The sequence below is a fragment of the Sphaerodactylus townsendi genome, linkage group LG10 (genome assembly GCF_021028975.2).
Source record: "Sphaerodactylus townsendi isolate TG3544 linkage group LG10, MPM_Stown_v2.3, whole genome shotgun sequence".
In the NCBI taxonomy this organism is placed as follows: Eukaryota; Metazoa; Chordata; class Lepidosauria; order Squamata; family Sphaerodactylidae; genus Sphaerodactylus; species Sphaerodactylus townsendi.
Window position 1 is genome coordinate 85,531,712 of NC_059434.1, and position 142,786 is coordinate 85,674,497.

The window sequence follows — 142,786 nt, forward strand, 5'->3', positions numbered from 1 at the left end:
AGCCCCCTTCTGCACAGGCAGAATAATGCACTTTCAATTCACTTTCACAATTGTTTGCAAGTGGGTTTTGCTATTCCGCTCAGGCCAGTTTCCCATGGTCAATTAATTGCGTGATACGCGAAATATCAAGGATTCAGGAAGAACTCCCCGCTGCCTGATCGACGAGCAAGGATTAATCCCGGTTCTGGTGCTCATTCTCCCCCTTATCCTGCGTCTTTGCCGAACCTGCTTGAAAATACTATTTTTTCAGAAAACACGTCTTCGATCCAGTTTGGAGAGAGGATCGGGGGTCTAATCCTGGTTCAAATTTCCCACCGTGGAGCATGACGCAAATGCTTTACAACTAATCAGTGCGAGCAGTGCTGCTCTTGCGAGAGCACGAGAACACGAGAACCAGCCAGGAACTTAGTCGGGGGAGATGTGCTGATGTCATAACGCGAGCATGTTTTTGTGGGAGAAAAAAAAAGGTCCCACCCCAACACAGCACGACAGCCAATCAGGAGAGACCCGCCAAGCCGATGGCGTGGTAGTGGGGATTGTTACATTTCTTGAATCCGAGGTAGGCCTAGATGTCTTCACTGGAAACATGCTGTGGTGGGGAGGTTGACGCCTCGATGAAAAGGGGCAGTTTATTTTCAAACTTGGTCTGATCTAGATTGAATTTCCCGGTGGGGATTCGGCCTCAGTAAAATCCAGCAGCAAAGTGCATTGAATGTGGATTGAAAGGGCATTATTCTGCATGTGCGGAAGGGGCCATAGTCTTTCTTGGCTCTCCTTGGCTCTGGACCTTTCCCCACTTACCTTAAGCCCCGTGCTACTCTCCTCAAGTAGCGCGGGGTCCCGGGGCACTCCCCACTGCAGGGGCGGCGGCAACGCAGAGCGCAGGGTCGTGGGGAAGCCAGGGTACGCGCCAGAAATGACGCACGCAGTGAGTAGCGCGCAGCGACGGCGGTAGAGGGGAAAGTGGGGAAAGGCCCTCTGTCAAGATTCTGTAGTCAAGCTCTCTACAGTCAAGGCTGCCCAGGGCTGGATAAACTGCATTGAAGTTGTGAGTTGTGGGGTGGGACCATTGCAGCTCCCATATTTAGAGTACTGAGCAGGGGCCTGGGATGAAGAGGAGGGAGAGGAAGAACAGCCTGGCCCGCGTTGGCGCTCTGCTCTGCTTCCCTTTTACCTTTGCAGACTTCAAAACTGCACGACACGCAGAACGAAACGGCATTCTGTGATTTGCCAATAAGCGCGTTGTCAAAATGAAAGCTAAACATGGTCTATCATCCCGCGCGAAGACACGGCAGCCTCAGCATCGGCCTATTTATCTTCCTTCAGCTGCCACTCAATAGTAATAATAATAAAAACACCGGGTTATTATTTATAGATTGCCCTGTGCCAGCAGCCTTTGGACACCCAATCATACATTAGGAAAATCAAAGTAATTTACTTTTTAGAAGGCCAAAAATAAAAATAAAAAAGGAGCAGAAAGTGGGAGGCAGAGACAATGGAAAGCTTTGCATATATATTTTTCTCTAGTTAATTCATGACTGTAAATCTCCCAAGCCCTTACTTTGGAGCAGGCCCATTGATGTGTATGGGGCTACTCTGAAGAAAGTGATTACAGGACCGCAATTTAAAAGGGAGCCTGATTCACAAGCTATTTAATATGAACGAGTTGGACGCCAGCTTGTTTGAAAGCCCAATTTAATGCTTATATAACATTAAAGGAGTGTCGATTCTCCTCTCCCCCCATTTCTCCCCCCTCCCTTTGATGTTTCCTTTATGCCAAATTTTTGTTTTGCAGGTTCCTTTGAGGACTGATATCCAATAATGGTGCTTTATAAATACTAAATATTTATATTAATCGCCTACCTGGCTAGGGACTGCGGTATTGGAAGAACCGTTTCTCCCATGTGTTCCTGCCCAGGAATTATGATCCCAGAGAGACGCCTTCCTGACCGCCCCATCAAATAACCTGATTTGGTGGGCATGCAAGAAAGGACCTTTTTAGTGTCAGCCCCACAATTACAGAACAACCTTCCCAAGGAAGTGCACTCCCCCCGCCCTTTCGATCTTCAGGAGACAGTTAAAGACAGTATTGTTTAGGCAGGGGCATATCTACAAAAAGCACTGAAATCGCAACTCTTCCCCCAAATCTGACAGCTTGTCCCCATCTTGGAAGAACAGTCCAAGGAGCAGCAGTGGCGTAGGAGGTTAAGAGCTCGTGTATCTAATCTGGAGGAACCGGGTTTGATTCCCAGCTCTGCCGCCTGAGCTGTGGAGGCTTATCTGGGGAATTCAGATTAGCCTGGGCACTCCCACACACGCCCGGGGCTGGGTGACCCTTTGGGCTAGTCACAGCTTCTCAGAGGCTCTCAGCCTCCCACCCCACTTCTACAGGGTGTTGGCTGTGAGGGGGGAAGGGCAAGGAGATCAGGGGCCCTTGAGTCTCCCTTTGCGGGAGAGAAAAGGGATATAAATCCAAACTCTTTCTTTCTCTTCTTTCATCGGAAATCACCCTGCGTCATTTGCGCCCCCTCCCCCTCCTCAAATCCTACCATCCCCCGGTTCCATCCTCAAATCTTCTGGCAACCCCAAGTCAGAAATCGGGGTCCTTGAATCAAAAGAGCATCCATGAAATCCAGTACAACCCTTTGTACAAACCCACAGACGGAACGCTTTTAACAGCATAACCGAGAACGTCTCGCATAATTTCTCATTCCAGGCAGAATGCCTTTCCCCCAAAAGAAGAGCCGGCCTTCAGAGGATGCAAGATTAGAGGATTGCCACAATGAAAGCAGCGTTTCCCCCAATTCCGCGGCCTCCTTGGAGAGTTTCGGCGAGCTCTTTAAAATGGCGCCTATTTTTTCCCCCCATTAACCATTTGAAAATAAAGGTTAGCTGTTCCTCTCCCCGGGCTGCCTGCCGTTACATCAAGGCTGAATGCTGGAGCGGCAGACACAAAGCATAAGTCAAGCAGTTGCTCCTGACAGAGCGGCCGCCGGCCCCTGCGGAATACGATGAATAACACTTTTTAATGAGAAATGCAACGCTCTCCCGGGCTTTTTAGAAGTCTTTCCCGGCCTTCCCACCTCTGGCTGGACGCTCACAATGAAATACACGCACCCGCACACACGCGCCGAGCTAATGCGAGGTCTCGGCAAAGTATAATCCCTAATTTGAGAATTTAAACGGGCTAGAAGCTTTGTGGCAGCTCGCTGCAGTAGAATAAATCCACCCTTAATGACCCTTCCTTTGTGGTCTTCTCAAATAGTCCTGGCTTGATCTCGGAGGGGGGCGTGAGCGATGGGAGGGGGTGAGCTGGCCTGCTTTTCAGCCTTGGTCCTACAAATGTGTCAGTCCCACCAGTAGCTCCTCGCAGGGTCAAGTCTGAACAGCTGGAAGAGGGCCAGTAGGTCTGAGGAGAGACAGGTGGTCTGGTATCTGTAGAAAAGCCAAGGCCCTAGTCCAGGGGTGGCCAACCTATGGCGCTCCAGATGTTCATGGACTACAATTCCCATCAGCCCTTGCCAGTGTAACCTCTAACTGTGGGTTCTATGGGGCAGATCTTGGAATGAGTTTGCAATAACAAAATTTTAAAAAAAATGGTTTACTTTCTTAACATATAACATCAACATTTAACGTCACATTTCAAGGTCCTGTTCAGGTTGCATTTTCAAGTCCTTATATTTACAGTCTACTGATACTGCCAAGTCCAATTCTTCTTTGCAAGTGGGTTGGCTCCTGAAGACTCCAAGGGCTTGGTGAACAGGATTCAACATGATGAAGGTTTCCAGGAGAACTCTCACCCATTACAACCACAAAAAGAAACCCTTAACAAGGTGTTAAGGGTTTATACAACCAAGGTCCGAGTCTGGTAGCCTTGTCTCCTCCAAACTAGCTCTGCAGCCTTGAGTCTCCACCCCTTACTGGGTCAACCCATTCTGAGCATGGGGGTTACACCAGCATGACCAATTGGAGGTTTTTAAAGAGCAGCTAGATGGCCAGCTGTCAGGAGTGCTTTGATTGTGTGTTCCTGCATGGCAGGGAGTTGGGCTGGATGGCCCTTGGGGTCTCTTCCAACCAGTGATGAGATTCCAAGTGAGGGACAAGGGGTACACTTTGTCCTCAAGCGCCACTCTTCTGGTCAGCCTGCTGGGGTGCAAAATTGCCCTCGAGGTGGATCATGGTAGTCCTGAAGTCCTGTTATTTTCATGTGCTTCAACTCGGCCCCGAGGCAATAATAGCCAAAACATTTGACGAGAAATGGTGGACTTCCTAAGGTTTCCAAGCCCCCTCAACCCCACCGAGGTGGGCAGGGCAGGGGCAGAGCCTGGGGGGCGTCGTGGAGACAATTTGTCTCCGGGCGCCATTTACCCCTGGTACGCCTCTGCTTCCAACTTTATGATTCTATGGTCATCATTCAAGTCCTGCCTCTTCCTTAGCTACAGCAACCCTGCTGGGAAATACTGGCACGGCATCCTCGTCGGACCCATGTTCTCCACGGCACTTTTTAAAAAGCCATTCTCCTGCTGCAGGAGTCTTAAGACAATGCCAATTAGAAAATGGAGGTAACTCAGACCTTTCCGAAATGAAAAAACAGCGGGGGGGGGATTAATGAGCATGCCGGCAATCCAGTAATTAATTGATAAACGGCACTGCGCAGCCTTCGAAAGAAAAGGGGACCGATGTGACTTATCTCGCCCAAGGCAGCAGAGAATTTCTCTCGTCTTTCACCTTGTAGATAAGGACATAAAAAGCAGGATCCTTCAACTTTGAAGCTTAAGAGGGATCTGTGAGCTGAAGACAAAAAAAACGAGGGCGAGGCAAAATGGGGGGGGGACAAGAACCCCACGCGCTCACGTGAAGGCGGTGAATAATACATTAGCCTGCTGAGGATTTCATGCCGACAATGTTGTTGTTGATTAAGTTGTAAGCTTCAAAGTACTTCGGCAGGATTATAAAGTTATAACGGATGCAGAAAGAGAGAGAGATTGTCGCTGCAGGCATGAAAGAGAGATGATGGGCACTGCAGCAGGTGAGCAGATAAATCCATCCCGAAGAGGGACACGGGAATCAAGAGGGGGGTTCCATGACTTCACAGTTGGACTTGAGATTTCTGCTTATATGTCAGTCTGGCCGTTTGAACCGTCTAATAGAAACGGAGGTCGAGGTGTACTGTTGTGTAGTGAACAGTGGGTTGGCCTTGGACAAACCACATTCGGCTGGGCAAATTCAGGGAGGTGCCTGGGCCGGATGTTCAGCACGGATGTGACATCACGTCCTGTGGGGTCATATGTCAACAGGCAGCCATTCCAACACTTCCCCTTCCTACAGGTCTCTTTCTCCCACCAAAATTACATCCCTCGATTTAGACACTATAGGAGTATAGCGTCTACTGAGAAATGTAATTGTACCTCTCTATTCTGCATTGGTCAGACCTCACCTGGAATATTGTGTACAGTTCTGGGCACCGCAATTCAAGAAGGATATTGACAAGCTGGAACGGGTCCAGAGGAGGGCAATCAAAATGGTAAAAGGTCTGGAATCCATGTCCTACGAGGAGAGATGTAGGGAGCTGGGGATGGTTAGTTTGGTGAAGAGAAGGTTAAGAGGTGACATGATAGCCCTGTTTAGATATTTGAAGGGATGTCATGTTGGTGAGGGAGCAAGCTTGTTTTCTGCTGCTCCAGAGACTAGGACCAGGAGTGATGGGTTCAAGGTGCAGGAAAAGAGATTCCACCTAAATTTCAGGAAAAACTTCCTGACAGTCAGGGCTGTTCAACAGTGGAATTCACTGCCTCGGAGGGTGGTGGAGTCTCCTTCTTTGGAGGTTTTTAAAGAGTGGCTGGATGGCCATCTGTCAAGAGTGCTTTGATGGTGTGTTCCTGCATGGCAGGGGGTTGGACTGGATGGCCCCTGGGGGTCTCTTCCAACTCTAGTTTCTATGCAGTGCACCAACTCTTTTATTATTATTATCTGTGCTTGGCTAGCTGAGTCTGGTTAGTCCTTGGATGGTAGACCTCCAAGGAAGTCCACGGCCACTATGCAGAGGAAGGCAATAGTGAAACCTTTGTTTGTCTCTTGCTTTGAAAATCCTACAGGGTTACCCTAAGTGAGCTGTAGACTTGACAGCAGCTCCGCCAAATGGATGCTATAAAGTTACATTCCCGCTCGATCTAAAAGGGCTTTTAAAATCCACTCCAGGTCTTTTCTCTGAAGCAAAAAAATCCGCTCAAAAGTCCCTTACTCTGGCTGCCCATCAAAAGCAATCCAAATCTGCTCTTACTTTCTATGAAATTTCACTGATCAAAAATATGCAAAATGCATACCCTGTTTGATGCTGTCTTTCCGAGGTTAACAACAGCCCAGAGCGGTTGGATTCATTCATATTATGTTGTTCACCGCCCTGAGCCCTTTGGGGGTAGGGCGGTATAAAAAACTCAAAATAAATAAATAAATAAATAAACACACACACACACACACACACACACACATCCATCTGATCTTTCTTTCATCAAATCAGTCAGACAAATTGGCCCTTTTTGCACAAACCCCCTAAAACGTTTCTAAAACGTTTTCAATGCTCTCCAGAGGTGGGATCCAGCAGGTTCTCACAGGTTCCCGAGAGTAGGTTACTCATTATTTGTGTGTGCCAAGAGGGGGTTACCAACTGGTGATTTTGCCACGTGATTTTTGCCTTAGTTACACCCCTCCTCTCAGCAGTAGTGCGCAGAACTGGAAGCAGTGTAGCAGGAGGTGCACCGGCGTGCGTGGCAGCCTGCGCCTGCGTGCATTCGTTTCCCGCCCAAGGACCGGCGCAGCGGCTGCATCCTTGCCACAGCCCCGCCCAGGAATGCCCCGCCCCTGGAATGCCTGGCCACGCCCCCGTCGTGCCCTGCCCAGCCCCATTGGTGCTATGCCACAGTTTGAATCCCACCACCATGGGAACCTGTTACTAAAATTTTTGGATCCCACCACTGATTCCTCTCCCTGCCCTTACAACAATGTATGTCTGCATTCACCCCCTCAAAACAATACTTGGCCACCATTTCATCTTAAAAAGAGGTAACTGCCTCTTTTCACTCCACACACCCTGGGCCCACTTTCTGTAGATACACTTTTGAGCCAAATGGCAGCTGGGCTTGGGGTAGCAGTGTGGCACCTCCTTGGGTGTGAACAAGGAAACATGGGGGACTCCCCCTTTGAAACTGGAAGACCACAAAGGGCCATAAATAAACTACAAGTGTTTAGATCTCACCCACAACCTTGCTATTTAACCTAGCTTTAAAAAGGGCTTGGACAGATTTATGGAGGAGAAGTCGATCTATGGCTCCCAATCTTGATCCTCCTTGATCTCAGCTTGCTAATGCCTTCGCAGACCAGGTGCTCGGGAGCAGCGGCAGCAGCAGGCCCTTGCTTTCACATCCTGCACGTGAGCTCCCAAAGGCACCTGGTGGGCCACTGCGAGTAGCAGAGAGCTGGACTAGATGGACTCTGGTCTGATCCAGCTGGCTTGTTCTTATGTTCTTATGCTCTTATTCAAGTCCCTCACTTTTATTATCTTCTTCTCTTGCAGGAGACAATCCAGGCAGAGTTAAAACAATCCCTTTGGAATTCGCTTTCACTCCCCACATCTGGATTGCCAGGATTTAGGCTCAAGGGAGGAGGCCAGCTGGACTGCCACTGCTAATGTTCGCTCCAGGCAAAAGCTTTAGATTAATTGAGCCGAACCTCGTGACGATTTCTGTTGTCACAACGAGGCAACGGAAATCTCCATCTTCGTCGAAGCCTCTCAATTGCCATGTACTTATTAAAACAATGATTAAAAGTTGCAATAAAGAATAACGATCAGAACGATGAGAGGATACATCACCGGGCAGATGAGGCCGAGAAGAGGAGAAAACAGACAGGCTCGGGATTTGGCTGCTCCCGACCGGAAAAACACGCACAAATAGTCAACAGCCAACTTGTTCCCTTGGGCGGCTGCTTTGAGTAGAACCTGGGGATATGGGTAAAGGTTTCTTTCTTTCTTTATTATGTATCCATCTATGTATGTATGTATGTATGTATGTATGTATGTATGTATGTATGTATGTATGTATGTATGTATGTATGGGCCAGGAAGAACATCTGGGCCAGGAAGAACAGAGTGACTCTGGTGTTCATTTTGGAGGGCTTTTCTCAAAGCCACATCTTTTAAAACAGTGTATTTTTAACAGGGGTTTGCAGGGGTTATCTCTTTTTCTCCTTAAGGCTACTAGGAGCTGAGACTGCTGGAGGTGGGGCTTAACAGGGGTTAACAGAGGTTACTCTTTGTCCTGGGCTGCTAAAGGTGGGGCTCCTGAGGTGAGTCATTCAGTCTTTAGTTCAGTCTCTGGAACCAGCAATTTCTTTCTTTTTTCTTTTTTAAAATAAATAAATTAATTAATTAATAAGGACATTTCTTGAGGGATAGTAGGTACAGATAGCTCCAAGGGGCACTGACTAAAAGTTTAATATCTAAATATCTAAACAAAAGCAGATATGAAGGCAGGAAGCCAGCAGGGGGATGGGGGCTTGCCAGTGTTTTGCACTGAGTGTCACATGTATGACTATCTGCCACTAGGCCAGAAGTCGTGGGTGTGCCCTCGCTGCAATGAGCTCCTGGCACTCAAGGAACATGTCCGTTCTCTTGAAGCCAAGGTGGCAGACCTGGAGAAGCTGAGAGAGGCAGAGAGGGCAACAAACAAGGCTTTCAGGGACCTAGCAGCCGGGTCCCACTCCCAAGGTGACATCTCTTCAGATGTCATGGAGAATGAGAGTCTGGGTGACAGAGGGTGCCAGTCTGAGGTGGGGGAGAGTGCTCCATTAGATAGGATCCCTTCCTTAACTGGTGATCAGCTATCCTCCTCAAGCGATCTGAGGGATGACCCCTCGGGGAGGTGGGGGGCTCCTTGTAGTGGGTGATTCGATCATCAGGAATATAGAGAGTTGGGTCGGTATTGTGACAGGCGGATGACCGTGATGGTGACTTGCCTGCCTGGTGCGAAAGGTTGGGCGGATGTCACACTCACGTCCTAGATAGGCTGTTAGACAGTGCTGGGGTGGAGCTTCAGCAGTTGTGGTCCACATTGGTACCAATGACATTGGGAAATGTAGCCGGGAGGTTCTGGAAGCTGCTAAATTTAGGCTGCTAGGAAAAAGGGTTAAAATCCAGGACCCCCCCAAAGGTGGCATTCTCTGAAATGCTACCTGTTCCACGACAGGGCGAAAGCTAGGCAAGCCGGAGATACAGGGTCTCAATGCGTGGATGAGAAGGTGGTGCAAGGCAGAGGGTTTCAGAGATTTTGTCAGGAACTGGGGAACCTTTTGGGATAAGAGCAGGCCTGCGTACAAAAGGGACAGGCTTCATCTTAAACTAAAGAGGAACCAGGTTGCTGGCGCTTTCAACATTAAAAAAAAAGGTGGCAGAACAGCTTTTTAAACTGATTCCTGGGGGGAAAGCCGACAGGAGCTGAGGTGACTTCGGTTCGGAATACAGAGTCCATGGGGATGCAGGACGCAGAGAAGGAGGTTTTTTTTAAATCAACCACACATACAAGTGAGGAACATAAAGCAATGTGATAAGAAGTGATAGTGTCTACAAAAAGGCTAGGAGGGCAAAACACATAAAATCCCAGGTTAGGGGACAGAGACAGAGTATACAAGTGTCTCTATGCTAATAGTAGAAGGCTGTTCTAGACCCTAAAAAATGGGGAGCTGGAGTACAGAGTTTTGAGAGGAGGACATTGGATTATAGTGGGCATCACAGGAGACATGGTGGAATGAGGGAGAACCAGTGGGATGCTGCTTATCCCCAGGTTACAGGCTCTAAGCAGGAAGGATAGGACAGGGCGTATTGGGGGGTGGGGTGGCCCTCTACCATCCAAAGAGAGCATAGTGTCACATAAAATAGACAATGCAGGGGAGCTGATTCTTCTACAGAAGCACTGTGGATATCAATACCAGGGGTGAAGCATAGTTTAACATTAGGAATATATTATCGTCCCCCCTGACCAAAGCGCACAAGAGGATTCTGAGACGCAAAAAAGAAATTAGAGAGGCCAACAAAAGCAAAAAAAATGTCGTGGTAATGGGCTTACTTTAACTATCCCCATATAAACTGGAAAAATGCATGTTCAGGTCATAGTAAGGAGAGAACATTCCTGGATATGCTAAATGACTGTGGCTTAGAGCAGATGGTTGTAGAACCAACCAGGGAGATGTGGATCCAGAATCTAATTCTATGGGGACCCAGGACCCTGGTGCGGGAAGTCAGTGTTGTTGAGCCAATAGGGAACAGCGACCACAATGCTGTCAGATTCAGTATCTCTGCATGCGAACAAGTGACAACTACTAATGTAGTTACATTCGCCTTCAGAAAAGGAAATTTCTCAAAGATGAGGGAGATAGTGCACAGGAAGCTGAAAGGGAAAATCAAGAGAGTCAAAACTGTCCAAGATTCTTGGAGGTTATTTAAAATCACAGTCATAAAAGCTCAACTGGAATAAAAGTGTTCCACAGGTTAGGAAAGGGCAGCACCCGGTCCAAAAAGAAAGCCCACCCATGGTTCCGCTCAACAAGGGACGTTGAGGAAAGTTATTAGGGAGAAAAAAAAAAAGAGATGTCTTTTAGAAAATGGAAGTCCAACTTTAACTGATGAAAGAATACCAGAGAGAACACAAATGGTGGCAAAGAAGCAAGTTAACTTCGTAAGGGGAGGCAAAAAAGGATTATGAGGAGCATGGCTGTGAACATCAAAACCAGCAACAAACAGTTCTTTCAAGTACATCAAAAGCAGGAAGCCAGCAAGGGAAGCGGTGAGCCCGTTAGATGACAAAGATTAAAGGGTGTGCTAAAAGATGACAGGAGATTGCAGAGAAGCTGAATGAATTCTTTGCATCTGTCTTCGCAAGAGGGAGGTGAGAACATTCCTGCACCTGAACCAAGCTTCTTAGGAGATCAAGGAACTAGAGATAGTGGTAGACAAGGAAGAAGTTCTGGCAGCCATTGATAAACTAAATGCTGCAAATCCCTGGCCCAGTGCATTCACCCAGAGTTCTTAAAAGGCTCAAGCATGAAGTGCTGATGTTCTCACATTATTACGCAACTTATCCTTGAAATCAGGCTCCATCCCTGAAGACTGGAAGATGGCCAATGTCACACCAATCTTTAAGAAAGGATCTAGGGGGGACCCGGGAAATTACAGGCCAGTCAGTTTGACATCTGTTCCTGGTAAATTAGTAGAATCTGTCATTAAAGATAAAATTATAAAACATGTACAAAAAAAGCAAGACCTGCTGAGAAAAGAGTCAGCATGGCTTTTGCAGAGGCAAATCCTGTCTTACAAACTTACTAGAGTTCTTTGAGGATGTAAATAGGCATGTGGATAAGGGGGAACCAGTGGACATTGTCTACTTGGATTTCCAAAAGGCTTTTGACAAAGTTCCTCACCAGAGACTATTGAGAAAACTCAGCAATGAAGGAATAACAGGGGAAGTCCTCCTATGGATTAAAAACTGGTTGAGAAACACGAAGCAAAGAGTGGGTGTAAATGGGAAATCTATCTATCTATCTATCTATCTATCTATCTATCTATCTATCTATCTATCTATCTATCTATCTATCTATCTATCTATCTATCTATCTATCTATCTATCTATCTATCTATCTATCTATCTATCTATCTGTCATCTGTCATGGAGAGATGTGTAAATGGAGAGATGTGGGGAGTGGTGTCCCCCAAGGATCCGTATTGGGACCAGTGCTCTTTAACCTATTCATAAATGACCTGGAAGTAGGGGTGGGTAGCGTGGTGGCCAAGTTTGCAGATGATACCAAATTATGTAGGGTGGTGAGAACCACAAAGGATTGCGAAGATCTCCAAGCGGACCTTGATAAATTAGGTGAGTGGGCTCAGAAATGGCAAATGCAGTTCAATGTAGCAAAATGCAAAGTGATGCGAGGGCAAAAATCCAAACTTCACATACCGCGCTACAGGGGTCAGTGCTATCGAAGGAGTCACAGACCAGGAAAGGGATTTGAAGCGTCTTAATTGATAGTTCCATGGGAATGTCAACTCAACAATAGCAGCTGTGAAAAAGGCAAAACTCTATGCTGGGGATAATCAGGAAAGGAATTGATAATAAAACTGCAAAGATTGTCATGCCCATATATAAAGCCGTGGATGCGACCACACTTGGAGTACTGTGTTCAGTTCTGGTCACCACATCTCAAAGGATATTGAAGAGATAGAAAAAGTCCAGAGAAAGGGCAATGAGGATGATTGAGGGACTGGAGCACCTTCCTTATGAGGAAAGGCTGCAGCGTGGGGGACTCTTTAGTTTGGAGAGGAGGCGTTTGAGGGGGGATGTGATTGAAGTCTATAAAATTATGCATGGGGTGGAAATGTTGACAGAGGCAAATTTTTCTCTCTTTCTCACAATACTAGAACCAGGGGGCATTCATTGAAAATGGGTTTGGGGGGGGGAGAATTAGGACTAATAAAGGAAACACTTCTTCACGCAACGTGTGATTGGTGTTTGGAATAATGCTGCCACAGGAGGTGGTGATGGCCACTAACCTGGATGATAGCTTTAAAAGGGGCTTGGACAGATTTATGGAGGAGAAGTCAATTTATGGCTACCAATCTTGATCCTCTTTGATCTGAGATTGCAAATGCCTTAACAGTCCAGGTGCTCGGGAGCAACAGCTGCAGAAGGCCATTGCTTTCACATCCTACATGTGAACTCCCAAAGGCACCTGGTGGGCCACTGCGAGTAGCAGAGAGCTGGACTAGATGGACTCTGGTCTGATCCAGCTGGCTTGTTCTTATGTTCTTATGTTCTTATGTATGTATGTATGTATGTATGTATCCATCTATCCATCTATCCATCTATCTGTCATCTGTCATCTGTCATCTGTCATCTGTCATCTGTCATCTGTCATCTGTCATCTGTCATCTGTCTATCTATCTATCTATCTATCTATCTATCTATCTATCTATCTATCTATCTATCTATCTATCTATCTATCTATCTATCTATCTATCTATCTATCTATCTATCTATCTATCTATCTATCTATCTATCTATCTATCTATCTATCTATCTATCTATCTATCTATCTATCTATCTATCTATCTATCTATCTATCTATCTATCTATCTATCTATCTATCTATCTGTCATCTGTCATCTGTCATCTATCTATCTATCTATCTATCTATCTATCTATCTATCTATCTATCTATCTATCTATCTATCTATCTATCTATCTATCTATCTATCTATCTATCTGTCATCTGTCATCTGTCATCTATCTATCTATCTATCTATCTATCTATCTATCTATCTATCTATCTATCTATCTATCTATCTATCTATCTATCTATCTATCTGTCATCTGTCATCTGTCATCTGTCATCTGTCATCTGTCTATCTGTCTATCTGTCTATCTGTCTATCTATCTATCTATCTATCTATCTATCTATCTATCTATCTATCTATCTATCTATCTATCTATCTATCTATCTATCATTTATCTATTTTATCTATCATTTATCTATTTATCTATCTATCTATTTATTTATTTATCTATTTATTTATTTATTTATTTAATAGACCACCCTATCCCCGAAGGGCTTAGGGCAGTGTACAGTAAAACCAATAACGGACAATATGACATAGTGTACAAAAGACAAAGGTGCATTATAATCCATTAAAACAGTAGCAACATCATACATGCAAAAAGACTCTGCCTTATTGTCTTGGGGGACTTTAACGTCCATGTGGATGCCGCCTCATGTTCAGCGGCAGTGGACCTGGTGTCCTCCATGGCGACGCTGGGACTCTCCCTTCTAAACACCGGCGCCACCCATGAATCTGGTCACACTTTGGATCTGGTTTTTGGGGCGGGAGTGAATATGGTCGTATCCTCTGTTAACAGAGTGCCATGGTCCGACCATTTTGCCCTGAAGGTTCAGGTGGACTCGCCGCACCAACCCTGTCTAGGCGACGGACCTATTTATGTTCGCCCGCGAAGACTTATGGAACCGGCTAGGTTCCTGAATGCTTTGCGGGATCCTGAGCCTCCTGGCACCCTCGATGAGCAGGTGACAGACTGGAATTCCAGACTGTCCGATGCCATCGAGGAAATTGCTCCCAGGCGCCCTCTGCGCCCCCGTTCACGACGGGCTCCTTGGTATACCGAGGAGCTGCGCCAAATGAAACGGGAACTCAGATGGCTAGAGCGAGTGTGGAGGAAGTCTCGCGACGAAGTGGCGCGAACAACTTATAGGACATTTATGAAAGCCTATGAGTTGGCGATACGGAGGGCGAAGAATGCCCATTTCTCGTCCTCCCTCGCATCTGCTAGCTCTCGCCTGGCACAATTATTTTGGATTGTTCGATCCCTCACCTCCTTGGTGGAGGGGTCTATAAATTCTCAATTGACTATCGGCTGTGAGGCATTTCAGAGCTTTTTTGTAGATAAAGTCGCGTCACTCCGCCGGGACCTTCCGTTCACAATTGATACAGTAAAGGAACTTCGAGGCTCTCTCGTATCTTTGGGCCCAAGTCTGGGCCGGTTTTCCCTACTCGGCGAGTCCGATGTTGACAGGGTGCTAGCTGCTGTTAGCCCTACTCCCTGTCGTCTGGATGCGTGCCCCTCCTGGCTGATAAAAGCTTGCCGGGAGGAACTCACGACCCCACCTGGTGAATATAGTCAGCTGCTCCCGCCCGGAGCAAGGAGGTGTTTCCAGGTGGGTTGAAGGAACAGTGGTCATGCCCACTCTTAAAAAGACCAACTTTAGATCCTGGCGATCTGGCCAATTACCGCCCGTTTCGAATCTGGATTTCCTGGGGAAGGTAATTGTGAGAGTAGTGCTGGAGCAGCTTCAGGGCTTCCTGGAGGGCGCATCGGTGCTTTCGATCCCTTCCAGTCCGGCTTCCGTGCTGGGCATGGGACAGAGACCGTCCTCATTGCCATCACAGATATGCTCCGCTGTGCAGCTAGACCAAAGGCGGATCGGCGCTGCTTGTGTTACTTGATCTCACAGCAGCGTTTGATATGGTCGATCACGACCTTTTGATCCCACCGCCTGGCAGCCTCTGGAGTCGCGGGGCATTGTCCTCCAATGGATTGCCTCGTTTCTCCAGGGTAGAAGTCAGCTTTCAGGTATGGTGCTTGAGGTTGAGGCCTCTGAGAGAGCCCCACTTGGTTGTGGGGTTCCTCGGGGAGCCTTGCTTTCCCAGCTTTTATTTAACATCTACATGCAACCCCTTGCTCAGCTGGTCGCGGAGCTTTGAACAGTCTGTCACCAATATGCGGATGATGACGCAGCTCATTCTGTTGATGGAGAGGGAGGTGACCTCTGCCCCTGCACCTCTACAGCATTGTCACCAGGTAGGTGGCTGGTTGGTTGAGGCAGAGTAGGTTAAAACTTAATCCAACAAAGGCAGGAGGTCCTCTGGCTGGGCCGGGGGGAGAGACCGAGGGAATTCCAGCCGCCTATATTGGAGGGGGTCGCTCTGGCCCCGGCATCCCTGGCTCGTAGCCTGGGGGTCGCCCTGGACTCTGCCTTGTCAATGGAAGGCCAGGTGGCCCATATTACCCAGGTTGCGTTTTTTCATCTTCGCCGAACGCGGCGGTTGGCTCCCTATCTCTCCCAGACCGACCCACTGGCCACTGTGATCCATCACGACAGTCACCTCGCGGTTAGATTACTGTAACTCGCTTTACGGCGAGGCGCTTCCCGCTGCGATTGATCCGGAAGTTGTGGCGGGTCCAGAATGCAGCGGTAAGGCGTCTGACAGGTGGTGATTATTCAGACCATATCACCCCTGTGCTATGCCGTCTGCACTGGCTCCCAGTGGAGTTCCGGATCGTCTTCAAGGTGCTGGTAATAACCTTTAAGGCCTTACGCGGCATGGGGCCCTCATATCTATGGGACCGCATCACCCCTTATGTCCCACATAGGCCACTGCGCTCGGCAGTGACAGAATTGCTGGTGACCCCTAGCCCCGCGACGATGCGGCTGGCCTCGACCCGGGCCAGGGCCTTTACAGCTCTGGCCCCAGCCTGGTGGAATACCTTACCTCCATCAGTCCGGGCCCTGCGGGATCTTGGCGAGTTCCGCAGGGCCTGTAAGACAGAATTATTCCACCGGGCCTTTGGAGAGGCTGGCCGCGGTTCTACTGCCCCCCACTGAAACTCTGCCGAATTTCCATCTTTGTCATCCTGGTTGGGCCTGCTGTGATTCCATCTGGGCCCACCTGTTTCCCTCCCTTTCTGCCTTTTTTTCTTTTATCTTTTCCTTGCTTTTAGCCTTAGGAACGGGCGCCTGTTTGAACTGTTTTATACTGTTTGAATGGCTTGGACTTTTTAAATTATATGTAACTGCTGCCAGAGTTTTAATGTTTATGTTATGTCGTTGAGCTGCTGTTGATAACAGCCATGTTGTTGAGCCGCCTCGAGCCCCCTGGGGAAGAGGCGGCCTATAAATCTAAAATATAAATAAATAAATAAATAAATAAATAAATAAATAAATAAATAAATAAATAAATAAATAAAAACCCATATTTAAAAGAGGCATCTGAATCTCAAAACACTCTACTCCATACCGCCTTGGGAGGGGACCGGCAGATTGCCGCAGATGGTATGTGCAGATGGTACATGGGGCATCAGGAGGGGGCGGACAATCCATGGCTAGCCTACACAAAGGGGATTCTTTTTCAAAGAATCATAGAGTTGGAAGGGGCCATACAGGCCATGTAGCCCCGTGGTGGCGAACCTTTGGCACTCCAGATGTTATGGACTACAATTCCCATCAGCCCCTGCCAGCATGGCCAATTGGCCATGTTGACAGGGGCTGATGGCATTTGTAGTCCATAACATCTGGAGTGCCAAAGGTTCGCCACCACTGATCTAGCCTAACCTCCTACTCAATGCAGGATCAGACTAAAGCATCCCCTGGATAAAGGGTAGAGGAAAGGAGATCCCAGGTAGACAGCGACCCATTGGGCCCTGGGCCTGCCACTCCCATAGGCACATCCCCCAGGACAGAGGGAGTGGGTGTGGCCTGGTTTGTCCTGACCCCAGACGTGTATCGGAGGAGAATGCACCCAGGACAACACCTGCTCAGGGTGACCCCCTCTGCACCCCACTTACCTCAGCCGGAGGAGGAGGTTGGCGGTGATCCCAGGCAGCCAGGCGGGGCGGGGCCTGGCTGGTCTGGGCTAAGGGGTGCCCAGCAGGCCTGCGGCAGACTCCTGGCCTGGGCGGGGGCGCCTCTCCACAGGAGGGGTGTGGGGGCGATTTTGCGCCCCCCACGTGATTTAATGGGCGGTGCCCAAGGACAGTTGACCTCCCATGTACCTCTGGCAGATGTGCCACTGCCTGACCCACAGGCAGACATTTAAAAGGTTCGCTCTCAGAGAGCCAGGGAGAAAGGGCCAGACCTCACCTGAGGTGTCTGAGGATGGGCAACTGGAGGAGAGATAGGAAGAGAGAAGAGGGCGTGAAAACCCACCCACCCCTTTAAGGCATTTCTTGAGAAATGGGATACACCGGAGGACGCAACAGCTCTAGACTCTGACCCGACTCTAGCAGAGTTAGACAATGTGTTTCGATCCCTCTTCCCCCACTCTTATACTTCTGTAGGTCTCTCGGGTTCTACTTCCTGTGGCAGCCATTTTGTGGTGGTACCTGTCTCCCCCTCTCTCAAATGTCCACAGGATCAAAAAGGCTGGGGACCCTTGCCATAGGCGATAGAATTTGGGAATGTGCTGTTTCAATTCCCAATATTTCCAGTTAGTAGGATCTGAAGTAGCTGTTCTTGGGACCTCCCTTTCTCTACTTGAAACCCTTGAGAATTGTTGCCAGCCAGAACAAACAATTCTCAGCTAGATGGACCTGAGTTGGTATATTACATATTCCCGAAATGTTTATAGAGTACTTGAAACACCATGTTATTACATTAACAAAAGTGCTAGCGGCAGTGAAAGACTCGAACAGAAATAAATATTGCACCCCTCTTAGCAAACCTCAATATTACAAAGTGCAAAAAAAATTTAATAGTGTGAAAAAATAAATGTTACAACCAGTTATCCCATTCATACATACACCACATTCATACCAACAAACTCTCAAACAACTTATATCCAGAGGTGGGATCGAGCTGGTTATCACCAGTTCCCGAGAGTGGGTTACTAATTATTTGTGTGTGACGAGAGGGGGTTACTAATTGGGTCTGCTTTTCCGTTAGAAATTCCATCAGGTCCAAAAATCATAAAGTCCTGTTGTTTCCTATGTGGCTGGCTAGCGAAGGTAGAAAGCGGGATAATTCTCCCTGTTGGGCTGTTTTAAAAACTGTTTTAGTAATATGGTAAAGTTCCTTGTTCAAGGAAAGTATCCTTCTTTTGATTTCTAGAAACAAAATTAAGTATTTGAAAGGATTAAGTATTTGACAGGCAGTCAATTAGAGGAGAAGTAGTTGTTTCTGTTGGCAGTAGACGATAGGACTTGCTATAATGAGTTTAAATTATGGACAGAAAGATACCAGCTGGAAATTAGGAACCTTTTTTTTACAGTAAGAGTTTTTTACAGTAACAGAGAAATTATTAATGCCCCACCCCCGGAATGCCCGGCCACGCCCCCGTCGTGCCCCGCCCAGCCCCATTGGCGCTACGCCACTGTTTGAATCCCACCACCATGGGAACCTGTTACTAAAATTTTTGGATCCCACCACTGCTTATATCCCTCTTACAAAATATCTCCTTAGTTTCTCTAATTAGCTGATAGAAGAATATACCACTTAAACTTGTTACAATGAAGAGGAAATAAGCGAATATAACAATTATTCAACACAAAAAGGTTTTGTGTTGCTTGCGTTGTGGGGTGGACTATGGCATTATACCCCCACTGAAGTCTCTCCTGTCTCAGAGCCCCAAACACCCCAGATTCTACCACAAACTCCTCAAGAATTTCCCAACCTGGAGATAGCTGCTTTGGGACTTGTTCTACCACTTGTCTGCCCACTTGTCTAGAACCAGGGGGCATCCATTGAAAATGCTGGGGGGAAGAATTAGGACTAATAAAAGGAAACACTTCTTCACGCAACGTGTGATTGGTGTTTGGAATATGCTGCCACAGGAGGGGGTGATGGCCACTAACCTGGATAGCTTTAAAAGGGGCTTGGGCAGATTGATGGAGGAGAAGTCGATTTATGGCTACCAATCTTGATCCTCTTTGATCTGAGATTGCAAATGCCTTAACAGACCAGGTGATTGGGAGCAACAGCCGCAGAAGGCCATTGCTTTCACCTCCTGCATGTGAGCTCCCAAAGGCACCTGGTGGGCCACTGCGAGTAGCAGAGTGCTGGACTAGATGGACTCTGGTCTGATCCAGCAGGCTTGTTCTTATGTTCTTATGTTCTTCTTATGTTCTTATCATTCAAAGAATAACTTTATGGTCAGTTACAACTAATATATATGTTTTAGTCACTGCATAAATTACAAAGCTGAACACTCTCTTGCCTTTTTTCTTTTTTACACATTTATAAATGTATGATTTATGTAGCTTTATTGGCCGATATACAAGTCTCTTGAAGTTAGGGGTGGAAAAGAGAGGTTTAGGATCGAATGTCAAAAAGCATGCCCAGAATCTCTGTGAAATTCAGAAGGCAGGGCAAGGAGGGGAAGGTTTTGTTGATGCGTTGCTGTCATTTCCATGTTTCAGCAGGAAATGACATCAAAGTATCAGCAAGTAGGGTTGTCAAACTCCAGGTAGTGGCTGGTGATCACCTGCTAATGAAACTGATCTTCGGTTCCCCTGAAGAAAATAGGCACTTTGGAAGGTGGACTCTATGGCATGAGACCCCTCTAGAGTCCGTCCCTTCCTCAAACCCCACCTTTCTCAGGTTCCACCCCCAAAATCTCCAGGTATTTCCCAACCTGGAGCTGGGAACATTATCAACAACATTCCCCTCTCCCATTTCCCCAGGAGTCACAAGATGGCCTTGGGAAATCACCCACTATAGCCGGTAAATTGGCTGCCCTAGTTAAGGAGGAGGAGGAGGAGGAGGAGGAGGAGGAGAAGAAGAAGAAGAAGGAGGAGGAGGAGGAGGAGGAGGAGGAGGAGGAGTTTGGATGTATGCACACACACCTTTTCTCTCCTGTAAAGAGACTCAAGGTGGCTTACAAGCTCCTTTCCCTTCCTCTCCCCACAACAGACACCTTGTGAAGTAGGTGGGGCTGAGAGAGTTCTGAGAGAACTGTGACTAGCCCAAGGTCACCCAGAAGGAATGTAGGAGTGTGGAAACACATCTGGTTCACCAGAGAAGCCTCTGCCACTCAGGTGGAGGAGTGGGGAATCAAACCCGGTTCTCCAGATTAGAATCCACCTGCTCTTAACCACTCACATCTCTTCCTATCCTTGATTTTTCCCCTGTCTGGTTGCTATTTCCTCTAAGACACCTCTGGAAGACAACCACATTTGAAATGAGATATCAACTATGCCCCTTAAAATAATATCAAAACGCAGTTCCCTGAAAAGGGGGGGAAAGAGTTGACTTCAGTGCTATCTAGGGGGTCTGACCAAGGAAGCGTCTGTCAATAGTAGTTACGCGCTCTCCCCTCCAGGTCGCAGAATCCCATTTTAAAAACGTTTTGCTGCATTGAAGAGTCTCCCTGGCCTCAGCTTCACCTCCTGCCCCAATTTTTAAGCACAGACGAATGCTTCAGTGAGCTGCCTTTGTTCTCCGTTCCCTCCCTTTTCTAACATCTCCTTCATCTTCAGCGGAGCATATAATTCCCTCCGCGCTTTCGCTCTCTCCCTGCCTCCGTTATCTTTTTCTCTGTCTTTCTGGGCTTCCATTTTTCTTCTCTTTCCCTTCTGCTCATCCTGAGTCCTTCCCGCAGAAGCAACTTGCAGCATTTTCGGGCTCCAAATGAAACGTTTCCTCTGTGGAGTTCCACTGTGTTTTTCCCCCCCTTGGGTTCCGAAAACGTTTCCAAAGCAGCTTTTCCTCCATTTCTTTTGAAACTCCTTTTGCAACAGTTCTTTTGACTGAAACGTTTCCAGGCCGTCTTATTAATAATTAATAATATTAATCTCTCCTGCTGCCATTTTCCATGCCCTCGGTGTCATTTTTTTCCACGTCCCTGGCTTCACACGAGAGTCGGTGTGGTATCGTGGTTAAGAGTGGTGGGCTCTGGTTTGGAGAACCAGATTTGTTTTCCATGCTCCTCCACAGGTAGCCTGTTGGGTGACCTTGGGCCCGTCCCAGTTCTCTCAGAACTCTCTCTGCTCCACCTGCCTCACAAAGTGTCTGTTGTGGGGAGAGGAAGGGAAGGAGTTTGTAAGCCCCTTTGAGTCTCCTACAGGAGAGAAAAGGGGGATATAAATCCAAACTCCTCCTCCTCCTCCTCTTCTTCTTCTTCTTCTTCTTCTTCTTCTTCTTCCTCTTCTTCCTCTTCTTCTTCTTCTTCTTCTGTTTGAAGAAGACCTGTTTGATGGGGGTGTGGGCTGTGTGTTCAATGCTTGCTCTGGGCACCATCTTATGTAGATACGTCCCGATGACATCTCTTCCCCACTGGCAAATGTCACTGGAATGCTTGGCTACACCTTCCCTGCCACCTGCAAGCCACCACGCAGGCCAGCAGATCAGTGGTGGGGGATGGGGCCCAGGGTTGCTCGGCAACCCTGAATCTCCCTACTCATCCCCTGCTGTGTGCAAGCAAGTGCCACAGGTAAGCATCTCTGCACATTAACATGTGACCAGATGGCTCTGGTGCTCCCCTCCCCCCCCCGCTTGCTCTATGATTCTGTGTGGCAGAGTCAGTTCGTGTTAAATTTGACGGCGGGGGGGGGGGGGCGCAAAGAAAGAAGAGCAGAAGTTGAAGGGGAGTCTAAGATCAAAGTCTCAGGGAGAATTGCTCCCAACCCACCACGCTCCTCCGCCTGCCCCTCTAGGCCTGCTCCATGTCACGTTCTGACGGCAGGGGAGACAGATCTCCAGCCCATTAAAGAAAACATCTCCCATCATTAAGGAAATTAATGCTCTTTTGTCAAGTCTCTGAATGGCTATTAGTCTGTCAGGGAAAAAAAAATCCGAGCCAAGAGGCTCATTCGTGCTGATCAAGACTCCAAAACTCATCATCCTATCAAGGACACGGATCTCTCCCCCACCCTCTCAAAACCAGCAGGTGTGGGGGGCTGCTCCAGAATTAGCTCTAGAATTAGACCTGGGCCCTTGCCAGCGTGGTGAGGTGGTTAAGAGCAGGTGCACTCTAATCTGGAGAACCAGGTTTGATTCCCTGCACTGCCATTTGAGCTGTGGAGGCTTCTCTGGTGAACTAGATTAGCTTGTGCACTCCAACACATGCCAGTTGGGTGACTTTGGGCTACTCACAGTTCTTTGGAGCTCCCTCAGCCTCTCCCACCTCACAGGGTGTTTGTTGTGGAGGGGGGAAGGGAAAGGAGATTGTCAGCCCCTTTGAGTCTCCTACAGGAGAGAAAGGGGGGATATAAATCCAAAATCCTCCTCCTCCTCCTCCTCTTCTTCTTCTTCTTCTTCTTCTTCTTCTTCTTCTTCTTCTTCTTCTTCTTCTTCTTCTTCTTCTTCTTCTTCTTCTTCTTCTTCTTCTTCTTCTTCTTCTTCTTCTTCTTCTCCTTCGACATAGACCTGAGCTGATTACCCATGGTTGAAAGTGATGGGTAGACCAGGTAAGCCCCTTTGAGTCTCCTTACAGGAGAAAACAGTGGAGTATAAATCCAAACTCTTCTGCTGCTGCTCAGTTTCTCCCTCAACCTGTGTTTGGGCTGTACCACTTCTGACACCTCATCACAAAAATGCTCCTCCATACAAATATATTTCGTGTAAAAAGAAAAGCGAAAGGTCGAGAAAAAAGTCATCTCCTTGACTTGCTAGGTTTCTATGTGCAGGGCATGCAAATGTGAGCACCCCCCACCCAAGTCTGAAGTGGTACAGTCCAGGCACATGTTCACCACCTGCATGGGCACGAAGTCATGACCAATAGCTTGAAAATAGAATCTTTCATGGGGCTCCACAAAGGAGCTGAACCTGCGGGGCTATTCTTCTTAGGGTTTTGCTTAATGGATATAAAATGAACGATAATTTGCCAAATGGGCTCATTTTCTGCTGGGCCTGAACACCGGAATAGCAGCTTTTATTTTAATGTTTTTTCTAAGGGGGGGGGGGGAGAGAACGGAAAAACTAACAGCCCAAGATGAAAGGTGAGTTATTGTTCATTGTTCAGGTGAGGTTGGAGCGATTTTCCCTTCGCCCCAAATATCTGGGCCCCCTGGAAACTTTGCATGCAAACGGGCTTTTATGCCCTGCGTGATTTCTCAGGCCAGAATGGAGCTATTACGCTCAGACAGGTAAAGCTGATCCCAGCCTCCGAGGAGCGGTTTTAGGTTTGCCGTTTTATTGGCGCTCCCTCTTTCCTGCTTGTACACTGGCTATTTTTTTTTTCATTTTAATAATGTCTGTGGAAGAAGAGGAAAAAACTCCCCTGAGATTTGGCGGTGTTTGATGTTCACTTGGGAAGAGTTTATTCCCTCTATCTTTTTCCTCTCTCTCCCTAGGAAAAAAACGAAAGCGGGAAGAAATCGTGTTAAACGAGATGCAGAAAAGAAAAGTTCCCTACGCCCTTTAATCAAAAGAGATCATGATTAAAGACCTCCGTGGGAAAGCTTTATCCCTCTCGCTCCCGACACGGATCTCCTCTGGTCTCGCTCTGCAAACTTGAACAATGGCCACAGAAGAGATTTACTGTGCCGCACCAGGAAATCACAATGGTGAAGAACAAGAAGAGGAGGAAGAGGAATTTGGATTTATACCCCACCTTTCTCTCCTGAAAGGAGACTCAAGGTGGCTTACAAGCTCCTTTCCCTTCCTCTCCCCACGACAGACCCCTTGTGAGGCAGGTGGGGCTGAGAGAGTTCTGAGAGAACTGTGACTAGCCCAAGGTCACCCAGCAGGAATGTAGGAGTGCAGAAACACATCTGGTTTGCCAGATAAACCTCCACCACTCAGGTGAAGGAGTGGGGAATCAGACCCAGTTCTCCAGATTAGAATCCACCTGCTCTTAACCAGTGCACCATGCTAGTGACAGAACTGTGCCCTCGTAGGGAAAAGGGCTCATGGGTTTGGACAGGCAGCCATAGCCATGGCTCAAGATTGCAAACAATCAGTTGGAGAGAGATTGGGTGTTGTGGGTTTTCCAGGCTGTGGGGCTGCAGTGGTCCTAACGTTTTGCCCACATCTGTGGCTGGCATCTTCTGTAGCGTGCCAGAGTAAGATGGGTTGCTGTGGCGTAGGAGGTTAAGAGCTCGTGTATCTAATCTGGAGGAACTGGGTTTGATTCCCAGCTCTGCCGCCTGAGCTGTGGAGGCTTATCTGGGGAATTCAGATTAGCCTGTGCACTCCCACACACGCCAGCTGGGTGACCTTGGGCTAGTCACAGCTTCTCGGAGCTCTCTCAGCCCCACCTACCTCACAGGGTGTTTGTTGTGAGGGGGGAAGGGCAAGGAGATTTTAAGCCACTTTGAGTCTCCTGCAGGAGAGAAAGGGGGGATATAAATCCAAACTCCTCGTCCTCCTCGTCCTCCTCCTCCTCCTCCGTGGCACACTGTGGAGTAATTGTGAAGCAAAAGGTACCAGGCCGCGCCCACGCAGCCCAGAAAACCCGCTCCACGGAGCTGATTCTGGCCGTGAAGCCTTCAACAAGACATTGCTTCATTACTGTTCAAAAGTTGCTCTTTGTTACCTGGGAAGGCCTGCTTCAAGTCAAGCAGTATTCCATGCTTTCCATTTTGAGAACTGAAAACTTTAATGGATTGGTCCTTACGTACAGGAACACGGCACCTGTTTAGGTGCCTCCGATCAAAGATCCATCTCGTGCAGCCTTTCGTCCCCAGCTCTGAACAGTCGCATAGTACCAAGGGGGTGAGGGATGCCATATCCAAGAGGAAACGAGCTTGTTTTCTGCTGCTCCAGAGACTAGGACCAGGAGTCATGGGTTCAAGGTGCAAGAAAAGAGATTCCACCTAAACTTTAGGAAGAGCTTCCTGACGGTCAGGGCTGTTTGACAGTGGAATGCACTACCTCGGAGTGTGGTGGAGTCTCCTTCTTTGGGTTTTTTTAAAGAAAGGCCGGGTAGCCGTTTGACAGCAGTGATAAAGGGAGGGGAAACTGTACCTGGGGCATGAACTCCCTGGGTGCGCCCTCCCTGCCCCACCCCCTCCCCTCCCCCTCCCTGCCCCACCCCCCATGTGACTGCAATGGCAGTGCCCGGGGCAAGCTGCCCCAGATGTCCCCATTGTAGCTACGCCTCTGTTTGACAGGAGTGCTTTGATTGTGTGTCCCTGCATTTCAGGGGGTTGGACTTGATGGCCCTTTGTGGTCTCTTCCAGCTCTATGATTCCATGAATAGGTGGCTTGTAAAGCCTTTTCCAGTTCTACGAACTCTGAGCTTGTTTGCTTCTTAGCGACGGAAGGGTGTTGGCCCTGTCTGCCCGCCTAACTTTACTCATCAGCCACAGTTTGTTCCAGAGATTTCAACACTGGCCCTTTCCCCACTCACCGTTTGCTCCACTGCTAGTCTCGCCGAGTAGCGCGGGGTCCAACTGCACTCCTCACTACAGGGGCAGCGACAACGCAGCCGCCCCGACTCTGCTGCTCTTGCGCCCCCTCAGCGCGGGTCATTCTGGCGCTGCTCAAAACGGCGCCTTTTGATGACCCCGCACAGAGCGCGGGGCAGTGGGGAAGCCCGGGGAACACGACCCTCGTGCTAAAAAGGTCCTGGACCAGACGAAATGGACGTCATTTTAAAAGTGGGGAAACGGCCACTGTCTCAAGGAAGCTGAATCATATTTTCAGTCTCCCTTGCTCTTCTTCTGAATTGCCGTATCTGCCCACTCGGTCCTTTGCAGAAGCAAACCACGTCAGTGCGCAGAGGATCCGGCGCTCCTGCGCATGCCAAGTGCCAAAGCGAATGTCCGGTTTCCATCAAGAATATCAATTGTGAAGATTATATGCTCTGCCAACACGGCATCAAGATAATGGGGGCAGCTGATAGTTCCTGGGTGTTGCCTCCCGCTTAACATTCTGCTGCATTTCCCTCTTGTCATTTCTGTCGTGTTAATGGCTCCTCTGTGATTGGTTGGATGGTGTGACCCCTTTAAAAAGCCCTGGCATTTAATGGAAGGCTTTGTTTTAATAGAATCTAAATGACATCTCTCTGGTTAAGACAAGAAAGAAATTAGACAGGAAAAAAAGAGGAACCTGAGCCCGCCTTAGACATGTTTTTCTGGGTCCTCTAGAGAGAGAAGGTGACCTACGTTTGCTTCTGACTACGAGGTGCTATTACAGTTGATGTTACTCAAGACAGAGACAGGCATCAAAAGTTATTTGTATTCTTTCCCCTAAATTCTTTCACCACCTTGGCCTAAAAACTCAATGCAGTTTTGTGTCAAGCAGGAGCCAAGGATTCTGGCTTGCGGTATCACGGTAAACCATGTTCTATGGCCGTGGTGGCGAACCTTTGGCACTCCAGATGTTATGGACTACAATTTCCATCAGCCCCTGCCAGCATGGCCAATTGGCCTTGCTGGCAGGGGGTGATGGGAATTGTAGTCCATAACATCTGGAGTGCCAAAGGTTCACCACCACTGTTCTATGGCTACCAATTTTGATCCCTCTTGATCTGAGATTGCAAATTTCTTAGCAGACCAGGTGCTCAGGAGCAGCAGCAGCAGAAGGCCATTGCTTTCACCTCCTGCATGTGAGCTCCCAAAGGTATCTGGTGGGCCACTGCGAGTAGCAGAGTGCTGGACTAGATGGACTCTGGTCTGATCCTGCAGGCTCTTTCTTATATTCTTCCAGGTTCTCAGAGGAAGTTCTCATTGGCCACCATCTTGACTTGGCTGATTGTTTGGACAGTTATTTGACCCTGGTCACTGGTCTTGGTCCCAACTAGCCCATTATCATCAGATCTCAGAGGCTAAGTAAGGTTGGTCTTGGTTAGTACTAGAATGGGAGACCACCCAGGTGGCCCAGGGTCACTATGCAGAGGCAGACAATGGCAAACCACCTCTGAACATCTCTTGCCTTGAAAGCCCTTTGGGGTTGCCATAGGTCTGCGGTGACTTGATGGCACTTCATTATTGACTTGACCGAGATGGTCCAGGTTAGCCCAATCTTGTAGAATCTCAGAAGCAAAGCAGAATTAGTCCTGGCAAGTAGTTGGACAGGAGACCACCAAGGAAGTTCAGGGTGGCTAAACAGGCAATGGCAAACCACCTCAGAACATCTCTTGCCTTGAAATCCCTTCTTTGTATCCATATGTTGGTTGTGGTTTGATGGTACTTTCCACCATCACAATTATCATTATTGTGTGGGTTCCAAAGGGTTGTGTTGCTGGTGCTTTATTGATTCAGGCACCTCCCACAGTTTCCAAGAAATGACATTTCTGGCTGTTGTGGGTATTCTGGGCTGTGTGGCCCTGGTCTGGTAGTTGTGGGTTTTCCACACATCCCAAAAAACCCCTCAGCAGCCAGATGATTCTGGCCATGAATGCCTTCAACAATACACAGAAACAAATTGCTCTTTGCTAGTGTCTCTTACTTGACTCAACCACCCATGACCTTGGGAGACAAGCAATTTGACCTACAGCACAGGTGCAAAAATGCCCCCAAAGTAAGAGATGAAACTCTAGTAAGAGATGAAACTTAGTATGTTTTAATGTTTTAATGTTTTAATGTTGGAGTTTTATGGGCTGCTGTTGTTTTATTTGTATGGTTTGCCCCTAATTTATTTGTATTAATTTTGTTGTTCACCGCCCAGATTTGATTGGGGTGAAGAAGAAGAAGAAGAAGAAGAAGAAGAAGAAGAAGAAGAAGAAGAAGAAGAAGAAGAAGAAGAAGAAGAAGAAGAAGAAGAAGAAGAAGAGGAAGAGGAAGGGGAAGGGGAAGGGGAAGGGGAAGGGGAAGGGGAAGGGGAAGGGGGGAAGGGGAAGGGGAAGGGGGGGGGGGGGGAGAGTCGAAGTCCCAGAGGAAGTCAGAAGTCGAAGTCGATGGGAGGTGGAAGTCGGAGTGGGAATAGTCGAGGTGGATGGTGTAGTCGGAGATGTAGTAGTAGTTCGACAGTCGTGGTCGATGTCGAAGTCATTGATGCGTAATAGTAGTTTGGATTTATATCCCACATTTCTGAACCATCAGGAGTCTCAAAGCAGCTTACAAACTCCTTCCCTTCCTCTCCCCACAACAGACACTTTGTGAGGCAGGTGGAGCAGAGAGAGTTCTGAGAGAACTGGGACGGGCCCAAGGTCACCCAACAGGCTACATGTGGAGGAGCATGGAAAACAAGAAGAGGAGGAGGAGGAGGAGGAGGATTTATATCCCACTTTCTCTCCTGTAGGAGACTCAAAGGGGCTGACAATCTCCTTTCCCTTCCCCCCTCCCACAATAAACACCCTGTGAAGTGGGTGGGGCTGAGAGTAGCCCAAGGTCACCCAGCTGGCGTGTGTTGGAGCGCACAAGCTAATCTAGTTCCCCAGATAAGCCTCCACAGCTCAAGTGGCAGAGCGGGGAATCAAACCCGGTTCTCCAGATTAGAGTGCACTTGCCCTTAACCACTACACCATGCTGGCTCTCATTGGTAGACCTGGTCTATGTGGCAGCCAGATTTACCCATTGCTTCTGAATGGCAGGTAGACCAGCCCTCCAAGCAGTGGCAGCTTCCTGCTTTGCAAAGCGGCGACCTGGCTGCCCCTCGGCAAGTAGCACCCGGGGCTCGTGTCCTGGCTTGCCCCACCCTAAATACACCAGTGGAGGTAATTTCCGACCCCAACTTGAAGTTGGCCACCCAAGTTCAGAGGTTACAGTTCCTCAAACTAAGATGCAGGCAACAGAGGCGGCCTAAGGATGCTTCATACACAGACAGATCCATTCCCAGAGGGGGGTAAATGCTTGTTCTCAAAATCCCCCCCCCCCATCTCCAAGCTGGAGTGAGCCAAGGGAATCCTCTCTCTGGGCTTCCAACTCTAATCAATCAAAATGTTCCATTTTCATTGCCTTCTCTCTCTTTTTACCCTCTTTTCCATCTTCTGGCACTTCGCACAGCTTCCACTTGGGAGGCGTTTGTTCCTGTGGAATTTTCTTTTTTTGAGTTGAGGAGATAAGAGTGAAGCTGGAGGCGATACATCGAGCAACGCCAGAACTCCTGTGCCATATGTTCACAAGCACGTCACATATTGATATGTACTTGTATAGATTATGCAGTCCTGTTTTCTATATACACCTTGGAAGGCATGAATTAAAATCAAGCTGTGTTTGCAGAGATCTCCCCTCCAATGATTTCTGCCAGGAGGTCACGCAAAACTGAACTTCTACCCATCAGCACCTGCGACAGAGACTCACAAAGCAACTGTGCAGGAATATACCCTGTTTCCCCGAATATAAGACATCCCCGGAAAATAAGACGTAGTAGAGGTTTTGCTGAAGTGCAAAATATAAGGCATCCCCCAAAAGTAAGACGTAGCAAAGTTTTTGTTTGGAAGCATGCCTGACGAACAGAATACAGAAATATAAGACATTCCCTGAAAATAAGACATAGTGCATCTTTGGGAGCAAAAATTAATATAAGACACTGTCTTATATTCGGGGAAACATGGTATATATATAAAGGGTATAAAGCAATGAATGATCCTTTATTCCCTGAAATAAATTTTCCTTCATTATCATTTCCAAGCTGTGCAGGTCCCTTTACCAGGTGGATTTTATTCTTCATGGGAATCGTAATAATAGTTTGTGGATTTCAAGCCTAGGTTTGGGCCTGGGCAAGACATATGAAAATCAGGGAGGCAGTGTGGCATAGTGGTTAAATATGAGCTTGGGATCTGGGAAATTCAGGTTTGAATCATGACTGGGAAGGGGTGGATCTTAGCAGGTTGTAATGCCACAGTTCACCTTCCGAAGAAGTCATTTCCCCCCCAGGGATCTGATCTCTGTAGTCTGGAGATCAGTCGTAACTCTGGCAGAACTCTAAGCCCGACCTGGACGGTCGCCACCCCTACTTTTTCAGCAGCCATATTGCCCCCCCCCAAACCCCCACCGCTTTCCCTCTTCCTCCTTTCCTCGCCGGGGTCCCTTCTGTCCGGCTTCTTCGATAAACAAGGCTCCTGCTCGAAACCAGCTCTCCCGCCAAGCTTTCCAAGAGTTCCCATTCAAGGCTATTTGCATGTTGCTACAAAGACAAGCTCTGTTTATTAATCAGTGCTTAAGCAATTAAGCAATTACCATAAGCACTGTTGCCAGAACCCTTTCAATTGTTTGCCTTCTGGCCGGGTCCCAACGGTCTGCTTCGGCTGCAGCAGTAGGGAACGTCAATAAAGCTGCCAGAAGCTGGAAGAACATCACCGCACCTGGAGGAGGAGGAGGAGGAGGAGGAGGAGGGGAGGAGGAGGAGGAGGAGGAGGAGGAGGAGGAGGAAGATGTTGTAACCTACCTGCCCATGGATCATGAGGTCCAAACTCCATGCCGTTTATGATGCCAGCTTGGGATGCCAGCCTCCAGGTGTGACCTGAAGATTGACTGGAATTACAGCTCATCTCCAGATTACAGAAGTCAGTTCCTCTGGAGGAAATGGCTGGTTTGGAGGGTTGACTCTATGGCCTTGTACCGCCCTGAGGTCCCTGTGTACCCCTGGCTCCATCCCCTGGCTCTACACGTTTCTCAACCTGGAGCTGGCAACCCTGCCTCCTCTTGGCACTCCACCACTAGCCAGGGAGAACAGGGCATCCCTAGCTAGCTGGCTCCCAGAAACAGGGCCTTTGGGGTGATGGACGCCAACCAGTGGTGGGATTCATCTGGTTTTCACCACCTGTAAATTCGAAGCTGTCCCACAACGCACAGCTAGTGACTTCCTCATTTTTACACCCAGATCCCTGTCTGATGACCCATGAGGTAGCCTGCTTAACCCCTCTTCCCCCCATAGAAAAGAAGGAGAGACGCTCTATCAATGACAAGTCCTTTCAATAAGGACACAACCAAGCAAAACTCCCGACAAGTTCAGAGTCATATGAAAACGGCCACCACTAGGATCCACTTGGAGTGTCAAACTACATGTGAAGCAGATTACGCAACCCAGGAGGCCTCACTTATGAACTTCACCCAGGATCTAAAAGAAGGAGGCGAGCTGGAGCTCGATCCTCCAGCACTTAGAGCTATCTACAACCACTCATCTCCAGCTGGTCCAACCTGGGCTCAAGAGTTACTCAGTTGAAGCAGAAATAAACATCACCCCAAAAGAGATCCAAATGGCCACTTACTGCCAACTTGCTTGCGCAAATTGGGACTGATAAGTGCTCAAACGGCTGCATATTTACAGACTCCCAAGGTCTGCTTAACCAAATAGGGGTTAGTTCTCACCAATCATCTCCATCTGAGCAAATCGCCATAGTTCCTAGCCCGGTACAAACTGCACTTGGAATACAGCTACCACCACTTCAGCAGAACTGGTTGTTAAAATGATGCTTGTAAGCAACCAGTTGTTAAAAGTATTTGAATCCCACCACTGACCCCAACCTTCTTTGAAATGCCTTCTCCAGCAATACTTATCTTTCACCTAATTTGTTTTTCTTTACATTCAAACGTGTTGATTCGTGTAAGTTTTCAGTGGCATCTAATTGCTATTTCAGGGCTCACTTTCTGATAGCGGCGAGTTTTCGTTTCATTGTAGCTGTAGATTTCATTATAGTTTTTTTAAAAAAATTGGCTCAAGTTGTCTTGAAGGCTTGAATTGGAGTTGCCAACTCTGGGTTGAGAAATTCCTGGAGATTAGGAGGGTGGAGTCTGGGGAGGAGAGAGTTGGGGGAGGGGAGGGGCCTCAGTGGGAAGGGGAGGGGCCTCAGTGGGGAAGGGGAGCGGCTTCAGTGGGGGAAAGGGAGTGGGGAAGGGGAGGGGCCTCAGTGGGGAAGAGGAGGGGCCCTCAGTGGGGAAAGGGAGGGGCCTCAGTGGGGAAGGGGAAGGGCCTCAGTGGGGAAGGGGAGGGGCCTCAGTGGGGTACAATGTCACACTGTCCTCCTTCCAAAAGAGTTGTTTTCTCCAGGGGAACTCATCTCTATAACCTGCAGGCCAGTTGGGATTACAGAAGAAGAAGAAGATCTTGGATTTATATCCCAGCTTTCTTTCCTGTAAGGAGACTCCAGGTAGCATACACACTCCTTGCCCTTCCTCTCCCAATAACAGACACCTTGTGGGGCAAGTGGGGACTGAGAGAGTCCTGAGAGAACTGTGATTAGCCCAAGGTTCACCCAGCAGGTTACAAGTATAGGAGCACAGAAAGAAATCCAGTTCACCAGATAGGAGTCCGCCACTCATGTGGAGGAGAGGGGAACCAAACCCGGTTCTCCAGAATAGAGTTCACCTCTCTGAACCACTACACCATGCTGGCTGTCCTGAAGATCACTGGAGCCCGACCACCCTAGTTAGGTTCAGTGGAAAGGAAGGGCTTGAATGGTTTGTGATGTCAGATGAAGGAACGCTCTTCTACCCCCAGTCCACACAGCGGAGCAGAGGCCAGGGACGTAGGTATAGATTTTTTATGGGGGGTGGGGTTCGGGGGTGGGGCCACACCCCCACCCACCCCTAGGGCATGGCCACGCCTCCCCAAGCCCTGCCTCCGGCCTAGCGCTCATAAAAGCAGCTGTCCAAGGCCGGAGACGGCAGACTCCCCCGCCCTGCCCCCCACCAGCTGGGCTCCCAGCTGGCAGCTGGCAGTTCCTTCTGCCCTCCCCTCTGGGCAGAGGCATAGAGGGAAAATTGAGCCCAGTGCAAAATCTGAGTTTTGCGCCCCCCACCCCAACCCCCCGGCAGCCACTGTGATGCTGGAGAGGCTATTCCAAATGAGGGAAGAGAGTGGGGGATTCTTGAACAACATTGCCTGTCAAATACTTGGAACATCTCTCATGTGCAGGAGAGAAGGTTAAGAGGTGACATGATAGCCATGCTGAAATATTTGAAGGGATGTCATGCTGAAGACGGAGCAAGCTTGTTTTCTGCTGCTCCAGAAACCAGGACATGGAGTAACGGATTCAAGGTGCAGGAAAAAGCTTCCTGACAATAGGGGCTGTTAGACACTGGAATGCACTACCTCGGAGGATGGTGGAGTCTCCTTCTTTGCAAGCTTTTCAACAGAGGTTGGATGGCCACCTGTCAGGAGTGCTTTGATTGTGTGTTCCTGCATGGCAGGGGGTTGACTGAATGGCCTTAAGGGCTCTTCCAACGCTGTGATTCTTTGATTCCAATTCTCTTGGCTCGTGCTTGAGATGGGCAAGCAGGATTCCCTCCACTGAGAGGTCTCCCCTGATACTCACTGCCCCTTTGGAATCTTTTGGACACAATTTCAAAGCTCTGTCCTCCCCTACCGGCCCCTCCCAGAGAGGATAAAATTGCGTGGCAAGCACTTCAGATACTCTGACATCCTCCAGAGATGCTTGATGCATTTCATGGCGAAGCTCGTCTAAATAGGATTTAGAGATGAGAGGGTTGGGGGCCGGGGGGGGGGGAGGATCAACACACAAAAGAGAAAACAGCACACCCCTGGAAGCTCTTCCAGAGCCAAGCAGGTTTCACCGCTGTCTTTCAGGAAGTGGTCCTCTACTGCCACCCGGTGGCACCTGAGCATTAAGACAGATGCATAGTATGGAATAGATGATCTCTTGCTATTTAGTTTTTCATCGGTGTTAGAACATCAGAAGACCCCTGCAGGATTAGTTTACTGGTCATCTCATCCAGGATCCCGTCTCATACAAGGGCCAACCGGTTCCTCAGGAGGGACCACAACAGGACATAGAGGCCAAGACCTTCCCCTGATAAGAGCATAATGAGAGTCTTGTTGGATCAGACCAGTGGTCCACCTAGTTCAGCAGCTTCTCTCACATAGTGGCCAACCAATCCCTCTGGAGATCCAACAATAGGGCAGAGGTTGAGGCCGTCATAAGAACATAAGAGCAAAGACCAAGGCCTTCATAAGAACACAAGAAGAGCCTTGCTAGATCAGACCAGTGAGGACCATCTTGTCTAGCATTCAGTCTCCCACACTGGCCAAACAGTTCCTCCGGAGATCCAACCACAGGGCACAGAGGCCATATGTTGCCTCCTGACACAGGGATGCAGAGGTTGACTGTCTCTGAATGTTCCCTTCAGTCACTACGGCTAGTTCCCTCCAGGCACTTATGGACCCCTTCTCCATGAATTTATCTTATCCACATTTACAGCTCTCTATGACTATGACCTTCACAACATCCTCTTAATCTCTCGCTGTGCAAAGAAGTAATTCCTTTTGCTCGTGTTGAATCTAGGCTTGGTGATTCGGCATGGCTCCTATTAGCTCCCATTGAAAGCAATGGGGGATGGGGCACCCTTTTTGGGGGACCATAACTTTGGACTTCGTGAACCGAACTTCACCAAACCTGGGTGGTATCACCAGGAGAGTCCCCTGAAGATATCCTGAAATGTTGGTGCTGCTAGCTTAAACTTACACCCTCCTACAGGGCAAAAAAGGGAAAATGCTAAAAATGCCAAAAAAAATGCTAACGAACCCAAATCGGGGATTCGGCTAATTCGGCCGTACTGATAATTTTACAGCCAAATCAAGCCAAATCCAAATTTTCCCAACTTTGTTCGATGTTGCTCAATCTTAGTTGAATCTACTCCACCTCATCTTCATTGGGTGCCAGCGAGTTCCAGGCTTTGGGAGAGGCACAAAAAGTTATCTTCTTTCCATCCCGGGCATAATTTTTAAACCTCTTTTATGTCCCCCATAGCTGTCTCCTTTCTTAACTGAAAAGTCCCAGACTCTTCAATCTTCATAGGAAAGGAGCTCCAACCCTCTAATCATCTTAGCAATGGTCTTCTACTGGTGGTTTGGAGTGAATGTGAGATTATAAGACCAGCCATTTTGGGTCTGGACAATGGTCCATCTAGGCTAGCATCCCAGACAGACAGACAGACAGACAGATGCCCTCAGAAGGCCTAGAAGTGGGCACAGAGGACAAAGACTCTCCTGTGTTGCTGCCCCGAGAACTGGGTTACTATCCCTGAACCTAGAGGTTCTAGGTTCAGGAGCAGCATGTTCATGGAGCAGCATGGAGCAGCAGTGGCGTAGTGGCTAAGAGCAGTGACTTAGAGCAGGTGCACTCTGATCTGGAGGAACCAGGTTTGATTCCCAGCTCTGCCGCTTGAGCTGTGGAGGCTTATCTGGGGAATTCAGATTAGCCTGTACACTCCCACACAAGTCAGCTGGGTGACCTTGGGCTAGTCACAGCTTCTCGGAGCTCTCTCAGCCCCACCTACCTCACAGGGTGTTTGTTGTGAGGGGGGAAGGGCAAGGAGATTGTAAGCCCCTTTGAGTCTCCTACAGAAGAGAAAGGGGGGATATAAATCCAAACTACTACTACTACTACTACTACTACTACTACTACTACTACTACTACTACTACTACTACTACTACTTCTTCTTCTTCTTCTTCTTCTTCTTCTATTTCATCATCATGCCTAAGAACGAACTGGTCTAAACCACCTAAATCAGTACCCATCCCTACATCCTGGGGATATGAATTCTACGAGACAGGTGTTTTTGAGCAATGGAGAACATCCCCTATGGAATCCGTGCCCTACGAGGAGAGAACTAGGGAGCTGGGTATGTTAAGTTTGCTGAAGAGAAGGTTAAGAGGTGATATGATAGCCATGTTTAGATATGTGAAGGGATGTCAAGTTGGTGAGGGAGCAAGCTTGTTTTCTGCTGCTCCAGAGACTTGGACCAGGAGTCATGGGTTCAAGGTGAAGGAAAAGAGATTCCACCGAAACATCAGGAAAAACTTCCTGACAATAGGGGCTGTTCGACAGTGGAATGCACTTCCTTGGAGAGTGCTGGAGTCTCCTTCTTTGGAGGTTTTCAAACAGAGGCTGGATGGTCATCTGACAGGAGTGCTTTGATTGTGTGTTCCTACATGGCAGGGGAGGTTGGACTTGATGGCCCTTGGGGGTCTCTTCCAACTCTATTAATCCAACCATCAGTCCACCAAGGTCAGTATTGCCTACTCAGACTGGCAGCCGCTCTCCAGGATCTCAGGCCAAGGTCTTTCCCATTGCCTACTACCTGATCCGTTTAACTGGAGATGCCGGGGATTGAACCCAGAACCTTCTACATGCCAAGCAGACGCTCTTTCACAGAGCACAGCCTTCTCTGGAGGCTTCCCAAAGCATAGAGCAATCTAAACAAACCAGGGTGGTATAGTGGTCAAGAGCAGGTGCACTCTAATGTGGAGAACTGGTTTTGATTCCCAGCTCTGCCACTTGAGCTGTGGAGGCTTATCTGGTGAACCAGATTAGCTTGTGCACGCCAACACAAGCCAGCTGGGTGACCTTGGGCTAGACACAGTTCTCTCAGAACTCTCTCAGCCCCACCCACCTTACAGGGTATTTGTTGTGGGGGTGGGGAGGGAAAGGAGATTATAAGGCACTTTGAGTCTCCTTGCAGGAGAGAAAGGGGAGATAAAAATCCAAAGTCTTCTTCTTTTAAATTTGCCCACTTCTTTTCTTTGCATAGCGATCAATCCAGTCAATATTAAAGTTTCACGATTGGCTTTCATATCCCAGACATTAGAGTTCACATTCTACATTAGCTACTTCGGAGGGGGGAAATTTTAATGTTTTCATAATGCTGCTCTGTTCCTCTCAGAGCAGGGATATTTTGTGCTACTCACTGAAGTACTTTGCTGCCATTATAATCTTGCTACGTAATGTCACTTATGTTTTGACGGTTTTACGGCTTTATACAGGACTGCCGGTTTTATTGCTATGGGTGTAGTTTTATTGATCTGCTTTTAGATTGCTTAATAAGCATCGCTCGGAACTATTTGATCGAGGAGCAGGGGCACGTTGACACACGGGGGCTTTTAACATGTCACGCCCAACGAAGGAACTTCTAACTTGGCCAAACAAAATGCACATCAGTCTGTATTTAAATAAGAAAAAGCCCTTTATTCCTTTGTTACCCTTCAGAAGGGGGGGGCAGGAGGTTTGGGAGTTCCCAACCTCTTCCTGTCGAAGGCACAGTTGGCAGGAAGACGACGGGGCAGCGACGGCTGTGGGGGTTGTGGAAGGATAACGCCTATGTCTGTTGTCCGGAAACTAGCGGTAATTCCAGGAGTTCTCCAGGTCCCACCTGGAGATTGGCAGCCCTACCAACGGACCAAGAGAGTTGTAAGTATTTGTGTGCAGTAGGCAGGGTTGCCCTTTCCAGGACGAGGTACACAAAATTCACTGCCCACCCGAACGAGAAAAGACGCTGCCGCTAAAGGGCGCCGTGTCCTTTGGATGCCTTTCTGGAAACCCATGTGACTCCATGACACCTGTTCATGGACAATATCCAGCACTTGGACTCCAGAGGAAGAGGAGGAAGAGGAAGGGTTATCCCATGAGGTTGTGCAAAACAAGGAGGCAGCTAATCACAGTCCACCATTTTTCAAGTGTGATCAGAACTACGCTCTCCGTAAACCTGCAGCCGGAGGGGTCTAGACGGCGGAGGCCACGGGCCGCGATCCAGGAGCCCGGCAAGTTTCTGCCGTGGTGGCTGCGTAAAGGCCCTGCCACTCCAGCCGTCGGTGGCAGCTCACTACCGATTTCTCGGGCAGCACCGTTTCCCCCTCCCCCTTCTTCGTCATTGGCAAAACCAGTCCCCTGTTATAAAAATCATTGTCTTTGGTAGCAAAAAATGCCTGCGTCAACCGCAGTAGTGCAAATAAGGAGGGTGAGGAAGTTTGCCAGCCATCAACTGGGATCTTCGTCTCCACCGTTGTCATTTCTGGAAGCGGCGGGAAACTGACTGGACTTTCAAACCTGGAGCCGGCCTAGAGAAGGAGAGAAAACCGTATGTCAGACACAAAGGAATAACTACGGGGTCCGGTACAGAGCTCTGGGGTATCTGCCAGGTTGACTACTAGCACTAAGAACATAAGAACAAGCCAGCTGGATCAGACCAGAGTCCATCTAGTCCAGCTCTCTGCTACTCGCAGTGGCCCACCAGGTGCCTTTGGGAGCTCACATGCAGGAGGTGAATGCAATGGCCTTCTGCGGCTGTTGCTCCCGAGCACCTGGACTGTTAAGGCATTTGCAATCTCAGATCAAAGAGGATCAAGATTGGGAGCCATAGATCGACTTCTCCTCCATAAATCTGTCCAAGCCCCTTTTAAAGCTATCCAGGTTAGTGGCCATCACCACCTCCTGTGGCAGCATCTTCCAAACACCAATCACACGTTGCGTGAAGAAGTGTTTCCTTTAATTACTCCTAATTCTTCCCCCCAGCATTTTCAATGAATGCCCCCTGGTTCTAGTATTGTGAGAAAGAGAGAACAATTTCTCTCTGTCCACATTTTCTACCCCAGGCATAATTTTATAGACTTCAATCATATCCTCCCTCAGCCGTCTCCTCTCCAAACTAAAGAGTCCCAAATGCTGCAGCCTCTCCTCAAAGGGAAGGTGCTCCAGTACTCCAGCACTGACAAACCAACTCTCTTACGAACCTGTCTGAACCCTGTGGTCATCTTTAGAACCCTGCTTGGGCTGTACCTGCCTTCTAAGATTCGGCAGGTTACAACCTGGCAAAGGGCACACAAACCACGCTTGCCAGCTTCAAGTACGTTTTGGAATCCAACAGGTCCTACAGGACTTGCCATTTGCATGCTTAAACTGGGCTGTTATCCTTGCAAAGTGGCTACGCAGCTGTGAAAATGCAGGTAGCTTTCATTTTTGTAATTGTTTCCGCTGCCATACCATCCCGTGGCTTCTCTGCATCGGTAATCGCATTTGGGGGCACTGCGGTTTGCACTAGATGACTCCGTTGCGTGCATTATACCGTTTTAAGGGCTGCAATTCTGTTTCACAGTACCGTTTGCTGCACTGTATTATAGAGCACTGTATGGCACTGTGCAGTCTGCTTTGAGTCTTGGGGAGAGGAACAGATTGTAAATGAAGTTTGCAAATAAATCACTAACATCAACACGTCTCTGTGCAAATGAAGAAGTTTGGGTTTATACCTTGCCTTTCTCCTATGAAGAGACTCAAGGAGCAGCAGTGGCGTAGTGGTTAAGAGCAGGTGCACTCTAATTTGGAGGAACCGGGTTTGATTCCCCGCTCTGCTGCCCAAGCTGTGGAGCTCTATCTGGTGAACTAAATTAGCTTGTGCACTCCAACACATGCCAGCTGGGTGACCTTGGGCTGGTCATAGTTCTTCGGAGCTCTCTCAGCCCCACCCACCTCACAGGGTGTTTGTTGTGAGGGGGGAAGGGTAAGGAGTTTGTAAGCCCCTTTGAGTCTCCTATAGGAGAGAAAGGGGGGATATAAATCCAACTCTTCTTCTTCTTCTCCTTCTCCTCCTCCTCCTTCTTCTTCTTCTTCCAAACTGCTTTCCCTTGTTCCCTCCACAACAGACCCCTTGTGAGGCAGGCAGGGCTGAGAGAGTTCAGAGAGAATTGTGACTGGCCCAAGGTCACCCAACAGGCTTCATGTGGAGGAGTGAGGAATCGAACCTGGTTCTCCAGATAAGAGTCTGCAGCTCATTTGGAGGATTGGGGAAATAAAAATGGTTCTCCAGATTAGAGCCCACCTGCTCTTAACCACTGCACCACTGTTGACTCTCTAAAAGCGAAATGTAAATGATGTTTCAAGTCGGCATGAAGGAACACCAGCGGATCACAAATACGGTCTTCTTTGGGGGGGTGGCAGGAAGGGCAAAGATCCTTCCAGTTCCACTCCAGCTGCTTTTCTACCTTCAACTTCTTACTCCACCCCCACCACCACCAAATCGTGGGCCTCATGGGGTCTCAAGGTCTGACGCCAAAGTCTTTAACCCCACTCTCTTGCTAAAGAGGGTGGGGTTGGTTTATTTTCTCCTGTAGGAGGAGAGTGGTGGGTGGTTGGCAGTAGAGCAGGGTTCGTTATTATACTGAATTAAAACTCTGTGTGTGTGTGTGTGTGTGTGTGTGTAAACAGGGTCTCTTTGTAGCAGGGGGCAGGCGACACTCACCTCTGTGGCGGAATAGATCTGTAGGAAACAAAAAAGAAAGATGTCACTTCGTGGTGACAGTTTAATTGCTGACACGGCTTGATTCTCTGGCAAAAAGCCTTCCAAAATATCAAAGTTTCTGGACACTTAAGATTTGCGTATTTCAATCCCTCCCCCCAGCTTCACAATATGACCTTCAAGACAGTCCAGGTGCTCGGGAGCAACAGCCGCAGAAGGCCATTGCTTTCACCTCCTGCATGTGAGCTCCCAAAGGCACCTGGTGGGCCACTGCGAGTAGCAGAGAGCTGGACTAGATGGACTCTGGTCTGATCCAGCTGGCTTGTTCTTAAGAGAAGGCCATTGCTTTCACCTCCTGCATGTGAGCTCCCAAAGGCACCTGGTGGGCCACTGCGAGTAGCAGAGAGCTGGACTAGATGGACTCTGGTCTGATCCAGCTGGCTTGTTCTTATGTTCTTAAGGCCATTGCTTTCACCTCCTGCATGTGAGCTCCCAAAGGCACCTGGTGGGCCACTGCGAGTAGCAGAGAGCTGGACTAGATGGACTCTGGTCTGATCCAGCTTCTGGCTTGTTCTTATGTTCTTTAAGGCCATTGCTTTCACCTCCCTGCATGTGAGTCTCCCAAAGGCACCTTGGTGGGCCACTGCGAAAGTAGCAGAGAGCTGGACTAGATGGACTCTGGTCTGATGATCAGCTGGCTTGTTCTTAAGTGTTCTTAAGGCCACTTGCTTTCACCTCCTGCATGTGAGCTCCCAAAGGCACCTGGTGGGCCACTGCGAGTAGCAGAGAGCTGGACTAGATGGACTCTGGTCTGATCCAGCTGGCTTGTTCTTATGTTCTTAAGGCCATTGCTTTCACCTCCTGCATGTGAGCTCCCAAAGGCACCTGGTGGGCCACTGCGAGTAGCAGAGAGCTGGACTAGATGGACTCTGGTCTGATCCAGCTGGCTTGTTCTTATGTTCTTATGTTCTTAAGACACCCAGTTTATTGGGCCTCTAGATTACCAGCTTGAAGGGCATTGCAAATTTGAAAACAGCCAAAGAGTTTGGATTTATATCTCACTTGTCTCTCCTTACAGGGGCTTGTAAGTCCCAAAGGGGCTTACAAACTCCTTCCCTTCCTCTCCTCACAACAGACACCTTGTGAGGCCTGAGAGAATTTGGAGAGAACTGTGACTAGCCCAAGGTCACCCAGCAGGCTTCATGTGGAAGAGCAGGGAAACAATCTAGCTCACCAGATAAGAGTCCTCCACTCATGTGGAGGAGTGGGGAATCAAACCTGGTTCTCCAGATTAGAGTCCACCTGCTCTTAATTACTCTCCCACACTGCGCATGCCTGTGACCCAAAAGAGAACTGCAAGTATCCAAATCACTTGATTTCATTTGAAGTGGAAGATGCGGATATGAGTCTAGATTTTTTCCAGAACATGATCAAATTTCACAATTTGAGGGCCAAACTAGATGTTACGGTGTTGTGGGGCACGATGCATGGATGCCAGTGCCTTTTTAAAAGCAGCTGTTTAAAAATGCCTCCATGGCCCACAATGCGACAGGACCCTGCCGTCTTGTCACCCCTTCGCCTTTTCAAGCTCTGAAACAGCCGCCTATCAATGAAAACATAAGAACATAAGAACATAAGAACAAGCTAGCTGGATCAGACCAGAGTCCATCTAGTCCAGCACTCTGCTACTCGCAGTGGCCCACCAGGTGCCTTTGGGAGCTCACATGCAGGAGGTGAAAGCAATGGCCTTCTGCGGCTGCTGCTCCCGAGCACCTGGTCTGCTAAGGCATTTGCAATCTCAGATCAAGGAGGATCAAGATTGGGAGCCATAGATTGACTTCTCCTCCATAAATCTGTCCAAGCCCTTTTTAAAGCTATCCAAGCCATCGCCACCTCCTGTGGCAGCATATTCCAAACACCAATCACACGTAGCGTGAAGAAGTGTTTCCTTTTATTAGTCCTCATTCTTCCCCCCAGCATTTTCAATGGATGCCCCCTGGTTCTAGTATTGTGTGTGAGAGAGAAAAATTTCTCTCTGTCAACATTTTCTACCCCATGCATAATTTTATAGACTTCAATCATATCCCCCCTCAGACGTCTCCTCTCCAAACTAAAGAGTCCCAAACGCTGCAGCCTCTCCTCATAGGGAAGGTGCTCCAGTCCCTCAATCATCCTTATTGCCCTTCTCTGCACTTTTTCTATCTCCTCAATATCCTTTTTGAGATGTGGCGACCAGAACTGAACACAGGACTCCAAGTGCGGTCGCACCACTGCTTTATATAAGGGCATGACAATCTTTGCAGTTTTATTCTCAATTCCTTTCCTAATGATCCCCAGCATAGAGTTTGCCTTTTTCACAGCTGCCATGCATTGAGTTGACATTCCCATGGAACTATCAACTAAAACAGTCGACATGTATTTCCCCAGACTTCCTGGGATGTTAAACACCAAATCTAACATCTACCCTGAATATGAATGAACATATTCTACAAATAAGGTTTAACTGATTACCAGACATTTATCTTTTAGAACTCTATAACGATAAACAACTTAAACCATATACTAAACTGTTAATTTACCCGATTACAGCTGCTCAGATTGAGATAGCCAGAAAATGGAAATCGAAGAACTGCCTTTATTAAGAGGCTGGTACAACAGACTATGGACCTATATAGATTTAGACCTTCTATCCTTATCATTACAGATTGAAAGTGACCGGAAGCAAGAAATTGCTTGGGAACCATTGAGAAAAAAAAAACTTTTTGGATAAATTCAATACCACCCTGTCATAGCAAACCAGATTGTGTTAAAGATAGTCATTAATATTTATAATTTCTATAACAGTGGAAAGTATTCACTACATTGCTTCGCTCAAATTAATTCCTAGAGTAGTTAACATTGTTAAGATGTTAGAATAGTTTTCTATACGAATAGTCATACTGTATTTTTCTTTTTCCCCATCCTAATTTTATGCTAATTTAGACGAATGGTGTAGTCAACCACCTAGAAAGACAATAATTAATGTTTTTAAGTATTCCTGCTTAGGGAATAATTATATAACTAGTTTTTTTGTTATTATTATGTTATTTGTATGTACATTTTAATATGTTTGAAATAAACTTAAACTTTTTTTAAAAAAAAAAGGCCAAAAAAATATGAAAGAAATATTTGGAAGGGAGACCAAGGCTCTTTCCGCACATGCAGAATAATGCACTTTCAAACTGTTTTCAGTGCTCTTTGAAGCTGTGCAGAATAGCAAAATCCACTTGCAAACAGTTGTGAAAGTGGTTTGAAAATGCATTATTTTGTATGTGCGGAAGGGGCCCAAGCTATATTCCAGAACTTTCTTCCTCTTGGTTTCTGCTGCCCACTTATATCTCTGTAACACCCTCTCCGCCATTTCTTTGCTCATCATCTGGAGGCCACCAAGGTTGCCGCGACGCTGAAGTTCGATACCAACTTACTTGAGTGGTTTGGAGACAGGACTTGTGGAACCAACACTGGCCGGCTTGAAGTTGGTGGGAGGCACCATGACCAGCAAGGCCTGACCCGGAGCCGACGGCCGCTCCTTAGCCAGAAGGGGGTTCCCTGGCAGAGGCCTGCGAGGCGGCCTTTGGCTTGGATTGACCTAGCGGAGAAGAAAACAGTACAGGATCACTTCACTCCCTCCAGGTTTAGATGCTGATACAGCTGCTGATACAGTTCTACAGAGGAATCATTGAGTCTGTCATCTGCACCTCTATAACTGTGTGGTTTGGTTCTGCAACCCAACAAGATCGACACAGACTTCAGAGAATAATCAGAACTGCAGAAAAAACAATTGCTGCTAACCTGCCTTCCATTGAGGACCTGTATACTGCACGGGTCAAAAAAAGGGCTGTGAAAATATTTACTGACCCCTCGCATCCTGGACATAAACTGTTTCAACTCTTACCCTCTAAACGTCGCTACAGAGCACTGCACACCAAGACAACTAGACATAAGAACAGTTTTTTCCCGAATGCCATCACTCAGTTAAACAAATAATTCCCTCGATAATGTCAAACTATTTATTATATATTTATTATATAATTACTGCACTACTTTTTTCATCATTCCTATTACCCATCTCCTCCCAATTATGACTGTATGACTATAGCCTGTGCTGACATTTCATTTTATTTTATGATTTTACATTTTATGTTTTTATTACTATTGATTGTTTCCTGATTGCTTACTAGACCTATATGACAATCATTAAGTGCTGTACCTTATGATTCTTGACAAATGTATTTTCTTTTATGTACACTGAGAGCATATGCACCGGAGACAAATTCCTTGTGTGTCCAATCACACTTGGCCAATAAAGATTCTATTCTATTCTATTCTATTCTTTTCTAGATGCTAGGAAAGCAGCACTGTTGAGTACTGAAGGATAACTCTTAGCCACTTAAAGTAACAAATTAATAAGTTTTTAAGAATCCTTCAGTTAAAAATCGAGCTCTTCCCTTTCTCTTGTCCTCTGTCCCAGGAGGGCGCAGACTCGGCCCGTTCCTCCTGCGCCCTCCAATTTGCGTAGGGAAATTCCTAGATATGTTGGAGGTGGAGTTTTGGGGAGGTGGGGTTTCAAAGGGGGAGGGATCTCAGCAGGGCAGAAAATGGCACCCGGGGCAATACCTGTTCGAACTGGTGGAGGAGGGCGGTGGTGGTCCTGGGCAGCCTGCCGGGGCCGGGCCAAGAGGTGCTCGGAAGGCCAGTGGCAGGCTCCTGGCCTCTCCATGGGAGGGGTATGGTGGCGATTTTGTGCCCCCCATATGATCTAATGGGTGGTGCCCGGGATCAATTGACCACTGCATGTCCCTCTGGCAGATACGCCCCTGCAACAGGATTCCCCCTCTGGGATGCCTCTGTGTTGCGTGCCATTCCATCATTGGCACGCCCAATATAACATCTAACCTACACTGCTACCCCCCGCCTGGCCTTGGGTCCGGGCACCATACTTTTATAACACTTTATAATCTTATTGTTATATATATCGTATTGATGCTGCTTGTTTTATGAATTCTGTAAATTGTTTTAACTTGTTTTAATTTATTTATTCTGTGTATTGTTGCTTTGGCCAATCGTATGTAATATTGTGTCTGGCCTAGTGTACACCGCCCAGAGCCCTTTGGGGATGGGCGGTTTATAAATGTGATATATAAATAAATAAATAAAATAAACAGGGTGTAACTCCATAGAGGCCACCATCCACACAAGCAGCCTTGAAATGCCTTTGTGGACTAGCCAGACTCACCAAAGGGGTCCTGACAGGACTGTTCGGAAGAGGCTTCTTTGGTGGAGGCAGTTTGTTCTCGGTGCCAAACTGGGTCTTGGAGGGAACGGCCAAGGATTTGTGGATGGGCAGAGGAGGAGGTCGGCAGGGCTTCAGGTCTTTCTGGAGAGCAGCCGCTGGGCTGGGCGCGGGGCAGAGGGGATGGACAACGTTGATGAGCTGAGAGGCGCTTTGAGGAGGGTTTGACTTGGGTGGGAAAATGCTTCTCGTTGCCTAAGGAGAGAACACGAAAAAAACTATGAGTGAGATCATGCCCCTCAAAGAAATGGACATTTTCCTAAGAGACAGAAAAACAGCCTCCACTGGATTCAGGACTATCCTCGATCTTCCTTCTCCCCACAACCACAGATTCCACCACATTCGGGGCAGCAAATTCAATTATTACACAGCCCTGATCCTCAGAAAGATCCTCCTACAGCCGTGGTGGCGAACCTTGGCACTCCAGATGTTATGGACTACAATTCCCATCAGCCCCTTCCAGCATGGTCAATTGGCTATCCTGGCAGGGGCTGATGGGAATTGTAGTCCATAACATCTGGAGTGCCAAAGGTTCGCCACCACTGTCCTACAGTTTAGGTGGAATCTCTTTTCCTGTACCTTGACTCCTGGTCCCAGCCTTTGGAGCAGCAGAAAACAAGCTTGCTCCCTCTTCAACATGACACACCTTCAAATATTTAAACATGGCTATCATGTCACCCCTTAACCTTCTCTTCTGTAAACACATCTAGATCCCTAAACCGCTTCTCATAGGCCATGGGATCCATTTTGACCATTTTGGTTGCCCTCCTCTGGACCCGTTCTAGCTTGTCAATATCCTTCTTGAATTGTGGTGCCCACAACTGTACACAATATTCCAGGTAAGGTCTAACCAGTGCAGAATAGAGAGGTACAATTATGTCCCTCGATCTAGGCCAGGGGTAGGGAACCTGTGGCTCGAGAGCCGCATGCGGCTCTTCTGCCCTTGCACTGTGGCTCCACAAGCCGAGCCGCCGGCCCCATCCTTGCCCGCCCTGCAGGCAGCAGGGCGGGCGCACCAACTGCCTGCGGTCGACTGGGCCGCACTGCGGGCTTCCCCCTCGCCCGCCCCATTGGAGCGGGGCGGGTGCTTTCCCGGCGGCCGGCAAGGCCAAGCCGCCGGCTTCATCCTTGCCCACCCTGCAGGCAGCAGGGCGGGCGCATCCATGTGCTTCTCAGAATGAGCGGAGTAAAAGGTTAAAAAAACCCAATATATACAGTGTTATCTTTATTTTAAATGTCAAAAATTATTTGCGGCTCCAAGTGTTTTCTTTTCCCGTGGAAAACGGGTCCAAATGGCTCTTTGAGTGTTAAAGGTTCCCTACCCCTGCTCTAGACACTACGCTCCTGTTGATGCAGCCCAGAATCGTATTAGCTTTCTTGGCCGCCGCATCACTCTTCTGTGGGAATCACTAAGAGAAGCAGGAGCCTAAGAGCAGAGACTGACATAAGACTTTGCGGCTTCCGTAAAGCCTGTGTTGTTTGCGTTGAGGTCTTAGGAGCCGACTTACTTGGTGGGAAGCGCTGTTCACAGTTTTTGAGGAGGAGCGGGGGGAGGAGGAAGAAACATCTTGCAAAGTGAAGGCCGAATTCGAGTGCCCCACAGTGGTCTTCCGGTGGATGCCCCCATTCCTGCCCGGCAGCACAAAGGGGAAACAGAGGCACGAGGAGTTACGTACTTGCAAACATGGGCTCCACCTCCCGGTCTGGACATGACTCTTCCAACATCAAAGCGGGGTAGCGTAGTTAACGGAGAGAAATGCTGAACAAGAGAATCCTTTAACCCTTCTTGGAGGCATCTCTTCACTACAAACCTATGACAGTTTTCTACCAGTATAATTGTCATGGCTTCCCTCCACCAAGAATTCTGGGAAATGTAGTTTCGGTAAAGGTGCTGAGAATGTTAACGTCTACCTTATCCCCCTTCATTGTGCTTAGACAGAAGGAATGAAGAAGAGAAGAAGAAGAGTTTGGATTTATATCCCCCCTTCTCTCCTGTAGGAGACTCAAAGGGGCTGACAATCTCCTTGCCCTTCCCCCCTCACAACAAACACCCTGTGAGGTGGGTGGGGCTGAGAGAGCTCCGAGAAGCTGTGACTAGCCCAAGGTCACCCAGTTGGCGTGTGTGGGAGTGCACAGGCTAATCTGAATTCCCCAGATAAGGCTCCACAGCTCAGGCGGCAGAGCGGAGAATCAAACCCGGTTCCTCCAGATTAGATACACGAGCTCTTAACCTCCAACGCCACTGCTGCTTCTCCTACGCCACTGCTGAGCTCTTAACCTCCTACGCCACTGCTGAGTATGAGGTCTCTGGGGCAAAATATCCCAGGACAAAGAAAACTTTCCCCATCCCCTCCCTTAAAGGTGTAACCACTGTGGTATAGTGGTTAGCACATCAGAAAAGAAATGGGGAGAGTCAAGTTTGACTTCCCACTCAACCATGAAGCTCACTGGGTGATTTTGGGGCCAGACACTCTTTCTCAGTCTAACCTACCTCACCAGGTGGTTGTGAGGATAACATGGGGGAGAGAAGTGTGTGTGACCCCTTGCAGACCAGGATGGGATGAAATGCAGCAGCTTGATTGGATAGGTTGGATGGACTAAATAGATTAGAGGGGATGGAGGGGTGGACCAGTGGGTAGACAGATGGGTGGATGGACTGATAGCTGGCTAGACAGAAAGATGGATGGACGCATGCACGCACACATGCACAGACACCCAGATGCATGTATGGACGGATGCATGCAGGGATTCATGCAGGGATGGATGGCTAGCCGGAGCATTGCAGGAGGTTGAACGATCTCTGGTAGTTACATGGAATAACCTCACATGACAAATAATTCTATGGACTCTACCATGGGTTCCCACGCAGAGAAGCACTTGATGTGTGGCCCCCATGTGGTATTCACAAGTTTCTTCCTATACAGAACTGCTTTATAAACAGGGAAAATACAACCTATGTGCTGGCATTCTGGCTGCATTTACAGATCACTGGATATTGTGGGATGTTTGTTTGTTTGTTTGTTTGTTTATTGGTTTTATATAACGCCCAACCCCCGAAGGGCTCTGGGCGGTGCACAACATGATTACATCTTACAACCCATACAAACAAACCCCATTAAATTAGAATTAAAACACAGCGATAAAATTAACAAGGATGGCGTCACGCAATAAAACCCAATTAAAACCCTCCCAAAGAGGGGGGAAGCAAAACGAAGAAGTGGGTCCCATAGATGGCAAACCACCATTATTTGCTAGTGTGAGAGGCAGTGTGGTGTAGTGATAAAGAGCAGATGGACTCTAATCTGGAGGACCGGGTTTGATTCCCCACTCCTCCACGTGAGTGGTGGACTCTTACCTGGTGAACTGGATTTTTTCCCCCCACTCCTACATTCCTGCTGGGTGACCTTGGGCTAGTCACCGTTCTCTCAGAACTCTCTCAGCCCCACCTACCTCACAAGGTGTCTGTTGTGAGGAGGGGAAGGGAAAGGAGTTTATAAGCCCCTACCCCGAGTGTGGGTGGGCCACGACTAGATGATGGGCCCTCTCCCCTCCCTCCCCTTCCCCCCAGGGTGGGTGGGCCATGCCCAGATTACACGTGTCCTTAAAGGACAGAAATGTTTGAGTCTCCTTACAAGAGATAAAGGTGGGGTATAAATTCAAACTCTTCTTCTTGCAACAGGATTATCCCATGTGGACAAGAGAAACATCTGATGGAGCACCACCTCCAACAATGTGTTCATGTTCTACTAAATTACGTTCTAGTAAACAAATCATGTTCTAGTCAATCAGGTTCTGGTAAAACCCAGAAAGGGGGAAGAGAAATTCAGTAGCATCTGGGAAGCCCCCCTCAGCCTGCCCCCCATTAGAACATAAGAACATGCCAGCTGGATCAGACCAGAGTCCATCTAGTCCAGCTCTCTGCTACTTGCAGTAGCCCACCAGGTGCCTTTGGGAGCTCACATGCAGGAGGTGAAAGCAATGGCCTTCTGCGGCTGTTGCTCCCGAGCACCTGGTCTGTTAAGGCATTTGCAATCTCAGATCAAGGAGGATCAAGATTGGTAGCCATAAATCGACTTCTCCTCCATAAATCTGTCCAAGCCCTTTTTAAAGCTATCCAGGTTAGTGGCCATCACCACCTCCTGTGGCAGCATCTTCCAAACACCAATCACACGTTGCGTGAAGAAGTGTTTCCTTTTATTAGTCCTCACTCTTCCCCCCAGCATTTTCAATGGATGCCCCCTGGTTCTAGTATTGTGAGAAAGAGAGAAAAATTTCTCTCTGAACATTTTCTACCCCATGCATAATTTTATAGACTTCAATCATATCCCCCCTCAGATGTCTCCTCTCCAAACTAAAGAGTCCCAAACGCTGCAGCCTCTCCTCATAAGGAAGGTGCTCCAATCCTTCAATCATCCTCATTGCCCTTCTCTGCACTTTTTCTATCTCCTCAATATCCTTATTGAGATGTGGCGACCAGAACTGAACACAGTACTCCAAGTGCGGTCGCACCACGGCTTTATATAAGGGCATGACAATCCTTGCAGTTTTATTATCAACTCCTTTCCTAATGATCCCCAGCATAGAGTCTGCCTTTTTCACAGCTGCCATTACTCACTTGTAGGTCTCTTGGCTCTTCCTCAAGCCTTTGATCCACTTGTTCAGAAGGGAGTTCTCCCGCCTGTGGCAGAAATACAGTCCGAAAGTGAACGCCAGCAGCATCAGCCCGAAGACCAGGAGCAGGCCCAGCAAGATGGCTTCGTGATCTGTAGGAAGAAGAATGAAGCCCAGAGTGGGAGAAGGTGAAGACAGAAGTACCCGTGGTCAACAGAGCAACCTGCACTACCTTGTGTATCTAGGCAGGGCAAACACAGCAGAGCCAGCGTGGTGTAGTGGTTAAGAGCAGGTGCACTCTAATCTGGAGAACCAGGTTTGATTCCCCGCTCTGCCACTTGAGCTATGGATGCTTATCTGGGGAACCAGATTAGCTTGTGCACTCCCAACACATGCCAGCTGGGTGACCTTGAGCTCGTCACCGCTTTCTGGAGCTCTCTCAGCCCCACCCACCTCACGGGGTGTTTCTTGTGGGTGGGGGAAGGGAAAGGGGATTGTCAGCCCCTTTGAGTCTCCTTACCGGAGAGAAAGGGGGGGATATAAATCCAAACTCCTCCTCTTCTTCTTTGGGAGGGGCATTATACCCCACTGAGGTCCCTCCCTGAATCCCAACCTCTTTAGGCTCCACCCCCCCAGGTATTTTCCAACCTAGAAGTGGGAGCACTAACCCCATGTAACCAGAATCATCAACTTGGGTTCTTTCAGGGGGCTGCCTCGGACCTAGACCCCTCCCCTTATTTCCATAAATACTGCACTCACTGTCATACTGTACGGGCCCGCTATCCACGCTGCCCCCCAGGCCCGGCTTATTGCAGAACGGAGGAGCCCAGCCTGCGTCGCAGTGGCAGTGTCGGTTGCTGTTGCAAACCTGGAAGAGTTGAAGATAATGCAGGGTTGGATCCCTGTTGCAGGAGAAGAGGCCAACAGATGTGTCTGTGTAACCCCCGTGCCCAGAATGGGTTGACCCAGAAAGGGGTGGAGACTCAAAGCAGCAGGAGGCTGCAGAGCTCATGTAATTTGGAGGAGACAAGGCGACCAGACTCGGACCTTGGTTTGTATAAGCCCTTTACAGTGCAGTGCAGATCCTGGTCCAAAAAGGGTGCTTCCCTGTTTCTGACCCCCGTTAACAACATTCACAAGAACAGAAAGTTGCCATCTGAGTCAACTCACGTTATTAGTCATGACGTTATGCCAACTGTTATTTTTGTTGTTTGATGTGATATTAGTATGTTTATGATGTTATTCTGTTGTGCTGTTGTGATGTTATTATGCTGTTATGATATGATGCTATTATGCTGCTATGTTATGAAGTGTTATTACGTTGATTACGTCATGATTAATGATGTTTTGATATTTGAGATATTATGTTTATTGATGTTGTTGATATTAGGATTGATGTTGCTATTATGTTGTTGTACATTGCCCTGAGCCTTGCAGGGGAGGGCGGCATATTTATTTGTTTGTTTGTTTGTTTGTTTTTCGATTTATAAACCGCCCCATCCCCAAGGGGCTCTGGGCGGTGCACAACATTGATATATACACAATTAAATAGAGGTTCACAATAGTGACCACACAACAATCAATATAATACTAAAATCCATTAAAATCTATTTGAAACAGCGGTTAATATAACAGCAACAGGCGTCCTATAGCCCAAATCATTAAAATCTCCCCAAAAAGAAGAAGGAGAGGCCAGCCTCCTCTCTAGGAGGGTAACATGGATGGAACCAGAATTAAATAAATATAAATATAAATTAAATGATCATAACCATACCAAGTGACCCATTCCAGACATAAAAGCACATTCTCACTTCTACTACTGAAAAACGCTTGGCCTGTATTTTCTCTCATTTGGGCTTTTCCTGGAACATTAAAGATTAATTTGGCTGAAGAGAGGCTCATGTTTTATAACGTGAACTAACTGTGTTTCCCTCTAATCTTCTCATTCACTTTATTGGGTGGCCAATGTCCTATTTTCAATTCACCGGTAGCCTTTGCCTGCTTGGGAACAGTTCGTGGAGAAGATTTTTATGAACTGTGCTTTAGTTTTATGAACAGCATGGAATTTACATCTATTCAGCTGCAAAAGTCAACGATGTAAAAGGAACTGGGCTGTCAATTCACAGCTCAAGGACTGCAGGGACAATACAACACAACACAAACATGTCGGCCATCCTGCGGGAGCTACAGCTGCTGTTGTTTTAGGGAAGAAGTGTTCAATGGGTAGCGACGGTGACCCAATGCAATCCACCATTATGAGTCAAACAAATGGATTACAACTGGTGTGTTTAAAGTGTTGAACTAGGAGATCCATGTTCACATCCCCATTTAATCACCAACTATCTTTAAGAGTGCAATGTCAACATTAGCCCAAATAAACTCAAAAATACACACGTTGCACTCTGGCTGTGTCTAATCTTATATATTAATCTTATATATAATTGAACAACTCAACACTTCTATTTGTATTTACATTTCCTTATTTCTCTGACAAGGTTCTTAAAAATACAGCATAAATCTTCCAGCTCTTATAACGAAACATAAATCATCACTTAGTCCATTCAATTCTCTATTCAGAAACAAAACTTCAGTTCCACATAGTCCATGTATCAATTCTGTAGGTTCTACATAGAAACGTCTTGCGCGTATAGAACGTTTTTCGTGCGTCTTCCTCAGTATGCCAGTATGTTCAAACAACTTCCATCAGTTCTTTGAGGCTTCTAATACTGCCATACTGAGGAAGACGCACGAAAAATGTTCTATACGCACGAGACGTTTCTATGTAGAACCTACAGAATTGATACATGGACTATATGGAACTGAAGTTTTGGTTCTGAATAGAGAATTGAATGGACTAAGTGATTATTTATGTTTAGTTATAAGAGTTGGAAGACTTATGCTGTATTTTTAAGAACCTTGTCAGAGAAATAAGGAAATGTAAATACAAATAGAAGTGTTGAGTTGTTCAATTATATATAAGATTAATATATAAGATTAGACACAGCCAGAGTGCAACGCGTGTATTTTTGAGTTTATTTGGGCACAGCCCCATTTACCCACCAAGTCCTCTGAGTGGCCCTAACTCCCAAAACCGTACTAGGGAATGGGAGAACTGAATACAAATTCTCCTGAGCTGCCCGGGGAAGAGAGGGGTGAGAATGCGGTGGTTCGAATGCTGGGGACATGAAGCCGCCTTATTTCGAGTCTGCCATTTGGTCTATTACCACACGATTCATTTTAAACTTTCTGAGGCCATATTACTAGAGAGACACAGAATCATAGAGTTGGAAGAGACCCCCAAGGGCCATCAAGTCCAACCCCCTGCAATGCAGGAACACACCATCAAAGCACTCCTGACAAATGGCCAAGAATCTCCAAAACCACTCCAGATGGCCATCCAGCCTCTCTTTAAAAACCTCAAAATGAAAAGACTCCACAACTCTCCGAGGCAGTGAATTCCACTGTTGAACAGCCCTGACGGTCAGAAAGTTCTTCTTAATGTTCATGTGGAGTCTCTTTTCCTGCACCTTGAACCCATCACTCCTGGCCCTAGTCTCTGGAGCAGCAGAAAACAAGTTTGCTCTCTCTTCGACATGGCATCCCTTCAAATATAGCTATCATGCCCTCCCCCCCTTAACCTTTGTTTCTCCAGACTAAGCATCTCCAGATCCCTCTTTCTACATAGGGCATGTACTCCAGAACTTTTACCATTTTAGTTGCCCTCCTCTGGACCCGTTCCAGCTTGTCAATATCCTTCTAAAATTGCAGTGCCCAGAATTGAACACAGTATCCCAGCTGAGGTCTGACCAATGCAGCGTAGAGTGGTGCAATTACATCCCTCCATCTGGACACTATGCTCCTATTGATGCATCCCAGAATTGCATTGGCTTTCTTGGCTGCCATGTCACAGAATGAGCTTCATTGTGGTTTGTTCTTTTCAGTGCCTTTGGCCTATCTGACTTCATAGGGATCCAAAAGCAAGCAGCTAATTACTCACCCCATGGCTGTGGCACTGGGAGAGACACTTGTCCAGTTCAAAAACGGAAGCGTTGAGGCAACGCTGTTCTTTGCACACCTGCAATGAGAATTTCCACTGAATCGGACTGGCCCATGAGCACCTAACGGGACTTTATTTTCTTATTCCCAAAAAGTTTTAACCACTCCTCTGCAGAATAATTTGTTCCTTCATTTTGTAAGCAGGATGGGATGTACCTGGATATTTTGGGGATGGGGCCTGAGGAAGGCGGAATTTGGGGCAAGGAGGGACTTCAATGGGGTAGAAATCTATAGATTCCACCTTCCATAGCACTCATTTCCTTCAGGTATAGTGTAGTGGTTAGGAGCAAGTTTTAATCTGCAAAACCAGGTTTGATTCCCCACTCCTCCATATGAGCGGCTGACTCTTATCTGGTGAACTGGGTTTGTTTCCAGTTCCTCCACATGAAGCCTGTCGGGTAACCTTGGGCTAGTCATGGTTCGCTTCAAAGCCCCACCTACCTCACAAGATAAGAACATAAGAACAAGCCAGCTGGATCAGACCAGAGTCCATCTAGTCCAGCTCTCGGCTACTCGTAGTGGCCCACCAGGTGCCTTTGGGAGCTCACATGCAGGAGGTGAAAGCAATGGCCTTCTGCGGCTGTTGCTCCCGAGCACCTGGTCTGTTAAGGCATTTGCAATCTCAGATCAAAGAGGATCAAGATTGGTAGCCATAAATCGACTTCTCCTCCATAAATCTGTCCAAGCCCTTTTTAAAGCTATCCAGGTTAGTGGCCATCACCACCTCCTGCGGCAGCATATTCCAAACACCAATCACACGTTGCGTGAAGAAGTGTTTCCTTTTATTAGTTCTAATTCTTCCCCCCAGCATTTTCAATGAATGCCCCCTGGTTCTAGTATTGTGAGAAAGAGAGAAAAATTTCTCTCTGTCAACATTTTCTACCCCAGGCATAATTTTATAGACTTCAATCATATTCCCCCTCAGACGTCTCCTCTCCAAACTAAAGAGTCCCAAAAGATGTCTGCTGTGAGGAGAAGAAGGGGTTTATCAGCCACTTTGAGACTCCTTATGGCTGAGAAAAGTGGGGTATACATTCTATAAATTCCACCTTCCAAAGGGGCCATTTTTCTCTAAGCGAACTGATCTCTGTTGCCTGGGGATCAGCTGTAATAGTGGGAGATCTCCAGTCACCACCTGGAAGTTGGCTACCCCACATGCAGATGGGTGGGTGGGGAGGAGGGGAAGAGGACCATAAGAACTTTTCATCTGGAAAACCCACAAAAAGTTCCTGCAATCAGCCCTACTTTACTGCAAGCTCCGTAGCAGCTGAGACCAGTCAGATCCCGCACTACCTTTTCAATCCCACAGCGTAACAGCACTGAATCGGGGTCAGTTTGTCCATCCCATCTGCTCCGGAAGGGTACCCACCATTCCATCTCCACACTTGGTCCCCGTCATCACCAGCCCAGGGTCCGACATGTCTCCCTCGTCATCCTTCGTCGCATAGACCAACGTCCCCCGGCACTTCACCTCCCGTCCGTTGAACCGGATGGTGGTGTCCATGGAGACCGTGTTGGTCCCCTTGGGTTTCTTCGCATAGCTCTGGCATTGGATCTTGCCGCACTTGGCGTCTCTGCCAAAAAAGTGAGAACACTCAGGTAGGTGCGGCAAACGGCACAAATGATTTAGGAACCTTCTAGATCAGGTGCACTCTAATCTGAAGAATCGGGTTTGACTCCCCGCTCTGCCACTTGAGCTGTAGAGGCTTATCTGGGGAACCAGATTAGCTTGTGCACTCCCAACACATGCCAGCTGGGTGATCTTGAGCTAGTCACCGCTTTTTGGAGCTCTCTCAGCCCCACCCACCTCACAGGGTGTTTCTTGTGGGTATGGGGAAGGGAAAGGGGATTGTCAGCCCCTTTGAGTCTCCTTACAGGAGAGAAAGGGGGATATAAATCCAAACTCCTCCTCTTCTTCTTTGGGAGGGGCATTATACCCCACTGAGGTCCCTCCCTGAATCCCAACCTCTTTAGGCTCCACACACCCCAGGTATTTTCCAACTTAGAACTGGGAACACTAACCCCATGTAAACAGAATCATCAACTTGGGTTCTTTCAGACCCCTCCCCTCATTTCCATAAAAGAGTGGCCAATACTGCACTCACTGCACGGGCCCGCTATCCGCTGCACGGGCCCGCTATCCGCTGCACGGGCCCGCTATCCCCAGGCCCGGCTTATTGCCGTCTTCAAGCGACACCTGGACAAACACTTGTCTGGGATGCTCTAGGCCAGATATTCCTAAACTTTTTGAGTCGCGGAGTACTTTTCAGGAGAGACATTTATCACGGAGCATCGTCGCCCTTATGCCAAAGACATGCATGTAAATTCTTGACTGTTTTTATCTGTATTTTTCAAGTTTTAGTCTTCCGTCGTATATATAGCAAAAGCATGAATTACAGCAAAATCAAGGAGAGGAACAAGTCCTAGAACTGATCCCTCTCCCCCCCCCCACCCGCCCCCACAGACACACACATAAAATGCAATAAAAGACAGCGATTTTGCAGCGCTTCTCTGTTTACATCAATATAATAACATATCAATATAATAAATAATAAAAATGGAAGTGGTAACAAATCTGGAAAGGGGGAAGGTGAGAGGTGTGCCGGAGAGGGAGTGAGAGGGGCTGGCCGCGGCTGGAGGGAAGACGTTTGGGGCAGAGCGATGCTCACTGGCAAATTTCCCCTGCTCTGGCAGTAAATTAAAGTCACCCTTAAAGTGGTGTCACTTGACGCAAGGAGAATGGAAATTGAAAGCGGGGCTTGGGGAAATATCTCTGTACAAGAAATCTTGCTGTGACGGACATTTGTCCCCAGACATGCAGCAGATAATCAATGTATTGTCGAAGGCTTTCATGGCCAGAATCACTGGGATGTTGTGTGGTTTCCGGGCTGTATGGCCGTGTTCTAGTAGCATTTTCTCCTGACGTTTCGCTTGCATCTGTGGCTGGCATCTTGATCCTCTGAAGATGCCAGCAACAGATGCAGACGAAACGTCAGGAGAAAATGCCACCAGAACACGGCCATACAGCCCAGAAACCACCCAACACTTCATGCAGCAGATACCTGGTGCATCATGGGCCAGGATCAAAATGAGCAGCTAGAACTGACTTGCTCCAGTGTTAGCTCTGCTCCGAGGCAGGAGAGACAGACTGACCCCAGACTGGGTCTCAGCAGCACGCACCTCCTGGCGCACTTCACGTAATTGCCGTGGCTGTCCTTGCCGCAGTTCCCGTACATGTCCCCCGCTGTGTTCACATCCTGGAAACAGGCGTCAGGCGCCGGCCAAGCACCTGCAGGGCAAAGGAGGTCCAAGTCCAGGGAAGAAAGATGGAGAAGGAGGAGAGTTAGTCACCAAAACCAGGATCTACTAAAATACCATCAGTACAATGAGGTGGGTGTGATGCTAATAAACACTGGCATCCTGAATGCTCCTTATGAAAATGAGATGTTCTCATGATTCCTCAGGGAAAGGGCAAATTCAAGATTACGTGAAAGTAAGACCTGCTGCTCTGCTTTCAGCTGAGTACTGCCCCAACACCAAAGATCCAGATCTACAGAGAGCCAGCGTGGTGTAGTGGTTAAGAGCAGGTGCACTCTAAGCTGGAGAACTGGGTTTGATGCCCCACTCTGCCACTAGAGCTGTGGAGGCTTATCTGGTGGAACAGATTAGCCTGTGCACTCCAACATATGCCAGCTGGGTAATCTTGGGCTAGTCACAGTTCTTCAGAGCTCTCTCAGCCCCACACAGCTCACTGGGTGTTTGTTGGGGGGGGGGGAGGAGATTGTCAGCCCCTTTGAGAAAGGGGGGTTATTAATCCAAACTCTTCTTCTTCTTCTACATCATCCCATTGAGATGCACAAATTCACCTGTACCTGTACGACATTTCCAACAGTAGCCACCAAAGGAGTCAGGGAAGCTGACATCCACACTATCTAGTTAAGCAGGATCCACTGCTGTTTGCCTCTCTCCATTATTCAGTGGTACACTGCCACCGTTCATGGAGGCTTTGTCCAGTAAATCTCGATCACAGGCCTCTCCTCCCACAATTCCTCTAACCTTTTTTGAAAAAAGTAATTACAGCTGAACAGTCACCACTGCCTGCTGTGGCAGTGAGTTCCAGAGGCGAACTGTGCATCATGTGAAGCACTGTCATTTTCTGAATCTAGTGTTTATCAGCTTCACTGGGGGCTCCTGGATTCTAACATTAGGGGAGGGGGAGAAAAATGATCCTTAACAGCTTTCACTGTAAGCAATCTTACAGATGTCTGTCCCCTTCTCCCTTTAGTTGTCTTTTTTCTTAAATAGGAAGCCCCCAAATGCTCAGATGCCCTTGACACCTTTGGTATCTTTTTCCTGCCCCATTCCACTTCTATGATACCCTTGATGAGAGACTGTGCTGTTGGAAGGAGAACAAGGTGCACGTGTAAATTATTTCCCCAATGACTACCACTTCCTGATTTACATTATACATAATAATACACACGGAGTCATGTATGTGCGTAACGAACAATCGAAGTTGGAAGTCTTGGGGGGAACCATAAGCCTGGTGTGAGATTAATGTCCAAGAAACCAAGACAGACGTTGCTACTTCAGAGGCCAGGGAGTGACAGATTTAACTCCACTGGTTTTGTACCGCTTCAAATACGTAACTGTTAAATTTCATGCTGTTTCTAATTACTGCACTGGTTTTAATGGCTGATTTTACGCCTTGGCTAAACAGAGGAAATAATGATTCCATTCCATCTTTTAGATGAAGAACTGAGGCCAAGAAGATGGAACCAAGTAAAGGTTCCCTGAAATGCTCAAGGGACTGGGCTTGGATTTGAACCCAGATCCAAGCGTCCCTGGATTTGAACCCAGTTCAAAATGTCCGTGCATTCTCAAACACATCTGGCACACATCCATTCTTGTCCTTGAATGTGGCAGTTGCGACCTAACTTTTTTTTTTAGTTACACTCATTTCAAATGTAAAACAATCCAGCCTCCAGGGCAAGAAGACATACAAATTTCACAATTTCTGCACACTTTGTGGTTGTAATACCAACAGTTTCCAGCAGATGCCTCTTATTCCCAAGCTGATAAATTGTCAAGGGAAAAACTTTTGTGTGGTGGAGAAAGCAGAATTCCCAAAAGGATTTCCTCCCAAATCCCCCTTTTCCTTTAGGTCTCCGCTCGATGCCTCCTCCTCTCCACTTTCCCCTTGGCCTTCGCTACGTGTGCCCAATCTTTGCTTAGTTCTCTGCTTCTCAACCCATTCATTGTTTCCTCTTCTCTCTTCCGTACTGTCTTAGGGGCCCTGCAAATCCTCCTCCTCCTCCTCCTCCTCCTCCTCCTCCTCCTCCTCCTCCTCCTCCTCCTTCTTCTGTCCTGACAGCTCCTCCTGGACTTGTGAACAATTCTGAAGGGTTTCAGTTCGGTCCCTGCCCCTCTGCAGATTCAGGCTCCAAGTGCTAGTGTAGGTTAGACAATAATAGGCCTGCTTTAGTAAACAACAGCTTCATAGGATAGGACGAAGCTGTGGCTCAGTGGTAGAGCATCTGCTTGGCGTGGCCAAAGGTTGCAGGATCCATCCCCGTTGTCTCCAGTTAAAAGGGGATGGAAGAGGCCTCTGCCAGAAATCCCGGAGAGCAACGGCCAGGGCTGGCTTTGATCAACCCGGGTCTGAGTCAGAATGAAGGCAGCTCCTGGGGTCATGTGAGGATGAATCAAAGGCAGTGCGTGAATGCATGTGGCTGGGACTCAGCAGAGGAGAATGTGCTGTTCAAAAGGCCCTGGTATATCCACTGGTGACAACGGCTGGCTGCCGTCTGATAAGATCTTTCTCTGATGGGAAACTGGAGTTAGTCAGAGGAGGCGGATTTGAGAGAGATGGATCATTGATTCGAGTCACAATCTCCTCTCTGTTTTATCCTCACCACAACCCTGTGAGGGTAGGTTAAGCTAAGAGACTGTGACTAGACCGAGGTCACCCATGGCAGAGGCATATCTAGGGAAAATGTAAAGTGGTGCAAAATCTGAGTTTTCCATACACACCCCGTATGTGTGGCTGCCCTCAGTGTGTGGACCCGAGGGGTACAGGAGGGACGTAGAGGTGATTTTCTGCCCCACACGTGACTAGTGGCGTAGGAGTTTAAGAGCTCGTGTACCTAATCTGGAGGAACCGGGTTTGATTCCCAGCTCTGCCGCCTGAGCTGTGGAGACTTATCTGAGGAATTCAGATTAGCCTGTACACTCCCACACACGCCAGCTGGGTGACCTTGGGCGAGTCACAGCTTCTCGGAGCTCTCTCAGCCCCACCCACCTCACAGGGTGTTTGTTGTGAGGGGGGAAGGGCAAGGAGATTGTCAGCCCCTTTGAGTCTCCTGCAGGAGAGAAAGGGGGGGGTATAAATCCAAACTCTTCTTCTTCTCTAAATGGCTGCAGCCCGGAGATATTTGACCCCATATGTCCCCCTGGGTGGTAAGGCCCTGCAGAGTGGGGATTCGAACTCGGGACACCTCGACCCTATGCCTGACACTCTAACCACTGCACCATAATGACTGATCTGATCCACAGTGACCTTTCCGGTGCAGAAGGCAATGGAGGTAAGGCCCAGGTGCCTAGCAGTTGGAAGAGCACACTCACCTGGCCCCCATAGCTGGACGCACTGCTGGTGATGCGTCATACACAAGCCGTTGCTGCAGAACGCCTCCCCGGAGGAACACACAGAGCCGTCCAGCAGGTAGACGTTGGTGGGACAGTAGGGTGACGCTCCTGTGCAGAATTCTGGCAGGTCGCAAGATCCAGCCGGGTCTCGGCACATGGTCCCAGCTGCCTTCAGCTACGGGAAGGGAACACCACGAGAGCCTTCCTGTCACCAAGATCCTTTCCCAAAGCAACCTTCGCGATCTATTTCCTTCCCCTCCTCCGATAGCTGCTATACCGTCTTGTTATATTGATTGCTGTATCACAGGTGAAGGCAGGGTGGGGGGTGGGGTGGGATTCTGGAGTTGTAAGTACTTCCAGTGTTGTGTTGGATTACCTCTGCCAGTTGCTGGGGTGGCGACACCATTCGCCGTAGATGAGAGGCCTACCTTGCAGGCGTAGCAGCATTCCCCATGGGCACACTCGGCTCCTGCTTTCAGCGTGCAGTTCCGCGGATTGCAACACGGGTTCGTGCATTCCTGGAAAGAGGAGAGAAGCCCCCTGTGACTCCCCCAGATTCTCATTCAAAGCACCAGGTTACACTGCTCAGCACACACACACACACCCCCCCTACGTGTTTGCCAGGAGTATTATACTCAGGGGTGCCGGTGAAAAAAGGCCTTGAAAATCATGGTCCTCTTTTTTTAAATTTTACCTCCCTACCTCTTTTACAAAAAAATTGTAACATCAAGTTTCAAGAAGAATTCTGGAGCTCCCAAAAACTTGCAGGCTGGTTTGATTGAAAGATCTTACACAAAGTTCCTGGCTAAGCCTAGAGCTACCTGGAAGTGGAAACTGGTTACTCTAGGAATTGCCAGAAACTCTATGGTAGGAACTTGTGGTCTAATCACAGAGGCTCATTCCGCACATGCAGAATAATGCACTTTCAAACTGCTTTCAGTGCTTTTTGAAGCTGTGCAGAATAGCAAAATCCACTTGCAAACAGTTGTGAAAGTGGTTTGAAAATGCATTATTTTGCGTGTGCGGAAGGGGCCAGAGTTACTGGCAATTCTTAGAGCTAGTTGGAAGTGAAACGGGTTAATCTAGGAATTGCCGGAAACTCTATGGTAGGAACTTCTGGTCTTACCACAAAGTTCCTGACAATGCCAAGAGCTACCTGGAAGTGAAACAGATAACTCTAGGAATTGCTGAAAACTCTATCATATGAACTTCTGGTCAGTAGATGAGGCCTTGTTTAATTTTTCTCCCAGGATGCTGTCTCCCCCCCCCCCCCCCACAGCCCTCCTGCCAGTTGCCAGCAAATCTTATCATATCTGCTCTAGTGTACCTCCATCTGCAGGTATCCGTCCTAACGTACCTCCATCTCCCCACAGTCACACTCCTCCCCATCTTCCAGGAATCCGTTGCCACATTTCTTGCCCACCACCAGATCCTTGGTGTCGGGCATGTTGAACAAGCACATGCCGCCCCCCTTCTGGAAGTAGCTCTCCAGTTGCCTCTGGCTGCAGGTGCTGAACACTTTTGCAAAGGGGTGCCTGGAGAGGAGACAAACAACGGAATGGGGGGGGGGTGAGCTCTGAGAGTCGACTCAGCGAGCCTCTGCACAAGGGATGCTGAAAGGCAGGGATCCCTAAATTGGCGCCCGTGGGATGCCACTCTGCTTGGCAACATCCTTCCTGGCATCCAAGTGTTTTTTAGAACATAAGAACATAAGAACAAGCCAGCTGGATCAGACCAGAGTCCATCTAGTCCAGCTCTCTGCTACTCGCAGTGGCCCACCAGGTGCCTTTGGGAGCTCACATGCAGGATGTGAAAGCAATGGCCTTCTGCAGCTGTTGCTCCCGATCACCTGGTCTGTTAAAGCATTTGCAATCTCAGATCAAAGAGGATCAAGATTGGTAGCCATAAATCGACTTCTCCTCCATAAATCTGTCTAAGCCCCTTTTTAAAGCTATCCAGGTGAGTGGCCATCACCACCTCCTGTGGCAGCATATTCCAAACACCAATCACACGTTGCGTGAAGAAGTGTTTCCTTTTATTAGTCCTTATTCTTCCCCCCAGCATTTTCAATGGATGCCCCCTGGTTCTAGTATTGTGAGAAAGAGAGAAAAAATTATCTCTGTCCACATTTTCTACCCCATGCATAATTTTATAGACTTCAATCATATCCCCCCTCAGACGTCTCCTCTCCAAACTAAAGAGTCCCAAACGCTGCAGCCTCTCCTCATAAGGAAGGTGCTCCAGTCCCTCAATCATCCTCGTTGCCCTTCTCTGCACTTTTTCTATCTCTTCAATATCCTTTTTGAGATGTGGTGACCAGAACTGAACACAGTACTCTAAGTGCGGAGTACAAAGGATTTCTTTGCATTGTAAATATTGGAGTCTTTTGTAAGTTTGAATGATTTATTTTGGTGAAAGATTAGAGAAGCATTTCTGCATCTACATTGCACAATGAAGATTTGAAAATTATCATTGTCTTGGGACAAGGGCATTAGTCTTCTGGGGGCGTAAAAGTGGATTGACTGTACTTATATGGTGCACCCACCCCACAATAATATTTTTGAATACGGTGAACTGTCAGGACTAGCAGGAAAAATCGGTGCAATTTTCAACAAAATGTGACTCTGGTCTCTCGCTGTGGGCCATCTTGGAAGAAGGCGCCTCGTCCGCCTCGAATGCTATTTTCGCCCCAACAATGGCTGTTCTGTGCATAACCGATGTCTGCAGAGCAGATTCTGCCCCGGGGCCAACCGGGGCCTCCTGCAATATATACACAAAACCTTTCCCTGCCCCGAACTTCCTTGCTGGAAAATGACTCCACTGTTCCGACCAGCCCATAAATGCATCCAACAGATGCAAACGATTTCTCGGCGCACGGCCGTGAATCGCCCACTTTGGGTTCGGGCCTCGTTTTCCCAGCCTTCTTCCTCAGCGCTGGTCTTTGAACATCTCCGTCGGGCTACTGTACAGCTGTCTCCGCCTCACTTTCCCCCAGCCGGAAGGAAAGCTGGCTTCAATTTACAGCAGCTGGTGTTTTCCCAAAGGCCCGGTGTTACACTCCCTAGAACAGTGATGGCGAACCTTTTCAAGACCGAGTGCCCAAACTGCAACCCAAAACCCACTTATGTATCGCAAAGTGCCAACACGGCAATTTAACCTGAATACTGAGGTTTTAGTTTGGAAAAAAAGGTTGGCTCCGAGGTACGCGTGACTTGGGAGTAAGCTTGGTGGTAGTCGGTGGCTTTGCTTTGAAGCAACCATGCAACGTTTCAAATGGGTGAATCATGACCCTAGGAGAATTTACTCAGAAACAAGCCCCATTGCCAGCAACCGAGCTTACTCCCAGGTAAAGGACTGTGCTTTAGTTCTTCCCATGAAAATCAGTGGGCCTTAACAGTTCTTAACAGGGTTACCTACACTGCTTCCCCAAAACTAGGTCTTAGGTTTAATGCTAATAATCTCCCTGAAATAATTACACTATTATCACACTGGTGGCCTGGCAGGAAGGGGGAGGGGTGTGGGGGGAGAGGGAAGTAAAACTTTCTCTTTCTGTGGTGCGCGCATGTCGTGCCCAGCAGCCCAGGCCAGCCTAGATGTGTGGGGGCAATTTTCTGCCCCACCCCCATGATGAACTCTCTGTGCATGTGCCCACAGAGAGGGCTCTGAGTGCCACCTCTGGCACCCGTGCCATAGTTTCGCCACCACTGCCCTAGAAAGTCAGGCTTGGGCGGGGGGGGGGGGGTTTCTCATCTTCCAGTCCCAAAGAAATTGCTCAAAGGCTACCTGATCCATTCAGAAACCAGTCCGAACATAAAGAAATCAGCTTGGCACTGTCCTACTTAAAAGAAAAATTCAGCGACAGTTGCTTCCTTCCAAACGAGAAGCAAATTCATAGCAACCTGCAAGAGCAATTTGGGCTGTCTGTCTTGTTTCCAGAGCTGTTCACTTTCTCTTTTCACAACAGCCCTGTGAGGTAGGCTCAGGCAGGATGACTGGTCACACATCAAGCTTTTGTAACCTCTATGGTAAGAATGTCAAAAAGGATATCGAAGAGATAGAAAAAGTGCAGAGAAGGGCAACAAGGATGATTGAAGGATTGGAGCACCTTCCTTATGAGGAGAGGCTGCAGCGTTTGGGGCTCTTTAGTTTGGAGAGGAGATGTCTGAGGGGGGATCTGATTGAAGTCTATAAAATTATGCATGGGGTAGAAAATGTTGACAGAGAGAAATTTTTCTCTCTTTCCCACAATACTAGAACCAGGGGGCATCCATTGAAAATGCTGGGGGGAAGAATTAGGACTAATAAAAGGAAACACTTCTTCACGCAACGTGTGATTGGTGTTTGGAATATGCTGCCACAGGAGGTGGTGATGGCCGCTAATCTGGATGGCTTTAAAAAGGGTTTGGACAGATTTATGGAGGAGAAGTCGATCTATGGCTACCAATCTTGATCCTCCTTGATCTCAGATTGCAGATGCCTTAGCAGACCAGGTGCTCGGGAGCAGCAGCAGCAGAAGGCCATTGCTTTCACCTCCTGCATGTGAGCTCCCAAAGGCACCTGGTGGGCCACTGCAAGTAGCAGAGTGCTGGACTAGATGGACTCTGGTCTGATCCAGCAGGCTAGTTAAAAAAAAATAAAAAATAAAAAAATGGGATGACCCAGAAAAGGGTGGAGACTGAAAGAAGCAGAAGGCTGCAGAACTCATGAAGTTGAAGGAAGCAAGGGTACCAGGCTGGGACCTTGATAGCCTATTATAAACTCTTAACACCTTGGGGTGTGGTTTCCGGGCTGTCTGGCCGTGTTCCAGGAGCATTTTCTCCTGACGTTTCGCCTGCATCTGTGGCTGGCATCTTCAGAGGATCAGAGGCGACTTGAGGCCACCCCACACATACATACACGCAACCCTGCAAAATCAAATGCAGGCAGGATAACTTCAGATCACAGCCAGACGTTCTGTCTTACCCTGTCGCTGCAGCCATGACGCAGCCTCCCTCGGATGCCGTGGCCTCCACGCAGCAACCCTCGGTGTCGTGGCTCATGCCAAAATTGTGGCCGATCTCGTGGGCCATGGTGGCTGCAGCCCCGACCGGCAGATCCGAATGGTCCTGGAATGGTGGACGGGAATGTAACTCAATAGGCACAGATGAAAACATGGAGTTGCGTTCCCCCCCAAAGAAGAAGAAGAGAAGAGTTGGGTTTATATCCCCCCCTTTCTCTCCTGTAAGGAGACTCAAAGGGGCTGACCATCTCCTTTCTCTTCCCCCCTCACACCAAACGCCCTGTGAGGTAGTTGGGGCTGAGAGAGCTCCAAAGAACTGTGACTAGCCCAAGGTCACCCAGCTGGCATGGGTTGGAGTGTACAAGCTAATCTGGTTCACCGGATAAGCCTCCACAGCTCAAGTGGCAGAGTAGGTGACCTTGGGCTAGTCATGGTTCTCTCTGAACTCTCTCAGCCCCACCTACCTCACAGGATGTCTGTTGTTGGGGGAGGAAGGGAAAGGAGTTTGTAAGCCCCTGCCCCAAGGGTGGGTGGGCCACGACCAGGTGGCGTGTGTTGGAGTGCACAAGCTAAATGGTTCACCGGATAAGCCTCCACAGCTCAAGTGGCAGAGTAGGGGATCAAACCCACTTCTCCAGATTAGAGTGCACCTGCTCTTAACCACTATGCCACACTGCCGGCATTGTTTTGAAAGAATGGGTACGACACTGTGCTACACTGTACGGGTACTACACTGCTTTGCAGCCTACCAAATATTAGTCTCTGCAGCACGAGAGATTTCTTGGTGGGCTGAGCCAGGGGGGAAACGATTGCTGCCCATTCAGGCAAGTTTTACTCACGGCTAGCAAAAAGATTAGAACAGGGATTGTATGGCATGCTGGAAAGGTTGAATGCTCCGGTCAGTCAGGGCAGGATCGAAGGGGACTGCCTCCTCCTTACCATGCTGACGCCACCAGAGTTCTCCGTGCTACACATTCCTTCCAGTGGGGCCATTCCTATTGTGGTTCCTTTGAAGGTGACGCCACTGCGGAGACAGGGAGGGGAGAACACGGGAATACTGAAACGTTGGACTATGCTGCATGTGGGTTTTTCAGTCCACGGCCACACAGCCCAGAAAACCCACAACAGCCACAGGAGAGCATTTTCATAAGGCAGTGAAGGTGTCCCTAAAAAGGCCATATCGTGGGGGCATTAAATCCAGTATTCTGTTTTCTGCCTTTTAAAAACTGGAACACGGGGGGGGGGGGGTAGAGAGAAGGGAAAGAAATGGAGTAAGCAACCACAGGGCATAGCTGTGGGTCGGCAGTGTGATGTGGCAGGCAAGAAAGCCAATGCGATTCTGGGCTACATCAACAGGAGCAAAGTATCTAGATCGGGGGTCTGCAACCCCTGGCTCCGGAGCCGCATGCGGCTCTTTCAGCCTTATACTGCGGCTCCACATGGCCTGGAGGTTGGAGGGTAGTGTGGGTGTGTCCCTCCAGTCATCCAGAGCAACATTGGAAGGAAAGGTGACTGGAGGGGCCAAAGCAAAGGTGGCTCCGTGCGTGAGGGCATCACTTTTTGTGTCCCCTCCACTCACCTCTCCTTCCAGCGCTGCTCTGGAGGGCTGGAGGGACACAGCTCCACTGCCCTCTGACCCCTGGAGGTCAGAGGGTAGCGTGGACGTGTCCCTCCAGAGTAGCCGCCATCCCCCCTCTGCCATCCGCGCAGCCGCCATCCCTCCTCTGCCCCACGGAGCAGGCGGCTGCCTGCTTCGTTGGGCAGAGGGGGTTTCCCTGCCCAGTGCCACTGCTTCCCACAGCACAAGAGGTGGTGGCACTGGGCAGGCCACAGACGCCATCCCCCCTCTTCCCCATGGAGCAGGCAGCTGCCTGCTCCGTCGGGCAGAGGGGGTTTCCCTGCCCGGCGCCTCCGCCTCCCTGCGCTGGAAGGAAAGGTGAGTGGAGGGGCTGAACCGGAGGTGGCTCCGTGTGGAGCCGCCTCTCCGGCTTGGTAGATCTTCAGGGCCATGAAAAACGAGTCCAAATGGCTCTTTGGGTGGTAAAGGTTGCTGACCCCTGATCTAGATTTATTTATTTATTTATTCTTTCAACTTTTATACCGCCCCATCCCCGAAGGGCTCTAGGCGGTGCACAACAGACAGTCACATATAAAGATAAAACAACTAAAACCTTTAAAAGTAGTGATAGCGATTGAGGGATGTAATAGTACCACTCTATTCTGCATTGATCAGACCTCACCTGGACTACTGTGGCCCATTTATACCATTGCTGTTCGCCGCCTGGAGCCCCATGGGAAAGGGCAGGATATAAATGGAATCAATCGATAAATCGATTCAGGGCACTACAATTCACGAAGGATATTGTCAAGCTGGAACAGGTCATGAGGAAGACGGCCAAAATGATTGGACCGGGTGGGGTAGAAATATAATAAAATAATAAAAGGTCTGGATTCCATGCCCTATGAGGAGAGCTGGGTATGTATTGTCGAAGGCTTTCACGGCCGGAATCACTGGGGTGCTGTGTGGTTTCCGGGATGTCTGGCCGTGTTCTAGCAGCATTCTCTCCTGACCTTTCGCCTGCATCTGTGGCTGGCATCTTCAGAAGATCCTCTGAAGATGCCAGCCACAGATGCAGGCGAAACGTCAGGAGAGAACGCTGCTAGAACACGGCCAGACAGCCCGGAAACCACACAGCACCCAAGAGCTGGGTATGTTTAGCCTGGAGAAGAGAAGGTTAAAGGGTGACATGATAGCCATGTTTCAATGTTGGAAGGGATGTCCTGTTGAAGACGGGACAAGCTTGTTTTCTGCGGCTCCGGAGACCAGGACCAGGAGTGATGGGTTCAACGGAAAGGAAAGGAGACTCCACCTAAACATTAGGAAGAACTTCCCGACAGTCAGGGCTGTTCGACAGCAGAATGCACGACCTCGGAGCCTGGTGGAGTCTCCTTTTGAAATGACCGGATGGCCATCTGTCAAGGGTGCTTTGATTGTATGTTCCTATATGGCAGGAAGTTGGACTGGATGGCCCTTCTGGTCTCTCCCAACTCTATGATTCTAGGGTGCAATATGTCACAGCGGTGCCCCCAGATAGAAGACTCACGTCAGAAGTTGGGCGTTGTCGTGTTTCTTCCGGGCTTTCAGAGACCTCTTCCACTGCAGGAAAGACCAGAGGGTGGCGTTTGCGTCGCTCGTCACTTTGCACTGGTCCCGCTCCGTCCACACCTCGAGCCCGATCAGGGCCACTTTGATGTTCAGGGACCTGTAAAACTGGAGAAGGGAACAGAAGGAGCAGAAAGGAAGGGAGTTTAAAAAGAAAATCCTCCAGAGACATCACCCCAAAAGACTAAGATTTTCAGAAGTAAAGCAGCGTTCTCAAGACAACTGACTCTTTCAGAAGGCACCAACCGCTATTTTATCAATTGCGCTAAGCCCACAAATAAAGTGCAATACATAAAGTGCAACCAGTGAAAAGTGCAAACAACATCAGAGCCTAGACTCTTACAATACTACACATATCACATCACCCTACAACATAGTCAAGGTGACTAAACGATGTCTTCTTCACTCGGTCCTATGTCTTCGTCCGTATAGGTACTTGGACGGGACCTCTTCTTTGGAGATAATCAATCACTTATCAATAACTGCATATACTGCATTCCAGTCAGTAGAAGTAAGTCTATATGGCAATGCGGACCGGCCTGAGCCAAGTCCGTCGATTGAACGTCCAATAATAAACGGGTTGCGCTACTGTAACCATTTTTGATAGATTCTTCTTCAGATTACAATTAATTCTTCACTCTTAATCGGGATAATTACTCAAGGTGACTTCCTCACATCCATTCAGTTTCCCTTCTTTGCGTATGTATATACTTTATGTATTGCACTTTATATGTGGGCTTAGCGAAGGGTAGGGAACCTGCGGCTCGAGAGCCGCATGCGGCTCTTCTGCCCTTGCACTGCAGCTCCACGAGCCGAGCTGCTGGCTTCATCCTTGCCTGCCCTGCAGGCAGCAGGGCGGGTGCACCAACTGCCCGCGAACGGCTGGGCCCGCCACAGGCTTCCCCTACCGCCCGCCCTGTTGAGACGAGGCAGGCGCTTTCCCGGGGGCCAGCAAGGCCAAGCCGCTGGCCCCATCCTTACCTGCCCTGCAGGCAGCAGGGCAGGCGCATCCATGCGCTTCTCAGAATGAGTGGAGTAAAAGGTAAAAAAACCCAATATATACAGTGTTATCTTTATTTTAAATGTCAAAAATTATTTGCGACTCCAAGTGTTTTCTTTTCCCGTGGAAATGGCTCTTTGAGTGTTAAAGGTTCCCTACCCCTGGCTTAGCGCAATTGATAAAATAGCGGTTGATGCAGCACGTTTGTTGTTTGTGGAGTTGTTAACGTTACATCCATTGAGAAATTGATCTTTCAGAAGGCACCCAAGATTCCTGGGGGCTTATGGCCCCTCCGTTTGCATTCAGGGTTTCAAACAGGGTTTGCAACTGGGAAGTCGAGATTGGGAGTTCAGGGAGGAAGGTGAAGAGCGGAGAAGAAGAAGAAAAGGTGGCATTTATACCTCACTTGTCTCTACTGCAAGGAGTCTCAAAGCAGCTCCCAATCGCTGTCCCTTCCTCCTCCCCCACAGCAGGCACTTTGGTGGGGCTGAGGGAGTTTTGAGAGAACTGTGACTAGCCCAAGGTCACCCAGCAGGCTTCATGTGGAGGAGTGGGGACTCAAACCTGGTTCTCCAGATTAGAGTCCACCACTCATGTGGCATGGTGTCATGGTTAAGAGCAGCGGACTCTAATCTGGAGAACCAGGTTTGAGTCCCCACTCCTCCACCTGAGGGAGCAGCAGGGAGGGAGCAGCAGTGGCGTAGGAGGTTAAGAGCTCGTGTATCTAATCTGGAGGAACCAGGTTTGATTCCCAGCTCTGCCACCTGAGCTGTGGAGGCTTATCTTGGGAATTCAGATTAGCCTGTACACTCCCACACACGCCAGCTGGGTGACCTTGGGCTAGTCACAGCTTCTCGGAGCTCTCTCAGCCCCACCCACCTCACAGAGTGTTTGTTGTGAGGGGGGAAGGGCAAGGAGATTGTAAGCCCCTTTGAGTCTCCTGCAGGAGAGAAAGGGGGGATATAAATCCAAACTCCTCCTCCTCCTCTTCTTCTTCTTCTTCTTCTTCTTCTAGCTGGAGAAGTGAGTTCAATTCCCCACTCCTACGTCCCTGCTGGGTGACCTTGGGCTAGTCATGGTTCTCTCAGAACTCTCTCAGCCCCACCTACCTCACAAGGTGTCTGTTGTGGGGGGAGGAAGGGAAAGGAGTTTGTAAGCCCCTACCCCAAGGGTGGGTGGGCCACGACCAGGTGGCATGTGTGGGAGTGCACAAGCTAAATGGTTCGCCAGATAAGCCTCCTCAGCTCAAGTGGCAGCCTGGGGAATCAAACCCAGTTCTCCAGATTAGAGGACAATAATATTGGTTGGATTTTTAAAAAAAACTGGGGGGAAAGCCTATGATGTCTTGTGGGGGGGGGGAGCTGTTTTAGGGACAGAAGTGGAGGAAAGAGCTTCGTCATGAGCAGGTCTGCTCGCTAATCCCCCCCCCTCCCCATTCTCTTGCCTCAGCATAAAGTCGTGCAAGAAGAGCTGATGTCTGAAGAGTTCTGTTCATCATCCAAACAGCTGTGCAGCAGCTGCCCTCCGCCCCGCCCCGCTGATCTCCAGCCATCTGTTTCTTACCTTGTCCACATAGTTAGCAATCTCCAGGATCCGTTGCTTCGTGCGCCCCAAGTTTTGCTTTTGAGACAGAAACTGGGAAAGACAGCGAAAGGGGAAAGGAGATAGGAAAAGTGCTACAGTTAATGCTATTCCTTAAGCAGTACCCTACAGACCGCTGGGTGCTCTTTGCAGAACTACAAAGGCCATGACACAGTGCTCCCTGCAGCACTACAAATACCATGTTCCAGTGCTCTCAGCAGAACTGTAAATACCTTGATGCTGGGCACAGAAATACTCATCTGAGACCCAAGCCACAGAATACAGATTTCCAATCCCCCAAACTGGAGCACAACTTTAAGCATTAGGGTTTGGGGTTGTGGGTTTTCTGGGTTGTATAACTTTGAGCATGTTTAACCTGTATGGGTACTACAAGCTTCACAAAATGCCTAAGTTGCTTATGGAATTCCCCACCACAAGATGTGGGTTATGGCCAGTGGTGGGATTCAGCAGGTTCGCACCACTTCGGCAGAACCAGTTGTTAAAATGATGCTTGTTAAATTATTAAATTAACCAGTTGTTAAATTATTTGAATTCCACCACCGGAACCGGTTGTTAAATTATTTGAATCCCACCACTGGTTATGGCCAAAGACTTAGGCGACTTTTGATGACCAAAGTAAGGATATCTTGTGTGTGTGTGTGTGTGTGTGTGTGTGTGTGTAGACACAAACACAAAATTATATGTATTTGTTTATGAATTTCTTTTGCAAATATAGAATGTAACAAAAATTAATTAGACTGCTTAAATGATTAATGACTGAGGTTGTTCCTATTCAGTATCCTAGCTAATGTTAGTTGATCTTTATTAATAAGATTATGAAGTTTACAAGATTGTAAGATCGGATCCACAGTATCGATGCGGATTATGTTTGATTTTGATAATATTGGTCAATATATGGATTTATTATAATTATAATTATTATAATTAGTGTTTAAATTGTGAGGACTTCTATTATTGTGCCTGCTTATGTTTCCTTATTTTTTTATCTTTTGGCTTTTCTTTTCTTTCTGTATTTCTCTGTTGATAAAATAAAAATTATCTATTAAAAAAAATTCCAAGATTCCATGAGCCATTCCCTGGACAAGGTTCAGGGGGCCTCACTTAGTATGAATAAGGAGGGCCCGTAGTAGCGGAGAGGTACGGCGCAGCTAGACATTGGGCCTTTCCCCACTTACTGTTTGCGGCGCGCTACCCGCAGCGCGAGTCATTTCTGGCGCGGGGTCGTGTTCCCCACTGCCCCGCGCTCTGGCGCGGGGTCATGAAAGGTGCCATTTTATCAGCGCCAGAAATGACTCGCGCTGAGGGGGTGGGAGAGCGGCAGAGTCGGGGCGGCTGTGTTGTCGCCGTCCAGACTCGTGGGGAGCGCCGCTGGACCCCGCGCTATTTGGGCAGAGTAGCGCGCAGCAAACAGAAAGTGGGGAAAGGGCCATTATCACAGCTTCAAAAGACACGAGATTCTCACCAGGGTGAAGTCAGCAACAATGAAGAGCTCCATGTATTTCATTGTCCTCCAGGCATCCCTCCTTCTCTGCAAGATGAAATGGGAAAATGTCACAAGAAAGGATATGAGGGGGGTAACAATTATGGGTTGGGAAATTCCTAGAGATCTGGGGAGGGTGGCTAAAGACTGCTAGTAAGGGGGAGTTCACCACCTCTCTAGGCAGCCCACGCCACTGTTGAATTACTCTTATTGTAAAAAGTTTTTTCCTAATATCCAGCTGGAACTTACTTTTACTTACTTACTTACTTACTTACTTACTTACTTTACTTACTTACTTTACTTACTTACTTTCTTACTTACTTTACTTTACTTACTTTACTTACTTTACTTACTTTACTTACTTACTTTCTTATTTATTTATTTATTTATTATTATTTATTATTATTTATTTATTTATTTATTTATGGGTTTTATATACTGCCCTACCCCCAGAGGGCTCTGGGCGGTGCACAACATAATTTTCCACCCATAATCTATACCCAATTGCCCTGTTGGAGGACAATCAAGCCTGCATCACTCTGATGAAGAGTGAAAGAATTGAGAAAGGAAATAAGCACATTGCAATCAAGACTGCTTCCGCGCGAGACTTGTTGCAGCGTCAAGTATTGTCCCTCCGAAGAAATGGTGGCAGACATCTTTACCAAGCCGCTAGCCCAGATGAAGTTTGAGAATCTTCATGAAAGTTTATGTTTGCATGTTTCGTGTGACTGACACTTGAGAAGAGGTTTGTTGGTATTTTGCCACACTTCTGTCACACTTCAGAAATGAAAGGGTTAACTGTGTGCATGGTAATTAGTTACTGAGGTCATAGCTTTATGGCCAGTCTATTGATTAAACTATTGGACAGTTAGTCAAGTAGACAGAAAGTTATAAAGTAAAGTCTGTTTGGGTGCTGTGTGGTTTCCGGGCTGTATGGCCGTGTTCTAGCAGCATTCTCTCCTGACGTTTCGCCTGGAGAGAATGCTGCTAGAACACGGCCATAAGGCCCGGAAACCACACAGCACCCAAGTGATTCTGGCCGTGAAAGCCTTTGACAATATAAAGTCTGTTTCTTTGTTTGCACACACGAGGTAGTCACCATCACAATGTGACCACAAGGTAGAACTACCGTGTTTCCCCAAAAATAAGACAGTGTCTCATATTAATTTTTGCTCCCAAAGATGCGCTATGTCTTATTTTCAGGAGATGTCTTATTTTTCTATGTTCTGTTCGTTGGGCATGTTTCCAAACAAAACCTTTGCTATGTCTTACTTTCGGGGGATGCCTTATATTTCGCACTTCAGCAAAACCTCTACTTCGTCTTATTTTCAGGGGATGTCTTATATTCGGGGAAACAGGGTATGTAACCAAGTTAGTGCTAGAATAGAGCGTTGTTCTTATTTTTGTTCCATGTAACCCTCCCTAATAGCAAATTCATTTATATAAAACCAGCAACTGTGTGTTGGTCTCTTTTATAGTACTCTGATAATTATATTAAGCCTATAAGTTATCAATATTTTCTATTTAGATATATATAGCTTTTACTATTAAGAGTAAAGGACAGCGGAATAAAATGGCTGTTTAATATATGTTAATAGATATCTAATAGACGTCTCAACCCCTTTGGTTTATAGCTTGGCCTCCAGGTCCCTGATATCCCATTTGCTCTCCGCTGCGCCCACTCCATTTCGTCCAGGGAACCTTTTTGAAGCGTGGCCTCCAGGGCTGTACGCATTACAGAATGCAGCGTACAGCGAGACTCTGACATCTGTGATGATCCTCATGTTGCGGCAGCAATTTTTTTAAAAAAAACCAAGCATGCCCAATTGGATCTCCAGTAGCCAATCAGAAGTCTCACTTGGCAAAAGCCTCATCTGGCGCCCCTCAGCTTCTAGAAACACACGACAGCCACCAGGAAAGGCACTGTTGGGTTCCATGGTGCCCACGGGCATCATGTTGCAGACCCTGGACCAGGGGCGTACCACCCACAGGGACATGGGGTATCACATGTCCCCGGGCACATGCCATCTAATCACATAGGGGGCACCGGGCCCGCGCCATGCTCACCGGCTCCAGGCGGTAGACCTGGGCGCTGTCGCTGGCTTCGGGTGTAGATCGCTGTGCTATAGAGAGTGTCTTAACCTACTGCATCTGTGTATGGTTCTCCAGTTGCACAGTGGCAGATAGGAAGGCGCTCCAAAGGGTGATCACTACTGCTCAGAGGATTATCGGCTGCCCTCTCCCCTCCTTGGAAGAACTCTATAATTCCCGAAGCCTAAAAAAAAGCCCAAAATATTCTGAGAGACCCGTCTCATCCGGCACACTCTCTTTTTGAACTGTCACCATCCAGCAGACGATACAGGTCTATCAAAACTAGGACAAAGAGGCTCAGAGACAGCTTCTACTCTAGAGCTGTGGTGATGCTGAACTCCGCGGCTTCGTGTTGATGTGTTTGGGGCTGTGTAGGGATGGGTGGAGGAAGGGGAAAGTGGAGATGGAGTATGAGCCTGAAATTGTGTGCATCGAGGAATGCTGCTGTGAATTTCGTTGTGCGTGCACAATGACAATAAAATGCTTATGCTTATGCTTATGCTAGATCTGGGCACTGTCGACAACCTGCCGCTCCTCCATGAGATGGCTCGATCTCTCCCTCTCATAAGAACATAAGAACATAAGAACAAGCCAGCTGGATCAGACCAGAGTCCATCTAGTCCAGCTCTCTGCTACTCGCAGTGGCCCGCCAGGTGCCTTTGGGAGCTCACATGCAGGATGTGAAAGCAATGGCCTTCTGCGGCTGTTGCTCCCGAGCACCTGGACTGTTAAGGCATTTGCAATCTGAGATCAAGGAGGATCAAGATTGGTAGCCATAGATCGACTTCTCCTCCATAAATCTGTCCAAGCCCCTTTTAAAGCTATCCAGGTGAGTGGCCATCACCACCTCCTGTGGCAGCATATTCCAAACACCAATCACACGTTGCATGAAGAAGTGTTTCCTTTTATTAGTCCTAATTCTTCCCCCCAGCATTTTCAATGGATGCCCCCTGGTTCTGGTATTGTGAGAAAGAGAGAAAAATTTCTCTCTGTCAACATTTTCTACCCCATGCATAATTTTATAGACTTCAATCAGATCCCCCCTCAGCCGTCTCCTCTCCAAACTAAAGAGTCCCAAACGCTGCAGCCTCTCCTCATAAGGAAGGTGCTCCAGTCCTTCAATCATCCTCGTTGCCCTTCTCTGCACTTTTTCTATCTCTTCAATATCCTTTTTGAGATGTGGTGACCAGACTCTCCCTCATATGTGGTGACTCTCCCTCATATGTAGGGGAAATGGAGCCTGTGGAGGGCGGAAGACTCCATTTTCCCTAGATATGCCTCTGCCCTGGACCTGTGCTGACAGATTCTTGTAAGCAAGCATGTTGGGAAGGATGGGTGGGCATGGGGAGACACGTGGCCAGTGGCAGCAGGCGTGGCCAGAAGTCCTGGGCCTCATCAGTTGCTCCACCTCTGCAGATGGTGACGCTGACCCTAAATGCATCCCCACACGTTTTGGCAGATTTAGAGAGCCCCAGCGTTCCCAGTCAGTTCCCAGCCAAGGACGGCTTACCCGCAGGTGTGCAGTGGATGGTTTCAAAACTCTTGCAAGATCCGCAACGTTGCTTGGGAGCAGCTCGCCGTGCCCGCAGGTCCCGCCGTGGGACGGCAAATGCTCTGCCCTGTAGATTACGTGATGCTCGGATCCTGAGTCTCCGGGCGGCTTCAGGTAGTAGCTGTCGTTCTGGCTGAGGGCAATCAGACCACTGCAAGAGAGACCAGGAAGGGACAGTGGAACCTCGGTTTTCGTCAGTAATCCATTTGGAAACACCCAACAAAAACAAAAACCGACGAAAACCGAGGCTACGCAGTCGGAGCAGGAGAAACGCAAAAGTTGCAGTGAATTTCGCCGGCACACCGACTAAATCCGAGGCGACCGACGAAAACCGAGACAAAAAATGGCTGAAAACAACCGACGAAAAACAAAATCGACAAAAAATGATGTCATCAATGTATTGTCGAAGGCTTTCATGGCCGGAATCACTGGGGTGCTGTGTGGTTTCCGGGCTGCATGGCCGCGTTCTAGCAGCATTCTCTCCTCTGAAGATGCCAGCCACAGATGCAGGCGAAACGTCAGGAGAGAATGCTGCTAGAACATGGCCATACAGCCCGGAAACCACACAGCACCCCGATGTCATCAATAACCGAGGTTCCTCTGCATGATGATAATTGCAAAAGACAAAACAAGGGGTGAATCTCCGTGATCCATTCTCCTAGCAGAGGTGATTTCTTTGGGCGGAAGGAGCTCACCAGCTCCCCCGGTTCAAGAAGGCGTCTTCTTATGGAGGAAAGCATCATCCAGAGCAGAGCAGATATGGAACTGCCAGGGGTGTACCGCCCAATGGGACATATGGGGTCAAATGTCCCCACACTATGGCCATTTAGAAGAAGAAGAAGAAGAAGAAGAAGAAGAAGAAGAAGAAGAAGAAGAAGAAGAAGAAGAAGAAGAAGAAGAAGAAGAAGAAGAAGAAGAAGAAGAAGAAGAGTTTGGATTTATATCCCCCCTTTCTCTCCTGTAGGAGACTCAAAGGGGCTGGCAATCTCCTTGCCCTTCCCCCCTCACAACAAACACCCTGTGAGGTAGGTGGGGCTGAGAGAGCTCCGAAAAGCTGTGACTAGCCCCAGGTCACCCAGCTGGCGTGTGTGGGAGCACACACGCTAATCTGAATTCCCCAGATAAGCCTCTGCAACTCAAGCGGCAGAGCTGGGAATCAAACCCGGTTCCTCCAGATCAGAGTGCACCTGCTCTTAGCCACTGCTCCACTGCTGCTTTAGTCACGTGAGTGGCGGAAAATCACCCCCACACCCCTCCTCCTCCCCCTGGGTCCATACACTGACTTCAAGACCTTGTGCAAAAAAAGTTGTTTGGTCATGGTGGGGGAGGGTGGTTGCCCATACAGGGAGGGAGCCGAAAACTCAGATTTTGCACCAGGCTACATTTCCCCAAGATATACCTCTGGAAACTGCCAAATACTGAATCAGACTCTTGGTCCACAAAAGTATGTATTGTCTACTCTACTCAGACTGGCAGCTGCTCTCCAGAGCCTCAAGCCGAGGTTTTTCACAACAGTTACAGCCACAACTTTTTTTAACTGGAGGTGCCAAGGATTGAACCTGGGACCTTCTGCATGCAAAGCAGATACTCTGCCACTCAGCCAAAGCCTCACCCCTTCATGCAAGGCAGGAGTTTTCGTGCCAAGTGATGCTCCCCACCTCTCAAATGCAGTCTAAATGACAGATGGCAGGGTTTGAGCAGGCAACCGAGGTGGCCAATTCAAAGCACCGTTGATATTCTGTATTATCTGGGACACAACAGCCCTGCGGTGCAAGACAATCAACCTGCAAAGAGGACTCAGCCTGGAGGAGGCTCTGAGCTCTTGTAAAGAGAACGCGGTGGGGGTGGGGAGCCACATTTGCCCCCCTCAGTTCCTTGGAGAAAGGGCAGGATCAAAATGATATCAGGAAAGGGCTTCGGTCCAGGCACTGCGTCCAAGGGCCTCTCACTTGCGAACCGAACGGCTTTCCAGCATGACAGAGAGGAAAAGGAATGTCTGTGCTTTTTTCTTGAGAAGTCTGAGCTCACCCCTCTCCTCCGTTGGGAGCAGAACTGGGACGGTGTCCCAGATCGGTGTGTGATCTGCCCCATCGCGCAAACGCTGCAGGAGACTAGGAACAGATCCAGGTCTGGTTGCTGCTGGAAGTGGGGGTTGCCAAACTCCAGGGGATGTCCAAAGATTTCATTTCCACAACAAAGGTTGGTTCCCATAGGAGAAAACAGCTGCTTTGGAGGGTAGAATCTATGCAGGGGCATATCTGCTGGAAATGGCGGCCGGGGCAAGCAGCGCAGCTCGCCCGCCCCCAAATTCCGTATGGGGTTCGGGGGAGAGGGGGCTGTGTGATGCTCAGCTGGCTGGGTCTGGCTTTAAACTACAGCAGTGGTGGCGAACCTATGGCACGGGTGCCAGGGGTGGCACTCAGAGCCCTCTCTGTGGGCACGTGCAGAGTTTGTCATGTGGGGGGAAACAGCTCCCCCCCCCCCACATCTAGGCTGGCCTGGGCCGCTGGGCTCGATTATTAGCATTAAACCTAAGATCTAGTTTTGGGGAAGCAGTGTAGTTAACTCTGTTAAGCGCTGTTAAACCCCACTGATTTTCATGCGAAGAACTAAAGCGCGATCCTTTACCTGGGAGTAAGCTCGGTTGCTGGCAGTGGGGCTTGCTTCTGAGTAAACCCTCCTAGGGTCGTCATTCACCCGTTTAAAGAGTTGCAGGTTGCTTCAAAGCAAAGCCACCAACTACCACCAAGCTTACTCCTGAGCAATGGATGCTTTGGAGCCAACCGTTTTTTCTAAACTAAAACCTCAGTATTCAGGTTAAATTGTCCTGTTGGCACTTTGCGATAAATAAGTGGGTTTTGGGTTGCAATTTGGGCACTCGGTCTCGAAAAGGTTCGCCATCACTGAACTACAGGCTCTGGTCCCCTTTTGACAGATGGCCAAGACTTTTTCAAAAACTTCAGGCAGCTTTTAACAGCTGAGTATTTTGACAACAGAGGGTTTAATAAGTGAGTTTATTTCAGGTTGTTATGGTGTATGTGCATCATTAACATTTGCTGCTAATAATTTGTTCCATGGTTAAAATGTTGTTTTAGCCTCAATAGTTTGTTGTTAATCAGCCGCTTTAATTTTTTTCCCTTTCTTACATATGTTTATTGTAATTTTATCGTGATTTTGGTAAACTGCCATGGGATTAGATTACAGAAAGGTGGGTATAAATATTTTAAGAAAGAAAGAAAGAAAGAAAGAAAGAAAGAAAGAAAGAAAGAAAGAAAGAAAGAAAGAAAGAAAGAAAGAAAGAAAGAAAGAAAGAAAGAAAGAAAGAAAGAAAGAAAGAAAGAAAGAAAGAAAGAAAGAAAGAAAGAAAGAAAGAAAGAAAGTCAGCTGTGACTTGTGGGCCAAAACACTGTGTCACTGGATTTACATCAAGGGATTCTATTGCAGATCAATAGATAAATAGAACTTCTATACTTTTAGTCACTGGAAATGCTGCCAGCCCTAATCTGGGGAACCAGGTTTGATTCCCCACTCTCTGCATGAGCAGCAGACACTGATCTGGGGAACCAGATTTGTTTCCCTTCTCCTCCACGTGAAGCCTGCTGGGTGACCTTAGGCCAGTCACAGTTATCTCAGAACTCTCTCAGCTCCACCTACCTCACAAGCTGTCTATTGGGGGGACAGCAAGGGAAAGGGGTTTGTAAGTCTCCATGAGTCTTTTTACAGGAGAGAAAGGTGGGGCATAAATTTAATCTCTTCTTCTTGAACTCTAGATTGGGAAATTCCCGGATATTTGGGCATGCAACATTGGCGAGGCTCTTCTCTGTGTTATAATGCCACACAGTCAAAGGTGTATCCAGGGAAAATATAGCCTGGTGCAAATTCTGAGTTTTCCACCCCACCCCATGGGCCCTCCCCCACCATGACCAAACAATGTTTTTTTTTTTTGCACCAGGTCTTGAAGTCAGTGTTTGGACCCAGGGAAAAGGAGGAGGGGAAAATCACCCCCCACGTGACTAAATGGGCGCAACCTGGGGACATTTGACCCCACAGGTCCCCCTAAGCGGTATGCCCCTGCATGCAGTCCACCCTCCAAAGCAGCCATTTTCTCCCGCGGAACTGATCCCTGTTGCTTGGAGATGCTTGGAAATCTTCAGGCACCACCTGGAGATTGGCAACAATAATTGCTGGAGGGGGGTGTGGCGGAAAGTTTCCTTGTACCTTCTGATGGGCTTTCAGGGGATATCTGACTGGTGGCTGAAGGAAACAGGATGTGGGACAAAGAGACCACTGTCTGATCCAATAGTACAAAGTAGTTGCTATGCATGGGTAGCAGCCCGGTGTAAATAAGAGTAGAGGAAGTGCCAAAATCCCAGGGGAAGCAGCTCTCTCCTCCCACCCCAGGAGGAAAACCAACCGTGCAGATGACTGAGAAAGGGATCCATCCCAGCGTTCGTTAAGACCTCGGGTCTGTGCATAGCCCAGAGATGACCTCATTGTGCCGGCCACGTTCCTAAAGATGCGCTCACACGGACGAAGCCTGCCAGGGCTATTTTGAGTCCTTCAGCGGCAGGCCAGTGGGCTGGGCCAGAGGACTGACCAGGAGAAGCCGGCCGCAAAGTTCCTTCCCTGCCAGTCCAGCTGCACAGGAGATGACTGCCACTGGCGTAATGCCCATTGGGCAAGGTGGGCAGCTGCCCAGGGCATCACCTTGTGGGGGGCATCAAAATGCTGGGTTCGTTTTTGGGTATTGTTAGTGGTTTTCCATTTTTGGCCTGCAGGGGGCGCAGTTTTAGGCTAGCGGCACCACATTTTCAGCGTATCATCGGGAGACTGTCCTTATGCTACCCCCCAAGTTTGGTGAGATTTGGTTCGAGGAGTCCAAAGTTATGGACTCCCAAAGGGGGTGCCCCTATCCCCCATTGTTTCCAATGGGAGCTAATAGGAGATGGAGGCTACAGTTTTGAGGGTCCATAACTTTGGCCCCCCTGAACCAAACTGCACCAAACCTGGGGGGTATCATCAGGGCAGTCTTTTGATGAGACCCTGAAAGTTTTGAGACTGTGCCTTCAGAAATGTGCCCCCCCCAGCCTGCAACCCCCATTGACAGCAATGCAGAAAACTCAATGCAGAACAAAGATTCCTGGGCAAATTTCGGGATGTTCTTGCAGGAAGGGCATTCTTGGACGTATCAGCACCAAAATTTCAGGGTATCATCTGGATACTGTCATGATGGCACCCCCAAGGTTTGGTGCAGTTTGGTTCAGGGGGTCCAAAGTTATGGACCCTCAAAAGGGTAGCCCCCATCTCCTTAGCAAAGAATGTGGGATGGGGTACCCCCTTTGAGGGTCCATAACTAGGGACCCCCTAACTTTTGCACCCTCCTGGTGCAAAAAATATTTGGTCGTGGTGGAGTGGCCGCCCATGGGGGGGGCATCCAACTCAGGTTTTGCCCAGGGCTACAATTTGCCTCGTTACGCCCCTGAGGACCACCTTGCTCCACTATAAGGGGGGGGGGTCAGAAAAACCAAGGAAAAAAACCCCACCCTATCTAAAACTATTTTTGGGACATGAGAATCCCTCCTCCCCAACTTCGGAATGGCTCCCTGGGGTCTTTGCCAGAGATGGCTGCAGTGTGACAACCGCCGGTCCTTTCGTCTGGAGCTTCCAGCGGTAGAACTTGGATCTTTCTGGAAGTCAATCACACGAGCTCCCTCCGAGCTACAGCGGGAAGTCTTCTAAAGACTGAACATCAAAGTCTCCAAATAGTCTTCCTTACCTGATTCCAGAGCAGGTGCTCAGCGCCAGCCAGGATCCTTCGTGCCCTCGGACGTGGCCGTGGTAGTAACAGTGCTCCTGCAAGAAGAAACAACGGAAGGGGATTTGAGACGCACTTCATTGTGTGCGCAAATCATCTGGCCGTCGGAAGCAGAACCACCACAATTTTCACTGAACAATAATACAACATCCATTTACTTAAGAGTCCCACTTATCCCAGAGGTTTGGGAGGGAGGGCCCGATGTCTAAAACTAAAGTAGTCCACAGATGTATTGTCGAAGGCTTTCATGGCCGGATTCAACTAGTTGTTGTGGGTTTTCCAGGTTGTGTCACAGACTTCCTTCTAAGATGCCAGCCACAGATGTAGGCAAAATGTTAGGAACAAGATCTACCAGACCACGGCCACATAGCCCGGAAAGCCCACCACAACCATTCCACAGATGAATTATTGTCAGCTGACCCATTTTCTTTCTTTAAATGACACAGGAATTCCTAACTGTATTTCCACCCATTTCCCTATGACCCAAGTTGTGGATGGCATTGACTGACCTTATGTTAGGGTCACTGGGCAGAATAGAAGAAGAAGAAGAAGAGTTTGGATTTATATCCCCCCTTTCTCTCCTGCAGGAGACTCAAAGGGGCTTACAATCTCCTTGCCCTTCCCCCCTCACAACAAACACCCTGTGAGGTAGGCAGGGCTGAGAGAGCTCCGAGAAGCTGTGACTAGCCCAAGGTCACCCAGCTGGCATGTGTGGGAGTGCACAGGCTAATCTGAATTCCCCAGATAAGCCTCCACAGCTCAGGCGGCAGAGCAGGGAATCAAACCTGGTTCCTCCAGATTAGATACACGAGCTCTTAACCTCCTACACCACTGCTGCTCCCTGGGTAAAATATCTGGGTAAAATATCCCTGGGTAAATATCCCTGGGTAAAATAATAGCTGGGTAAAATATCACTTCCCGCCACACACACAGCTGTGCCCCGTTCCCACGTGGAATTAGGAGGTGGGGTGAGTCCCACTGGTTGGTGTTCATAAGGAGTTTGGGGTGGGGCACAGTTGGGGGGTGGCCCTGCAGTGCACCCCACCTGTGACCCTAGGGAACAGTGCCTGGGGCTGTAGCCCCTCTATGCCCTTAGCTACACCACTGGGTACACTATGGGATAGGGTTGCCAGATGCAGGCTGGGAAACTCCTGGGGATTTGGGGTGGACCCTGGGCAGGAAGGAGGCCTCAGTGGGGTGCAATGCCGTAGAGTCCCTCCTCCAAAGCATCCCTTTTCTCCAGGGGCATCGTGGGATGGAGGAGAGCTCTAATTCTAGGGGATCCCCAGGTCTCCCCTGGAGGCTGGCATCCGTGCTCTACGTAATCTGCCTTGAGTCCCCATGAGAAAGAAGGACCACAAATCAATAGAAAACGGAGACATTTGAATCTCATGTTTCCCCCCAGTTCAAGGCGGTTGACAATAATCGTTTAAAGCATTTCCAGTTAAAACTACCAGAGGCGGAACGCTCACGGGGACATATGGGTCACATATCCCTGGGCGCACACCAGCTGGTCACATGGGGGCAGAGAATAGCCCCCCCCCCCCACACATTGGGTTGTTACTTTTAAGTTTTGGCTGCGTCTTTGTTTCTGTGCACGGACCCTAACAGTTCGTCCCAGTTAGAAATGAGAGAGCTTCAGCTTTCGAAATGGTGGCTACATATTGAAAAAAAGATCTTTTCCTTGGGCTTCTCTTGGGAGGCCCTACAAATGCTCCCCGCTCCGGAGATTTACCATCGCTTAAAGTCTAGATTATTCGATCAAGAATATCAATTTCTCCTGAGCAAAGCGCAAAGCTCTTGCTCTCCAATATTCTTTGGGATTATCCCTCAGAAATCTAGCCCTGCTATATACCTGGAACAACTTGTTAATTACAATTGCAGATGGGTCATGACTAGAGCAAGGTGCAACTCTTTTCCGTCAGTACATCTTCAAGGTCGCTTCTCTAATATCCCACAAAATGAGCGTTGCTGTCATTTCTGTCCTAATACAACTGATTCCCTTTCTCATATTCTGCTTCACTGTTCAAAATACAACAACATCAGAACTGATTTGAGAACTGTATGACCAACAGGATTTATGCTCCTTTCTGATAAGATAAAAATGGCTAAGCTTCTAACTAACTCTAATGCTGAAATCTCTGAAGCTGTTGCTACATTTGGGTGCTGTGTGGTTTCCGGGCTGTATGGCCGTGTTCTAGCAGCATTCTCTCCTGACGTTTCGCCTGCATCTGTGGCTGGCATCTTCAGAGGATCAGGAGAGAATGCTGCTAGAACACGGCCATACAGCCCGGAAACCACACAGCACCCAAGTGATTCCGGCCGTGAAAGCCTTCGACAAGACATTGTTGCTACATTTTTACTCTGTGTACTGCAAGTTGTGCAATCATGATCTTTTTGTTGTATTTGGAATTGATGACACACACGGTTTTATGCCTAATAACGGTTTTGGATTTGGATTTGGAATAGCTCCCCCCCCACACACACACACACACTCAGTGGTGGGATTCAATTAATTTAACAACTGGTTGTTTACAAGTGCCATTTTAACAACCGGTCCTGCCGAACTGGTGCGAACCACTGGCCACGCTGCTTCCCTCGGCCCCGCCCCACCAGAACCTGGTGGAGGTTCTACCGGCTGAAAGAGCAGCCTGGCGGGGCCGGGCCAAGGGGGGGGGGGCCCACAGCAGGCTCCCGCCGGCTAAAGTAAGTGGGGCGAGGGGGAGCAGCCGGAGCAGGTGTTGCCCTGGGCACCATCCCCCACTCCCCGCCATGCCTCTGAAAACCACCAATAAAATAGCTCAGCCCACATCTCTCCCACCCTTGAGACGGAATTCGGTTTGCACGTCTGTGCCAGCCCGTTGCAAAGGTGGGTGAAGGAAAGGCCTTCCAACAGAACAGAGCTGCTTTTTTTTTAAAAAAAAGCCTAGGTTTATTTTTTGAAAGCGAGAGGGGGACGGATGAATGCTCCAGCGCGCGCACACCCCGCTGCCAAATTCTGTAGCCGATGCAAAATTGGCACCCATGGCACTCACAATTCCAACGGTCTGAACTATTTGGCAGCCAAGTTTTCTCCCCGCCCCACTCAACGGCCTCTCCCGGTGTCCCTACTTACGGTGTGGTCGGGGGTCACGGTCACCGCCTGGCCATCCTTTGCATAATGGGTTTCAGTATAACCTGGAGACAGCAGCCATCTGACAAAACAGGAAAGGGAATCAATGAGGGCCGTCGTCAGAACGAACCAAGCAAGACGCGCTTGGCCTTTGATGCGTCGCTTTGTTACGGGATCTGCCCAAGCGGCAGGCCAATATAGGATTTCTTTCCGAGAATTTTGGGATTTCTGAGACCCTGCCTTGTGCGTTTCTTTCCTGCTGAGCTTGCTTTTCCGCCCATCCGCTACTCTCCTGGAAACACACTTTCCTATGTAGGTTCCTCCAAGTAGAAATCTGTCATTTTCATTAGATAGAAAAGGACAATGTGTATTCTGTTTTTGTGTGTTCTGTTTTTGTGTGTTAAACTCAATAAAACTTTTATATAATAAAAAAGGACAATCTCATTTTTGCTGAACCACAATCCGGTGTGGTGCAATTAGGGCTGCCAACCTCCAGGCGGGGTCTGGAGATGTCCTGGAATTGCAACTGATCTCTGGAACTCAGATTTCCGATCCCTCGGTGTCGTGGGTCACAGCAAGACTGGAAAGCCTTGAGTTCAAATCCCCACCCAGTCATTAAGCTCAATGGGGAACAAGTCAGCTTGCTCACTTTCTTTCAGCCCAGCCTACCTCACGGGGCTGTCATGAAGACAGAACAGAGGAGAGTCACGCATGCTGAACTGAGCTCCCTTGGGGGGAAAGACTGGATAAAATGTGGTAGAAAGAAAGCTATAGGAGACGCTCTGGCCAAAGACACCCCTGTCAAGAGGACTAACCAATTTTGCACTCTGTCATGGGGCAGGGAGTTCCCTAGTGAAGGAATTGACAATATATCAAATTTGCATAACCCTGGCCCGCTGTTTGAGCCTTATCTTTTCTGCTATGGAAACTTGCAGGATGCTTGAGAGCCAGCGTGGTGTAGTGGTTAACAGCAGGTGCACTCTAATCTGGAGAACTGGGTTTGATTCCACACTCTGCCACTTGAGCTGTGGAGGCTTATCTGGTGGACCAGATTAGCTTGTGCACTCCAACACATGGCAGCTGGGCGACCTTGGGCTAGTCACAGTTCTCCCAGGACTCTCTCAGCCCCACCTACCTCACAAGGTGTCTGTTATTGGGGGGGGGGGGGAGATTGTAAGCCCCTTTGAGTCTCCTTACAGGAGAGAAAGGGGGGATATAAACCCAAACTCTTCTTAAGAACATAAGAACGTTCTTTTTCTCCAGATCTTGGTACTTGAATCCATTTCAACCTCTGCTGGGCTTGCCAATCTCCAGACGGGGCCTGGAGATCTCCCAGAAAAATAACGGATGTCCAGACAACAGAGCTCAGTTCCCCTAGACCAGGGGTGGCCAACTATGGCCCTCCAGATGTTCGTGGACTACAATTCCCATCAGCCCCTGCCAGAATAGCCAATTGGCCATGCTGGCAGGGGCTGATGGGAATTGTAGTCCTGGACTTAACATCTGGCCATAGTTGGCCACTTCTGCCTAGACGGCAGTGGTGGCCTGAGTCCTTTGGCACTCCAGAGGCCAGTGGACTACAATTCCCATCAGCCCCTGCCAGCATGGCCAATTGACCATGCTGGCAGGGGCTGATGGGAATTGTAGTCCATGAACATCTGGAGGGCCATAGTTGGCCACCCCTGCCCTAGAGAAAATGGTGGCTTTAATGGCTGAACACGATGGCATTGATGGTACCCCAGCGAGAGACCTCCGCTCACCAAACTTTGCGCTTTCTAGGCTCCACCCTGCTCTCTGCTGGCCCTCCAGAGGAACTGGTTGGCCACTGTGTGAGACAGGATGCTGGACTAGGTGGACCACTGGTCTGACCAGCAGGTACTTTTCTGATGTTCTAATGAAGGCCTCACCAAATCTCCAGGAATTTCCCAACTCAGAGTTGGCAACCCAATTTCCACAGTGCAAAATAATGTTGTTCTGAAGGACTACAGCCATCCCTCCCCCTCCCCCTGCCCCAAAACCAAATCTATTCTGCCATAATGATGAGATTCTGCAGTCATCCTCTTGGGACATGGAAGATGTTCGGTTCTCCCAGAACAGAGGCCTGACCTCAAAGGTTTCGCGACGCCCAGAAATGGGGCCAGAAACCCGAACGAGCTAATCCCACAGTGGCCTTAAATGGCGCAGCCCACACGGGGCTGTCATCCCCAGAGTCAATGAGCAAGCTGCAAGGATTTCTCTTGGCTTTCTCCAGACTTGTTTGCAGGGTCTGGATTAGCAGGCGTGCATTTGGCGTGATTCATGGCCCCTTGCTGGGTTTTTCCAGACCCCATTTAGATCAACTTCTTGTGTCCTGCCCCGGGTTCCTGTTTTAAGACCCTCTGTCTGGAGGGGAGGGGAAAAAATATTTCTTTTAAAAAAGAAAACAAAACCTGCACATCCAGACCAGGTCTTAGTGGGGGGGGGGGGAGCATGCCGAGAGTTCCAAAACCAAATAGAATCAAAGCGACAAATCACCCAGAAGGAAGCAATCGAAATAATTGTGCCAAGTGTTTTGTAGAAGCTGGCCGTGTACAGGATACCCAAGACCATGCTTGCTCCAGAGGGCTTGCAAGATTTCGCACATTTCCCACAATATTATTGCAAATCATATGGCCGAGGGTCTTGACTTGTAAGAAAAGTAACACGCTGGGAATTCGCACCAATTTAGCACACAAACTCTGGGAATTCGCACAAATTTAGCACCAAACTCTTTTTGGAAGAGGAGGAGGAGGAGGAGGAGGAGGAGGAGGAGGAGTTTGGAAGAGGAAGAAGAGGAGGAGGAAGAAGAGGAGGAGGAGGAGGAGGAGTTTGGAAGAGGAAGAAGAGGAGGAGGAAGAAGAGGAGGAGGAGTTTGGAAGAGGAAGAAGAGGAGGAGGAAGAAGAGGAGGAGGAGGAGGAGGAGGAGGTTGGAAGAGGAAGAGGAGGAGGAGGAGGAGGAGGAGTTTGGAAGAGGAAGAAGAGGAGGAGGAGGAGGAGGAGGTTGGAAGAGGAAGAAGAGGAGGAGGAAGAAGAGGAGGAGGAGGAGGAGGAGTTTGGAAGAGGAAGAAGAGGAGGAGGAAGAAGAGGAGGAGGGAGGAGGAGGGAGGGAGTTTGGAAGAGGGAAGAAGGGAGGAGGAAGAAGAGTGAGGAGGGAGGGGAGTTTGGAAGGAAGAGGAAGAAGAGGAGGAGGAAGAAGAAGAGGAGGAGGAGGAGGAGTTTGGAAGAGGAAGAAGAGGAGGAGGAAGAAGAGGAGGAGGAGTTTGGAAGAGGAAGAAGAGGAGGAGGAAGAAGAGGAGGAGGAGGAGGAGGAGTTTGGAAGAGGAAGAAGAGGAGGAGGAAGAAGAGGAGGAGGAGGAGGAGGAGTTTGGAAGAGGAAGAAGAGGAGGAGGAGGAGGAGTTTGGATTCTCTACTCTAAGGACATTCAAAGGAGCTTAGAAACTCCTTTCCCTTCCTCTCCCCACAACAGACACCTTATAAGGCAGGGGGCATTGAGAGAGTTCAGAGAGAACTGTGACTAGCCCAAGGTCGCTCAGCAGGATTCATGCGGCTGAGTGGGGATTCGAACCCCGTTCTCCAGATTAGACTACCATGGTCAGAAAGTGGAGGAACAGGGGCATTAAAGACTGGGCTCCCAGGAATTAGAAGTCCAGTGTTCATAACCGCTACACCATTACGCTTTGTCAATTCTCGAGGGAGGGAGCTTGGATATCTCTCAGGAGTGGGGATTCCAGCAGGTTCCTCTGAGCAAGGTTCCCAGAGTAAGCTACCTGAAACCATTTGCGCGCAGCCGCAGAGGGGTTACCACTGAGTGATTTTGCCACTTGATTTTTTTGCCTTAGTTATGCCCCTCCCACCTCTCAGCAGAAGCGCCAAGAGAACTGGGAAGCAGTCCCTAGCAGGAGGTGCACCAAGTGCGTGGCAGCCTGCCTGCATTACGCTTCCATGCGATCGGCATGCTGCCGCAAATCCCTCTGCCACAGCCCCGCTTCAGGAATGCCCTTGGGTCTACTCGAATGCTCGGCCAATCACGGTGTCCCCACCCAGCCCCATTGGCGCTACACCACAGTTTGAATCCCACCACCATGGGGACCTGTTACTAAAATGTTTGGATCCCACCACTGGATATCTCCCAAAATTACAACTGATCTCCAATCTGTAAAGATCAGTTTTCCTTGAGAAAATGGCTGCTTTGGGGGCATTGAAACCCACTGAGGTCCCTCTCTCCCTCAATTCTCCAGGGATTTCCCAACCCTGTTCCAACTGATATCTCAAGGTAGACTGCTTCTGAACATGCAGGGTCCAGTGAGTTGTCCTGGAGAACTATTCATACATTTCTGCCTCTCTTAATTTGTCAAACACCTATTTAAAGTGTTCTAAGCCACTGACTGCCAACGCCCACCTTGCAGGACAGCCACAAATTCCACCCTGTTCCCAAAAAGAACGTTCTTTTGGCTGTCGCAGCCCTAGCATTATGGAAAAGTCAGGAAAAGTTTATTTCCCCCCTCTCCGCAGCATTCCGAAGGTTATAGTCCAATGACCACATCCATCTAATGCTTTTGTTTGTTTTTGCTCAACAAAAGAAGCTTGAAAGACTGTGCCAAGATTTGAAGTCAAGTAATTTACCCCAATACCCTAAGAAGAGGGGAAAGACACAGCAAGAGCTTGAGAAAATCCTGGACGTGTTGGGAGTGGAGTCTAGGAAGGGCAGAATTTGGGAGGAGGGAGAGCTCCACGGAGATATGATTCCATAGTCTCCACCCGCCAAAGCAACCATTTTTCTCAGGGAGAGCTGATCTCATAGAATCACAGAGTTGGAAGAGACCCCAAGGGCCATCAAGTCCAACCCCCTGCCATGCAGGAACACACAATCAAAGCACTCCTGATAGATAGCCATGCAGCCTCTCTTGGAAAACCTCCGAAGAACCTAGAGAGGTAGTGCATTCCACTGAGGAACAGTCCTGGTGGCCAGGAAGTTTTTTCCTGATGTTTAGGTGAAATCTCTGTTCCTGCACCTTGAACCCATGACTCCTGGTCCCAGTCTCTGGAGCAGCAGAAAACAAGCTTGCTCCCTCACCAACATGACATCCCGTCCAATATCTAAACATGGCTGTCCTGTCACCTCTTAACCTTCTCTTCACCAAATTAAACATCCCCAGCTTCCTAAGTCTTTGCTCGTAGGGCATGGATTCCAGACCTTTGACCATTTTGGTTGCCCTCCTCTGGACCCGTTCCAGCATGTCAATATCTTTCTTGAATTGTGGTGCCCAGGAATGAACACAGTATTCCAGGTGAGGTCTGACCAATGAAGAATAGAATGGAACTATTACACGTGCCTCGCCAATCTAGACCAGGGTAGGAACTCTGCGGCTCTCGAGAGCCGCAGATGTGGCTCTTTCTGCTCCTGCACTGGCGGCTCCACGAAATGAGCCACTGGTCTTAACCCCATCCCCTTGCCCACCCTGCAAGCAGCAGGCGGGCGCACCAACTGTCCAAGCCCAGCCGGGCCAAGGCCAAGGGCTTTCCTCTCGCCTGCCCTCGTTGGAGCTGGGCGGCACTTTCTCGGGAGGCAGGTGAGGCCAAGCTGCTGGCCCCATCCTTGCCCACCCTGCAGGCAGCAGGGCGGAAGCATCCATGCGCTTCTCAGAATGAGCGGAGTAAAAGGTAAAAACACCCAATATATACAGTGTTATCTTTATTTTAAATGTCAAAAATTATTTGTGGCTCCAAGTGTTTTCTTTTCCCATGGAAAACGGGTCCAAATGGCTTTTTGAGTGTTAAAGGTTCCCTACGCCTGATCTAGACGATGTACAGATCAATGCAGCCCAGAATTGCATTGGCTTTCTTGGCTGCTGCATCACACTGCTGACTCATGCTCAGTTTGTGGTCTACTAAGACTCCCAGATCCCTTTGTTGTTTGGAGATCAGTTGCAGTTTGAGGGGGTCTCCTGGCCCCACCTGGAGGTTGGCAATTCAATTTGCAAGAGACAAAGCCTGCAATATGTGGCACATTCAGCTCCTGTTTCCCTCCGGGGAGGGGCTGTGACCTGGGGAAGAGCATCTGCCAGGCAGGCCAAAGGTCCCAGGTTCAGTCCCCGTCATCTCCAGTTAAAAAGACCAGGAAGGAGGTGAGAAAGACCTCTGCTGGAAATCCAGGACAGCAGCTGCCCGTCGGAGTAGACAATACAGATTGTGATGGACGTAAGGTTTGATTCAGGGCAAGGCAGCTTCGTGTGTGTTTCAGTTTTGGCAAGGGGCTGTGGTTCAGTGGTAAAAACATAAGAACATAAGAACAAGCCTGCACAGGATCAGACCCCGAGGTCCATCCTAGGTCCAGCACTCTGCTACTGCGGGCAGCTCCATCAGGGTGCCTTTGGGAGCTCACATGCAGAATGTGAAAGCAATGGTTTCTGCTGCTGCTGCTCCTGAGCACCTGGTCTGCTAAGGCCTTTGGGTAACCTCTGATCCAAGGAGGAGGGATCAAGATTGGTAGCCATAGATCGACTTCTCCTCCATAAATCTGTCCAAGCCCCTTTTAAAGCTATCCAGGTTAGTGGCCATAACCACCTCCTGTAGCAGCATCTTCCAAACACCAATCACACGTTGTGTGAACATCTGCTTGGGATGCCGAAGGTCCCAGGCTCAATCCGGCATCTCCAACTAAAAGGACTACATGAAAGACCTCAGTGAGCAGCAGTGATGTAGTTGGAGGTTCAGAGCTTCGTATCTGAAGTCTGGAGGAACCAGGTTTGATTCCCAGCTCCGCCTGTCACAGGCTGTGGGAGGCTTATCTGAGGGAATTCCCAGATTAGCCCGCCACTCCCACACACGCCAGCTGGGTGACCTTGGGCTAGTCACAGCTATGAGACTCTCTCAGCCCACCACCCCACCACAGGGTGTTTTGCTTGGCCTGTGAGGGGAAGGGGGAACTAAGGAGATTGTGGGCTCCTTGTGAGTCTCCTGCAGGAAAGAAAGGGGGGATATAAATCCAAACTCTCTTCTTCTTCTAAAGAGCTGCCACCAGTCAGAGCAGACAATGCCAGCCATAATGGACCAAGGGCCTAAAGCAGCTTGCTCTCTTGAGAGCCAGCGTGGTGTAGTGGTGAAGAGCAGGTGGATTCTAATCTGGAGAACCGGGTTTGATTCCCCACTCCTCCACCTGAGTGGCACAGGCTTCTCTGGTGAACCACATCTGTTTCCGCACTCCTACATTCCTGCTGGGTGACCTTGGGCTAGTCACACTTCTGTCAGAACTCTCTCAGCCCCACTTGCCTCACCAGGTGTCTGTTGTGGGGAGAGGAAGGGAAAGGAGCTTGTAAGCCACCTTGAGTCTCCTTACAGGAGAGAAAAGTGGGGTATAAATCCAAACTACTATGACTACTCTTCTGTGTGCTTTCGTGGGTCTGCATCTTGGAGATTTCCTGAGAAAAAGCCTTATCGAGGGGGTGTCTCCGCTATTCGCTCAGCTTCCATCCCCCATGAAAAGGTTGCGAGGAGTCACTCCGCAGACTTTTTCCCACAGCTGTCTCCAGTCGCTCACCAGCCTCTCTGGGCGGCTGAAGGCCTCACACAGAAACTCCGCTCCGCCGCTGACAAATCACTTCCTGATGTCGGGAACAGACCATAAAAACCTGGAATGGGGCTGGAGGATTAATCAAAAGCAGAGGCTGGGAGGAATTCGGGGTCCGTCTGCCTTTCTCTCCCAGGCTGCAGATGGGGAGGGGGATAAGCACTCCTCTTAGCAAGGGTGTGTGGTAGGGTCAGACCCCAAAGGGCAGGTTTCACCCAAGGCTCACTCGAGACATTTCGATGGCAGAGGTGGAACATAGAGTTGCCAACTCCAACTGGCAATATTTCTAGACATTTCTGGACTCTATGGCTACCAATCTTGATCCGCCTTGATCTCAGACTGCAAATGCCTTAGCAGACCAGGTGCTCAGGAGCAGCAGCAGCAGCAGAAGGCCATTGCTTTCACCTCCTGCATGTGAGCTCCCAAAGGCACCTGGTGGGCCACTGCGAGTAGCAGAGTGCTGGACTAGATGGACTCTGGTCTGATCCAGCTGGCTTGTTCTTATGTTCTTATGGAGGAGAAGTCGATCTATGGCTACCGATCTTGATCTTCCTTGATCTCAGATTGCCAATGCCTTAGCAGACCAGGTGCTAGGGAGCAGCAGCCGCAGAAGGCCATTGCTTTCACCTCCTGCATGTGAGCTCCCAAAGGCACCTGGTGGGCCACTGCGAGTAGCAGAGTGCTGGACTAGATGGACTCTGGTCTGATCCAGCAGGCTAGTTCTTATGTTCTTATGTTCTTATGACTCAAATAAGACTTATTAACAATAATAACCTTTTTTTTCACTCCATTAAAAAAATGTACTGGCACGCATTCTGCGAGTTTGTATCCAGTTAAGGGCAGGTTTGGGTTTGAATCCAGGGAGACATAAATAATGACATTTGAGTCAGAGCTGTTTAAACAAGGGTGTCAAACATGCAGGCTCACTGGACCAGATTAGGACGGGGGGGTCCCCAGCTGGCTCGGGGGTCTGATAAGCCCACTCTAGATGAGGTAGCCACTCCCCCCAAGTGCCAATCTGGGCTGGGGAGCCTGCTGGTGGCTCACCAGCTGAGGTAGCCACTCCTTTCTCCGGGACGAAGACATTTATGTTATATCCAGCCCTCATAAGAAATAAGTTTGACACACCTAGTTTAAACGGACATTTTTTCCTTCTTATTTTTTTGGGATAGTTGGTGTTTCATTACTATCCATAATATGAGCTCCTAAGTGAATAGAGAACTGCTATTCAACAGTAATTATGTGACCCACATTTGATCAGAATTAGCAATTACTACCCCTTGAATCAATGATTTAAGGGCGTCTTTTCGTGACGAACGGAGATATTGGATGATTTAACTTATACCTTCCAGGATTCGTAATCAGCTTTTCGACCGGATTCTTTGTGACTTTTATATATTATTTGGAACTGCTTGATCAGTCGACTGCTTCATGCGTTTCTATGTAACTTGGGAGATTCTGAAGAAGACTTATCAAAGTTGAAAACATACGTAATGTCTGGGACGCATCAATTTGATGTTTTGGTTGGAGTTGCAATCTCTGGGTTCCAATTTCTACTGAATGATTGCAACTTGGCCATCGTTTAACATTGTTTTCAACCTGAGTTCTTGAAGCACTATGCAATAAAGATATGTGGTATACATTATTGAGTTTTATTATTCCTTTTGCTTTTCTCGACCTTTTTTTGGTTCTTAGTTGTCCCAAAATTATGACTAATCTCCTGACCACAATGAAGAAGAAGAGGACGAGAAGGAGTTTGGATTTATATTCCACCTTTCTGTCCTGTAAGGAGACTCAAGGTGGTTTATAAGCTCCTTTCCCTTCCTCCCACCACAACAGACACCTTGTGATGTTCCCCTACCCATGATGGCAAACCTATGGCACTCCAGATGCTCATGGACTACAATTCCCATCAGCTCCTGCCAGCATGGGCATTGTTTGGGAGGGGAGACTGTATGGCATTCTATCCTCCTGAATTCTCTCCCCTCCCCAAATCTCCAAGGATTTTCCAAGCCAGTGTTGGCAAGATCCAACAGCTTTGTGGGTAGCAGCCCAGGGACACTCTGTGGTAGGGCACCCCATCTGCACACAGCAGGTCCCAGCTTCAAGAGTAAATTCCAATGTTTTTTTTTCAATTAAGCAGCAGATGAGGTGAAAGACCTCAACGCGTGACGCTTGAGAATCTGCTGCAAATCAGAGTAGACCAGCCGGGCCTTGGCAGGCCAAGAATCAGACAACTTCATGTGGATTTTGGCAAAGGCCGCTCAGAGCCCGATAAAAATAGTGTCAGGAAACCTCTTCAACCCCCAGGGAGTGGCTTCTTTGCTTATTTTATACTCCTCCCGATTTTACCATGTACTTGTGGCTTTTCACCCAGCCCAGAAAGGACCAGTTGCTGCCCTGAACTGCCTCTGCGGCTACTCATCTATGCCTCAAGAGCCACAGATGTTTCAAACAGGGAGTAAACACAGAGCCTGTGCCTCATCTTTTCGCCACTGCTGTTTAGGGCAAAAGGGTCTCATATCCGCCCTTGGTCTGTGCACAAAGTAAGATCTCCTCCTCTCCATTGGCTATGCTACGAGACCAGGTTTTGGACAGTCTGAATTTCCAGGCTGGATTCTTTCTTCCTAAATAGAAGTTCTGCTGCTCTCCAGGTGACAGAGATCAGTTACCCTGGAGAAAAATGGCTGCTTTATGAAGGTGGACTCTATGGCTTCATACCTTGCTGAGGTCCCTCCCTTCCCCAAGCCCCGCCCTCTCCTCACAGGTGGGTTCACCCCAAAATATCCAAGGTATTTCCCTTACACTTAACTTTGGCAGGGTTTTATCCCTGCAGGATCCTACAGGGCCTTTGGTGATAGTCGCTGAGGAACTATAAAGCAGCAGTGGCGAAGGAGGTTAAGAGCTCGTGCATCTAATCTGGAGGAACTGAAGTTTTGATTCCCAGCTCTGCCGCCTGAGCTGTGGGAGGCTTATCTGGGGGGGAATTCAGATTAGCCTGGTACACTCCCACACATGCCAGCTGGGTGACCTTGGGCTAGTCACAGCTTCTCGGGAGCCTCTCCTCAGCCCCACCTACCTCACAGGGTGTTTGTTGTGAGGGGGGAAGGGCAAGGAGATTGTCAGCCCCTTTGAGTCTCCTGCAGGAGAGAAAGGGGGGATATAAATCCAAACTCTTCTTCTTCTTTTGTATCAAAATATCACGGTTCAATAATGCACAAAATATTTTGATGTTTTGGTTGGACAAAACAATGGTTTTGACAAAGGCAGGCCATAAAAATGAATGATAATTCTCATATTTGTTTGGGACTACATTCTAATGCAGAAGCATGTGATTTTCACCATGGCTGCGCCTCAACTGACCGTACTAACATCTTTTTCCAAGACAGAGTGTAGCTGGCAACTCAGGGGAAGCATGCAGATCAGACAGAAGATCCACCCAAGCCCGTGTGCTCCATCCCATTTAATATCCAGTACCAAATCCTGTGCAAAGATATGACGCGAGCCGGTCAGCCGGCAACTTGGTATCTTCGCCATATTCAAAATATAATTATGGGGTGGGTGCACTATATAGGTGCAGTCAATCCCCTTTCACACCCAAAAGTAAGCTGACCATCCGTCCCGCTTTTGGTGGGACATTCACGCCTTGAAAGAACTTGTCCCGCATCGAGCGGGTTTTCCCCAATGTCCCGAAATTGGAAGGCTGCCCACCGCCTTCTGGAAACAGAACGCTAAAGGCAGTACTCGAGCAACGTCGTTAGGAAGACATTGCCTTCTGGGGGGCTGCCGTCACCGCCCCGTCACAGGGGTGGGAAAGCGGCAAGCCCCCAGAAGGCAGTACGCCCTGCTGCGCCAGTGTCTTGTGTGCCACAAGAGTTTCAATTCGCCCCCGGTTCTCGAAGGTGACCATTTGGTCACCTTACCCAAAAGGCTACTTCATTTGTCCCAAGACAATGATAATTTTCAAATCTTCACAATGCAACGTAGACACAAAAATGCTTTTCTAAGCCTAAGCCAAAATACACTTCACCCAAAATATGATTAATGATTTGAAGACTGACAAATGTGCAGGTTAAGTTTTACTGTTTAAGTAATCAAAAAAAGACTGCCCAAGTCAAAATATGGTCGGTGATTGATGACTGACAAAAGTGTAAGTTGTGAAGATGTCTTTCTTTTGTACCTTTTGAATGATTTCTTTATTTATTTTGGTTATTGACTAGAAAAACATGTTTGCATGTACATTATATTACCGTGTTTCCCCGAATATAAGACAGTGTCTTATATTAATTTTTGCTCCCAAAGATGCGCTATGTCTTATTTTCAGGGGATGTCTTATATTTCTGTATTCTGTTCGTCGGGCATGCTTCCAAACAAAAACTTTGCTACGTCTTACTTTTGGGGGATGCCTTATATTTCTCGTGACTTCAGCAAAACTCCTACTTCACGCCTTTTATTTTCCGGGGATGTCTTATATTCGGGGAAACAGGGTATAAAGATCTGAAAATTATCATTGTCTTGGGACCAGTGAATTAGCCTTTTGGGTGTAAAAGCGGGTTGACGGCAATTCAGCGTCAGCAGAAAGGAGTCCAAATGGGCACCTTCTCCAGCGGCTCCCAGGCCAAGCCAATCCCTCCCTTTCCCTCTGACTTCCCTTGGCTACTTTAGAGACAACACACTTTTCAGCCTCGGCTTTCCAAGATCTGAAGCTCCATTCTAAACACTTCCTGCCTCAGCCGCGGCTTGACCAAGCTGCTGCCGGCAGGGGAGTCTTTAGCTTTTGGGCACGGGTCAGCCCAGCCTACCAGAGTCTCCGTCTCTGTTTGCTTTTCTCTGCGTCCCTCTCCTTTCCCCCTCTCCACCCCCCTTCAAAAAAAACCCCCCTCCATGTATGTGTACAAGAAGAGAAATAACATTCCAGAATCCCCAGCAAGATGTGAGACATCGGAGCCAAAAGAAACGTGGTGAAGGAGACGAAAGAAGTCTCATTAGCAAGACAGCTAAATCCAGAACAGCCCCAGAAATCATTCCAGCCAGACAGAAGTAACCACAAACTTGAAAACTAACAGCGCAGCCTTATCCCGTTCAGGGTGGAGAGCAGATCCGTGGCCCTCCCACTTTGAAAACTGCTGCTCGGCCTTTGTTCCGTGCAATGGATCTCCAAACCACCGTTACTGCCGAGTCAGCTAAACTAGCAAACTCCATTTGGCTACCAAGTCAAGTAAAGACACCCACGCCCTGCATCGAGAGGGGAATTTTTATCACTTATGACAAACTTGTGGAAGACGAATTTGGGGGGGTCAATGCAAACAGTAATACAAAAGATTTTAAAGACTAACGTGCCAATGATACTTGAGTCTGATCTATTGGGACGTATGGACAGATCTTTGGAAAGAAAATATAGAACTTTGTTTTTATATATGACAGCAGTTCTAAAGAATATTATATGCACAGAAATGGAAAACTCCAGCTATTCCTACAATTGAAGAGTGGTAGGTGAAGAGCTAGAGCAGGCCAAAGACAGCCAAGTTAATTTTGCTACTTAAAAAAAAAGAATTTAATTAAGTTTATGGACACTTGAAAACTCCTGATAGAATACCTAAATAAAAGAGGAAAAAAATGATAACTAGTGGTGTTTGAGGGTTGTTAAACCAAGATCCCAAAGGGAAAGTTCTGGTCGCCACATCTCAAAAAGGATATTGAAGAGATAGAAAAAGTGCAGAGAAGGGCAACGAGGATGATTGAAGGATTGGAGCACCTTCCTTATGAGGAGAGGCTGCAGCGTTTGGGACTCTTTAGTTTGGAGAGCAGATGTCTGAGGGGGGATCTGATTGAAGTCTATAAAATTATGCCTGGGGTAGAAAATGTTGTCAGAGAGAAATTTTTCTCTCTTTCTCACAATACTAGAACCAGGGGGCATTCATTGAAAATGCTGGGGGGAAGAATTAGGACTAATAAAAGGAAACATTTCTTCACGCTAACGCAGGTGATTGGTGTTAGGGAATATGCTGCCACAGGAGGTGGTGATGGCCACTCACCTGGATAGAAGCTTTAAAAGGGGGGCTTCGACAGGAACTTATGGAGGAGAAGTCGATTCATGGCTACTCAATCTTGATCCTCTTTGATCTGAGATTGCAAATGCCTTTAACAGTCCAGGTGCTCGAGAGCAACAGCCGCATGAAGGCCATTGCTTACACAACCTGCATGCGAGATTCCCAAAGGCCACTGCGAGTAGCAGAGAGCTGGACTAGATGGACTCTGGTCTGATCCAGCTGGCTTGTTCTTATGTTCTTAAAGTGAGACTTTAAAAATCAATAATGATGTTTAAGATGTAATTTTAATCTTGATGTTTAATAGCCAAGCACTAAAAGTTTAGAGGCGCATAGCTAATATGTCGCTCCATCGCCTTAAAGTTGGCAACGGGCACTCCAGATTCACCGCCCAAAACTCCTGGCAGGCTTCCGTCCTATCGCCAGACAGCCAAAGAGCAGCACGCTGCATGAGATACCAGGCACAATTAGATGGCGCATGCCTAGGGACATGGGATACCACATGTCTCCGTGGGTGATATGCCCCCCTGGCTAAGAGCAAAAGGCTTGCCTAGGGACTCCTCATGTTATGTGGCAGAGGACAGCTTGGGACCAGAGAACTCCCGGATCACAGTTTTGGCTTAGCTGCTATCGCCAGCATTTTAATTGCAGGGAGGCCTTGGCAGGCACACACTTACTGATTTTTCTCCAGCACCAGTATAAGTTCCCTTCCTTCAACGGTCACGGCCACCTCTGCGTGGTCAGGCGATGGAGCCTGCGGGGAAAAAAAATTGCATATTAGTCAATGACTCGTGACAGCATGAAAACCGGGGAACCTTGGTGCCAGTAGTTTGCCTGTGCCAATATGGTGGCATCAATGCACAGCTCAGCCAGGCAAGCCTACGGTGACCATCCATCCCGATTTTCCTTGGAGACACTCCACGCTTTAGTAGCGAGTGTCCCACGCCCCTTGCCGACTTATGCCATAGTCCCGACATGGACAATGGCCGCACAGCAGCCACGCCTTAGCACTGCGGCCGGGCGCCCCAGATCAGGGGGAAACAAGGGAAAGCGTCATAGAAGGCCCCACTGCTACCTGGCCCAGCGTGCCCCTTTTCTGATACAAAAAATCTGGTCACCTTAGGCAAGCCAGAAATGGACGCCACAACCGGTAGTGTATAGAGCTGGTTAGAGCGCAGAGATGGCACCCCCCAGGCCAGTGATGGCAAACCTATGGCACGGGTGCCAGAGGTGGCACTCAGAGCCCTCTCTGTGGGCACGCGCACATAGAGTTCGTCATGTGGGGGGCGGAAAATCACACACACACACACACATCTAGGCTGGCCTGCGCCACTGAGCACAACGTGGTGAGCAGGGAGGACTCAGCTGGCGGGCCTGGTGCCTGTGCTCCAGGTGGCTGCTGCTCGGGGGGGGGGGGGGGGGGCACAGAGGAGGCAGAGATGCTAGACAGGCACAGAGCAGTGCGTGCGGGACTTGCTGGAGGCTAGAGCAGGTTGGTCCCTGCTCGAGCGGGTGGGGCGGAGGAAGTGGGAGCCAACTGGTTTTTTCTGAACTAAAACCTCAGTATTCAGGTTAAAGTGCTGGGTTGGCACTTTGCGATAAATAAGTGGGGTTTGGGTTGCAATTTGGGCACTCGGTCTCGAAAAGGTTTGCCGTCACTGCTGCAGGCGGTGGTTAAAGATCTCCCTCAGTCACATCAGATCTGAAGCAACAACGTTCAGTGCAAAGAGCTGCTTTGCAAAGTGGACTCTAGGGCACCCCATTGAAGTCCCTCCCCTCCGCAAACCCCACCTCCCTCAGGCTCCACCCCCAAAATCTCCAAGTAGTTCCCAGCTCAGAACTGGCAACCCTGTTAGAGCACTGGGAGAATCAATAGTCACGCTTTCCCCTATCGGCCACCCGGAACAGCTTGGGTGGGAGTTATTGTACCCCACCCCAATGAAATGGAAGACATCAAGACAACACTACATGCGAAAGGGATCTGGGAGTCTAAGTAGACCACAAACTGAACATGAGGCAGCAGTGTGATGCGGCAGCCAAGAAAACCAATGTGATTCTGGGCTGTATCAATAGGAGTATAGTGTCTAGATCAAGGGACGTAATTGTACCTCTCTATTTTACATTGCTCAGACCTCACCTGGAATACTTTGTACAGCTCGAGGCACCACAATTCAAGAAGGATATTGACAAGCTGGAACGAGTCCAGAGGAGGGCAACCAAAATGGTAAAAGGGGAGAGACTTAGGGAGCTGGTTGTGTTTAGTTTGGTAAAGAGTAGGTTAAGATGTGACATTATTGCCATGTTTAAATATCTGAAGGGATGTCATGTTGGTGAGGGGGCAAGCTTGTTTCCTGCGGCTCCAGAGACTAGGACCAGGAGTGATGGGTTCAAGGTGAAGGAAAAGAGATTCCAACAAAACATCAAACCTTATATGTAATGGATAGACTTTCATTTCAGATTAAGGAATTACCAGCGGAAGATTATAAACAGATTTGGACACCTTGGACAATGTACCAATCAAACAAATATAATGTTGAAATCTCTCCAATAGAATACTGAATGTATTTGAATTTCTTTTTCTTTAGGCTTTAAGGAATTTAGGTTCAGATGAAGAAATATCTGTGAAGTTCTTTGTTAAGTTATTTTTCATAGATTTGAACTAGAGTCGTTAATAAACTGAAATATATTTAAGTAACTGAGGGGAAGTCAAAGGGGTAAATAAAGGGGAGGGGAAGGGAAAAATGGGGGGGGGGGATAAGGGGAGGGAAGGAGTAATTGACTAAACCAGGAAATTGATATTTGAATTGAATTTATTAGATAATTATCAAATGCTCCTTTTTAAGTTATGTATGAACTCAGCGTTTGACAATGTACGATTGTATACAATCAACTGATGAACGAAAATGTATAACTGATATTCTTTTATTATTCAATAAAGACAAATTTTTAAAAAAGATATGACGTTATGGCCATGTTTAGATATCTGAAGGGATTTCATGTTGGTGAGGGAGCAAGCTTGTTTCCTGCGGCTCCAGAGACCAGGACCAAGAGTCATGGGTTCAAGGCGAAGGAAAAGAGATTCCAAGAAAACATCAGGAAAAACCTCCTGACGGTCAGGGCTGTTTGACAGTGGGATGCGCTACCTTGGAGTGTGGCGGAGTCTTTTTCTTTGGAGGTCTTTAAAGGCAGGCTGGATGGCCATCTGTCAGGTGTGCTTTGATTGTGTGTTCCTGCATTGCAGGGGGTTGGACTTGATGGCCCTTGGGGTCTCTTCCAACTCTATGATTCTATGACCACCCAGCACAGCTTGGGTGGGGGTTATTGTACCCCACCCCAATGCAATGGAAGACATCAAGAGCTTCTTAACCACCTGCACATAACATCTGGTTCCAAGGCAGTGAATGATTTAACAGTTGTTTTCACAGGAGGACTGGTTAGGACACCATGCACAACCAGTCCACTGTAGGTGGTCGGGAAAGGGGGCACAACAGTGCGTGCAGCTTTGATGGGGGACAAAGTCACATATGGGCCGGAGGTTATGTGAGGTCAACAGCAGGGGGGGAAACGGCACAAAGCCTCGCACAGAGAGCTCTTAGGGCAGGGGGGGAAGGGGGGGTATTCGGTCTGCCATTGGCTCATCTGTCCGGGACTGCTGGAGTGTATCATCGTCAGATCGGAGATTAAAAGCAGGCCCCGAGGCTTCCCGGCAATCAGATGACAAGCAGGTGTTTAAAAATAAAAATGACTGTTGAATGAGCAGGAAGAGAAAGCTCTGACTCAGCTGCCGGAGTGTGCCAGAGCCAGGGTTGTTCAGGGGGTTTGTAATGCAGCCAAGGACAGCCACTTAATTCCGCACGGCCCCGAGGAAGGGAGTCGCTCACCAGAGATTTTTCACTGCAGGGCTCTCAGGAGTGCTAAAACCGCTGCCTCCGTCCCCTGCTCCCGAGCGCTCCACGAGATTTCCTGATCGGCCGGCCAGTTCCATTTGTTGAATCAGTGGTGGCGGTATAATTCCAGCAGTTAAAGAGGGATCATACTTATCAGTTTCTCGCCAGCATGGCCAATTGGTCATGCTGGCAAGGGCTGATGGGAATTGTAGTCCATAACATCTGGAGTGCCAAAGGTTCGCCACCACTGATCTACACGGACCTTGTCTTGCCTCTATGGCAAATCACAGAAGTGGTGGAAAGCGAGAGAAATCATAAAATAGTGGAACTGCATCATAGTATCATCGCGGAGCTGTAGAAGAGACTTCAGGGCCATCCAGTTCAACCCCTGCAAATGCATATGCGGAACTCACAATCAAAAGCACAATCTAACATATGCGTTCACATTTAGCCTCTGTTTAAAAACTTCCAAAGAAGGGGACTCCACCACACTCCGATGGGGTGCATTTCACTGTCCCTGACAAACTAAACTAAACCTCCACAGCCCCCTAAATCTCTCCTTGTAGGGCACAGATTCCAGACCTTTTACCATTTTGGTCGCCCTCCTCTGGACAGCTTGTCAATATCCTTCCTGAATTGTGGTTCCCAGAACTATACACAATATTCCAGGTGAGGTCTAACCAATGCAGAATAGGGAGATACAATTACATCCCTCGATCTAGACACTATACTCCTGATGATACAGCTCAGAATCGCATTGGTTTTCTTGGCCGCCACATCACACTGCTGACTCAAGGGGCCATAGAGGCCATCGAGTCCTACCCCTGCTCAATGCAGGATCAGCCTAGAGCAGGGGACTTCGAATGCGGTTCTCCAGATAGCTATAGACCACACCCCATGAGCTCCTACCACTTCTGGCGGCCATGCTGGCAGGGGCTGATGGGAATTGTAGTCCATGAACATCTGGAGGGTCATAGTTTGAAGACCCCCTGGCCTCGAGCATCCCAGACAAGTGTTTGTCCAGCTGCTGCTTAAAGACTGCCAGTGAGGGGGAGCTCACCGCCTCCCTTGGAAGCCAATTCCATTCCCAAACGACTGTGTAAAAAATAAATGTCCTAATGTGCAGCCAGTACCTTTCTGCTTGCAATTTAAACCCATTTTTGTGAGTCCCGTTCTCTGCCCCCCTCTAAGTCCGCTGCCCTCCTCTAAGTGACAGCCCTTCAAATACTTCTGCTAAGAGATAATCATGCGTCCCCCCCTTCGCCAGTCTCCCTCTTCCAGGATTACTGAACAGCGCCTCCTTCAGTCTAAGGCATCTTCAGATGGTCACCTTTGTAAACCCCGATAGTGGCGGGTAGGCGGCTGCAAGACGCGATCTTCCACGCCAAGACGATGAGCGCAGTTTAGGAGCACATCGCCTTCTGGGGTTAATGGCGATAGCAAGACACGTTAGAGGCCAAGACGCTTGATCCTCTGGGCGCTAAATGCCTGCACAGGGCGGGAATGAAGTAGCCCTGAGGAAGCGCCATGTTCCTTGAGGTCGCGACACGCTGCAGTAATAGTCGCACTGCTCTTGTTTCCAGAAGGCAGTGCGCGGCAGGCCTCAAAAAAATCAGGACAACGCAAGGAACCCAAGTGGACACGGGACAAAATTATGCGGCATGGATTGTCCCGCCAAAAGCGGGACGGCTGGTCAGCCTACCCAAGTCCCTCGGCCTTTCCTCGCAGGGCTGGGTCTCCAGGCCCCCGATCCGCCTCATGATCTGCTCTGGACCTGCTCCAGTCTATCAACATCTGTTTTGAAGTAGAAGAAGAAGAAGAAGAAGAAGAAGAAGAAGAAGAAGAAGGAGGAGGAGGAGGAGGAGGAGGAGGAGGAGGAGGAGGAGGAGGAGGAGGAGGAGGAGGAGGAGGAGGAGGAGGAGGAGGAGGAGGAGGAGGAGGAGGAGGAGGAGGAGGTTGGATTTATATCCCCCCTTTCTCTCCTGCAGGAGACGCAAAGGGGCTGACAATCTCCTGTCTCCTTCCCCCCTCACAACAAACACCCTGTGAGGTAGGTGGGGCTGAGAGAGCTCCGAAGCTGTGACTAGCCCAAGGTCACCCAGCTTAGTGTGTGGGAGTGCCCAGGCTAATCTGAATTCCCAGATAAGCCTCACCAGGCTCAGGCGGCAGAGCTGGGAATCAAACCCGGTCCTCCAGATTAGATACACAAGCTCTTAACCTCCTACGCCACTGCTGCTCCAGAACTGCACACAACACTCCAAGTGAGGCCTGACCACAGGTGTAGGGGGCGGGAATGGTGCCCAGGGCAAAACCTGCTCTGGGCACCCCCTCCCCATGCCCCCCGCACCCACTTTCCTGGCCGGGCCATTGCCGGGCGCCCCTTGGCTCTGCCCCACCCCGCCCGGCTGCTCCTTCAGCCAGCAGAGCCTCCGCCAGCTGAAGGAGCAGCCTAACGAGGTGGGGCTGAGGAGAGGGATGGGGGGGGTGTCCAGGGACATGTGACCCCACATGTCCCCATGAGTGCTCTGCCTCTGGGCCTGACCAATGCAGTGCATGGTGAGACTATGACCTTTTGCCACTTGGATGTTACTACTCGCTGATACCTCTACACTCGATACTCACCAAGAGTCACTGTGAGCCCTGCTCTTCAGACGAGTAGCTGAGACTGGATAATTAAGACCAGCTCAACAACTCCAGGGACAGGAGAGAGAATTCGAACCCACGTCCCATGGACCTCCCCACTTGGTTCTGCGTGTGGACAACGCCTGAGCCCACAACAGTCCCAGTTGGAGACTGTCGGCCATTCCGAGAGGTATGTTCTCTTTCACTGACGCGGGAACCAAAACCCCCTACCAGAATTCAGCCCTATGGGAACCTTCATGGAAACCAGATGTGCAGCAGGATAACTTCCCAGAAAATGACCCTTTCAGCGGAGAACTGCTTCTTGCCACCCCGTTTCTGACAGAACCCTGTCCTCCCATTCACCCCTGGAGATCAGCCCAGCGGGTACTATAATTCCCACAGTGATTTTCTTTATGGCAGCTCCAATCCTATAGTCCTGAGGTGGGAAACAAGCCCACTCACCACCGCCCGCTGCCCCCTCCTCCATTCATTCCCCTCCCACTACCACTGAGAATCCGCTCCAAGACTATTTGGCTGCAAGAGCCAAATCCTTTCCTCATCCCTTTTGAACATCCGCCTGTCATCGCCACAGAGGCAAAATAACGGGATGCGATTATCTTCCATTTCTTAGAGCCCCCCGCCCACCCACCCTCCCCAATTTGTGGGATACGGCTGGAACACAAACACACCCACACTGCCAAACAAGTCGTAAAGCTAGAGCAGCCTTGACTGATGCAAGACAGAGGCGTTTACTTGTTGTTGTTAGTTCTCACATGCACACACACCCTTGCTCGGGGGACATTTGCCAGAATCCTCTTAGCTCATCCGTGGAGACACAAAACATAGAGTTGGAGGGGACCAAAAAGGCCATCCAGTCCAATTTACTCACCACACAGGAATTCCATGGAAATGATCGGAAATGAGGGTTTTACCCAGTGGTGGGATTCAGCCTATTTGTACCTATTCGGCAGAACCGGTAGCTAATTTTTTGTCTAGTTCAGAGAACTAGTTGTAATCCAACCACTGAGTTCTTTCTGAACTGGTTGTTATTATTTGAATCCTAACACTGGTTTTACCCTATTATTTGAATCCTAACACTGGTTTTTAGAACCAGGGGGCATCCATTGAAAATGCTGGGGGGAAGAATTAGGACTAATAAAAGGAAACACTTCTTCACACAATGTGTTATTGGTGTTTGGAATATGCTGCCACAGGAGGTGGTGATGGCCACTCACCTGGATAGCTTTAAAAGGGGCTTGGACAGATTTATGGAGGAGGAGTCGATCTATGGCTACCAATCTTGATCCTCCTTGATCTGAGATTGCAAATGCCTTAACAGACCAGGTGATCGGGAGCAACAGCCGCAGAAGGCCATTGCTTTCACATCCTGCATGTGAGCTCCCAAAGGCACCTGGTGGGCCACTGCGAGTAGCAGAGAGCTGGACTAGATAGACTCTGGTCTGATCCAGCTGGCTTGTTCTTATGTTCTTACCCCACTGCCACATGCCAAAATCAAATATCCCAAGACAAAAAAGTTGACACGACACTTTTCTGGCTCCTTGCAATGTGTGGAGCATCACTGCATCCTGGAAAGACTTGGCCTACGTTCAGGAGGACAGCCAGCGTGGTGTAGATGAGAAGAAGAGTTTGGATTTATACTCCACCTTTCCCTCCTGAAAAAAAGACCTTTCTCTTCCTCCCTCCACAGCAGATACCTTGTAAGGTAGTTGGGGCTGGGAGACTTTGGAGAGAACTGTGACTGGCCCACGGTCACTCAACTTCATGTGGAGGAACAGGGAGACAAATTCAGTTCATAGAATCATAGAGTTTGAAGCAGGGGTCTTCAAACTGTGGCCCTCCAGATGTTCAGGAACTACAATTCCCATCAGCCCTGCCACTTGGCCATGCTGGCAGAGGCTGATGGGAATTGTAGTCCATGAACATCTGGAGGGCCATAGTTTGAAGACCTCTGGTTTGAAGGGACCCCAAGGGCCATCAAGTCCAACCCCCTGCCATGCAGGAACATACATTCAAAGTGCTCCTGACAGATGTTCATCCAGACTCTCTTTAAAAACCTCTACAGAAGGAGACTCCACCACAAGCCACTGTCCAACAGCCCTTACTGACAGGAAGTTCTTCCTGATGTTTAGGTGGAACCTCTTTTCCTTCACCTTGGACCCATTACTCCATGTCTCTGGAGCCGCAGAAAACAAGCTTGCTCCCTCACCAACATGGCATCCCTTCAAATATCTAAACAGGGCTATCATGTCACCCCTTAACCTTCTCTTCACCAAACTAAACATGGTAGCTTTCTGCGATCTGCAAGACAAAATCCTTTGCAACACCCTCCGCTGTCCCCAGCCCAGATTGGTCAGGTGACACAGTCAGCTCCGAAATAAATTACCCATCCAAACTGCCTGGAGCCCAGAAGGGCCTGTTTGCTGGTCCCAGCGGCAAAGACGCATTCCCTTCTGCAGCCAAACGGGAACGGCTCCCAGTTCTTAAGAACAAGAAGGCCGGGCTGAGATTTACAAAACACCCCCTTGCAAGCCCTCCCCAGCTTTCCAACACCCCCTCCACAGCTCTTGAGTAATTCTTGGGACAGATCAGTGGTTTGTTGTGCCTGATGAACGAAAGGACGGGATTCACAGCTGAGATGTAGAAATACATTGGACAGGCAGAGCAATTGACAAATGTCCTCCCCTTTCCCTCCTTCCTCTGGTGCTGCTGCTTGGGGGCTGGGTTATTTTTAACAAGTCCCATTTCTGCGGCCAGCCCTTGGCCTTCTTCCCTTGAAGGGCCCTTCCAAACTGCAGAGGGCCCCATGCAAGTGGCACGGTTGCCAACCTCCCTGGAATTCTAGACTGCTAACAGATCTCCAAACTATGCAGATCCGTTCCTTTGCGGACAACATAGGCTTCAGGGAGCAGACTCTACAGTACCATGGATTCTATACTCTGTCTCAGATAAAGATGTTAGTACCGTCAATGCAGGTGCAGCCATGGAGAAAATTGTTGTGATGGAAAATAGTTAGCTGAACTATGTATTAGCTAGAAACATGTGATTTTATGCAACCAGTATTATTAGGAAGCTGAAGTATGTGAACATGGAGTTTACAGACTTCATCTCAAAAAGGGGCGTGTCATGGAATGATGCTATCGCTACAGTAAAGGGAAGTCACATATGACTGTGAAAAGCATCTTTGCCTTTTGATCTCCTGGAGGGAGGACAGGAAACTATGCAGAGGTGCCAGGATGAGACTTCAAAGGCCTAAGTTACCTCGTGGCCGGAACAGAGTTTTCCTGAGGAGGGGAAAACAAAGGGTTTTGAATTCCATCTTGAGACGTGGACAGAGAAGCATCTCTGGGCCATGGGTTCCCGGAATGGGGACAAAGAACCAAAAGGAATGTAACCAGCTAAGCAATCTCCGTGCATTTAAGTTTTATTTCTTTTATTTCTGTTTTTCAATAAAAATCGTTGAGACCTCAGCTGGTTGGAGTTATTGGAGAAAAGAACCCAGGTTTTACTGAAACAAGCGTGGCTCTCCCAGGCTTGCTTTCATGATAAGAACATAAGAACATAAGAACTAATTGTATGCTTCCGCATTAGGATATATAGTCTCGAACAAATATGAGAATTATCATTCATTCTTTACATGCTGCCTTTGTCAGAACCATTATTTTGTGCATTATTGAATAGGGTACTTTGATACAAGAGCATTTCTAGTTCATTGAACGACAGTCACCAATACATAGGAAGCGGGACTCGGAAGGCACTAGGGCCCAGGCAGAGCATTCTACAAGAAAGTTGGTTCAGCACATTAATTTCTGTGATAGAGGAATATACTACTTACTTATTTTTCTAGGACAGACTGTAGATGAAATCACACCACAGATCTGCCCCCAAATAGATACTGCCCCCAAATATCCCAGAATCTCCCATGCCAGGGATGGCAATCTTAAAATGATGCCCGTCTCCCTGTGGGACTTCACAACCCCTGGAATGACATCTCATCTCCACACTACAGAGATCAGAATCCCTGGAGAAAGTGGGCCTTTCCCCACTTACGGTTTGCGGCGCGCTACTCTCAGCACGAGCGATTTCCGCCGTGGGGTCGTGTTCCCCACTGCCCCGCGCTCTGCGTGGGGCAGTCAGAAGGTGCTGTTTCTTCAGCGTCAGAAATCACGCGCGCTGAGGGGACGTGAGAGCGCAGAGTGGGGGCGGCTGCGTTGTCGCCGCCTCGATGAACTCCGATGAGGAGCCGTCCACTGGACCACGCGCTATTTGGGGAGAGTAGCGCGCAGCAAACGGTAAGTGGGGAAAGGGCCAGTGGCTGTTTTGGAGGGTGGACTCGGTGGCTTTGCGTGGCCCTGAGATGGATTTTTAAAGGCTTCTGTTTACTACCTTAACAACTCATTTCGTTTTGCTCTTACTGGTTTAAAATTTAATTTTCTTGATTTATCTGACATAATTTGTCTCTCATAGGCCCTCTCAGAAAAGGGTAGAAATCTTAGAAAGGAATATTCCTTTTCTCTGCCATTGCCTGTCCTCCGTTGGCTTCTGAAATAAAGTATGGCTTGTGTCCAACAGGCTTTTTTGGCTACTGTATATACTGGCGTATAAGACTACTTTTGAACCCTGGGAAATCATCTGTAAAGTGTGGGGTCGTCTTATACGCCGGGTACTCTTATATGGCAAGTATATCCCAAACTCTATATTTTAACTGGAAAAGTGGGGGGGTCGTCTTATACACCCAGTCGTCTTATACGCCGGTATATACGGTAGTGAAAACGAAAGGAGGAGGTCTTCTTTTCACCATCCCAAAATTCTATCCCCCCACCCCACCCTGAGAGACACTCCCAAGAACAAACTTCTTTTACCCTGACATTTATAGCCAGCAAGCTGCTACCCTATCTGTAGAAACATCAGCTGGGGCCAATAACAGCCAACTAACCAAGCAACCCCAGCGGGTAAATATCAAACATCCAGTTCAAAAGAAGCTTCTCTGTCCAGGTTTCCATGGCTGCCAAAGAGAAGGCCAAGCATTTCTTCCCTAGTGTGGCGTTCTGCTCCAGACCCATCCCGTTACTGGTTGCGGAGTTGAGACAATTCAGGTTGCCAATCCCCAGGTGGGGCCTGGAGCAGCAGTGGCGTAGGAGGTTAAGAGCTCATGTATCTAATCTGGAGGAACCAGGTTTGATTCCCAGCTCTGCCGCCTGAGCTGTGGAGGCTTCTCTGGGGAATTCAGATTAGCCTGGGCACTCCCACACACGCCAGCTGGGTGACCTTGGGCTAGTCACAGCTTCTCAGAGCTCTCTCAGCCCCACCTACCTCACAGGGTGTTTGTTGTGAAGGGGGAAGGGCAAGGAGATTATAAGCCCCTTTGAGTCTGCTGCAGGAGAAAAAGGGGGGATATAAATCCAAACTCTTCTCCTCCTCCTCCTCCTCCTCCTCCTCCTCCTCCTCCTCCTCCTTCTTCTTCTTCTCCAGAGCAGCAGAAAACAAGCTTGCTCCATCACCAACATGACATCCCTTCAAATATCTAAACATGGCTATCATGTCACCTCTTAACCTTCTCTTCACCAAACTAAACCTCCCCAGTTCTTTAAGCCTCTCTTCGTAGGGCATGGATTCCAGACCTTTGATCAGTTTTGTTGCCCTCGTTCCAGTTTGTCAATATCCTTCTTGAATCGTGGTGCCCAGAATTGTGGTACACAATATTCCAGGTGAGGTCTTCTGCTATTGTCATTTATCTCCAGATGAGCAAGGTCTTCAAAGTACAGATGCCAACTCCAGGGTGCAAAATTCCTGGAGACTTGGAAGTGGAGCTTGGGATAGTGGAGTTTAGGAAGGGGATTGACTCCAGCACGGCATGACACCACAAAGTGCGCCCTCCAAGGGAGTCATTTCTCCAAGGGGACTGAACTCAGTAATCTGGAAGTCAGTGGTAATTCCAGAAACATATAGAGCTGTTCATGGCCTCATGGGTCATGAAGGAAGAGGAGGTGGAGGAGGAGGAGTTTGGATTTATACCCCATCTTTCTCAACTTACAAGCTCCTTCCCTTCCTCTCCCCACGATGCCATTTTAGTAAGGTTATGCAAGTTTGACACATGTTTTAACAATTAATTTTTTGTTCATCATAGCAAGTTATACTGATATAGTGAAATTTGCCACAGTAAGTAGCACATTTTTACAGTTCTCTCAGAGTAGACATATATCTACAGATGAGTCTCTGTGTTGCTTTGTGTTGTCTCTTCATATACTATATCTTTCTGCTTGTTTTCTGTCCCAACAAGAGCTGGTTTCTCTTTGGCCTTTTTCGCACACACGGTTTATTCTAGAATTAAAGCAATCCGCATCGACATCCTGACCTTTTTGATGCTGTTTCGTCGCTCGATAGCATTCACACATGGCCAGGTTGTCACGGATCTTCTGCTTGCTTCGCAACTCCCGGGTTTTTGCATCGCCCAGGAATGCGGCGCAAACAACGACTCTGATTGGCTGTCGCGCCGTCCTGGGGCCGCCATGACACGCCCCTACCTGGAGCCTTTCCCGAAATGGCTGACTGGCCGATCTATCCAGACTTCCAAATTGTCTCCCATCCCGTTTCCGTGGACGGGCTGTTGAGCTACCGTGTTAATGGGGGCGAAACGACCGAACGAGTCACTGTGCTGCAAATGTATCGAAGCAACGGTGCCATGGGAACTCGGTAGCTCGAGCTATCAGGCGCACACAACCAAACACGAGGAGGGGAGGGAGTCGAGTGAGACTCAAGTGGAACAATGGGATGTGTGCGCGCAACCGGCAAGCCCAATCGCATTCCCATTGGCTGGATCAAATTGCGTCACACTGTGGGCATCACCCCTGACAGTTGCTTACTCCAGATTTGTTTCGCACCTAGCCACCAGATTGTGGAGGGAAACCGGTTTTTCCCAGAAAGTTGCACAAGTATCGAGCAACAGGAAAAATGTGGAACAACGGCTGAAATGAGGTACAGATGGGGGGTCGGGACATATTGTGGCTCAAGTGTGTGCAAAAAAATGTGTGAAACAGTAACGACCTCACATGTTAGATCTGCAACAAACAGTCTGTGCGAAAAAGGCCTTTGTTTCGCTCAATGGCTTGTTAGGCAAACTTGCAATCTCTGCTTATTTTCCTCTAACTTATGTCTCCAAATGGACGCCGCAGTTGATCTTGTTTGCAACGAATGCTTAAAATCCTCAATCTAATATTTAGTTTGAAATTTCCACACATTGTTAATATTTAATCCTATCTGGGAACCAGCTATGTATAGGTTTAGCAAGAAGACGACCGTGTCTTCATTGCAATCAAGATCAACTGTGACCTCCATTTGGAAACCCAAGTTAAGAGGAAAATAAACAGAGATTACAAATCTTGGCTTGAATAAGCCATTGAAGGAAACAAAGAGAAACCAGCTCCTATTGAGACAGAAAACAAACAGAAAGATGTAGTATTTAAAGAGACAACACAGCCTATTTAGACTGATGTTCAGATGTACGTTTACTCTGACAGGACTGTAAAAATGTGTGGCAAATTTCACTATATTAATATAAATTGCTACGATGAAAAAAATTAATTACATACGTATGCTAAAATGGGTGGATTCCACTTAAAACATGCCAATTACACCTGCCATGCTGCCAATTACACCAATTGGCCATGCTGGCAGGGGCTGATGGGAATTGTAGTCCATGAACGTCTGGAGTGCCATAGGTTCGCCACCACTGCCCTAGTGATTCCGGCCACGAAAGCCTTCGACAATACATTGTGTTAACTTGCTGTGGCAAATTCCATTACATCAATATAAATGGCTTTGATGAATAAAAATGGATTGTTAAAAACCTGTGCCAATCTTGCCCAACCTCCATGTGGGGCCTAGAGTTTCTGAGAATTAGAACTCATCTCCAGACTACAGACATCAGATTCCCTGGAGAAACTGCGGCTTTGGAAGGTGAATTCTATGGCATTATAACCCAATGGGGCATTATAACCCTGGGGCATACAGACTGCCGCGGTGGTTAAGAAGGCCCAGCAAAGACTGTACTATCTGAGACTTTTAAGGAAACAACAACTGGATGGAAACCTCCTGGTGTCCTTTTACCACTGTGCTATAGAGAGTGTCTTAACCTACTGCATCTGTGTATGGTTCTCCAGTTGCACAGTGGCAGATAGGAAGGCGCTCCAAAGGGTGATCACTACTGCACAGAGGATTATCGGCTGCCCTCTCCCCTCCTTGGAAGAACTCTATAATTCCCGAAGCCTTAAAAAAGCCCAAAATATGCTGAGGGACCCGTCTCATCCAGCACACTCTCTTTTTTAACTGCTACCATCTGGTAGGCGATACAGGACTATCAAAACTAGGGCAAAGAGGCTTAGAGACAGCTTCTACTCTAGAGCTGTGGCTATGCTAAACTCCGCGGCTTCGTGTTGATGTGTTTGGGGCTGTGTAGGGATGGGTGGAGGAAGGGGAAGGTGAGGATGGGGTATGAGTCTGAAATTGTATGAGTATGATGTATGAGTCTGAAATTGTGTGCATTGAGGAATGCTGCTGTAAATTTCGTTGTGCGTGCACAATGACAATAAATGCTTATGCTTATGCAATGAGGTCCCTTCCCTTTCCAAATTCCCCCCCCCCCCCCACTCCCACCCCCCGGCTCCACCACCAAAATCCTCAGGAATTTCCCAACCCAGAGCTGACAATCCTAAGCCCAGCGTTGATTTTCAAGACCCACGCCTAGAAATCTTCTCCTCTGCAGCCCTGACGTTTACTATGTCCTTCAAATGCCAACTAACCACTTCTTGGGAGGGGTCCCGCTTTTTGGCTCCAAGCAGAGCTCAGAAAACACGCTATCCCAGACTGTTCAGATTACAATAGGAAAAAAAGAAAGAGGCGAAACAGGAATCTAAGGCAATAAGCAAGAATCGTGCCACTAGACCTCAAGGGCCGCACCCACCTTGTCTGCTCCGTCGGCGGCTCGTCTGCTGCGTCCCCCTGAAATCCAGTGAGGCACCACGATCTCTCCTTGCGGCAACTGCCCTGAAACCAAACAGGCAGTCATATTGTTAACAACCCAAATAAAGCACACTCCTCTTTGTCCTTTCTCTTTCCCAGGGTTATTTAAACCTCTTTAACCACAAGGATCCCCTGACCTGGATACAGGAGTGTATCTGGAGAGGGGATTCTAGGGGGCAACTGCTCCCCCCCGGGGGGGTATGTAGAGAGGGTACCAGAAATGCCTCTCCTGCCTCGCACGGATGCACCTGCCCCTTCTCTCTGGTGCTCCCTTCCTTCCTCTGGATGCCTCACAAGCAAGCATCCTCTTAGACGCTGGGGAAGGCAGATGTGCATTCCCCAATTCACCTAGGAACAAAAGAAGAGTAAAAGTTGGATTTATACCCCCTTTCTCTCCTGTAGGAGACTCAAAGGGGCTGACAATCTTCTTTCCCTATCCCCCCCTCACAACAAACACCCTGTGAGCTGGGTGGGGCTGAGAGAGCTCCGAAGAACTGTGACAAGCCCAAGGTCACCCACATGGCATGTGTTGTAGTGCACAAGCTAATCTGGTTCACCAGAGAAGCCTCCACAGCTCAAGTGGCAGAGTGGGGAATCAAACCCAGTTCTCCATACTGGAGTGGACCTGCTCTTAACCACTATGCCATGCTGGTGTATTGAAGGAGCCAATCAAGTAGGAGCTGACACAGTATGTGCTGATTATTTATTTGACTAGCAGCAAACCCCATTGTGCGGGAGATGCAACGGGCCCTGGCATAGGGGGGAAGAGGAAGCATCTTCCCCCTGCAATGGGCTTTACTGGGGCTGGAGCACCACCCACCTCCTGCCACGATGCTTGCCCACCTACCTGCTTCTGTGGGATTTTATTTGTTTACTTACTGATTTGTTCTACTTGTATCATGCCCATTCCTGACAAGTTGGGCTCAGGCCCCTTCACAAAATACAGAATAATGCACTAGGGCTGGAGCACCACCCACCTCCTGCCACGATGCTTGCCCACCCATCTGCTTCTGTGGGATTTTATTTGTTTACTTACTAACTTATTTGTTCTACTTGTATCATGCCCATTCCTGACAAGTTGGGCTCAGGCCCCTTCACAAAATACAGAACAATGCACAGTGAATCCACTTTCACAACTGTTTGAAAGTGGATTTTGCTATTCCACACAGTAAAAACCAGCTTCAAAGTGCATTGAAAGTGGATTGAAAGTGCATTATTCTGCATGTGCAGAAGGGGCCTCAGAGCAGTTCCCAACAACAACAACAACACTCGATTTAAATACATAAATACACTAACATCCCAATATAAAGCTAAACTTAGAATCATAGAGTCACAGAATCATAACGTTGGAAGAGACCGCAAGGGCCATCCAGTCCAATCCCCTGCCATGCAGGGAGACACAATCAGAGCACTGAAAAGTGAAAATTAAAATCTAGATGGTGTCAGTACAACATTGGGGCCAGCCATAAGGAAGGGACACGTAATCAAATCAAATGAAGACATTGTAATGAATTATGAAAAAGGAGAAGGGGAAGAGGGAAGGAAGGCCAGCTAGATGGAACCCATTTCTCCGCTTACAAACAAAAAAGTGTTTTACAACAACAATACAATACAGCTTCAATCAAGTAGGGCAGTGATGGCGAACCTTTTCGAGACCGAGTGCCCAAATTGCAACCCAAAACCCACTTATTTATCACAAAGGGCCAACATGCCAATTTAACCTGAATGCTGAGGTTTTAGTTTAGATTGGCTCCAAGGTTTTAGTTTAGGTTGGCTCCAAGGCGTGTGTTGCTTGGTAGTAAGCTTAGTGGTAGTCGGTGGTTTTGCTTTGAAGCAACCGTGCAACTCTTCCAACGGGTGAATCACGAACGTAAAGGATTTACTCAGAAGCAAGCCCCATTGCCAGCAACCAAGCTTACTCCCAGGTAAAGATCACACATTAGTTCTTTGCATGAAAATCAGTGGGATTTAACAGCGCTTAACAGGGTTGCCTACACTGCTTCCCCAAAACTAGGTCTTAGGTTTAATGCTAATAATTGAAGTCTCCAGCTGCCCAGGCCAGCTCTAGGATGGGGACTGTTTCGTGGTGCCCCACAGCAGGTTTCCCTGAGTGCCACCTCTGGCACCCATGCCATAGGTTCAACACCACTGAAGTAGGGCCTTTGGAGAGACCAGTCGCTGAATTGTGCCCCCCCCCCCTGTTCTCCTGTGAGGGTCCCTTTACATCTTTGAGACCCACCATGCCCCTCTCTTCCCTCTTCCCTTGTTAGGAGGATTTTTAAGTAAGGGTTTGCGGGACGGCAATTTTATGTAGCAATCGCTGTTTTAAATTAAATGAATAATTTTAGAGTTTATGGGGCTGAGTTCTTAATGTTAGGTATTATTTATTAGTTGCTGTTACTCGGCCTCTTGTTATTGTTTTTTATGTTGATGTTGTACATCGCCCAGAGCCCTTCGGGGATTGGGCGGTGTACCAAATTGAATAAAATAAAAAATAAAATAACTCAGAGTATACCCAGTCAATAACTATAGTTTCCTGGTCCACTGAAATGATTTGATAATAAAATAAATAGCAGCACTAGTATATAAGAGCAATCATAATAAAAATAAATGCATCCATCCCAGTGAACTGCAAAGCAACATAAATGGGGAAACCGTCATGAAATAGAAGAGATTAAAGTTAACAAGCAAAAATAGCAACGCTAAGCAAATTCTGGGCAAACCATCCGGTCTTAACCTTAACCGAGTCTGCAGCACATCTGGCGGGAAAAAAACCCTCAGTAATTCAACTTAAATACTGAAGAATTTACTTGTGGATTTGAAACATTTAGAGATCAAGCTCAGTATTTAAAAAAAAATACATTTCTGAATTTGCATTTCCTAATTTGCATGTCGTGTTAAGAATGTATCCCACTCCACTGGCAACATCAGCATTTCAATTGTATGAGTTTCAAGTAATTATAGACAGTAATCCTAACCTATAATTCCGTGGTGGCGAACCTATGGCACATCTGTTCATGAACTACAATTCCCATCAGCCCCTGCCAGCATGGCCAATTGGTGCTGATGGGAATTGTAGTCCATGAACATCTGGAGTGCCATAGGTTTGCCACCACTGCTATAATTGTCCAAGTGCTGGAATGTTGCAACGACAAACCCTCCACCAATCGAACTCGTGAAGACTCACAAAGTGAGTCCCCATTGGTGTGTGACATTCCATCCACTCGCCTTTCCCTGACACGTGAGCAAGCCCAGCTCTGTTGGGGGGCCCAACACCCTCTCGATTCTTCCCACCTTGGGGTCTGCAACCTGCGGGCTCTCCAGATGTTCATATACTACAAATCCCATCAGCCCCTGCCAGCATGGCCAATTGGCAGGTTGCAGACCCCACCCACCCACAACCTCCAACAGCCCAGCCCAGCCAGTGGGGAAGGGGCCACTTGGCACCCGCTGCTTCACTTGTACCTGCAGCCACTGAGGGCCAACCTAGCAGTCCACCCAGCTCACCTGAGCCTGTAAGGCAGCTGGGGTTTCGCACCTGGCAGGAACTGAAGAAGAAGAAGAAGAAGAAGAAGAAGAAGAAGAAGAAGAAGAAGAAGAAGAAGAAGAAGAAGAAGAAGAAGAAGAGGAAGAGGAAGAGGAAGAGGAAGAGGAAGAGGAAGAGGAAGAGGAAGAAGAGGAGTTTGGATTTATATCCTCCTTTCTCTCCTGCAGGAGACTCAAAGGGGCTTACAATCTCCTTGCCCTTCCCCCCTCACAACAAACACCCTGTGAGGTAGGTGGGGCTGAGAGAGCTCCGAGAAGCTGTGACTAGCCCAAGGTCACCCAGCTGGCGTGTGTGGGAGTGTACAAGCCAATCTGAATTCCCCAGATAAGCCTCCACAGCTCAGGCGGCAGAGCAGAGAATCAAACCCGGTTCCTCCAGATTAGATACACGAGCTCTTAACCTCCTACGCCACTGCTGCTCCTAGAGTAGTTATCTCTCAAAAGATCAGCCGTTTTTACCTCAGAAGTTCAGAAACATAGGAGAATTTTACTTTAACTGAGAGAAAAAAATATACAGTATATGCACATCAACCAAGTATCACATATATATGGTTACATTCACGGCTCATCGTTTGTTGGTTGTGCTAGTGAGCTTTTACAGTATCTTTAAGGCAGAGCATTTTTACATAGCATTGGTTTGGGGTCTGCAACCTACGGCTCTCCAGATGTTCATGGACTACAATTCCCATCAGCCCTGCCACTTGGCCATGCTGGCAGGGGCTGATGAGAATTGTAGTCCACGAACATCTGGAGAGCCACAGAGCAACCTCTCTCTTCACTCAGTCAGGCCCTTTCTGCACACGCAAAATAATGCATTTTCAAACCACTTTCACAACTGTTTGCAAGTGGATTTTGCTATTCCGCACAGCTTCAAAGAGCACTGAAAGCAGTTTGAAAGTGCATTATTCTGCATGTGCGGAATGAGCCCATGTCAGGGATCAACAGAACTACCAACGGATTTTAACTGTCACCTTTAGAATGTTCATGCAGCTTCCCAGAATTCCTTGCTGCTTGTGCTGCTGCTGCATGCAAACAAGGCTGAAATTCCAACACCCCTTCTCAGACTTGCATGCATGCACTTACGAGTCCAGGTCCAAGTGCGTAGACTCTCCAATCTGCTTCTTGGTAGAGGCTTGGTTAGCACATCTGCAATCATTTCATTAGTGTGACAGTACTTCAGTTCTACAATACTTTGTTTCACTAAGTCGCGCATTAAGTAGTATCTTAACCTGGCAGGAACTGCCCTCTAAAAGGCGCAGGGCACGCTTGGAAGCCCTGAGGCAGTGCAGGGAATGCTGGGAATCAGCTCGGGATCAAAACTGAGTCACAGCACGGAGGGAAGATTTAAGAATATGGAACGTTCTAAAAGAGTTTGTTCATGTGATAGGACTACGGTTGAAACACTTGACCATTCTCTTGTTTCTATGCCCTAAATACAATAAGATACGCATGAAATACATGAATTCCATTTTCTTGCCATGTTCTCAGTGGCATGAGTGTTATAAGATACCCAATCTCCTGAACAGCTCTGAGGTGCTCTTTTGTGAAACTGTTGCAAATTTTATACGGGAAATTAGTAATATTAACTGTATTTCTTAACCTTGTTTTGTTTTAAAATTTTGTCCTGTTTTATATGCCAATAAAGGCTTGTGTTGTTGAGCCACAGCACGGGCTTATAAGAGACTGCTTCACGCAGTGGAAGTTGCAGGAGCAACCTTGTTGAAAGCCTATCAGATTTCTGCCTCGCCTGCTTGCAGACTGATTCCTTGGAACTCTGACTTGGACCAGATTGCGTGACTTGACCTCGCCCGGACCCTCGACTGCCTCTTGCCAGGACCTGCTTGGACTCTGCTTTGCTGGACTCACAGTAGGGTTGCTCTCTTCCCCTCTTGCTTCTGTGCATACTAGGATCTGTGCAGCTAGGACAGTGGTGGCGAACCTATGGCACGGGTGCCAGGGGTGGCACTCAGATCCCCCCCCCCACCCCCCCCCCCCCCCACCCCCCCCCCCCCCCACCCCCCCCCCCCCCCACCCCCCCCCCCCCCCACCCCCCCCCCCCCCCACCCCCCCCCCCCCCCACCCCCCCCCCCCCCCACCCCCCCCCCCCCCCACCCCCCCCCCCCCCCACCCCCCCCCCCCCCCACCCCCCCCCCCCCCCACCCCCCCCCCCCCCCACCCCCCCCCCCCCCCACCCCCCCCCCCCCCCACCCCCCCCCCCCCCCACCCCCCCCCCCCCCCACCCCCCCCCCCCCCCACCCCCCCCCCCCCCCACCCCCCCCCCCCCCCACCCCCCCCCCCCCCCACCCCCCCCCCCCCCCACCCCCCCCCCCCCCCACCCCCCCCCCCCCCCACCCCCCCCCCCCCCCACCCCCCCCCCCCCCCACCCCCCCCCCCCCCCACCCCCCCCCCCCCCCACCCCCCCCCCCCCCCACCCCCCCCCCCCCCCACCCCCCCCCCCCCCCACCCCCCCCCCCCCCCACCCCCCCCCCCCCCCACCCCCCCCCCCCCCCACCCCCCCCCCCCCCCACCCCCCCCCCCCCCCACCCCCCCCCCCCCCCACCCCCCCCCCCCCCCACCCCCCCCCCCCCCCACCCCCCCCCCCCCCCACCCCCCCCCCCCCCCACCCCCCCCCCCCCCCACCCCCCCCCCCCCCCACCCCCCCCCCCCCCCACCCCCCCCCCCCCCCACCCCCCCCCCCCCCCACCCCCCCCCCCCCCCACCCCCCCCCCCCCCCACCCCCCCCCCCCCCCACCCCCCCCCCCCCCCACCCCCCCCCCCCCCCACCCCCCCCCCCCCCCACCCCCCCCCCCCCCCACCCCCCCCCCCCCCCACCCCCCCCCCCCCCCACCCCCCCCCCCCCCCACCCCCCCCCCCCCCCACCCCCCCCCCCCCCCACCCCCCCCCCCCCCCACCCCCCCCCCCCCCCACCCCCCCCCCCCCCCACCCCCCCCCCCCCCCACCCCCCCCCCCCCCCACCCCCCCCCCCCCCCACCCCCCCCCCCCCCCACCCCCCCCCCCCCCCACCCCCCCCCCCCCCCACCCCCCCCCCCCCCCACCCCCCCCCCCCCCCACCCCCCCCCCCCCCCACCCCCCCCCCCCCCCACCCCCCCCCCCCCCCACCCCCCCCCCCCCCCACCCCCCCCCCCCCCCACCCCCCCCCCCCCCCACCCCCCCCCCCCCCCACCCCCCCCCCCCCCCACCCCCCCCCCCCCCCACCCCCCCCCCCCCCCACCCCCCCCCCCCCCCACCCCCCCCCCCCCCCACCCCCCCCCCCCCCCACCCCCCCCCCCCCCCACCCCCCCCCCCCCCCACCCCCCCCCCCCCCCACCCCCCCCCCCCCCCACCCCCCCCCCCCCCCACCCCCCCCCCCCCCCACCCCCCCCCCCCCCCACCCCCCCCCCCCCCCACCCCCCCCCCCCCCCACCCCCCCCCCCCCCCACCCCCCCCCCCCCCCACCCCCCCCCCCCCCCACCCCCCCCCCCCCCCACCCCCCCCCCCCCCCACCCCCCCCCCCCCCCACCCCCCCCCCCCCCCACCCCCCCCCCCCCCCACCCCCCCCCCCCCCCACCCCCCCCCCCCCCCACCCCCCCCCCCCCCCACCCCCCCCCCCCCCCACCCCCCCCCCCCCCCACCCCCCCCCCCCCCCACCCCCCCCCCCCCCCACCCCCCCCCCCCCCCACCCCCCCCCCCCCCCACCCCCCCCCCCCCCCACCCCCCCCCCCCCCCACCCCCCCCCCCCCCCACCCCCCCCCCCCCCCACCCCCCCCCCCCCCCACCCCCCCCCCCCCCCACCCCCCCCCCCCCCCACCCCCCCCCCCCCCCACCCCCCCCCCCCCCCACCCCCCCCCCCCCCCACCCCCCCCCCCCCCCACCCCCCCCCCCCCCCACCCCCCCCCCCCCCCACCCCCCCCCCCCCCCACCCCCCCCCCCCCCCACCCCCCCCCCCCCCCACCCCCCCCCCCCCCCACCCCCCCCCCCCCCCACCCCCCCCCCCCCCCACCCCCCCCCCCCCCCACCCCCCCCCCCCCCCACCCCCCCCCCCCCCCACCCCCCCCCCCCCCCACCCCCCCCCCCCCCCACCCCCCCCCCCCCCCACCCCCCCCCCCCCCCACCCCCCCCCCCCCCCACCCCCCCCCCCCCCCACCCCCCCCCCCCCCCACCCCCCCCCCCCCCCACCCCCCCCCCCCCCCACCCCCCCCCCCCCCCACCCCCCCCCCCCCCCACCCCCCCCCCCCCCCACCCCCCCCCCCCCCCACCCCCCCCCCCCCCCACCCCCCCCCCCCCCCACCCCCCCCCCCCCCCACCCCCCCCCCCCCCCACCCCCCCCCCCCCCCACCCCCCCCCCCCCCCACCCCCCCCCCCCCCCACCCCCCCCCCCCCCCACCCCCCCCCCCCCCCACCCCCCCCCCCCCCCACCCCCCCCCCCCCCCACCCCCCCCCCCCCCCACCCCCCCCCCCCCCCACCCCCCCCCCCCCCCACCCCCCCCCCCCCCCACCCCCCCCCCCCCCCACCCCCCCCCCCCCCCACCCCCCCCCCCCCCCACCCCCCCCCCCCCCCACCCCCCCCCCCCCCCACCCCCCCCCCCCCCCACCCCCCCCCCCCCCCACCCCCCCCCCCCCCCACCCCCCCCCCCCCCCACCCCCCCCCCCCCCCACCCCCCCCCCCCCCCACCCCCCCCCCCCCCCACCCCCCCCCCCCCCCACCCCCCCCCCCCCCCACCCCCCCCCCCCCCCACCCCCCCCCCCCCCCACCCCCCCCCCCCCCCACCCCCCCCCCCCCCCACCCCCCCCCCCCCCCACCCCCCCCCCCCCCCACCCCCCCCCCCCCCCACCCCCCCCCCCCCCCACCCCCCCCCCCCCCCACCCCCCCCCCCCCCCACCCCCCCCCCCCCCCACCCCCCCCCCCCCCCACCCCCCCCCCCCCCCACCCCCCCCCCCCCCCACCCCCCCCCCCCCCCACCCCCCCCCCCCCCCACCCCCCCCCCCCCCCACCCCCCCCCCCCCCCACCCCCCCCCCCCCCCACCCCCCCCCCCCCCCACCCCCCCCCCCCCCCACCCCCCCCCCCCCCCACCCCCCCCCCCCCCCACCCCCCCCCCCCCCCACCCCCCCCCCCCCCCACCCCCCCCCCCCCCCACCCCCCCCCCCCCCCACCCCCCCCCCCCCCCACCCCCCCCCCCCCCCACCCCCCCCCCCCCCCACCCCCCCCCCCCCCCACCCCCCCCCCCCCCCACCCCCCCCCCCCCCCACCCCCCCCCCCCCCCACCCCCCCCCCCCCCCACCCCCCCCCCCCCCCACCCCCCCCCCCCCCCACCCCCCCCCCCCCCCACCCCCCCCCCCCCCCACCCCCCCCCCCCCCCACCCCCCCCCCCCCCCACCCCCCCCCCCCCCCACCCCCCCCCCCCCCCACCCCCCCCCCCCCCCACCCCCCCCCCCCCCCACCCCCCCCCCCCCCCACCCCCCCCCCCCCCCACCCCCCCCCCCCCCCACCCCCCCCCCCCCCCACCCCCCCCCCCCCCCACCCCCCCCCCCCCCCACCCCCCCCCCCCCCCACCCCCCCCCCCCCCCACCCCCCCCCCCCCCCACCCCCCCCCCCCCCCACCCCCCCCCCCCCCCACCCCCCCCCCCCCCCACCCCCCCCCCCCCCCACCCCCCCCCCCCCCCACCCCCCCCCCCCCCCACCCCCCCCCCCCCCCACCCCCCCCCCCCCCCACCCCCCCCCCCCCCCACCCCCCCCCCCCCCCACCCCCCCCCCCCCCCACCCCCCCCCCCCCCCACCCCCCCCCCCCCCCACCCCCCCCCCCCCCCACCCCCCCCCCCCCCCACCCCCCCCCCCCCCCACCCCCCCCCCCCCCCACCCCCCCCCCCCCCCACCCCCCCCCCCCCCCACCCCCCCCCCCCCCCACCCCCCCCCCCCCCCACCCCCCCCCCCCCCCACCCCCCCCCCCCCCCACCCCCCCCCCCCCCCACCCCCCCCCCCCCCCACCCCCCCCCCCCCCCACCCCCCCCCCCCCCCACCCCCCCCCCCCCCCACCCCCCCCCCCCCCCACCCCCCCCCCCCCCCACCCCCCCCCCCCCCCACCCCCCCCCCCCCCCACCCCCCCCCCCCCCCACCCCCCCCCCCCCCCACCCCCCCCCCCCCCCACCCCCCCCCCCCCCCACCCCCCCCCCCCCCCACCCCCCCCCCCCCCCACCCCCCCCCCCCCCCACCCCCCCCCCCCCCCACCCCCCCCCCCCCCCACCCCCCCCCCCCCCCACCCCCCCCCCCCCCCACCCCCCCCCCCCCCCACCCCCCCCCCCCCCCACCCCCCCCCCCCCCCACCCCCCCCCCCCCCCACCCCCCCCCCCCCCCACCCCCCCCCCCCCCCACCCCCCCCCCCCCCCACCCCCCCCCCCCCCCACCCCCCCCCCCCCCCACCCCCCCCCCCCCCCACCCCCCCCCCCCCCCACCCCCCCCCCCCCCCACCCCCCCCCCCCCCCACCCCCCCCCCCCCCCACCCCCCCCCCCCCCCACCCCCCCCCCCCCCCACCCCCCCCCCCCCCCACCCCCCCCCCCCCCCACCCCCCCCCCCCCCCACCCCCCCCCCCCCCCACCCCCCCCCCCCCCCACCCCCCCCCCCCCCCACCCCCCCCCCCCCCCACCCCCCCCCCCCCCCACCCCCCCCCCCCCCCACCCCCCCCCCCCCCCACCCCCCCCCCCCCCCACCCCCCCCCCCCCCCACCCCCCCCCCCCCCCACCCCCCCCCCCCCCCACCCCCCCCCCCCCCCACCCCCCCCCCCCCCCACCCCCCCCCCCCCCCACCCCCCCCCCCCCCCACCCCCCCCCCCCCCCACCCCCCCCCCCCCCCACCCCCCCCCCCCCCCACCCCCCCCCCCCCCCACCCCCCCCCCCCCCCACCCCCCCCCCCCCCCACCCCCCCCCCCCCCCACCCCCCCCCCCCCCCACCCCCCCCCCCCCCCACCCCCCCCCCCCCCCACCCCCCCCCCCCCCCACCCCCCCCCCCCCCCACCCCCCCCCCCCCCCACCCCCCCCCCCCCCCACCCCCCCCCCCCCCCACCCCCCCCCCCCCCCACCCCCCCCCCCCCCCACCCCCCCCCCCCCCCACCCCCCCCCCCCCCCACCCCCCCCCCCCCCCACCCCCCCCCCCCCCCACCCCCCCCCCCCCCCACCCCCCCCCCCCCCCACCCCCCCCCCCCCCCACCCCCCCCCCCCCCCACCCCCCCCCCCCCCCACCCCCCCCCCCCCCCACCCCCCCCCCCCCCCACCCCCCCCCCCCCCCACCCCCCCCCCCCCCCACCCCCCCCCCCCCCCACCCCCCCCCCCCCCCACCCCCCCCCCCCCCCACCCCCCCCCCCCCCCACCCCCCCCCCCCCCCACCCCCCCCCCCCCCCACCCCCCCCCCCCCCCACCCCCCCCCCCCCCCACCCCCCCCCCCCCCCACCCCCCCCCCCCCCCACCCCCCCCCCCCCCCACCCCCCCCCCCCCCCACCCCCCCCCCCCCCCACCCCCCCCCCCCCCCACCCCCCCCCCCCCCCACCCCCCCCCCCCCCCACCCCCCCCCCCCCCCACCCCCCCCCCCCCCCACCCCCCCCCCCCCCCACCCCCCCCCCCCCCCACCCCCCCCCCCCCCCACCCCCCCCCCCCCCCACCCCCCCCCCCCCCCACCCCCCCCCCCCCCCACCCCCCCCCCCCCCCACCCCCCCCCCCCCCCACCCCCCCCCCCCCCCACCCCCCCCCCCCCCCACCCCCCCCCCCCCCCACCCCCCCCCCCCCCCACCCCCCCCCCCCCCCACCCCCCCCCCCCCCCACCCCCCCCCCCCCCCACCCCCCCCCCCCCCCACCCCCCCCCCCCCCCACCCCCCCCCCCCCCCACCCCCCCCCCCCCCCACCCCCCCCCCCCCCCACCCCCCCCCCCCCCCACCCCCCCCCCCCCCCACCCCCCCCCCCCCCCACCCCCCCCCCCCCCCACCCCCCCCCCCCCCCACCCCCCCCCCCCCCCACCCCCCCCCCCCCCCACCCCCCCCCCCCCCCACCCCCCCCCCCCCCCACCCCCCCCCCCCCCCACCCCCCCCCCCCCCCACCCCCCCCCCCCCCCACCCCCCCCCCCCCCCACCCCCCCCCCCCCCCACCCCCCCCCCCCCCCACCCCCCCCCCCCCCCACCCCCCCCCCCCCCCACCCCCCCCCCCCCCCACCCCCCCCCCCCCCCACCCCCCCCCCCCCCCACCCCCCCCCCCCCCCACCCCCCCCCCCCCCCACCCCCCCCCCCCCCCACCCCCCCCCCCCCCCACCCCCCCCCCCCCCCACCCCCCCCCCCCCCCACCCCCCCCCCCCCCCACCCCCCCCCCCCCCCACCCCCCCCCCCCCCCACCCCCCCCCCCCCCCACCCCCCCCCCCCCCCACCCCCCCCCCCCCCCACCCCCCCCCCCCCCCACCCCCCCCCCCCCCCACCCCCCCCCCCCCCCACCCCCCCCCCCCCCCACCCCCCCCCCCCCCCACCCCCCCCCCCCCCCACCCCCCCCCCCCCCCACCCCCCCCCCCCCCCACCCCCCCCCCCCCCCACCCCCCCCCCCCCCCACCCCCCCCCCCCCCCACCCCCCCCCCCCCCCACCCCCCCCCCCCCCCACCCCCCCCCCCCCCCACCCCCCCCCCCCCCCACCCCCCCCCCCCCCCACCCCCCCCCCCCCCCACCCCCCCCCCCCCCCACCCCCCCCCCCCCCCACCCCCCCCCCCCCCCACCCCCCCCCCCCCCCACCCCCCCCCCCCCCCACCCCCCCCCCCCCCCACCCCCCCCCCCCCCCACCCCCCCCCCCCCCCACCCCCCCCCCCCCCCACCCCCCCCCCCCCCCACCCCCCCCCCCCCCCACCCCCCCCCCCCCCCACCCCCCCCCCCCCCCACCCCCCCCCCCCCCCACCCCCCCCCCCCCCCACCCCCCCCCCCCCCCACCCCCCCCCCCCCCCACCCCCCCCCCCCCCCACCCCCCCCCCCCCCCACCCCCCCCCCCCCCCACCCCCCCCCCCCCCCACCCCCCCCCCCCCCCACCCCCCCCCCCCCCCACCCCCCCCCCCCCCCACCCCCCCCCCCCCCCACCCCCCCCCCCCCCCACCCCCCCCCCCCCCCACCCCCCCCCCCCCCCACCCCCCCCCCCCCCCACCCCCCCCCCCCCCCACCCCCCCCCCCCCCCACCCCCCCCCCCCCCCACCCCCCCCCCCCCCCACCCCCCCCCCCCCCCACCCCCCCCCCCCCCCACCCCCCCCCCCCCCCACCCCCCCCCCCCCCCACCCCCCCCCCCCCCCACCCCCCCCCCCCCCCACCCCCCCCCCCCCCCACCCCCCCCCCCCCCCACCCCCCCCCCCCCCCACCCCCCCCCCCCCCCACCCCCCCCCCCCCCCACCCCCCCCCCCCCCCACCCCCCCCCCCCCCCACCCCCCCCCCCCCCCACCCCCCCCCCCCCCCACCCCCCCCCCCCCCCACCCCCCCCCCCCCCCACCCCCCCCCCCCCCCACCCCCCCCCCCCCCCACCCCCCCCCCCCCCCACCCCCCCCCCCCCCCACCCCCCCCCCCCCCCACCCCCCCCCCCCCCCACCCCCCCCCCCCCCCACCCCCCCCCCCCCCCACCCCCCCCCCCCCCCACCCCCCCCCCCCCCCACCCCCCCCCCCCCCCACCCCCCCCCCCCCCCACCCCCCCCCCCCCCCACCCCCCCCCCCCCCCACCCCCCCCCCCCCCCACCCCCCCCCCCCCCCACCCCCCCCCCCCCCCACCCCCCCCCCCCCCCACCCCCCCCCCCCCCCACCCCCCCCCCCCCCCACCCCCCCCCCCCCCCACCCCCCCCCCCCCCCACCCCCCCCCCCCCCCACCCCCCCCCCCCCCCACCCCCCCCCCCCCCCACCCCCCCCCCCCCCCACCCCCCCCCCCCCCCACCCCCCCCCCCCCCCACCCCCCCCCCCCCCCACCCCCCCCCCCCCCCACCCCCCCCCCCCCCCACCCCCCCCCCCCCCCACCCCCCCCCCCCCCCACCCCCCCCCCCCCCCACCCCCCCCCCCCCCCACCCCCCCCCCCCCCCACCCCCCCCCCCCCCCACCCCCCCCCCCCCCCACCCCCCCCCCCCCCCACCCCCCCCCCCCCCCACCCCCCCCCCCCCCCACCCCCCCCCCCCCCCACCCCCCCCCCCCCCCACCCCCCCCCCCCCCCACCCCCCCCCCCCCCCACCCCCCCCCCCCCCCACCCCCCCCCCCCCCCACCCCCCCCCCCCCCCACCCCCCCCCCCCCCCACCCCCCCCCCCCCCCACCCCCCCCCCCCCCCACCCCCCCCCCCCCCCACCCCCCCCCCCCCCCACCCCCCCCCCCCCCCACCCCCCCCCCCCCCCACCCCCCCCCCCCCCCACCCCCCCCCCCCCCCACCCCCCCCCCCCCCCACCCCCCCCCCCCCCCACCCCCCCCCCCCCCCACCCCCCCCCCCCCCCACCCCCCCCCCCCCCCACCCCCCCCCCCCCCCACCCCCCCCCCCCCCCACCCCCCCCCCCCCCCACCCCCCCCCCCCCCCACCCCCCCCCCCCCCCACCCCCCCCCCCCCCCACCCCCCCCCCCCCCCACCCCCCCCCCCCCCCACCCCCCCCCCCCCCCACCCCCCCCCCCCCCCACCCCCCCCCCCCCCCACCCCCCCCCCCCCCCACCCCCCCCCCCCCCCACCCCCCCCCCCCCCCACCCCCCCCCCCCCCCACCCCCCCCCCCCCCCACCCCCCCCCCCCCCCACCCCCCCCCCCCCCCACCCCCCCCCCCCCCCACCCCCCCCCCCCCCCACCCCCCCCCCCCCCCACCCCCCCCCCCCCCCACCCCCCCCCCCCCCCACCCCCCCCCCCCCCCACCCCCCCCCCCCCCCACCCCCCCCCCCCCCCACCCCCCCCCCCCCCCACCCCCCCCCCCCCCCACCCCCCCCCCCCCCCACCCCCCCCCCCCCCCACCCCCCCCCCCCCCCACCCCCCCCCCCCCCCACCCCCCCCCCCCCCCACCCCCCCCCCCCCCCACCCCCCCCCCCCCCCACCCCCCCCCCCCCCCACCCCCCCCCCCCCCCACCCCCCCCCCCCCCCACCCCCCCCCCCCCCCACCCCCCCCCCCCCCCACCCCCCCCCCCCCCCACCCCCCCCCCCCCCCACCCCCCCCCCCCCCCACCCCCCCCCCCCCCCACCCCCCCCCCCCCCCACCCCCCCCCCCCCCCACCCCCCCCCCCCCCCACCCCCCCCCCCCCCCACCCCCCCCCCCCCCCACCCCCCCCCCCCCCCACCCCCCCCCCCCCCCACCCCCCCCCCCCCCCACCCCCCCCCCCCCCCACCCCCCCCCCCCCCCACCCCCCCCCCCCCCCACCCCCCCCCCCCCCCACCCCCCCCCCCCCCCACCCCCCCCCCCCCCCACCCCCCCCCCCCCCCACCCCCCCCCCCCCCCACCCCCCCCCCCCCCCACCCCCCCCCCCCCCCACCCCCCCCCCCCCCCACCCCCCCCCCCCCCCACCCCCCCCCCCCCCCACCCCCCCCCCCCCCCACCCCCCCCCCCCCCCACCCCCCCCCCCCCCCACCCCCCCCCCCCCCCACCCCCCCCCCCCCCCACCCCCCCCCCCCCCCACCCCCCCCCCCCCCCACCCCCCCCCCCCCCCACCCCCCCCCCCCCCCACCCCCCCCCCCCCCCACCCCCCCCCCCCCCCACCCCCCCCCCCCCCCACCCCCCCCCCCCCCCACCCCCCCCCCCCCCCACCCCCCCCCCCCCCCACCCCCCCCCCCCCCCACCCCCCCCCCCCCCCACCCCCCCCCCCCCCCACCCCCCCCCCCCCCCACCCCCCCCCCCCCCCACCCCCCCCCCCCCCCACCCCCCCCCCCCCCCACCCCCCCCCCCCCCCACCCCCCCCCCCCCCCACCCCCCCCCCCCCCCACCCCCCCCCCCCCCCACCCCCCCCCCCCCCCACCCCCCCCCCCCCCCACCCCCCCCCCCCCCCACCCCCCCCCCCCCCCACCCCCCCCCCCCCCCACCCCCCCCCCCCCCCACCCCCCCCCCCCCCCACCCCCCCCCCCCCCCACCCCCCCCCCCCCCCACCCCCCCCCCCCCCCACCCCCCCCCCCCCCCACCCCCCCCCCCCCCCACCCCCCCCCCCCCCCACCCCCCCCCCCCCCCACCCCCCCCCCCCCCCACCCCCCCCCCCCCCCACCCCCCCCCCCCCCCACCCCCCCCCCCCCCCACCCCCCCCCCCCCCCACCCCCCCCCCCCCCCACCCCCCCCCCCCCCCACCCCCCCCCCCCCCCACCCCCCCCCCCCCCCACCCCCCCCCCCCCCCACCCCCCCCCCCCCCCACCCCCCCCCCCCCCCACCCCCCCCCCCCCCCACCCCCCCCCCCCCCCACCCCCCCCCCCCCCCACCCCCCCCCCCCCCCACCCCCCCCCCCCCCCACCCCCCCCCCCCCCCACCCCCCCCCCCCCCCACCCCCCCCCCCCCCCACCCCCCCCCCCCCCCACCCCCCCCCCCCCCCACCCCCCCCCCCCCCCACCCCCCCCCCCCCCCACCCCCCCCCCCCCCCACCCCCCCCCCCCCCCACCCCCCCCCCCCCCCACCCCCCCCCCCCCCCACCCCCCCCCCCCCCCACCCCCCCCCCCCCCCACCCCCCCCCCCCCCCACCCCCCCCCCCCCCCACCCCCCCCCCCCCCCACCCCCCCCCCCCCCCACCCCCCCCCCCCCCCACCCCCCCCCCCCCCCACCCCCCCCCCCCCCCACCCCCCCCCCCCCCCACCCCCCCCCCCCCCCACCCCCCCCCCCCCCCACCCCCCCCCCCCCCCACCCCCCCCCCCCCCCACCCCCCCCCCCCCCCACCCCCCCCCCCCCCCACCCCCCCCCCCCCCCACCCCCCCCCCCCCCCACCCCCCCCCCCCCCCACCCCCCCCCCCCCCCACCCCCCCCCCCCCCCACCCCCCCCCCCCCCCACCCCCCCCCCCCCCCACCCCCCCCCCCCCCCACCCCCCCCCCCCCCCACCCCCCCCCCCCCCCACCCCCCCCCCCCCCCACCCCCCCCCCCCCCCACCCCCCCCCCCCCCCACCCCCCCCCCCCCCCACCCCCCCCCCCCCCCACCCCCCCCCCCCCCCACCCCCCCCCCCCCCCACCCCCCCCCCCCCCCACCCCCCCCCCCCCCCACCCCCCCCCCCCCCCACCCCCCCCCCCCCCCACCCCCCCCCCCCCCCACCCCCCCCCCCCCCCACCCCCCCCCCCCCCCACCCCCCCCCCCCCCCACCCCCCCCCCCCCCCACCCCCCCCCCCCCCCACCCCCCCCCCCCCCCACCCCCCCCCCCCCCCACCCCCCCCCCCCCCCACCCCCCCCCCCCCCCACCCCCCCCCCCCCCCACCCCCCCCCCCCCCCACCCCCCCCCCCCCCCACCCCCCCCCCCCCCCACCCCCCCCCCCCCCCACCCCCCCCCCCCCCCACCCCCCCCCCCCCCCACCCCCCCCCCCCCCCACCCCCCCCCCCCCCCACCCCCCCCCCCCCCCACCCCCCCCCCCCCCCACCCCCCCCCCCCCCCACCCCCCCCCCCCCCCACCCCCCCCCCCCCCCACCCCCCCCCCCCCCCACCCCCCCCCCCCCCCACCCCCCCCCCCCCCCACCCCCCCCCCCCCCCACCCCCCCCCCCCCCCACCCCCCCCCCCCCCCACCCCCCCCCCCCCCCACCCCCCCCCCCCCCCACCCCCCCCCCCCCCCACCCCCCCCCCCCCCCACCCCCCCCCCCCCCCACCCCCCCCCCCCCCCACCCCCCCCCCCCCCCACCCCCCCCCCCCCCCACCCCCCCCCCCCCCCACCCCCCCCCCCCCCCACCCCCCCCCCCCCCCACCCCCCCCCCCCCCCACCCCCCCCCCCCCCCACCCCCCCCCCCCCCCACCCCCCCCCCCCCCCACCCCCCCCCCCCCCCACCCCCCCCCCCCCCCACCCCCCCCCCCCCCCACCCCCCCCCCCCCCCACCCCCCCCCCCCCCCACCCCCCCCCCCCCCCACCCCCCCCCCCCCCCACCCCCCCCCCCCCCCACCCCCCCCCCCCCCCACCCCCCCCCCCCCCCACCCCCCCCCCCCCCCACCCCCCCCCCCCCCCACCCCCCCCCCCCCCCACCCCCCCCCCCCCCCACCCCCCCCCCCCCCCACCCCCCCCCCCCCCCACCCCCCCCCCCCCCCACCCCCCCCCCCCCCCACCCCCCCCCCCCCCCACCCCCCCCCCCCCCCACCCCCCCCCCCCCCCACCCCCCCCCCCCCCCACCCCCCCCCCCCCCCACCCCCCCCCCCCCCCACCCCCCCCCCCCCCCACCCCCCCCCCCCCCCACCCCCCCCCCCCCCCACCCCCCCCCCCCCCCACCCCCCCCCCCCCCCACCCCCCCCCCCCCCCACCCCCCCCCCCCCCCACCCCCCCCCCCCCCCACCCCCCCCCCCCCCCACCCCCCCCCCCCCCCACCCCCCCCCCCCCCCACCCCCCCCCCCCCCCACCCCCCCCCCCCCCCACCCCCCCCCCCCCCCACCCCCCCCCCCCCCCACCCCCCCCCCCCCCCACCCCCCCCCCCCCCCACCCCCCCCCCCCCCCACCCCCCCCCCCCCCCACCCCCCCCCCCCCCCACCCCCCCCCCCCCCCACCCCCCCCCCCCCCCACCCCCCCCCCCCCCCACCCCCCCCCCCCCCCACCCCCCCCCCCCCCCACCCCCCCCCCCCCCCACCCCCCCCCCCCCCCACCCCCCCCCCCCCCCACCCCCCCCCCCCCCCACCCCCCCCCCCCCCCACCCCCCCCCCCCCCCACCCCCCCCCCCCCCCACCCCCCCCCCCCCCCACCCCCCCCCCCCCCCACCCCCCCCCCCCCCCACCCCCCCCCCCCCCCACCCCCCCCCCCCCCCACCCCCCCCCCCCCCCACCCCCCCCCCCCCCCACCCCCCCCCCCCCCCACCCCCCCCCCCCCCCACCCCCCCCCCCCCCCACCCCCCCCCCCCCCCACCCCCCCCCCCCCCCACCCCCCCCCCCCCCCACCCCCCCCCCCCCCCACCCCCCCCCCCCCCCACCCCCCCCCCCCCCCACCCCCCCCCCCCCCCACCCCCCCCCCCCCCCACCCCCCCCCCCCCCCACCCCCCCCCCCCCCCACCCCCCCCCCCCCCCACCCCCCCCCCCCCCCACCCCCCCCCCCCCCCACCCCCCCCCCCCCCCACCCCCCCCCCCCCCCACCCCCCCCCCCCCCCACCCCCCCCCCCCCCCACCCCCCCCCCCCCCCACCCCCCCCCCCCCCCACCCCCCCCCCCCCCCACCCCCCCCCCCCCCCACCCCCCCCCCCCCCCACCCCCCCCCCCCCCCACCCCCCCCCCCCCCCACCCCCCCCCCCCCCCACCCCCCCCCCCCCCCACCCCCCCCCCCCCCCACCCCCCCCCCCCCCCACCCCCCCCCCCCCCCACCCCCCCCCCCCCCCACCCCCCCCCCCCCCCACCCCCCCCCCCCCCCACCCCCCCCCCCCCCCACCCCCCCCCCCCCCCACCCCCCCCCCCCCCCACCCCCCCCCCCCCCCACCCCCCCCCCCCCCCACCCCCCCCCCCCCCCACCCCCCCCCCCCCCCACCCCCCCCCCCCCCCACCCCCCCCCCCCCCCACCCCCCCCCCCCCCCACCCCCCCCCCCCCCCACCCCCCCCCCCCCCCACCCCCCCCCCCCCCCACCCCCCCCCCCCCCCACCCCCCCCCCCCCCCACCCCCCCCCCCCCCCACCCCCCCCCCCCCCCACCCCCCCCCCCCCCCACCCCCCCCCCCCCCCACCCCCCCCCCCCCCCACCCCCCCCCCCCCCCACCCCCCCCCCCCCCCACCCCCCCCCCCCCCCACCCCCCCCCCCCCCCACCCCCCCCCCCCCCCACCCCCCCCCCCCCCCACCCCCCCCCCCCCCCACCCCCCCCCCCCCCCACCCCCCCCCCCCCCCACCCCCCCCCCCCCCCACCCCCCCCCCCCCCCACCCCCCCCCCCCCCCACCCCCCCCCCCCCCCACCCCCCCCCCCCCCCACCCCCCCCCCCCCCCACCCCCCCCCCCCCCCACCCCCCCCCCCCCCCACCCCCCCCCCCCCCCACCCCCCCCCCCCCCCACCCCCCCCCCCCCCCACCCCCCCCCCCCCCCACCCCCCCCCCCCCCCACCCCCCCCCCCCCCCACCCCCCCCCCCCCCCACCCCCCCCCCCCCCCACCCCCCCCCCCCCCCACCCCCCCCCCCCCCCACCCCCCCCCCCCCCCACCCCCCCCCCCCCCCACCCCCCCCCCCCCCCACCCCCCCCCCCCCCCACCCCCCCCCCCCCCCACCCCCCCCCCCCCCCACCCCCCCCCCCCCCCACCCCCCCCCCCCCCCACCCCCCCCCCCCCCCACCCCCCCCCCCCCCCACCCCCCCCCCCCCCCACCCCCCCCCCCCCCCACCCCCCCCCCCCCCCACCCCCCCCCCCCCCCACCCCCCCCCCCCCCCACCCCCCCCCCCCCCCACCCCCCCCCCCCCCCACCCCCCCCCCCCCCCACCCCCCCCCCCCCCCACCCCCCCCCCCCCCCACCCCCCCCCCCCCCCACCCCCCCCCCCCCCCACCCCCCCCCCCCCCCACCCCCCCCCCCCCCCACCCCCCCCCCCCCCCACCCCCCCCCCCCCCCACCCCCCCCCCCCCCCACCCCCCCCCCCCCCCACCCCCCCCCCCCCCCACCCCCCCCCCCCCCCACCCCCCCCCCCCCCCACCCCCCCCCCCCCCCACCCCCCCCCCCCCCCACCCCCCCCCCCCCCCACCCCCCCCCCCCCCCACCCCCCCCCCCCCCCACCCCCCCCCCCCCCCACCCCCCCCCCCCCCCACCCCCCCCCCCCCCCACCCCCCCCCCCCCCCACCCCCCCCCCCCCCCACCCCCCCCCCCCCCCACCCCCCCCCCCCCCCACCCCCCCCCCCCCCCACCCCCCCCCCCCCCCACCCCCCCCCCCCCCCACCCCCCCCCCCCCCCACCCCCCCCCCCCCCCACCCCCCCCCCCCCCCACCCCCCCCCCCCCCCACCCCCCCCCCCCCCCACCCCCCCCCCCCCCCACCCCCCCCCCCCCCCACCCCCCCCCCCCCCCACCCCCCCCCCCCCCCACCCCCCCCCCCCCCCACCCCCCCCCCCCCCCACCCCCCCCCCCCCCCACCCCCCCCCCCCCCCACCCCCCCCCCCCCCCACCCCCCCCCCCCCCCACCCCCCCCCCCCCCCACCCCCCCCCCCCCCCACCCCCCCCCCCCCCCACCCCCCCCCCCCCCCACCCCCCCCCCCCCCCACCCCCCCCCCCCCCCACCCCCCCCCCCCCCCACCCCCCCCCCCCCCCACCCCCCCCCCCCCCCACCCCCCCCCCCCCCCACCCCCCCCCCCCCCCACCCCCCCCCCCCCCCACCCCCCCCCCCCCCCACCCCCCCCCCCCCCCACCCCCCCCCCCCCCCACCCCCCCCCCCCCCCACCCCCCCCCCCCCCCACCCCCCCCCCCCCCCACCCCCCCCCCCCCCCACCCCCCCCCCCCCCCACCCCCCCCCCCCCCCACCCCCCCCCCCCCCCACCCCCCCCCCCCCCCACCCCCCCCCCCCCCCACCCCCCCCCCCCCCCACCCCCCCCCCCCCCCACCCCCCCCCCCCCCCACCCCCCCCCCCCCCCACCCCCCCCCCCCCCCACCCCCCCCCCCCCCCACCCCCCCCCCCCCCCACCCCCCCCCCCCCCCACCCCCCCCCCCCCCCACCCCCCCCCCCCCCCACCCCCCCCCCCCCCCACCCCCCCCCCCCCCCACCCCCCCCCCCCCCCACCCCCCCCCCCCCCCACCCCCCCCCCCCCCCACCCCCCCCCCCCCCCACCCCCCCCCCCCCCCACCCCCCCCCCCCCCCACCCCCCCCCCCCCCCACCCCCCCCCCCCCCCACCCCCCCCCCCCCCCACCCCCCCCCCCCCCCACCCCCCCCCCCCCCCACCCCCCCCCCCCCCCACCCCCCCCCCCCCCCACCCCCCCCCCCCCCCACCCCCCCCCCCCCCCACCCCCCCCCCCCCCCACCCCCCCCCCCCCCCACCCCCCCCCCCCCCCACCCCCCCCCCCCCCCACCCCCCCCCCCCCCCACCCCCCCCCCCCCCCACCCCCCCCCCCCCCCACCCCCCCCCCCCCCCACCCCCCCCCCCCCCCACCCCCCCCCCCCCCCACCCCCCCCCCCCCCCACCCCCCCCCCCCCCCACCCCCCCCCCCCCCCACCCCCCCCCCCCCCCACCCCCCCCCCCCCCCACCCCCCCCCCCCCCCACCCCCCCCCCCCCCCACCCCCCCCCCCCCCCACCCCCCCCCCCCCCCACCCCCCCCCCCCCCCACCCCCCCCCCCCCCCACCCCCCCCCCCCCCCACCCCCCCCCCCCCCCACCCCCCCCCCCCCCCACCCCCCCCCCCCCCCACCCCCCCCCCCCCCCACCCCCCCCCCCCCCCACCCCCCCCCCCCCCCACCCCCCCCCCCCCCCACCCCCCCCCCCCCCCACCCCCCCCCCCCCCCACCCCCCCCCCCCCCCACCCCCCCCCCCCCCCACCCCCCCCCCCCCCCACCCCCCCCCCCCCCCACCCCCCCCCCCCCCCACCCCCCCCCCCCCCCACCCCCCCCCCCCCCCACCCCCCCCCCCCCCCACCCCCCCCCCCCCCCACCCCCCCCCCCCCCCACCCCCCCCCCCCCCCACCCCCCCCCCCCCCCACCCCCCCCCCCCCCCACCCCCCCCCCCCCCCACCCCCCCCCCCCCCCACCCCCCCCCCCCCCCACCCCCCCCCCCCCCCACCCCCCCCCCCCCCCACCCCCCCCCCCCCCCACCCCCCCCCCCCCCCACCCCCCCCCCCCCCCACCCCCCCCCCCCCCCACCCCCCCCCCCCCCCACCCCCCCCCCCCCCCACCCCCCCCCCCCCCCACCCCCCCCCCCCCCCACCCCCCCCCCCCCCCACCCCCCCCCCCCCCCACCCCCCCCCCCCCCCACCCCCCCCCCCCCCCACCCCCCCCCCCCCCCACCCCCCCCCCCCCCCACCCCCCCCCCCCCCCACCCCCCCCCCCCCCCACCCCCCCCCCCCCCCACCCCCCCCCCCCCCCACCCCCCCCCCCCCCCACCCCCCCCCCCCCCCACCCCCCCCCCCCCCCACCCCCCCCCCCCCCCACCCCCCCCCCCCCCCACCCCCCCCCCCCCCCACCCCCCCCCCCCCCCACCCCCCCCCCCCCCCACCCCCCCCCCCCCCCACCCCCCCCCCCCCCCACCCCCCCCCCCCCCCACCCCCCCCCCCCCCCACCCCCCCCCCCCCCCACCCCCCCCCCCCCCCACCCCCCCCCCCCCCCACCCCCCCCCCCCCCCACCCCCCCCCCCCCCCACCCCCCCCCCCCCCCACCCCCCCCCCCCCCCACCCCCCCCCCCCCCCACCCCCCCCCCCCCCCACCCCCCCCCCCCCCCACCCCCCCCCCCCCCCACCCCCCCCCCCCCCCACCCCCCCCCCCCCCCACCCCCCCCCCCCCCCACCCCCCCCCCCCCCCACCCCCCCCCCCCCCCACCCCCCCCCCCCCCCACCCCCCCCCCCCCCCACCCCCCCCCCCCCCCACCCCCCCCCCCCCCCACCCCCCCCCCCCCCCACCCCCCCCCCCCCCCACCCCCCCCCCCCCCCACCCCCCCCCCCCCCCACCCCCCCCCCCCCCCACCCCCCCCCCCCCCCACCCCCCCCCCCCCCCACCCCCCCCCCCCCCCACCCCCCCCCCCCCCCACCCCCCCCCCCCCCCACCCCCCCCCCCCCCCACCCCCCCCCCCCCCCACCCCCCCCCCCCCCCACCCCCCCCCCCCCCCACCCCCCCCCCCCCCCACCCCCCCCCCCCCCCACCCCCCCCCCCCCCCACCCCCCCCCCCCCCCACCCCCCCCCCCCCCCACCCCCCCCCCCCCCCACCCCCCCCCCCCCCCACCCCCCCCCCCCCCCACCCCCCCCCCCCCCCACCCCCCCCCCCCCCCACCCCCCCCCCCCCCCACCCCCCCCCCCCCCCACCCCCCCCCCCCCCCACCCCCCCCCCCCCCCACCCCCCCCCCCCCCCACCCCCCCCCCCCCCCACCCCCCCCCCCCCCCACCCCCCCCCCCCCCCACCCCCCCCCCCCCCCACCCCCCCCCCCCCCCACCCCCCCCCCCCCCCACCCCCCCCCCCCCCCACCCCCCCCCCCCCCCACCCCCCCCCCCCCCCACCCCCCCCCCCCCCCACCCCCCCCCCCCCCCACCCCCCCCCCCCCCCACCCCCCCCCCCCCCCACCCCCCCCCCCCCCCACCCCCCCCCCCCCCCACCCCCCCCCCCCCCCACCCCCCCCCCCCCCCACCCCCCCCCCCCCCCACCCCCCCCCCCCCCCACCCCCCCCCCCCCCCACCCCCCCCCCCCCCCACCCCCCCCCCCCCCCACCCCCCCCCCCCCCCACCCCCCCCCCCCCCCACCCCCCCCCCCCCCCACCCCCCCCCCCCCCCACCCCCCCCCCCCCCCACCCCCCCCCCCCCCCACCCCCCCCCCCCCCCACCCCCCCCCCCCCCCACCCCCCCCCCCCCCCACCCCCCCCCCCCCCCACCCCCCCCCCCCCCCACCCCCCCCCCCCCCCACCCCCCCCCCCCCCCACCCCCCCCCCCCCCCACCCCCCCCCCCCCCCACCCCCCCCCCCCCCCACCCCCCCCCCCCCCCACCCCCCCCCCCCCCCACCCCCCCCCCCCCCCACCCCCCCCCCCCCCCACCCCCCCCCCCCCCCACCCCCCCCCCCCCCCACCCCCCCCCCCCCCCACCCCCCCCCCCCCCCACCCCCCCCCCCCCCCACCCCCCCCCCCCCCCACCCCCCCCCCCCCCCACCCCCCCCCCCCCCCACCCCCCCCCCCCCCCACCCCCCCCCCCCCCCACCCCCCCCCCCCCCCACCCCCCCCCCCCCCCACCCCCCCCCCCCCCCACCCCCCCCCCCCCCCACCCCCCCCCCCCCCCACCCCCCCCCCCCCCCACCCCCCCCCCCCCCCACCCCCCCCCCCCCCCACCCCCCCCCCCCCCCACCCCCCCCCCCCCCCACCCCCCCCCCCCCCCACCCCCCCCCCCCCCCACCCCCCCCCCCCCCCACCCCCCCCCCCCCCCACCCCCCCCCCCCCCCACCCCCCCCCCCCCCCACCCCCCCCCCCCCCCACCCCCCCCCCCCCCCACCCCCCCCCCCCCCCACCCCCCCCCCCCCCCACCCCCCCCCCCCCCCACCCCCCCCCCCCCCCACCCCCCCCCCCCCCCACCCCCCCCCCCCCCCACCCCCCCCCCCCCCCACCCCCCCCCCCCCCCACCCCCCCCCCCCCCCACCCCCCCCCCCCCCCACCCCCCCCCCCCCCCACCCCCCCCCCCCCCCACCCCCCCCCCCCCCCACCCCCCCCCCCCCCCACCCCCCCCCCCCCCCACCCCCCCCCCCCCCCACCCCCCCCCCCCCCCACCCCCCCCCCCCCCCACCCCCCCCCCCCCCCACCCCCCCCCCCCCCCACCCCCCCCCCCCCCCACCCCCCCCCCCCCCCACCCCCCCCCCCCCCCACCCCCCCCCCCCCCCACCCCCCCCCCCCCCCACCCCCCCCCCCCCCCACCCCCCCCCCCCCCCACCCCCCCCCCCCCCCACCCCCCCCCCCCCCCACCCCCCCCCCCCCCCACCCCCCCCCCCCCCCACCCCCCCCCCCCCCCACCCCCCCCCCCCCCCACCCCCCCCCCCCCCCACCCCCCCCCCCCCCCACCCCCCCCCCCCCCCACCCCCCCCCCCCCCCACCCCCCCCCCCCCCCACCCCCCCCCCCCCCCACCCCCCCCCCCCCCCACCCCCCCCCCCCCCCACCCCCCCCCCCCCCCACCCCCCCCCCCCCCCACCCCCCCCCCCCCCCACCCCCCCCCCCCCCCACCCCCCCCCCCCCCCACCCCCCCCCCCCCCCACCCCCCCCCCCCCCCACCCCCCCCCCCCCCCACCCCCCCCCCCCCCCACCCCCCCCCCCCCCCACCCCCCCCCCCCCCCACCCCCCCCCCCCCCCACCCCCCCCCCCCCCCACCCCCCCCCCCCCCCACCCCCCCCCCCCCCCACCCCCCCCCCCCCCCACCCCCCCCCCCCCCCACCCCCCCCCCCCCCCACCCCCCCCCCCCCCCACCCCCCCCCCCCCCCACCCCCCCCCCCCCCCACCCCCCCCCCCCCCCACCCCCCCCCCCCCCCACCCCCCCCCCCCCCCACCCCCCCCCCCCCCCACCCCCCCCCCCCCCCACCCCCCCCCCCCCCCACCCCCCCCCCCCCCCACCCCCCCCCCCCCCCACCCCCCCCCCCCCCCACCCCCCCCCCCCCCCACCCCCCCCCCCCCCCACCCCCCCCCCCCCCCACCCCCCCCCCCCCCCACCCCCCCCCCCCCCCACCCCCCCCCCCCCCCACCCCCCCCCCCCCCCACCCCCCCCCCCCCCCACCCCCCCCCCCCCCCACCCCCCCCCCCCCCCACCCCCCCCCCCCCCCACCCCCCCCCCCCCCCACCCCCCCCCCCCCCCACCCCCCCCCCCCCCCACCCCCCCCCCCCCCCACCCCCCCCCCCCCCCACCCCCCCCCCCCCCCACCCCCCCCCCCCCCCACCCCCCCCCCCCCCCACCCCCCCCCCCCCCCACCCCCCCCCCCCCCCACCCCCCCCCCCCCCCACCCCCCCCCCCCCCCACCCCCCCCCCCCCCCACCCCCCCCCCCCCCCACCCCCCCCCCCCCCCACCCCCCCCCCCCCCCACCCCCCCCCCCCCCCACCCCCCCCCCCCCCCACCCCCCCCCCCCCCCACCCCCCCCCCCCCCCACCCCCCCCCCCCCCCACCCCCCCCCCCCCCCACCCCCCCCCCCCCCCACCCCCCCCCCCCCCCACCCCCCCCCCCCCCCACCCCCCCCCCCCCCCACCCCCCCCCCCCCCCACCCCCCCCCCCCCCCACCCCCCCCCCCCCCCACCCCCCCCCCCCCCCACCCCCCCCCCCCCCCACCCCCCCCCCCCCCCACCCCCCCCCCCCCCCACCCCCCCCCCCCCCCACCCCCCCCCCCCCCCACCCCCCCCCCCCCCCACCCCCCCCCCCCCCCACCCCCCCCCCCCCCCACCCCCCCCCCCCCCCACCCCCCCCCCCCCCCACCCCCCCCCCCCCCCACCCCCCCCCCCCCCCACCCCCCCCCCCCCCCACCCCCCCCCCCCCCCACCCCCCCCCCCCCCCACCCCCCCCCCCCCCCACCCCCCCCCCCCCCCACCCCCCCCCCCCCCCACCCCCCCCCCCCCCCACCCCCCCCCCCCCCCACCCCCCCCCCCCCCCACCCCCCCCCCCCCCCACCCCCCCCCCCCCCCACCCCCCCCCCCCCCCACCCCCCCCCCCCCCCACCCCCCCCCCCCCCCACCCCCCCCCCCCCCCACCCCCCCCCCCCCCCACCCCCCCCCCCCCCCACCCCCCCCCCCCCCCACCCCCCCCCCCCCCCACCCCCCCCCCCCCCCACCCCCCCCCCCCCCCACCCCCCCCCCCCCCCACCCCCCCCCCCCCCCACCCCCCCCCCCCCCCACCCCCCCCCCCCCCCACCCCCCCCCCCCCCCACCCCCCCCCCCCCCCACCCCCCCCCCCCCCCACCCCCCCCCCCCCCCACCCCCCCCCCCCCCCACCCCCCCCCCCCCCCACCCCCCCCCCCCCCCACCCCCCCCCCCCCCCACCCCCCCCCCCCCCCACCCCCCCCCCCCCCCACCCCCCCCCCCCCCCACCCCCCCCCCCCCCCACCCCCCCCCCCCCCCACCCCCCCCCCCCCCCACCCCCCCCCCCCCCCACCCCCCCCCCCCCCCACCCCCCCCCCCCCCCACCCCCCCCCCCCCCCACCCCCCCCCCCCCCCACCCCCCCCCCCCCCCACCCCCCCCCCCCCCCACCCCCCCCCCCCCCCACCCCCCCCCCCCCCCACCCCCCCCCCCCCCCACCCCCCCCCCCCCCCACCCCCCCCCCCCCCCACCCCCCCCCCCCCCCACCCCCCCCCCCCCCCACCCCCCCCCCCCCCCACCCCCCCCCCCCCCCACCCCCCCCCCCCCCCACCCCCCCCCCCCCCCACCCCCCCCCCCCCCCACCCCCCCCCCCCCCCACCCCCCCCCCCCCCCACCCCCCCCCCCCCCCACCCCCCCCCCCCCCCACCCCCCCCCCCCCCCACCCCCCCCCCCCCCCACCCCCCCCCCCCCCCACCCCCCCCCCCCCCCACCCCCCCCCCCCCCCACCCCCCCCCCCCCCCACCCCCCCCCCCCCCCACCCCCCCCCCCCCCCACCCCCCCCCCCCCCCACCCCCCCCCCCCCCCACCCCCCCCCCCCCCCACCCCCCCCCCCCCCCACCCCCCCCCCCCCCCACCCCCCCCCCCCCCCACCCCCCCCCCCCCCCACCCCCCCCCCCCCCCACCCCCCCCCCCCCCCACCCCCCCCCCCCCCCACCCCCCCCCCCCCCCACCC

General features: G+C 55.6%; 1 protein-coding gene across 1 annotated transcript; it reads right to left on the bottom strand.

The window, feature by feature from the left end:
- Positions 1-37,061: 37,061 nt before the first annotated feature.
- Positions 37,062-115,044, bottom strand: ADAM33 (ADAM metallopeptidase domain 33). Its single transcript, XM_048509995.1, has 23 exons — positions 114,700-115,044; positions 99,891-99,967; positions 85,584-85,662; positions 82,430-82,506; positions 76,612-76,804; positions 72,993-73,058; positions 71,492-71,563; positions 68,870-69,036; positions 66,705-66,789; positions 65,729-65,871; positions 62,124-62,301; positions 61,195-61,284; positions 60,746-60,941; positions 57,302-57,410; positions 55,491-55,695; positions 54,063-54,140; positions 50,825-50,933; positions 50,070-50,217; positions 46,963-47,083; positions 45,398-45,649; positions 43,587-43,750; positions 40,126-40,143; positions 37,062-37,951 (listed from the first exon to the last, which is right to left on the bottom strand). The coding sequence occupies exons 1-23, from the start codon at positions 114,802-114,804 to the stop codon at positions 37,900-37,902; spliced, it is 2,784 nt and encodes a 927-aa protein (XP_048365952.1). The 5' UTR covers positions 114,805-115,044; the 3' UTR covers positions 37,062-37,899.
- Between the last annotated feature and the right edge of the window lie 27,742 nt (positions 115,045-142,786).

Excerpts from the sequence above, each read along its gene's own strand:
- ADAM33 (XM_048509995.1), bottom strand. The coding sequence starts at position 114,804 with ATGACTGCCTGTTTGGTTTCAGGGCAGTTGCCGCAAGGAGAGATCGTG. Across the intron at positions 65,872-66,704 it reads ACTCTGGTGGCGTCAGCATG|GACCATTCGGATCTGCCGGT; the intron begins GTAAGGAGGAGG and ends CCACCATTCCAG. Across the intron at positions 61,285-62,123 it reads GTGACTGTGGGGAGATGGAG|GAATGCACGAACCCGTGTTG; the intron begins GTACGTTAGGAC and ends TCCTCTTTCCAG.